The sequence below is a fragment of the Dermacentor variabilis genome, chromosome 2 (genome assembly GCF_050947875.1).
Source record: "Dermacentor variabilis isolate Ectoservices chromosome 2, ASM5094787v1, whole genome shotgun sequence".
Lineage (NCBI taxonomy): Eukaryota > Metazoa > Arthropoda > Arachnida > Ixodida > Ixodidae > Dermacentor > Dermacentor variabilis.
The window spans coordinates 62,025,863-62,160,996 of record NC_134569.1 but is presented as its reverse complement, the minus strand read 5'-3'; the positions used below and the strand labels follow the sequence as shown (position 1 = coordinate 62,160,996).

Here is a 135,134-nt window from a genome sequence, read left to right as displayed (position 1 = left end):
ACGGCGCCGCCGTAATCCACTGACTGTTCGAATGGCGCCTTCCTGCATGATAAGGTGCATGGACACTGTGATAAAGCTTGCGATCCAGAACACACCCCCCCCCCCCCTAAATATAGAAGAAGAAAGAATCGTTAAAAAGGAAAATGATGAGTCTGTGCAATAGGCAAGTTTATCTGGCTCCTCTTTCTCGTATTTTTATTTTCTCGCGCTGACTACATCGTGGCGCACTGCGACTCTTGCGCTTTTGAAACAAAGGGGAAGAGCAGTTACTGGAGCACAGCAGTGCCCATAGCTGTCCTGAGCGCGCATTCACAAACCTTATCCTGCGCAAACACTGCTCGAGAAGACGGCGTGAACGTCGATTTCGTTGGCTGTCAGAAGTCATCAGCCGTGACGTTTCGCACCCGGCGTCGTGAACGGGACAATGAATTTACTGGTACAAACTATTAGGCCACGTGAGGCTCACCCATGTGATCTAAGCGCCGCGCGTCCGTGGCATACTGATACTCCCGCGTTGTTTGCCTCCGCGATGCAGCCCGCCACCAGCTCGAAAGAGCGCGGGCATGCAGGACATCGAACCCGCGTTTAAGCGTCATCGCGAGTGTTGTTTTATTTTTACACGTTCTTCTAGTCAAATACAGTCTTCCGCACATAATAAGTAACACAACTTCCCGAGAGCGTCGTTTAAGGCCAGGTCCTACGGTGACCTTTCCTATATATAAGCTCGCTGTTGTAGTCGTCTAAACGCTGCAGCAGTGCTTCTATACGGAATATGACACGTATAAACACTACCGCATGCAGCCTAGCCAGGTACAATGCGAACAGGCTTCTTGTGAAAATGCGCATACGTCCGTCTCCACGCAGCGAGGTCGAGCTTTCTTTTCTTTTTTTCAATGTCGGACCGGCGTGCCCTCTGCACGTGCTGTCAAGTGCGCGCTATGCCGCGAATGAGAAGAGCATCGCCTTCGTGGCACGCGGCCGCGTCTATAAATAGCGGTCCCCCCCCTCAGCAGAGCAAATGCTCGCGCGCGGGCGCTCACAGTATCAAGCAGGGCACATTTACGGTCGGCCATCGGCGCCGCCGCGTTCGAGTTACCGGCGCACGGCAACAGCGCCATGGGCACGCGACCTCTGTTTGCTCTGCGCGGCCCGGCGTCGCTGGACACCCGACGCTGGCGCCCGGCAGCCGCGGCCGCCTAGGGTTACCGACGACGTCGCGGCGGCGCGGGCGACGCAAGCGGACGCCGACCGCGACGGCACCTGTCTGCGCCGAGCAACGCACGGACGCGTGATGTCATCGACGTCGCCTGTGACGCCCGCCCTGACGCGGTGCGCGCGCGCTTTATACTGTCGCCATTCACGGCCGCGTAACTGATCGACTCTAAAACGATGCCGGAAGCGCATGGTGCTGAGAACGTCGCGCGCGCTCCCGCGTGGCTCGGCGTCACGTCGCGCGGCGTCGCCCAAGCTGCAGGCCACGCGTCAAGCTTACGACTGATTCTTGCCGCTGAGCGTCGTACGGAGCTCTCGTACGTACCGTTTTCAGTGGCACATTTCTTACGGCTGAGCCATTATACGGGGTGACGCATGGGCACTCGCGTTATGATGTGTGCCTCTGTAACGAACAACAACAACAACAACAACAACAACAACAACAACAATAATAATAATAATAATAATAATAATAATAATAATAATAATAATAATAATAATAATAATAATAATAATAATAATAATAATAATAAAGACGACGACGACGACGATGATGATGATGATGATGAATAACTTCGTTTCAGCAACATTATGCGCTGAAAACGTTGCATATAAATACACCAAAACTTATCTCGAAGCATTATTTAACATATTGAGCGCTATTAAAACACGTTCGAAGCTTGCCGCCCCCCCTCACCTTTACTACGGTAACGAAATTAAAATTGTTGCATTCAGCAGCTTGCTACACTTCACCTACTTATTTGCCCCTTTCTTAAAAGGATCCACCACGGCAGTCAAGCGAAATCAACCGCATGAGAATATTTTCGTTTGCGAGCAAGGGGTTCTAACCATCGCACCACGGCTGTTAGCTGAAGTAACTGATTACACTGCCCATTCCAGGATGCATTGCAGAAGAAACGAATTGCCTGCGGTGGAACTGGAAACTATCAGTGCTGAACGACGGCGGCGGTATGCGGTAGCATTTTGTAAACATCGAGCGCATAGGAGACCACGGAACAGCGTCAGGTTCGCTTGGTGTATTGGTTGTAAGTATCAACGTAAGAGTTGGGGATCCCACAGCGGGGGCGAGCTGCTAGCTAGAGCCATGCCCCGTCCATAAGACAAGGAAGTATGTTGAATAAATGTTTAAGCAAAAGTAAAGGTGAAGAACTAATATGAAACAACCCGAGAAAATTGAACTGGTTCAGAATAAAAGAAGGAAAGGTAAAAGGGTAAGTACAAAGCAATTCCTGAAGTTCGGTTCAGTTCGATACAGCACAGTTCGAACAAAAGCAAAAAAAAAAAGTGGATTTGGAGTACGATTTTTATGAGCGATGACGTTTACGCTAGCGCGGACGTGGTTTCGAAGGCGTCTGCACATACGTACAAGCCCCTTTAAAGCTGGCTTCTCCACATTTAGCCTCACGGTGCGAAGAAGCCGGCTTCTGAAATTCCCCCCCCCCCCCACACTTTCTCTTTTTTGAAATGAAAATAAAGGAAAGAGACGTGGTCACCTTATAACGGTGACAGCTACTCCTTTTCGCACGGCACGCCAGATTGGCGGCTCCCGGCTTGCTGAGTCTCAGGCCGCGCAGCAGATCAGGTACGACAACCGACAATGGGACGTTCGATTTCCTCCTGAATCCGTTGTTCTCCTATGGACGCCATGGCGCCGCGTCGGCCTCGTCTGAAAAGCTGCTGCCACTCTACACGGAGCCCTACACGATATTGCGTCAGCTTGGCGGTGTTAACTACGAGATCGCTCCGTTGGACTCACGTGTCCCCACGGACGCTGTGAATGTATCCCGGCTGAAGCCTTACTTTGCCGCGAGTTCACTTCCCTTATAGTTAGCGCCGAGACGGCGCCTTTACAGGAGGGCTTATGTTACGGCGCAACCAAGAGTGGCGCCAGTCAGAAGACGATGATTTGACGTGTAGAGGTGGAATCGGTCTTGACAGCCATCTCGTTTATTCATCGTTGTCTCTCTTGTAAATATTGTAAATACATCTTTATATGTGACATCTGCAACGTGACAATATGTAGTAAGAAAATGAAAAAAAAAAACACGTCGTAGGGTCAGAAATCCACAGCACACAGTTCTATACAGCGATAAACATATAAATATAGAAGGCAAATGCAAGTCGCAATACAATGAGTTCGTAAGCAAAGTCACAAACACACACAAGCGGCCGCGATGTAGACTGCGATGAGCATGTAAACAGAACAGGAATTACACAGAGTTAAAGTAATGCACGCACACAATACAAAAAAAAGTATAACACATAATATACAAGACGTTAATAATTACAAATACTAGAAGCAAGTTAGAGTTACATCGTGGGACTACTCAGTGCGATATCTAGTACTTCTTAAGGATGCCTGTGTCTTCGTAAAAATGTTCTAGTGCGTTCAATGCTTTTCGCTGGGCTATTTTCTATAGCCATGGGCCTGGCAATTTTGCGAGTGAGAAAGGTCGGTAAAGATCAGTGGAGTGTAATTCTTGTTCTAGCTGCCGTCTTCCCGTCGCATATATGGAACATTCGAGCAGTAGATGACGAACATCCTCATCGTCGTGGCCATAGGAGCAAACGGGGGAAAAAGCCCGTTTTATGCCCTATAGGAAATGTTTGATGTATGCTGTCCCAAGGCGCAGTCGATGAATTAATGTTTTGGTACTTTTAAAGTTCTTCATCCAGTTGGTAGTTGAACTGAGAGTACGCTTCGTAAATCATTTATCCCTTAGTATCTTCATTAAACGTGGTTGACAAGTACAAGTCCTTCTTTAGTACTCTTAATATGTGCTGCGTGCCCATTGGTGATAAAGGGATGAGTTGAATTTCTGCATCCTTATGGGAATATTTGCCAAGTCCCCTAATTCCTTGCCTGCTATACCAGCATGCCCCGGCACCCACTGTACTATCACTTCAAGTTTTTCTTCATTAGCCTGAGGTAAACTCTTCCGTACTGCTTATGTTATTCGTGCGTGTGGTTGGCTGTGGTCAATATTTTCTAGACATGCTGAAGCCGATAAGGAGTCCGTAAATATCAACCACTTTTTTGAAGTCTCATATATTTTGATAAAGTAAATGACTTGGAGAATTTCCACTAATTCTACTATTGTTGGTGACGACGTGCGTCCTAGCCGACAAACGTACTCTACCTGTAAGGATGATTTAACGTAAGCTGCTGTTGCACTTTCTCTGATTACAGAACCGTCCATGTAGACGTGAATAAATTTCTGGCACTTGTCAAATAGCCGATGCAACGCTAATTTTTTCGCGGCTAATGTGGAAACGACTCTTTTATTTTTAAGCTCTTCGGTTGACGTTTCTATTTTCGGCGCCTGCAGAAGTCATGGTGAGTAGCATATGTCTGAGTGCAAAACACACTGATCGTGAAAATCGTGATTTATGCTGTTGAAACATGGCGTGTAGCTGTGCACCCGGACGGTCCTCTATCAGAGAGAAGTGGGTGTGCAAAATGCTGGGTAGAAATTCTGAAGAGATGCCGGCATGTTTCCAGGCTGCGAATTACGCTGAAATATGGTTCCCGCGCTTCTGCAATAGTGAGGTGACTGGACGTAGCTTGCGGGACTCCTAGACACACTCGTAAACTTCGAGCCTACAACAGCTGCAGACGACAGAGGGACGTTGCAGATAATTTGTGCAATAAAGAGGCGGAGCAAGCAATTCTATGACGGACAAGTGCTGAGCGAACGTGAAGCAGTGATGCAGCTGTTCCACCTCACTCCGTACCTGCGATCCTGCGGAGAATATTTATCACACAACTAATTTGGTCCTTAAGGGCGGTCAAATGATGTGTCCGTCGAAGCCGGTGGTTTAATATGACGCCGAGAAAACGATGTTTCCGAACCAGCTCGATCTCATGACCGTCTCATGAAAGACTGAAATTCCTACCCTTTTTTTCTCGTGAAGGACAAAAACGCTGTTTGGCATAAGATATCTGCATGCTCAGTTCTCTTAAATAATCACATATTACATTTAAAGCTTCCTGCAGCCGATGCTTGACAACCTCTAGAGTCTTAAGCGATGTCCATATGCAAATGTCGTCAGCATATATAGATATGTTTACGTCTGCCAGAAGCTTTGCTGGCAAGCCTGCTATTGCTGCATTGAAGAGAACTGGACTTAATACACTTCCTTGCAGAACGCCTTTGTTAATGGCGTATGCATTGCTTTGCCCGCCATTAATTATATATATATATATATATATATATATATATATATATATATATATATATATATATATATATATATATATATATCGGAAGAAGCCAACAAACACCGGCACCAAGGAGAACATAGGGGAAATTACTTGTGCTTAATAACTCAAATAAAAAAAAACGATGAATTAATGGAAATGAAAGTGGATGAAAAAACAACTTGCCGAAGGTAGGGAACAATCCCACAACCTTCGCATTTCGCGTGCGATGCTCTACCAATTGAGCTACCGCGGCGCCGCTTCCCCATCCACTTTCTTGAGTATTTATGTTTCCTAGTAGAACCCTGGGAGTGGAACCCTAGCCAGCGCCACCACTCACAGACCTTGGCGGCGGATGTGGAACATCCTTTCTGCCGCAGGCGTCACGAGAACGTGATCTTTTTGGGCGAAGGCAACCGGCCAATAAATCCACACATGCTACCTGAAGGCATCAATGTTGCCGGATTCGAGACCCTCGTTATGTAATAAACGAGAAGAAAGGGGGCTAACCGAGTGGCCCGATTCTTATTAGTCATATAAGGAGCCAACAACCGCGGTACCTCAATTGGTAGAGCATCGCACGCGTAATGCGAAGGTTGTGGGATCGTTCCCCACCACTTTCATTCCATTAATTTCCCTTAGGCCGGCGGCTCCCGTCAGATGACGACGCAAATGCATGCTGCTCGCCGAACGCTGCCGAGGAGATAAGAAAAGAGGAGATAAGATAAGAAATTGCTACCGCTACCCCCTCTCCAGTCACGATGCAGTCGACCTTGTTCACCGAACGTACGCTTGACAGCAACACGGTACCACTAGGCAAGCGCTCCGCAACGTGACTTTTTTTTTTTTTCATATTTCGCGGGCTTTCTTTGCAACCCGGAAAAAGGCTACGGGAGTCGTATCGTACAGGAAACAACTCAATCGGTGGTTTCTGAAGTTGCTCTACAAATCTGCTTATCTTATTCGGAGTCTTCCGCCAACATTTAAAAATTTGGGTAATTAAACTTAATTAATTAGTGAGTTATGCGAAAAACAAGATGTCTGAGTTACCATAGGCCAGTGCGAATAGTATGCGTTCGGTTTAATTCGCTTCCGATGCATCTTTTTATTTTTAAAGTCCAGTTTTTAAAGCTCAAGTTACGTGGGACGCCTTGTAGACTAAGTTCCTCCGGCAAGCTCGGGCCGGGTCCGTTCATATAGTTATGAGCCCGGGTCTGGCCTCTGCTTTATACGGCGGGCCCTGGCCGAACAATTCGGCTCGTGATGTGCTCTAATCTATCATATCGCTTGCCTAGCAGGGCGTCTCAAGTACCTCATGCGTCCGACTTTATGCCAACGCCATGGTTATGAAATGCAAACAAGAAAAATACAGCTGGAAGGAGCGTCACGTGACAATCATGAAGCATGCTCATTAAAAAAAAGAACGAGAAAAATAAATACATCATACATAAACAAACAAACGGCTTATTTCCCTTATTTACTGCCACCACAGCCTCCTTCTTGGTGTTCAGCACGCTGGCAAAGAGCGTCATATCTATTGCACCTCCCAATCAAGACGCTCGTCGTTGGGTCGCACTGAATTATGCGAGCACCATACGCGAGGTATAAGTGATCAGCACCACTACGTACGTGATTCCTTTCCAAACTCCGCCACGCCAACGTCACCGCTGTTCTTCGTGCTTTCTCTCTCCACGCATCAATAGCGCGAGAGACCCCCGCATATGTCTGCTCGGCAAGACACCCGCGCCAAAACAGAACGAAGCAAAGAAGCTATGGAATCCACATGTTACACCAGTGCGACTGTAATGCGGTATCATTATCAGGATCTGCCCACTCGTACCTTTGATTGCACAGCCTCCAAGATCGACCCGCGCGTTACAAGCTACATTAAAGACCCTCACGAAGTTACATATCGTGCACTGGTGTCAGAATGGGCACACCTTCAATCGCATAGACCCCGCGATTGGCTCAGCTTTGATTGCAGCACTCCGGCATCGGCCCACCTTGCTCGGTGAGACACAACGGCGACACGCCAAAGCCAGGCGAAGTAGGCAAATGAAGCTTCGTCTAAGTTCCATGGGAACTATACACAGCTAGCATTCAGCCCTCTCGTCGAAAGCTTTCTTCTCCGCGCTTCAGCCCCACCCGTGCACCCAGTCGTCGATCGCGATTGGCTCCTTTGCGGAAGCTGCACTGCGGTGGCTAGGGGGTCAGTCGCGGTCGAGTATTTCGATCCGGATCGTGCTCGATCGCTGTCGATAGTAGCCGTGTGACAGCGGTATAAGAGCTATTGCTCCGAATAAAAAATCCTGAAAAAAAGTGTTTCCGAACCGCGCAGGAGATGTTGCTAATCCGGATAACATCGAACATCCAAGTCCAACAAGACAAGAAACGCCGCCCCTCGTCTCTCCACAACAGATTCGCTCATTTTCAGCTTGCAAGTCGGTTAAAGTATAGCCAGCTAGCTCATTGTACAGCGTATATATTAGCACCGCAAATATACCGTCTACGTGCTATTTTTCCGTTCGGAGTTGCCGCACCACTCCTCCGCGCTGCCGCGGAAGAGCACAGCTGAGTCCGGACATTGTTGCGTGCACAACAAAGAGTTCGTCTGGTTCGTCAGTTGCGTCAGCCATTATTATCTAGTGCCCGCGCATTTTGTTACAACCGTTCGTGCTTGGCAAAATTGACCTAGAAGACTCAACGTCTAGCCACCATATCGCGGTAAGTGAATCCTAATGAACTTTGCACGCTTTGTGTATTTGATAGGTTATTGCCAAGCGCTCGCCGCAACAGCTGGCCGACGCGACAGACTCGTCGCGGCGTTAAATCCGTGACTATAGTGCACCGCTGCGACGACTAATTCTCTCTTCCCTGTGTCACTGAGAGCTTTCTAAGTCAAAAATGCTCGTAGGGAGTTAGCCAGACGTACCGCGAACTATAGTATGGAACAGGAATCAAAAGCAAAAGCGGGCTAGCCGCGACAACAAAGCGACGGTATATCCACGGTATGCCGTTAGGTTTGCAGTTCCGCCGTTACGTGGCCGCCGTGTGCCATATATCGTGTGCCAGTGCGTGTACATGTATCTCTGGCGCTATATCACATGGCGATATATACATAAAGTGGCCACATCAGTGACCTATATAGAAGCAAAACAAGATGAGAGCGACGTACCCTGTTGACTCTCTTTCACAAGAAAATGCGCGGATGTGCTTTTTTTTTTTCTTAAATCTAATGATGGAGGACAAGATGGCGATTTCGACAATGGCGACTGTTTGTTAGCCCGTAATAGGGCGGCAGCTCCGCTGGCGAAAAGGAGCGCTCACAAGTGCGATTTGCCAAAGCTGTGGCAGTTAAACGGCAAAAGGCTGCGCCAGTAACAATTACGCGTACCGGCTGCGTAAAAAAGATTCCGAACGGAAACGTTCTTTCTGATATCTGCCGTCTGATGCCAAGCCCACCTCACAACATAGATGGCGGTAAACAATGTATGCATCATTTATATAGAATTAGATTTACTAATCTATTCTTCCTTGATAGTGCTTTCGCATCGAACACAGAAAATGTTTCGTGAGTATAATTGTAGGACTCCGTGCCTTTAAACGGTAGGAACTTAAGAGCACTGAATGAAGCTGTTTGAAATATTGCCGGATGGGCATTCTTCGGCGGTGCCGTTACCAAGATCCATCCTGTGCTTGCTGTCGTCTGCAATTTCAAGGCACGCCACATAACCCGTCATGGGGCGGCAAATCTTTAATGCGCACTGTGTGAAGGCATGACCTTCGCCATCAATTATTCCCTCATGCCACCGTTACCGTTCTTTGCTTGGGCACATCGACTCGAAGGGAACAACGCCAGTCTGTGCATGCAGACTAAGGAGGTTTTAAAAAAGTTCTGAAGGGGAGATGATGTCCTGAAAGTGAAGCCAGGCCACCGTCATCTTGCTCACGGCACGAAGAGACATCAGGAAATAGTGGAATGCAGGAAACGCATTCTTTTCACTTCCTTCGTGTTTCAAATTGCTAAGTTCGCAGTAAATTTCGCAGTGAAAGGAACCCTCGAATACACTCAAAACTGCCGCGCGCGGCAACTGTGAGTGTACACGCGGGCTTCTTTTCGCGCTCAGAAAAACACTTTTATGTAGCACGTATTGAGCAATAGAAAGCTGTATCGGGAGTTTTTCGTGTTGCCCTAGAAATGTTTCATCGACACTTTTCATCAAATTATAATATTTGAGAAGTTCATTAATTAAGAGTAGTTATGTAATTAGGCAAAATGCAAAAAAAATATTCTGAGTATCTCCAAGCGACGGCACACTACATTATCTTGCTTCTGTCCAGCTACGTGGCATTTGCATATTTTTAAATCTTTTTGCGTGATAGTTGGGATACCCTGTATATGTAATTCTGCGTGCAAAACTTGACGTGCATCTCATGTATGCGCTTCTTTTCATTTTGTTGTGTATAATAATTTGTACTACCCTGCTATGATCTCATGATAGATATCGCAGCATTTATAAATAAATACATGACAATATAAATAAATAATTAATGTTACGAACCGTTTCCTCGGAGTAATGAAGAAGACGATCGACACGACGTTCCGCGTGTTTCTTCTTCGGCCACCTTGGCTACCTCCAGATGCAAATAGCCTGTACACAAACCGTGCCTTGTTATTTTTATGCGCCTAGTTGAACCACCCGATTCTTGGTCAATCCCCACGGTGGGTATGTGCCACGGCTACTCACAACAACGACAACTACTCTTCGCCTATTAGGCGCCACGTCACGCATTAGTGGAGGCGCACTCTCGCCAGGCGACGGAGATCCGAAGCGGTCGTCACGGCGGTGCGACCACCATGGCGTCTGGTTCGCCAACCAGGATTCTGTTACCACACCCCCGAGACCCTGTGACGTTCATCGGGACCGATGACGTCGACATGGAGGACAGGGTGGTGCAGCATACGAACGGGCGTGCGATGACAGTCACTGAGAGCCGACAGTCACGTTGGCCGATCTGATTTGCCATCTCAATGGAACGGCGAAGTTGTGGTTTGAGAATAGCGACGACGAACGGTGGTAGCTGGGACACGTTTAAGCAAGAGCTCCGTAACCTGTTCGGTAAGCCCTTCGGTGGAAAAATCGCTGCGAAGAAAGAGTTATCAACCCGCGCCCAGACGTCCTCGGAGTCGTACCTATGCCGTACGCCCAGGATGTGCAAGCGCTCAGCTGCAAAGCTGAGAGTGTCATGGCAGAGTCTGACAAAGTTGGGCACGCCTTGAAGGGGCGAGCAGGCAACTCATTCAATTTGCTAATGTACTTCGTGTACATTGTGCTACCCTGAATGCCAATGTGAAGAAGTGCCAGAGCAGGCCAGGAGCCGCCGTATTGAACGACCATTCGCCCGGCTTCATAACACCGCCGCGACGTCTTAGTGTGAAAAGTGCCCGCTATCTCACCTTTCCCCACCCGAATCGACGAGGATTGTCCGCCCCGAATTCAAAGCAACATCCCAGCTAACCTATTTACCAACTCCACGGCGCCTGCGACTCGAACACGCCAGCTGTTTCACTCCTGCAAGGCGTCGCGCGAAACGAACTCTCAAATATCGGTGTTCGCGCTGCTTGCACCGTCGCCTGCCCCACGTACGCTTCTGCGCCACCGGCATTCTTACCTCCTCATCGACTCCGCGCTCTCACAACCTGGCTTACTGGCGAACTGAGGAATTTCTTACTCGATATGCTATCGGGCTGCCTGCTTTAGCTGCCGCCGTGTCAGTCACGGCGCTCGATGCTGTGGAAACCGCTTGTCGTCCCCGCTACGTACGGCACCATTTGCCCATCCTCGCCGCTTTGAGCGCAGCCGTTTCGAGCCATTATTTACAACGCACCCATAAAATCCTGACGCTGCCACGACATGGTCCAGACGCTCGCCGTCACCTAGAGGTCACCAGTGGCGTTCGCAACCCTTCCACCGCCCGTTCCCCGTCACCGATTAATCGCGACTTCTTCCCTACAGAAAACTAGGCGGTGCAGCGCCCTGAGGCAACGCAGCATTCGTAACGCTACTTCCGAAAACCCTCCAGTCACTCAGCTGACCCGTCGATGCGTGCTGGACGATGAAGTTGATGGCGTAACCATCTCTCCACTTGTCGACACCGGGGTCTCATATTTCTGTTATGAGCTCTGGCCTTCTCTTTCGCATAAAGAAGTGGTCACACCTGCTCTACCCCACGTTATAAGAGTGGCCGATGGAGGAAAATCTACCGTCCTTGGAATGTGCACTACCCGCGTCACCGTCGCTTGTCACTCAACTTCTGTTTTATGTGCCGTTCTTGAGCGATGCTCTTGTAACGTTATCTTTAGTCTGGACTTCATAAACTTTTCTGTCCTGACCGACTGTGATTGTATGTCTGTGCTCCTTTATCTCTACTTTATCACTTTACCTCCCCCTCCCCTCTTTCCCCAGCGTAGGGTAGCAAACCAGAGCTTCCCCTCTGGTTAACCTCCCTGCCTTTCTTCCCATCTATCTATCTATCTATCTATCTATCTATCTATCTATCTATCTATCTCTCTCTCTCTCTCTCTCTCTCTCTCTCTCTCTCTCTCTCTCTCTCTCTCTCTCTCTGTTCCCATTGACTTCGCGACCGGCCTCCTGCAACTCGAATTAACTCACCTTATCGATGCTCTAACAAGGCATTTGTCCCGTCTCTGCTCCCTCGAATATGTACACATGCCCCGTCAAGCCGCCATGTATATCGCCATGACCATCCGTCCTGCTGTCCATGATATCAATTACGTGCTGCCCCCGGTAACAGACTTTCTGCTTGCCAATAATGTTGCCGTTACTAACACGCTCGTGACTCACCGACAGCCTCGTCTCCATTTCCCTTTTGAACTGCACGGCTTCTTCTCAACTCATTCCGGCAGGTACGTCGCACGCCGCCATCACTTCTGCCGAAGAACTTCTGCGTGACGACGTTGATGTTCTAAGGCATCGCACGCTAGTATTTGCTTGTTTTCGATTGGGGTGTCGTTCCTTGCTCGGATTGAAGTCTTGCGAGCAAGAGCATCTGCCTCTGTGCTGCCGGTGACACCAACACGCACCGGACACCGCGCATTGTGATGTTATTGTCCTAGGCGATCGTCCAAGATGTTAATGGCGATCCTGGGAATTTTTCCACTGAAGAAGAGTCGACAGGCTGTCTGGGAGTTCGTGAGGACGTAGGTAGAACTGGCTTCTCTCTCTCTCTCTCTCTCTCTCTCTATCTCTCTCTCTCTCTCTCTCTCTCTCTCTCTCTCTCTATCTCTATCTCTCTCTCTCTCTCTCTCTCTCTCTCTCTCTCTCTCTCTCTCTACCGTGTGTTTATCGCCAGGGCTACTGCAGCCTACTCCGCTATGCTGGTGCAGGCCGTGCGTCCCGAAGCTGTTGTCTCGGTTCTTGGGTATTCGAAGGCTGTCGGAGTAGCCGCTATGACGTGTTGCCTGCTGCGCCTGTGTATATTGTATCGGTGTTATTGCCGAATCGTTTTTCGCATTGTTGGGCTCAGGCTTTACGGCTACCTTCATGAAATTTTGGGTTTATAATATCTTTTTTTTTGGGGGGGGGGGGGGGCGTTGAGGGCAATGGAGGTGATTTTGATTTCTTTTCTCGCACTTTCCTCGGTATGTCTACCAGTTCGCTGCTGCATGTGGTTTGATCCGGTTTCCCAGCTCCTCTATAGGACCCACCTGCCCGCCTGTCACATAATTAGACGATCTTGTTGCGTGACCATTATCATTGTTTTGTGTTATTCGAAAGTGTTGTACACCACTAGAGCATCGAGTCTCTTCGTGGATGTCCCTATCAGTGGTAGACCCAGGGCGATCTTATACGCCGCGCATATTACGATGTCTGCCTGCTCTCTCTTTACGGTCGAGTTTGTGATAGAAGAAAAAGTTCTAGGACACTGGTGTAGACGGGTTTCGGCACTCAAGGAAGCTGAAACACTTTTCGAAAAAAATGAGTTCGCTGCGGCATTCTACAGTTTTGAGTCCCCTGAACACGAATATCTGGTTCAAAAAGCGCGGAAACAAACGCAAGCGGCTGTTTTTTTAAGAAAACGCGCACCAGCGCCTCAGGGCATCGCGCGAACGCCGCTGTTGCCCATGATTAGTCGGAGCCGCTGTGACGTCAATCGCGGCAGTCGCCGGTCGGCGCCGCCGTTTCAGAGCGTAGCACGCTGTTCTGTTCTGGCTTCATAGCTGAGTTGTAAGCATTATGGGACGTTCTCGCTGTCTCGGACAGCTTGTATTTTCGCCGCACATGTTCGAACCGACAGCCGATACTGGAAACGATAGCGGAAACGGCGGCAACGGCGGCAACGACGATGTTGAGTGTGCCAACAGCGAGAGCGATTTGTGCACCTTCTCGCACGTTGAAAATCTTAGCTGGTACGTATGTTTTTTTTTTTTTTTTCATGTAGCTGCACGTTCCAATGACGGGAGAAAAAATGCGCTTAAGTGTCACTGGGAACTTGCTGCTGGAAGAATGCCGAAGCACTAACTTCGCATTAGATTGTAAACACGGGTGCAATTCCGCGATGTCAAGCACCTTGCCGCTGCTTGTCTAATGTCCCGTTGTTTTTTACCTGTACCTCGCGCACATGCAGTGCTGCGAGGTACAGTCACGGAAGTTGCTTATCATACACATCCAGAGATGGCCAGAGCTAATATATGTGCAATATTCATACTATGGTTCGACGACTTTGCGATTGTGGCTCGATCAAGAATCGGTATGCGTGCTCCATGCTAGTGTTGACATAAAGATATTAGGCAGTTTTAGCACCGCCGTGTGGTAAACACGATAACTGCAACCGTACGTCGAATGTCACTAGGCAAGCCTATACTCCATTTCATACCTCAGGTGCAACGCTGTGGAAGCTACGCACGAAGTCCGGTGACCAAAATTTATTACTGCGCGCGTTTCCGTCTATGCATCGCAGCGTGCCAGCGGCGTTTGCTCGCGCGAGCATGCACGTGAAGCTGCCGCGACGGGCAGTTTCACGAAAGAACAGTTTACGAAAATCGCAAAAGAAAACAAACGTGAGCGACGGCGGCGGCAGATCTCTCGTAGCGTCGTTCAGTAAAGCGCAGGACGGAAAGAGGCATGCCAGTACATGCCAGCACGCCGGTCCGGCAGCTCGGTCCACGCGAATGACGTCACTCTCGCCGGTTCTCTCTAGTTCTCTCCTCTGGCAATTACCTCACCCGGCGCTCCGGGTAGCGATGGGGGCGTGTCCGCGGGGGTGATTTAGAAAGCGATTTCCGCCCCTTATATTAACAAAACGAAGAAAAAAATTTCGGTACCGTAAATTATTAGGTCTGTTCTTCCCAATCCCAGCGATTCATGGAAATTGAAAACCGTTTCAGCTTCCCTTTAAGTGCCCTGCTCAAGTTCTTAAGGGCTTGCGAATTGTGCGACCAACTTTGAAAGTTGCAGCACGTAGCATCGCGTTATAGTGTGAATTTCTCTCATTTTATTTTTATTTGTTTCTTCTATCACCTTTTATTCCTTTACCCCTTTCCCTAGCACAGGGTAGCCAGCCGGTATACTCACACTGGCTAACCTTCCTGTCTTTTTCCTTCCTACTCCCGTATAAGAACAGCCAGAATGGCAGCTTACGCATAGAACATGCCTCCAAGTTCCACAAAGTGCACAAGCAGTAATTGTTGCCCCATCTCGAAAACTTGATTTCGTTCTGAATTTGCTCAGATATGTGCTCTCAATGGCAATTTACGCTATTGCCCTGGAAAATGAATAGCTCCCATGTTCAGGGAGGAGTTACTGCTGCTTTGTAGCCATTCCCTGTTATCAGCTCGACATGAAAAATGGTAGGCGACCCTAACCTTTGACTTAGGTGTCCGTGCCACACATCGGCGTTGGTGTTCGTTAGATTAAGCGAGCGAACGTTTTTCTCCTGGCACGATGTGCGGACGGGGAGCGAGGAGGAAGCACAACGCGCGCCACCTGGTGGGGCGTAGCCCCCTAGCAAGCGGCGCGGGAAGCGAACCTTACAATTACCACCTAGATAGCGCAAGGCCTTTTCACTCCGATCCATGATCCATGACGTCATATTACCTGGCCCGACTGCTGTAAGAGCATGAGGATGCTCCCGAGTAGGCAACAGTGATTTTGACGTCACCGCTGGAAATTTCTGTTCAGGTAGCGTGATTCCACATCCACTCTGCTAGGCAGAGTGGATGTGGCGTCACTGCCTCCTTTCTCACTAGGGACGTCACTAGGGACGTCATTACTTCAGCTTTCTACTTCCGGATTTCCAGGAATTTCGCCAAAGCCGTGCTCACGTGGCGGGTCTCTAAAGTCTACAATTCTGTGCTTTGGTGTGTGGTAATCAGTAATTTCTAATTAACTCTCTAATAATTCCAGACACTTCAGTAACTCAACTTCTAACTAAAATTATGCTATCATACCATATATCTATAATGAAACCCATGAATTCTGTACTGTACTATTCTTTTCTTCATTTATTTTAAATTTAGTCCCCGGTCGTCTCAGGAGGTGAACAGGAAGTGCTGCGCAACAAACAAAAGAGTGTCACTCGATGCTCATGCCACTAAAAATGATTCTACAGAACCCACTTTACGATGACTGTCGACGTTAATGCGTTTAACATCGAATCAATATAGCGACACAACGTATTGCCACCGTCGAAACTTATGTATGAAGCGTTACGATCGGCCAGCTGGGGCAGCGACCTTCGAACGTCTCCTGAATAAGAATACAGCAATGTGAGCAAGCTGGTTTAGGTCCAAGGTGCAAAATTTCTGCAGCGTACACCAGCGCTCAACATTCTATTAAAGGCAATTGAACCCAACTTCACCTTCGGACCAGTGCTCAGCTCCGTATGACAGGCACGCGAACGCTGCTTCACTGACGGACGCGATTGCCTTTGGAAACGTGGACGTTCTCCGAGATCTTATCCGCTCTGTGGTGCGTGATGAGCTTCAACGGCTCACCTGCCCGCCTCAGCCTACGCTAGGTTCCATTTCTGCCCTTGTGAGGAACGAAGTGCAGCAAGCGATCCAAAGTCCCGTTCCAAGCAACAATGCGCCGCCTGTGACAGCACAGTTGCAGAGGCCGTCGTATGTGGAAGTTTTGAGGCGAGTCCCTGTCCCCGCTCCGACCCATTTCGACCCCGCCACGTCTTACGCCGCGTCATACGTCCCGCCGCTCCCATCTGTGCAACCAATCCAACGTATGGAGGATCGTCGCCCGCTCGAAAGGAAATCTGACGTCTGGCGTATCCCGGACAGAAGGCCTCTGTGCTATCATTGTGGAGAAGCCGGTCACGTATACCGCGAGCGCCCATACCGCCGCCTCGGACTGCAAGGTTTTGCCGCGGATTCACCAAGGCCCACATATGGCGAAAGGCCTAGGGCGATTGAAGAATACTTGACCCACCAGAGTATGGCACAGTTCCCGCGGCAGCAGTCGCGCTCGCCGTCCCCCAGGCGTTCTTCCCCCGCTCCTAGAAGCCCTCCAATGGCAGCGCAGGGACGATCGCCAAGCCCTCGCGGGGAAAACTAAGAACAGCGACCTTCGGGGGCGAGGCCGCTGATAATCGCCCTTCCGAAGACCCCCCATCGACGCGAGCACGGTGTATTCAGCACGATTCAACGACGACAGCAGCCGAACTCAGCGACAAACTCTCGCTTGACATACCTGTTGTGCTCGACGGCCGCCACGTTAGTGCTTTATTGGACACGGGGGCCGACTACTCAATCTTGTGCGGAAAACTAGCGACGGAACTTAGTAAAGTTATCACCCCTTGGTCTGGAACGCAAATTCGTACCGCTGGCGGGCATATCGTTACACCGTTGGGCATGTGCACGGTCAGAGTACAAATTCCTGGGTCCACGTTTCCAGCCAGCTGCCTTATACTCCGCGATTGTTCTCGGGACCTCATCTTGGGCGTCGACTTTCTGCGAGAGTATGGTGCCTTTATAGACCTCCGGGAGCGCACAGTGACTTTTTCGACAGAAAGAGCAGCGAACAACCGCGACAATTGCCGACGTAACGCGCTTCGAGTTTACGCCGAAAGTGTAACTGTACCACCACGCGCAAGTGTCCTGGTAATGGTCGTACGCGACGATCTGCGTGACGGCGAAGCTGTTGCAGAGGGCAATTCCTCTCTTATGCTGACTCATGGTGTATGTGCAGCCCGCAGTCTCATGCTTCGAGGTGGACTTTCGGCGCTCCTCGTGACGAATTTCAGCCAGGGACATCGGCACCTACTTCGTCGTACTATACTATCGCTTTCGCTGAGCCCATAGCAGACGTTGCTGAATGCTTTGCGTCTGTGACGAAGGAGAACCCAGCTCAGACACTCAGCAATATCGACGTCAATTCAGACCTTTCGGAGGAAAAGCAGAAAGCGCTGCGCGAGTTGCTCCTTCGGTTCAAGGAGTGCTTCGCATCTTCTTCTAAGGTACGCCAGACGCGCATCACGAGACACCGAATAACCACGTATGACGATGCTCGTCCCATACGACAACTGCCTTATCGCGTATCGGCGAAAGAACGCAACGTGATTAATGCACAAGTGAAAGAAATGCTTGACGATGACGTCATACAACCATCCCAAAGCCCTTGGTCATCGCCGGCGGTCCTCGTCAAAAAGAAAGACGGAACGCTTAGGTTCTGCGTTGACTATAGAAAGTTGAATAACGTAAAAAAAAAAAAGACGTTTATCCGCTTCCGCGGATCGATGATTCGTTAGATCGACTCCGGCGAACCAGGTATTTTTCATCCATAGATCTGAAGAGCGGATATTGGCAAATCGAAGTTGACGAACGAGATCGCGAAAAAACTGCCTTTGTTACCCCGGATGGACTGTACGAAATTAAAGTACTTCCATTCTGCCTGTGTTCTGCACCGGCCACATTCCAGCGAATGATCGACACTGTTCTGACAGGTCTGAAGTGGCACAGCTGTTTAGTATACTTAGATGACGTCGTCGTGTTTGCGGCGACCGTCGAAGAACATCTGAAGCGTTTAGAGGCGGTACTTGAGGCGCTCCGCTCTGCTAATCTCACACTAAAGCCAGAAAAGTGTCACTTCGGTTACGAAGAGCTGAAGTTCCTCGGCCATGTCGTGAACTCCGACGGCGTCCAGCCTGACCCAGACAAAACATCTGCTTTTGCTGCTTTTCCGACTCCTCGTGACAAGAAAGCAGTACGCCGCTTTCTCGGTCTGTGTGCATACTATCGTCGCTTCATCGCCAATTTCTCGCGCATCGCTGAACCACTCATACGCCTCACGCGAGAAGACACACCCTTTGTTTGGACGGATGAGCAGCACGCAGCTTTCACCGAGTTACGGCATCGCCTGCAGGAATCACCCGTCCTCGCCCACTATGACGAGGACGCTGACACCGAGGTGCATACCGATGCAAGCAACATCGGTCTTGGCGCTGTACTCGTTCAACGCCAGGAAGGCGTCGAGCGAGTCATCGCATACGCCAGTCGCACCCTTTCACGCGCCGAAATCAACTACTCCACCTCCGAGAAAGAGTGTCTAGCGGTTGTGTGGGCCATCATGAAATTTCGGCCTTATCTCTACGGTCGCCCTTTCAAGGTGGTGACAGACCACCATACCCTGTATTGGTTAGCCAACTTACGAGACCCGTCCGGGCGACTTGCTCGATGGAGTCCCCGTCTGCAGGAGTTCGATGTTACCATCGTCTACAAATCGGGCCGAAAACACGAAGATGCCGACACGCTGTCGCGCGCTCCTGTCAAAACTTGCAATAAGTACATGGACGAAGACGGCGCATTCCTTGGGGCCCTCACCGCATCTGACTTGATCGTACGGCAGCGCGAGGACGCCGAAATACGCCCTCTCATCGATCACCTAGAAGGCAAGAATGCTGCAATCCCACGGCACATTTCTCGCAGTCTCTCGACCTTCTGCCTGAGAAAGGGTGTCCTCTACAAGAAAAACTCGAGTGCCAGCGACAAAGAGTATCTATTGGTAGTACCTGCCGCCCTTCGTGATGACATTCTCCTAGCCTGCCATGATGAGCCCACGTCTGGACACTTGGGATTTTCACGCACTCTTGCAAGAATACGCCAGACGTACTACTGGCCCAGACTTTCTACCACGGTGAAGCGTTACGTGCAAAGCTGCCGTGAGTGTCAACGCAGGAAGTCGCCGTCTTTGAAGCCCGGGGGGTTAATCTAACCCATCGCACCACCTAGCGCGCCGTTTGATCAAATCGGCATGTATCTTCTGGGACCCTTTCCCTTGTCAGCCAGCGGAAACAAGTGGATTATATATCGCCTCGGACTATCTAACACGCTACGCTGAGACGAAGGCTGTACAACGTGCCACGGCCTACGAAGTTGCCCAGTTCTTTATCGATCACATAGTCCTCAGACATGGTGCCTCCTCACATGTCATCACCGACAGAGGCACTGCCTTTACAGCCCAACTTGTAGAGAACATATTCGAGCTCAGCTGCACGCAGCATCGCAAGGCGACTGCCTATCATCCGCAGACCAACGGACTGACGCAACGGCTAAACAAAACCATTGCTGACATGCTGTCTATTGTTACGTTTCGCCTACGACGCGCGGTTTAGCCGACGCGACTGCAACAAAGCGGCAGACATTTTGGCCCGTTCGGCGTCGCCGCTACGCTCCCCGCCAAGCGCGTCCAGGCATGTTCCGATGCCACGTGTCTTCATGTGCGTGTGTGAGTGTATGTGCCATTGTGCCCGACCGGAGGCGCTACGAGAGTAGAAGTCACCTTCTCCTCCCAGCCATTGTGCCCGACCGAAGGCGCTACGAGAGTAGAAGTCACCTTCTCCTCCCAGCCATTGTGCCCGACCGAAGGCGCTACGAGAGTAGAAGTCTCCTTCTCCTCCCAGCCATTGTGCCCGACCGAAGGCGCTACGAGAGTAGGAGTTACCTTCTCCTCCCAGTCTTTGTGCCCGACCGGCGGCGCTACGACAGTATGCGTCACCTTATCTCATTGTACAATCACGTGCTCGTCTATTGAGGGGTTCCTTCTTGCCCTCAACTGCGAGAGTATAAAAGCAGCTGCCCCCGGACGCCAAAAGAGGGCTCCGATTTCTTCTGTTGAGTAAAGTGCTCTCCCGTCTCTCTACTTCGGTCAACCTGACCGCCAACTCTTTGCGATGTTAAAATAAACAAGTTGTTTTGTTGTTACCAGTCGACTCATGCTTTGCCGGGACCTTCGGATGCTTCCAGTTGTACCCCAGGCCGCCAGGCCAACGCTACCCTTGGGGCTTGCGACCCAGGTGCAACAACGGGCGTCAGCGCCGAGTTCCCAACAGGTCGTACCATCGGTGCGACCACAACAACCGTTGCCATCGGTGGGATTCAAACACTATGCACGTGGACGTCCAGCATAAAACATGGGATCAAGTCCTGCCGTACGTTACATTCGCGTACAACACCGCCATTCACGAAACCACACGCTTCACACCGTTCCGTCTTGTCTACAGGCGCGAGGTCCAGACCACGCTAGACGCTATGCCTTTTTTTTTTCTTTCTCTATGGCTATGCTCCCGTACGACACCGACGCATCACTTACTGCCGACGTCGAGCAACTTACTCAACACGCAGAGGAAGCTCGTCAACTCGCGCGCATACACATCGCGAAGCAGCAGAGTACAGACGCACGACGCTACAACCTTCGACATCGGCAAGTCGAGTACCAGCCAGGTGACCAAGTCTGGGTGTCGACTCCAGTCCGTCGCCAGGGGTTGTCTGAGAAGCTCCTTATTTTGGACCCTACAAAGTGATACGCCGCGTTAGTGAAGTGAACTATGAGGTCATTCCCGACGGTGCCGCGTCGCCTCGGCGTCGACAGCACCACTCAGGGATAGTGCATGTTATTCGCCTCAAGCCGTATTTCGTGCGTTAAGGCGACGCCAATCCAATATCATACGACTTCCACACTTCCTCTTTCTAGTTTAGTAAGCATCGGGTCGATGCCTTTCTTTTGGCGGGGGAATAATGCCACTAGGTGTCACGAGCCAGCGCTGAGAAAGAAGTTGGGACTGGAACACGCGCTCAGCAAGAGACGGGCGCTGAAGTAGAAGAGGTAGAAGCTGAGGACTCCGGCTTGAATTATTGCACGCCATCTTGTACAACTGCCTCCCTCGCCGACGCCGGGTACATCGTCCATTGTCTTTTCGTGAAAATATACATGGTTTCACTCGCGCGATCACAGCAGCGAGCATGCGGCCCCAAGAAACTTGGGCATGCGGCCCCAAAAAACGGCCAGAACACAAAGTGCGTTTTTAAGTTGTTTTACTGTGCTGAAAGTCAATTTGTAAGGTTTTAGATAAAAAAGATGCCTATTACACAAAGCTAACACAAAAACATTTCGAATAACTTACGGCAACATTCACTTGTAAAATTGTCGTTATATAGAGAGGAAAAGTGTTGAAAATCTGTGGGCTTACATTTTAACGCACTCCTGCTACTCGATATCGCAGCCAATGCCTTTTTTGCTCGTCAAACTTAGCGGGCTACGTCAATGAGCAAAACCGGAAGCCGTCCAGGACCTGTTTGGAAACAGCGAAGGGCCTATATATTACGATGTGGTAGTGGATATCGCAAGCGACTCCCTCTGTGGTAGTTCACGATGGCTGAATACTCGAAGACGACAGGGTCCGGTTCTTCCGCAGCCGGCGTGATGAGTGCTCGGTTATGCACGAATCCTCGAGCTGCTCTGTCGGCCTGCAGGTTACCAGTGGTGCCAGAGTGGCGCGGTATCCAGATGATGGTTTTAGTGGTGATGTCCTCATTGAGTATTTGGGCTAGGACTTGTGCAGCAGGTCTTCTGATTCTTTCCTGTAGGAAGTTGCGGCAGCCCTGTAGGAATCCGTGAGGATCGTCAGTCGTTTGTTTGCGTGTTGGCCTTCGCGGATGGCTGACGCGATGGCCAGCTCTTCGGCTTCCGTGATCGTGCAGTGGAGGTAACGTGACCTTGGCGGTCGCATACCACTGCCACCGCGCCCTTGTTCTTCGTCCCACACATGGCGGCGTCCGTAAAACGGGCCGTGGTATGGAACCTGAATGTTTTCTCCGTGTACTGGGCCCTTGCTCTCCTCCTGCCGGAGTGTAGGTTAGGGTCCATGTTGCGTGGTATCGGGGCAACGTGATACCTGTCGTGGACGTGACGTGAGCAGGTTTCTTGGGTTCGTGTTATAGCTTGGAAGCCCAAGGTTTGTAGGACCTGCCCGCCCTTGCGAGTCCGCGCGTCTCTGTCGTTGCGAGACGTTAAGGGCTTCTATCAGTTCGCTGAGGGTGTTGCGTAACCCTAGCGCCAATAACTTTTCGATCGATGTGCTCATCGGCAGGCGGATAGCGGTCTTGAAAGCCACCCTCAAAAGAGTGTGTCGGCCTGCTTTGTCTCGGACTGTGTGAGATTGTAGTAGGGCAGGCTGTGGTGATTCTGCTCACCACCAAGCTTCTGACCAGTCGGAGGGTGTCCCCTTCCTTCAAGCCTCTGTTTTTGGATGTTACGCGGGAGATGATGCGTGATAGCGCTTTGACACTGGTTTTGAGGAGTGTAAGGGTGTGTGTGGCCCGCTGGTTGGACTACAACCACATGCCCAGCACCCTGAGCAATGGCATCTCTGGTATGATGCCCCCGTTGAGGCGTACCTCGAGTTTTCTTGTTGGGTCTGTGCGGTTACCCCGACCTCGTAAGACTCGATGGAGCTCAGATTAGTGCTGACCGTACTGCGACTGACTGACGCAGTTTGCCGACACTATGAATAGCGGCCAGCAGTGGTGATTAGGGAGTAAAACAGAGGGGGAGAGAGAATAGCAGGGAGGATTGAGTGAAGAACGAAACTATTGACATACAGTGTCCTGACTATTTGGCTGCGCATGTTCAAAAAAAGATTTTGCGCCCACTGCTGCACTGTTCTTGCTCAAATTTTGCAGAACGATCGCATTTCGGCGTCGACTTCGTTTGGCATAACACTGGGCACGATTAGTCGCCTGTTCTTTAAGACAAAAATGAGAAACTGTTCTCGTCTATGGGAAAAATGGCGTCTGAAAAGCCGGCCCTGCCACTAAAGTTCCCTGATAACTTGAAAGTACCGCCACTCTTTGAACTCTGCCGCCGCAACGCGACCTCCTCGCCTACTCCTCGCCCCTTGCGCCATGCCCCCCAGGGAAGCGGTCTTGCATTCGTTTTTTCTCCACGACGATTGGTCTACCTGCCGTTGCCCATGGAAACGCGCGGATCTTGCGTTTTTCCTTCTTTTCGTAGCGTAAAGCTACACACGCGGGTTAAAGCCGAGCTTCGGGTGCGTGTGCGCCTGCCATACTGCGCATGCGTCGCCCTCGCCGCCGCCGACTGCGGCGCATTCCAGAGGTGTGACGTCGCAGTCTCCGCAGACGCGCCGGCGCCGTGTGCGTCCGCTGCTGCATTTACGATTGCAGCGCCGCGCGGCACTGCGCATGAGCGAGGAGGGCGCACCGTGCGTCTAAATGCGCGGGAGAGACGGTTGATGCAGCGTGCTCGACATGCAGGTTAAGGAGAGTCGAGCCGCTGCCATTCGGCGCAAAAGACTGGAAAGCCTCAATGCTTCAGACCCAGAGGTTGTCGTTTGGCAGTTGGCCGTCGAGCGTCGAAAGAACGAGCGTGCCAAGGCAAAACGTGCGGTCGAGACATCGGAGCAACGCGAAGAGCGCCTAGCGAAAGGACGTCGCCAAGAAGCTCAATGCCGTGCTATGGCCTCCCAACAACAGTGGCACGATCAAGAGAGTGTCACAGACGATCCCAAGACTCGTCGGTGCACTAAACATGCTATGAAACTCGGTGAAAGTGCGAGTGCGTCTACACTATTCCTCTCGGACTTTGTGAACAATCCATTTGGACACATTTGTGATGTATGTGAAATACTGTGGCATTTGAATTACAGTAAAACCTCGTTGAACCGTACCCGCTTAAACAGTAGTTTCGTTTTAAAAGTAGTAAAGTCAAATCGCCGGCTCAGCGGCCATTGAACATAATGCGTTTGTATGCGCATAAACCGTACCAGCTTATTGCGTATGCATCGGTTAAAACGTAGCGTTTCCACTTTTTGTCACGCAAACACGGCGGTGCGTCGTCTCCATCGGGCAGCCCCAGCAGAACAACAAGCCTCAGAGATAGAAGAAAAATTAGACGTCGTCCATGCTATCGAACGTGATGCGAAGAAGTCAGCATTGGCATGTGACAAAGATCTGCTGTTGACTACAGTGTGTGGCATTTGGAATGCGAAGAAGTTGCTCGACAGCGCTGCTGAGACCACGAAGAGATATCGGCTATGAGGTTCGACTTTTCGCCATTGTTCCCTCTGTTGTTGCCGAAGTGTCCTCTAGCGACAGTGATGAGGAGGACACGGAAAGCGACAGCACGGGCAATTCAGGTCCGACAGTGGCAGAAGCTGCACGTTACGACAGCCTCATGAATGCAATCGTCGCGACAAGAACAGGGGCGCGATAACATAACTATTCCAAACGAAAAGTATTCCAAACTCTGGCACCCGGCAATGAAAAAGGCGCCCCTGGACTTCTGCAGCCCTACAATGCGCGTGCACGAAGAATACGTAACGCCAACAAGGAATCTGTCACGAGAGTGTGTGCCGAGAAGAGGGTCTGGCTGAAAAGCTGGCACGCAGCTTCAGTAAGTTTGAGGCCGCCGTCGTCGTGCTAGGCCGCCGCGGCATCAAACGAAAATAACACTTTTGTCGCGTGAAGTGAATAAATACTGTTACTGAATACTGAATAAATACTGAATAATGTTTTTTCCCCCTTTCATCGCACTCTCTCTGAGTTACGTTTTCGACGGGTAAGTGGGCGAGCTCATGCTATTTCGATTGAACAGTACTACTGTTTAGTACGTACTTTTTCCGAGCTCCGGCCAACTACGGTTTAACGAGGTTTCACGTACAAAGACAAACAAGGCCATAGCCGGATAAGCTAAGGTTAGCAAGCAAGGCAAGATATTAACCAAGCATAACCATACCTTAACGCTACATATACCCTGGCATAGCTGAGCCAAGCTACTGCCAATTTTTCATTTTTTTTTCGCCCGCGCCATTTTTTTTCTCAGCTCGGCTAGCTCGACATAGCGAACGTCGTACGCTGTGTTTCATGCTCTCTGTGCTAGCCCTATGCTGTGCTGTTGCGCATATAACTGCAGCAAGAAGCCTGAAGATGGTTACGGAATATTTGTGATACCACAAGGAAAGCGTGACGGCTTGCGCAGGAAGCAGTGGCTGCATAACATTGGCCGAAAGAAATTTCTTCCGATGAAGACCAATGTTTGCAAGATGAGGTGCCTTTCTTATTGCTTGTATCAAAGCATCCCCTAATGCTGAATTTTAAAATTCTTCCAGCCTGCTCACCAGCATTTTTGCTGCGGCAATTTGTACGTTGCATAAGAACTGGGTTGTCTTCAGTATGCTTAATATTCTGGTGGGACTCCATCACGTCGCCATCTGTTATTATTCAGTCAGAAATGAAGCACTATAGGTTGTTTTCCGCTGTGAAGAATTCTGAGCGATGATACAGCCTCTCGATCGCACTTATCCTTATTTTTAGGATACGTTGCCAGTTTTACTAAAAATCAAAATAGCGGCTTGTAGAAAAGCTATTATTTTCACCTTACGTCGATGTGTGCATCAGTCATACAATGAATGCAGGCCCCAAAAAATTTAGCAGCAAGTATACCCGTGGTATACTAGGTGCTGAGCGCTCGCTGGTTCACATTGCATTCTTTAAGTTTTAAGGCGAAATGCTTTAGATCTCTGTTTCAAGGTCACATTGTGAACAGAGAATATCACGCGACCCAGGAAGGCCAGGAACGACCCAAGCATGTCCAGCCGTGTATAAGAGATTAATGATTAGCCAAGTGAATATTTCATTAGTGATTTTATTAAGGTGGATTAGGGAAGGATTAAGGTTTATTAGGGTGTATTAAGTGCATGGACAAGGATTAAGGAGGATTAGGGTGTCTTAGGGAGGGCTAAGGTGCATGAACAATGATTAAGGCATATTAAAGAGAATTAGGATGGATAAAAGAGGATTAAGGTCGATTAGGGTGTATTAAGGTGGAATAAGGCCGATAAAGGTGAATTGAGGAGGATTAAGGTGGAATAGGGTGGATGAAGGTTGATGGAGGTTAATTAAAGTGAACTACAGTAGGCTTTACAAAGCTTTTGCATTCGCACCTCTTAGGCGATACCCAAGTTCACCTTGGATTTTTGGCATTTGCTTTGAACTCCACTTCCACGCACGCATGAGTGGGTGACGATTATTATTTGGTTTTCTTACGGATACAGGCAATGTGCAGGGGGTGTTCACTTGACCATGCACGCATGGTGTTGATATTGACATCTAGGCGGAGGCCGGGAATCGTCGCTTTAATAGCGAATGTTTTAAAGCCACCTTTCTGTGGTTTTGTTCTGCATGGACACTTTTTCCATTGATTTAACACAAGTCGAAATCATTGCATCAATGCGCTTTGATTACAAACATTGAGCAATCAATCATGATTGTGGTCATGATGCTGTAATGTAAGAAATATTCTACAGGCAATAATGTCTACCACTGAAACGTATCTCATCCTAATCCACCCTACTCCACTGTCATAAACTCCTTCATCGACTTTAATCCTCCTTAATCCTCTGTAATGCACCCTAATCCACCTTAATTCTCCTTAACACACCTTAATCCATCTTAATGCAATCACTGATACCCAATTAATTAACTTGGCTAATCATTTATCATCTCTTATACACGGCTGGACATGCTTCGGTTCGCTTCCGGCCTTCCTTGGATCACATGACATTTTCTACGCCTCACAACGCGACCTTGAAACAGAGATGAAAGGCTTTCGCTCAATAAGCCACATACAGAGGGATGTGCCACAAGCAATACTAGTTCAGACGCACAAAGTAAAGCACCTCATCATGCGGCGGAAAAATTGGCTGCAGTATCGAACTCGCCTCAAAGCTCCTTTTACATCAGTATGCCCCGTTCATATGGGATTAGGAAAAAACCAACTTCCTCATAAACGTTGTCTTCAGCATGATCGATGCAGCTATCAGCATTTCTCAAAATTTTCAACACCACTGGGCTGTGCAACTGGCCCAAAATAACGCGCTTCCATATAATGCTGCGGCCCATCCGCGGGAGTCGAGGAGGAACGCAGAGCAGGGAGGAGAGTGTCGCTACTTTCAAATTATCAAGCGGTTTTACCTGGCACAGACATATGTCACCACCTGCCATCATCTGCAGAAAGCAGCGTTTCAGGGAGGGCTGCCGCATGTTGCCCGCTCCTAGAACAGGCAACTGCCCTCCCAGAAACGCTGCTTGCGCCGTCGGGGCAGCAGTTCGCATCCCTATAAGCGCAGGCAAATTTCCATTTTTTTCTCAGAAACCAGGCAAGTAACTGTACCAAAGTGCTATACTAAATGAAGTTGGCGCCAAAATGCAACCGTTTTGCAAAATTTGAGCAATAACAGTGCAGCGGTGAGTTCAAAATCTTTTTTTGAACATGCACAGCCAAATATTCAGGAACCTGTATTGGGGGCGAGGACTTACAGAGTCGCCATCTGTCGGAAGCGCCTCCCTTGCGTAGTATAAGGGATCACGCAGTGTGCTCCTGATAGGTTTCACTTACGGCACTCAATAAAAACACCACGCGTCAGCCCTCCTGGACATTTATGTAAGTACTCTCAAAACGACCGAAGTTTTTGACTGTTGATATAATAATCTTGGGCAAACTGAAAACACAGAATCATTTACAGACGCTATCTCTTTACTGAATACGTACAGTGAACGCTACTGAGCGTGATCGCCGCGATGGAGTCTCCCGAACTGGCTTCTTGCGTGAAGGTAGGCAAACGCTGAGAGTAAGTTATGTGAAATATGTTCTTATAGTGGGTTGTCCGTGTAACCAAATGGAGCATAACAGAATGAAGCCTCAATGCAGGGATCGCACTGGTTCGCAGCAGCAGACTGCACGTCTGCATGCATGTCTGCGCACAATGTCTTGCTTTCGCTGTGAGCGCGTTTTCACACCATGCCGTAAGCTTTAGGCTGAAGCATATGAGCATTTGACAGTACACTAGCGACCATTGTTGCGTGAACACTATCAGAACTGTTCAAAAATAATTTCATTATAGAGACTTCGTTTAGGCGACTCTGATGTGCCGTCGCGACAATTCAATCTTTTTTTGTCTTCTAAATTCTTGGACATTTCAATATTATTTCTCAAGTTGTGTCGCACTGTATGTTTATCAGTCTTCTCAGCATGCGATTTCCCACTGCTTTCTTTTTCATAATCCAGTGCATTAATTCATAACACAAACATGACCATATGCCATGCCTTTTTTTAATGTGCGTCTTACCGCTCCCTTTCCATTCTAGTGAACTTGCCAGTGTCTAGCATCAACAAGCTCATAGACCAAACCGTCATGACATTAGCCGGGCAGTGGGTGTGGGCGAGCATCTCACTGCGCATTTTCTGCTACTCACTGAACATCGCAGTCCCGGCGCCGTAGCAAAAATCTTCCTCGCGTCTGTGCTTGTTGCATAGCTGAGTTGTAGCCAACGGCTCTCTGCCGGTTCTAAGTTTCGCGAGTCAAGCTTCACGCAGCTCCTTGTCCTGCGGCTACATGTGAATAAGGCTGACACCGGGCTCTGTTGCGTATGTCTGGCACTGTGCCACCGAGCAGTAGCCTACCATGCTGCACGCCTCCAAAGGCAGCCACTACCTATTATGGTATTTTCAAATGTTGTCAAGCAGACACCCAAAGTGGTAAAGCCTCACCACTCAATAGGAACTGCAGCGCAGCTGGGACTTTAAACTTTCATTTTCAGCTTGCTTCGGCGCTTCCGAAGCAGCCGCTGCGTCCACGTGATCCCTCATGCCATGTCACGCTGATGGTGGCGTCAGCTTTTCCAGTGGTGGAGCTCGCCTCCAATATAAAACAAAGCAACTACGTAAGAACTGTCCATAGTTCGCTCGTGGAAAGACATCCTTGAGAGTTTGTACCCAGCCCCGCACACCGGCACTGTTCGGTCATGTAGGCAGTTGGGTGGTGAGGCACGTCTGCTAGAGGAATTCACTGTTTTGAGAGCTGTCATGTGCGCATGAGGGGGTGTTGCGTACTCCAGGATAGCGCACTGCACCATTGCCGAGTTGTTGCGACGCCTGTTTATCAAAGCTCAACCAACGTTACTATTCGGTAGCGTGACGTCGGCGGGCTGCAGGCATCCGGTAGACCATGGTGACCTAGGAAGTCGCACTTCCTTTCGATTAGGCATGGTGGGCAAGAGTCCTTTTTGCATGGGGTGTTAGACGCCAACCATAACAGCATCTCCGGCAGGGGAAGAAGATCCTGACGCGTAGGGGCCAGCAGCCGCTGTGCGAGGGATCGGCGTTTCAGTACTAGAATTCCGCTCAGAGGTGACGAACCGTTGCTTCGTAGCTGGTAGATTCCTGTGAGTTGTTCATCAGTCGTCGTGGTGCTCTTGTGACTTTTCTCCCTGGTCTGGTCCGGTGAAACCGGACTTGCAAACAGGTCTCGCAACTTTTCGTCTCCTGTGTAGGCAAGCAATCACCCCCGGAGCAGCGCCGGACCCACAAACACAAAGCAGCGAGCACAAGGCCACCCTCCTCCCAAGAGACACCAGGCTTTAAAAAAGAAAACCCGCTACTCCTTTCCCATTCCTTTCACATATTCTCCCCCCTTGAACACTAAAAACAGCTATTTCTTGAGAGTGTTAAGACGTGGTTATTAAAATCAGCTAATAGTCGACTACACTTCAAAAAAGAAAACAATGTATGAACGAACGAAAAAATGCCACGGAAACCCGGATGAGCATGAGGCTTTCGTTACTCTAGGGGCAACGACTCAAACCGTCAGCATTGTCGTTAAGCTTACCCTTCTTGTAGCGAATATCGAAGGTGTACTGTTGAAGAGCCAAGCTCCAGTGCAAAAGACGGCCATTTTTCGTAGACATGGACTGCAGCCAGGTGAGGGGACAGTGGTCAGTCTCTATGGCGAACCTTGAACCAGCGATATAGCAAGCTAGCTTCTGCACCGCCCATACTACGCATGCGCATTCTTTTTCTGATGCACTGTAGGCTTCCTCACGAACTGAAAGCTTAATCTGGCGTACAGTACAGGGTGTTTGTTCTCGTCATCTCTCTTTTGACAAAGCGCCACCCCCATACCCCTATCGCTAGCATCACACTGAAGAATAAATGGCTTAGAGTAGTCGGCACATTCAACACTGGCTGACTCATGAGTGCTTTCTTCAGCATACTAAAAGCCTTTTCTTTTGCGTTATCCCACTTTACTGTTTGCGGTTCTATTTTTCTGAGAGCATCTGTTAAAGAACTTGCAACCTCGGAAGAACGCGGGAAATATCTTTGGTAATAACCTGCCAAGCCAAAGAATGACCTGATGTCCTGCTTGGTGCGTCGTTGTGGGAAGTTGTCTGTTGCGGTCAGTTTAACCTCGAAAGGCCGACGATAGCTTTGCCCTATTACACGACCTAGATAAGCTACCTCTGCGTGCCCCAATTGACATTTAGGAGCCTTGACAGTTAAGTTCGCCTCTCGTAGATGGCACAACATGGTTCGCAGGTGTTGCATATGGTCTGCCCATGATGAAGAAAAGATTGCTATGTCATTGACATACGGAAGTGCAAAGTCGTCCATTCCTCATAGCACCTGGTCCATAAGGCTAGAGAATCAATAAGGCACATTCTTTAATTCATTCTTCAACTCCTCAGCGAGATCAGCCGCTCTCGTGATAGTGTCTACGCCTGGCCTATCCTGAACCCAATACTTGATCTTTACTGGCAGCCGGCAGTAGAACTGTTCTAAAACAACACACTGCATTGTCTTTTCAGCGTCGCAGAGTGCACCCTCTTCTCTGAGCCATTCCTTCAGGCTTACCTCCAAGGTGTTTGCAAAATCTGAGTGTGACTCGCTTCTGGTCTTCTCGACTTCCCTGAATTTTCGCCTGAATGCTTCTGCTGATAATCTATACTTTTTAAGCAGATTTGCTTTGACTTCATCGAAGTCCTCTGCTTCTTCTTTCCCCATGTGGGCAATGATATCAGCTACCTCACATGGCAGTAACGTAAGCAAGCGTTGCGGCCACATGTTTCTCGCGAATTTTGCCTTTTCACACATGCGCCCAAATTGTACCAGAAAAAGACCTATGTCTCCTCCTACTGCGTAGGGTGCCATCAAGTCTGTCATGCTGCGCTCGCTGTCGTGTGCCTCTGTGCTAGGTCTTTCAGTAGTTTGAGCTTTCAGCAACTCAATATCTAAGCGCTTCATTCCAAGTGCGTCGCGTGCAACACGCTCGCACTCTTCCTTTTTCTCTAGGCGCTTACGCTCTTCCTTTTCTTTTACACGCTTATGCTCTTTTTCCTCTAGGTGCTTACGCTCTTCCTCTTTTGCTGCAATGCTCTCTAGGCATTCCTTTTGTTCATCGTCGTCTGCCCCACTCACTTTGATCGCCTCAATGATCTCCGGCATTCTCTTTGATTCGGCAATTTGGAGGCCCAACTCTTTGGCCAAGCTCAACAATTCCGGCTTCTTTAGGGCCTTCAAGTTCATGGCTGGCTTAGTGCTGCTAACTCTTCACTCTATAACAACCTCGACGTACTCAAAACTTCCGTCAATGGTCACAGAAAAATCACTGCTCTGTACTCCCCCCAAAAATACGTAAAGCCTAGTGATATCATAGTGAAGAAAAGCCATGCATTCACCATATGCCGTCATGAATCCTGACACCTTCCTTCCGCACGTTGTCCAAGTTGGGATCTCCAGGGTTGCGTATCCCAATCGCTGCCAGCCAGTTTGTTGCGTACTCCAGGGTAGCATACTCCACCGTTGCCGAGTTGTTGCGGTGCCTGTTTATCGAATCTCGACCAACGTAACTATTCGGTAGCGTGGCGTTGTCGGTGGGCTGCAGGCATCCGGTAGACCATGGTGACCTAGGAAGTCACACTTCGTTTCGGTGAGGCATGGTGGGGAAAGTTCTTCTTGCACGGAGTGCTAGACACCAACCGTAATGGGACCGTGTGGCCTCATGAGCGCCTCGACGCTGTCTGCCTGCATGCAGTCCGTGCGCCTGGTAGCAGCTCAAAAGAGTTCCTACCATGGTGCCTTGGAAAAATTCGCATGTGTTACCGCCGACTCAGCAGCGTGATCGGTTTGGCGCACTGCCGGTAGCCGACAGTTCCGAGTTTGAACGCGATAGTTAAGAGCCCCGTGTCACAGAAAATCCGGCTTCGACGTCCAGCGTCAGCAGACGCCGTTTCGGCAAAAAAAAAAAAAAAAAAATTCAAACCACCCATACCCAGGCCCTCCATGGGGTGCAAGGAAGTTACTGTATTTTTCAAGCTAAATATGTAGAAAAATTTTTAAGTACGACCTACAACCTAAAGACATGATAGCGTCGGATTGTAATTTGAATATACAAGAAAACATAATTCTGTTATGCGAAAACACCCCTTTTCCAGCGTTTCCACCATTCATAGACCGGCCACGGTGCCCGCCATTTGTGCGCGCTGGCGCGCAAATATCTTGGAGGCCATGGAGCAGCACGCCCAGTTCCTTGCAACACTTCCAGATGGCGCTCACCTTCGCCGCATCGCAAGAGCGAGGAGTGCAAAATGGCCAGTCCAAATTTGAATGCTGAAGAAATACAAATATAGCCACAAGAGTCGAAGAACTTGGCAACTGGCCTAGTAAAAAGTGGGAATATAGTGAGCTTCTAAGTGTAATAAGGACAGAAATACAGAGAAAGAAACAACATGTTCGTTGGAAAGGAAAAAAGAAACAGAAAAGCTGGTGGAACAGGGAGATACGAGAAGCGATCGCTGAATGACAGAAAGCATCTCGAGAGCACAAGCAGGCAAAAAAATGTGCAGTTGCCACAGGGTGAAGTAGCCAGTAAATCGGAAATATACCGGGAGAAAAAATTTATGGTTCAAATACTGGTGCAAGCAAAGATAAAAGGTGAAAGTGAACGTTGGTTGTTAAAAATACGTGAGAAAAGGAAGGCCGCACCTAGGATATTTTGGAACCACATAAAATTAGGAGGCAGGAAGTCAACAACAATACAGCAACATAGCCTAGACGAACATGGAAATAAATGAAAGGGCAAGCGGCATTAAGTTACATTTAAAAAATAACAGCTGAATCTTTCTAAGGCAATGACGCGGTTGTATTTCAAGAAAAAGAGAGCATGGAAGAGAACCAGATGGGAAAGGAGCTGGTGCTGACAAATTTCAGCTGGAAGGAAGCCGAAGAGAAAATTCCTAAGCACACAGCCACAGGGCTAGACGAGGTTCCCGTTAGGCTGATTAATGAACTGGGACCAAAAAGTAAGGAAGCTCTGGTGAAAGCAGTTGAAAAAGCTTACAAAATAGGCGAATACTAGACAGTTGGCGACAAGGTAGAATGAATTTAATTTACCAAGGTAAGGGGGAGAAAGATAGAATTCACTCATATAGACCATTGACCGTTGCATTGGTAATATACATGTTTGGATGATAATTTATTTGTTCTTACTCACTGTATTGAAATATCAAGAGTAGAAAGCAGACCGTTATAGTATGTGGCCTTTTTAGACATTACATGAGCGCATGACAACGTAGACTGCAACATTTTGTGAGATATTCTGGAAAGGGAAGGCTTAAGCGATGATTGTCTACAGCTTTTGAGAGATTTACCTAGAAAATACCGTTTGCATTGAATGGGAAGGGATGAGGAGCGAGGAGAAAGTGATGTCAGCGAGGAACTGAGGCAGGGGTGCCCTTTATCCCTACTGCTGTTTATGATGTACATGGTGAGGATGGAAAGGGCGCTAGAAGGAAGTAATATCGGGTTTAATCTCTCATACGAACAGATGGGTACAGTAGTAGAGCAGCAGCTTCCGTGTTGTGTTGCTAGCTAACAAGCAAAGTGATTTGCAACGTCAGGCTAATATCTCTGGACAAGAAGGCGAGAATTTATGTTTGAAATTTAGTGATAGAAAATCAGGTGTTATGGTATTCAATTAAAACAGTGAACACAGACAGTGGCAATACGGGGCCAGGAAATACCTCAGGTAAAAGAATATAAATACCTTGGTATATGGATAAACGAAGGCAGTAGATATATGGAAACACAGGAAAAAACAATAACAGTAAAGGGGAAGAGAAATGCAGCCATAATGAAACACAGAGCGCTACGGGGATACAATAGGTAAGAGGAGCTCCAGGGTACGTGGAAAGGTGTAATGGCTCCAGGACTTGCTTTTGGAAATGCGGTCGTTTCCTTGAAATCAGGGGTACAATCTGGACTCGATGGCAACCTAACGTCAGTGGGATGCCACGCATTGGGCATTCAAGGGAAGACTACAAATGAAGCTGTGAAGGGTGATATGGGGCTGGACAAGTTTTGAAGTGAGGGAAGCTCACAGTAAAATTATGAATGACTGAGGAATATGGAAGAAAGTAAATGGGCTGGGAGAGTGTTGAGGTATTTGTGCAGGAAAAACATTGATTCACAGTGGAGAAAAGGAACTAAGAAGCTTACCAGCAAGTATGCGACCTGTAGGGTGAGCAACACAGCAACAAAGAATGCCAAGCAGAAAGTCAGAGAGGCTGAAATAATCTTAATAATTATGGGGTTTTACGTGCTAAAACCACTTTCTGATTATGAGGCATGCCGTAGTGGAGGACTCTGGAAATTTTGACCACCTGGGGTTTTTTTAACGTGCACCTAAATCTAAGTACCACGGGTGTTTTCGCATTTCGCCCCCATCGAAATGCGGCCGCCGTGGCCGGGGTTCGATCCTGCGACCTCGGCTGAAATAATCTCATGAGTGGCGGCAATGGAAATTTTTTTTTTTTTTACATGCAAGTTTTGTTTGATACTTTCCAAATCTTCTTTATTCTATTATTTTCAGTATTTTGCAATGGTCGCTCGTTCCAACTTCTGGTGCTTCTTTTGTTTCCTCTCGATAGTGGTTGCAAGTGCTTATATATGCGTGTGATACTGTTCTGTTTGTCAAGTTGTCTTCTTTCAGTGTACCTTCTCGTAATCTTATTTAGTCGTCGCTTTCATTTGTTTCTGATATTTACATATGTTGCACTGCTTTTGTATTTTCTTTTCATGTGTGTATGTATATATATACGTGCATATGTAAATATTTGTATTCTGCCCCTCCTGCTTGGGCCCCATTTGGGCCTGCAGTATTGAATGAATGAATGAATGAATGAATGAATGAATAAATAAATAAGCAAACCAGCCATGAGTAACTAAAGAGGAAAAAAACATAATCAGGAAAGAAACAATTAATGATAACTCAAAGGGAAGGTCATTACTTTTCAAAGTGAGATCAGGATGGCTTAGAACATGCACCTACAAAGTGAGATATAGGAAGGAAGAAGAAGCATGTGCTTGCTGCGGTAAAGCTAAGGAAATGATGGAGGATGTTTTATTAGAATGTGAAGATACCTGCCCAGCGGTCGATTTAGGCACCAACGGACTCCTTGAAGCCCTTGGGTTCAGCGAAAACAGGGGGAAACTAAACACCGCAGTAGAGATTAGTAAGAGGTGATTGGAAGATTGGTGGAAGTATGGAAATGACAAGAAACGGAGACATACAAAAACAAAGCTCACAATAGGGGTTCAGAAAATTTGCTTATGGCAATTCATTGTTTTTTTTTTAAGACTTAGGTAGGACATCAGGCAGTATAATAGCAAGAGCTTGGTGGTGCAACCCCCCGCCCCGTTCCAGAGGGGACGCTCACGACACACAACATCCGTCCATCCAGCCATCCACCTATCCATCACGGCCCACGCAAGAGGCCGCGTTTTCTGAGAGTGCACTAAGCGCCCTGATAGGCCAAATAGCAATAACCCAATGAAGCAGTGGGAGGCACAGCTCATTCGTTCAGACTTGGCAGTACAAAGGTCCTTAATTAGCGAGGCCAGGCAGGCAGCACAGGCCAGTGCAGCCCTGGACTGGGGGGGGGCTCCGATCATGCCTCCTTAAAATCTTTTCCTGTCAAATAGTTTCTATATATATATATATATGTGTGTGTGTGTTTCAGCGAACACTTTCAAAATGTTTTAAAGATTGCCTGTGGCAGATAGCACAATTCTAGTTTACGAGCCGGTCTACTCGAAGCGACAGACACTGCTAGCACAAAAAATTGAAATGCCAAACTGACTAATTAACAAGAATTCACTAATTATCATTTTAGCTAGTTATCTTACGACCCATATTGTAATTTACAAATTCTAGCAGTGGACTTCGCAAGACGGATCAACTTGGAGCGAATTCTCAGGACGACAGCAGTTTCGAGGTATAAGTTCCCGAACTTTGCAGAGAAATGCATTGGCGTTCCAGTTACTTGTTTGCTTCAGTGCATGAAACGTTTTGTTAACAAATTAACTGGAACACCAATGCATTTCTCCGCAAAGTTCAGGAATTTATATCTCGAAACTGGTGCATCTTGAAAACTCGTTCGAAGTGGATCCGCCTTGCGAACTCCACGGCTAGAATTTGTAAATTGCAATAGGGGCCACAATGTAATTAGTTAAAAACTTAATTAGTGAATTATTATTAGTTAGCCAATTTTGGATTTTAATTTTTTTTGCAACTATTGTTCGCCATTTCGAGTGGACCAACCCGTCAACTAAAATTGTGATATCTGCCAAAGGCAACTTTTAAAGATTTTTGAGTGTTTGCTGAAACACCCTGTGTGTACACACACACACACACACACACGCGCGCGCGCGCACGCACGCACACACACACACACACACACACACACACACACACACACACACACACACACACGGTGTTTCAGCTAACTTTAGCCAGAGTTTCAAAATATGCTGATGCACTCTAAGACGACGTGACCAAATGCATGTTGCTCACTTTTGTATGTAGGGTGTCGTGCTGTATTTTGTATTTTGCTAAATTAGATACTTAGCCAAGATTAATTAATGAACTTCTGAAGCAACGAAGTTAAGCAGGAAATTCCAATTAGAACGTTGTAAAGTGTTTTGCAAAACGTCTCATTAGAAAGTTTAACTTTCTATCTATTAAGTATTAGTGTTTTTCAGCTTACAGCGGATGCCCACAAAATACAGAAAAATACCACGACATACCTGCCTGCGCGCCTTATTATACTTATTTTGAACAGAAAGTGGTCATTATAACCAGTTAAAGGAATCTTTTTGCTTCTTTAAAATGAGATTTTAGAAGCATGGGTTTCTAAAAGAACTTACGTGGATTGCAATTGCTTAGTTGTATCCGTTAATATTAACATAGTTTGTTATCGCGAGGTTTACCTGTAACCACAATGCAAAACTGAACATATTCGCTTTAGGGCATAAGTTAACTTGAAAAAGTTGTAGAGCACACTCAGAAACACCCAATGAAGCTTTTGGTGACATATTTTAACTGTTTTTTTTATTTCCAGCCTAAAGAAAGCCCTTAAAAAAAGACAGAAAGATGTGGCTGCTCGCTAACACACCTGCATTGCAGCCATCTTGGTCATGTCTCCAAAGAAAGAGGTTAAGTTAGCCTAGCCCATCTAAAAAAAATATTTGCATCTGCACTCAATGCCAGCATAGCTCATTTTATACTGTGCTGCTAAATCTATGTAGCAAAAATGCTAATGTGTGCTAGATGCTAGTCATTTATATGCACAAAAGATACCATCATTGAAACAACTTCATTGGATGTCTTGAGCTAAGACTTTCGACCCTAAAACAAATATTCAAATTTGTATAATTAAACTTGATTAGCTAACTTTAATCACACTTCAAGAAATATTCTGAGTTACTCAGGACATACAAACAATATGTTAATGGTGTCATTTGCCTAACATGCGATTTTGTTTTTAAAGCATGGTTCAAGTTACATGAAACACCTTATATACATGTATGTGTCCTTAAGGGTACGTGTGCATGCCAAGTTGAGAAAACAGCAAGGTGGTACTTTCATAAAGTCTTTTTTTTCTTCATGGCAAACATATTACAAAAATTGCTAAATAAACACTCTGTCTGTCTCTCTCTGTATGTACAGAATTTTGGGACTAGTGTTTGGTCCCCAATAATACACTTCATTCCTTGCTATGTAAGTGATCACACATTATGTACACCATTCACCACAAAAGAAGTTTTTGATTCCACTTGGCACACAAATGCCTAACTTCATGGGGACATCAAGCTATCACATCAGCACAATGTACATAGTTCCACATCACTCAATCATGCAAATGAGGTCGCACTACGAAGATGTTCATGCAGAAAAAAAAAGTATGTCTTTCTGCAACTTGATCACAAGTTCACTGGTGCTCGGGTTGAGACTTGTCTCATAAACACGGCGCACGTCACAAGGTTTTGACCACAGACACGCTACGCCTACTGCACAATCCCAAACATGCTACACATTTCACAAATCTGCACATGCAAAAGCTTTTCTAGTTTTTCACAAAAATCATTGTGCTTTGTGTTGCTTGTAACTCAACTGAAGCACAGACATGCCATGCCCAATGTGACACATGTGCGATCCAAGTGTCCTGTTCCTTGTGCGAATAGCAGAACCACCTTCGGCCATTGATGACTTGTGCAGGCTACTTGTGATAAACACGTTTTTGCTGTGTACAGCCCTGAACAAGGAAAATAAACTATCTACATGGCATATGCCCAACAACTCTTGGCTCAAGGCGACAGGAACTGCTCAGTATAGCCAACTTTGAACAAAATATGGCCTGTTTGACGGCAAATCACAGCGGATGCGCGCTTACCAACAAAGGGTCAACAAAGGCATGTCCCAATGCATAAGGATAGTGACACAAATCTACACACTCATTCAATCCTGTACACTTTTGTCCAGTCCCATGGCCTCAATTTGCATGGAGAGATGCACGCCAAGAGACTCAGACCTCTCAGTAGTAACTACAAGTGGCACGGCTTCAAGAAGTACTTTGCCAACTGTAATTTATACAGCAAACACTGCTGCTAGCAAGCAGCATTGTCTCTCCAGCACCGCATGGTGAATCACAGATCGCCAAGATTCATTTCAAGAAGCTGGAATGCATTAGAAAAGGCAATAAGTGGCCGCCAACTTGTGTAGAGAGGCTGACAATCACTTGAGAAAATGCACAGGTCAACACAGTAAAGAGAAAACATCAAACACATTGTACAAAAAACGTTTGACCTCCATGACAGCACAACATTGGTGACCGACTGGCTGCACAATCTGAAGTTGTTCACACCATGGCACCTCGTGCACTCAAAGCAAGATGTCCAAGCACCACCGCAAGAAAACGCAGGCCTCCCACAAGCTGCTTATGTTGCACTGGCTTATGTCTCCACCACAATAAATATGTTCATTGAGCCAGCAAAGCTGTGGAGTGATCTAAAATTCCAAAACCAAGGTCAGATCTGGCTTCAGATGAAAGCTGTCTTGAAGATGCCAGCAGACTGCCAAGGTTTTAGCTCACTTTGCTGCCAAATGATACAGTGACTTTTGGCCGCACATCACATTGAAACGTTGCAGAAGCCCAGGTCCTTGGTAGAATGTCACCTATACGTGCTTAGGAGGGGCATCAGGTGGCCGATCAAAGTGGCCACCACCACCAGAAGGCCGTGAGAAGCCGCCACTTCCTCCACTGTTGGTGCGTTCTTTCCGCCTCCATGAGTCTGCGTGCCCTTGGTAAGGGCTGTAGGGGCCCAAGGGGCTTGTGTGGTGCTCGGGCATTGCGCCTGGTGGTGGTGGCTGAAGAGCACCAGCTGGCACTGGTACTGCTCCGTAACCACCCGAATAAGGTACCGATGATGCTGCCACTGGAGGCATGCCATACGGCACAAAGTTGCCGACCCCACTTCCACCATGGTACCTGGAAACAGATGTTCAAGTAGGTGCATGAAGCACAAATTGGCTGCACCCAATTCCACCATCGTACCTGCAAACAGACATTTAAATCAAAGTTTCATACCTTCTTAAAGTAATTTTTGAAATCAAAAGAGTGGCTTGTTGGGCAAGTTGGTACATGGTACTTTGTAAGGGTATGGCAGCAAACACAAAGGGTGACTAGAAAATATTGAGGCAAGACACAGAAAGGAACAGCAAAGGTGCTGAACTAACATCTGATTTTATTTCTCAAAGACAGCCTCTACCAAGACCAAATCGAGCATGCATGACAGCACCACAAGTGACTTCAAGGTAATCATTCTGACTACACGTGGCAATCTTTATGAAAAGAAAAAGGGGGGGGGGGGCTCTTTGCTTGACAGGAACAAAGATGATGCACTCACATGCTTGTTCCGCCAGAGTTTGTAGATATGAAAAGCTTGCATAATTCTCTTTCCTTTTGCATCTTGGCTTTCACAACTACTGAAATGCTACTGAAGATGGGGGCACAACCACAATGTTTGCAGTGAATCCGTAGATTGCTGCCCATGCTTGTGGGAACTAAATGGCATGCTCACGTATGCTATCATTAACACACCTTCCTGACCACCCTATGTACTCTTTACCACAATTTAAATTGCCTGCGGCAGATTGCATAATTTTAGTCCGAGCAGGATTACTGTATGACATAGTAGTTTTGTGGAAACCCGCAAGGTGGAGAGAAGTAATGAATAAAGGGAAAATCAGACATCCACCCATTCATAGCAATTGCTACAAAAAAAAAAAAAAGATAACCATACGGGTTCCTCGAAAGAAAAAGCCTTAGAGTTGAAGAAAAATTCGTCTTGGTCCGGGACTTGAACCCGGGACCACCGCCTTTCCGGGGCAATCGCTATACCATCTGAGCTAACCAGGCGGCTAGCAGATGGCAGGGCGAAGTCGAATTTGTCGACTTTGCTTCGTGTTGTCGACAAATTCGACTTGGCCGAAACTTTTATTATTTATCCTAAAATTGGTCTTCACCAGATAATTCGAACTTGACCAGTCATAACAGATGCGCCTGACCTCTAAGGTAACCCCAACAGTGAGCCCGAAAGGGGCCTTAAGCACTTTTTATGGAAATGGAGAAAGGCATTTGAAGTGAAAATAGGGTATTTCAGAAATACTTTGCTGCAAAAAGTACTTCAATGCATTCAGCAAAAGCGGAGTTATTGGCAATCAAACACTGCCTCCGCTGTGCTCCCATTCCTTCTTCATTGCTTGGCAGTGTGAAGGCTACGGTGGAGTGGGGTGTGCCCCACAACACTCCGCCTTCTAAACGTCACCTAGGTGCGCAGTTCAAATTTCATTCTTGATGTTAGCGTAGATGCCACTACTTCCAATTTTGGTGCCTACAACACGCTTAACGTAAACCAAATGCGGTTGTCCTCATTTAGCCAGCGGACTCATGGTGGCGGCCACGGTACCTATGCTACGTGCAGACTGCCCCCACCAATACAATCGAACCCAACTATATCGAACCCATTTACATAGAATTATTCTATATATAGAAAAATTTCTGGTCACGGTATACTTACATGAGTATATATAGCAAAACTTATGCTTAGATTGAACAAAAATAGCAGCGAATCCCAATATATCGAACGTCAAGCGGCGGAAAAGTGCCCCAGTAGTTGGCTTTCCCTCGCGGTGGTGGGTAAACATGGCGGCGTGGCTCCATCCAACCGCTACTCCCTACCGTGACCGCACTGCCTCGGACGAGTCATTGACACCCCCCTGCAAAAAATGATCCTGGCCCGCCCGCAGCGCTTGCTCAGACAGCCAATCAGAGGCTCTTGTGCCATTGTCGTGCAAGATGGCGAAAGTGCGAGTTGTCTCGCTGACTTTCTGGTTCATTGCGCCTTGTGGGTCTTCCCTTGCAGTGTTGCCTTGATGAAGCGGCAGAATTTGCCTTTCGTCGTGAAGCTTGAAATCATAAATTGGGTCAAACGCCGCGAGAAGTCGGATGTCCCCGATTCCGAGGAGCACTCTCAGCACGATCTTGAAGAATAAGGGGGAGATTAGGGCTACAGCGGCAAACTCTTTTCTTTGCATAAGGCTCGCACCCTGAACTTGCTGCCATGAAGTTGGTGACACGGTACAATTTGGCATCCGACAAAAGCAGGTCACACGCAACACAATTCGGCATCCGATGCAGCGTTCAATGTGCCAGAACGGCAGCTGGATATGAGAAGTTTTGCTGTGCTGTAGCACCAGATCACATTCATGGCATGGGATAAATCTAAGTGGCCGCAGGGGAAAAAATTGCTTAAAATTTTACCCGCATACTGGACGCACCCCTCAACTTTGTGCAAATTGTTCGGGAAAAGGAGTATGAACATTATGTGAACAAATACAATAGCTGTCATTAAATGAGCAGCACTTCAGAAACGCAGGTTTGCCAGTGAAAAAGACAGCAGTGATTTCAAGTGCAGTAAATCTCACCTTCGGTCTGGGTGTTGTGTCCTGGGATCCTTGTCTCGCTTGTACGCCTGGTCATCTACACGATTCCCCTGGTAATGCCGGTAGGGGTCATGCTTGTTGTAATCATTGTTATACCTGGAAGAATGGAAAAAGCAAACAATATACAGTCGAACCCCGCCTTCAACGAAATATTTCCCGTCAGCTAGCCATAGAAGTCAATGCAAAAAAGTTCTCTCCACAATGAACAATTTTTCGGGCTTTGTTTTCGCTTCAACAAAGTTTTCGCTCGGTAGAGCTGGGCCTTAAAATTTTTTTTGTGATAAAATAAGCATAAGCCTAATCGTCTGCAATTTTTCGTACACCCAAGCCGCTTAGGTTCACCGAAAACGTGCACCCACTGCACCGTCGCCGATAAACAAACTTATGGAGGGGCACCATTGTTTCGTGGTGATGACGATGTGGCTAACCGCCTTGCGACAAGGCGCCGGCCCACTTTGCCAAGCGGGAGCCACAGCCAATCCGTATCCATCCTATGTCACGCGATCACGTGAACGCTGGCGCAACACAGATTTTCATTTGTGCTTGTGCACTCGGCCCGCTTGGCGACAAAGCGGAAGTTTCTTTCTTTGAAGGTGAAGGTGCGAATCATCAGCGAGGCTTCAAGTGGCAGAAAGAAAGGAGACGTTGCAGCAGAGTTCGGCATCTCCAACAGCACGCTGTTGACAATTTTGAAGTCGAAGGACGTAATCATCAGTGCTCTTTCAGCGGGGGCATCCGCCAAACGGAAGAAGTTGACTCAAGCTGCACACGAGGATCTTGAAAAGGAGCTTACATGGTTCCTTGACATGCGTGCCAAGAAAATGCCAATCAGTGGAAGCGTGCTGCAGCAAAAGGCACTGAACTATGCTTGCGTGCTCGGCATCGAAGATTTTAAGGAAAGCACAGGTTGGTTGGCCCGCTTCAAGGCCTGTCACGACATCGTTGCGAAAGTGTTGTGCGGCGTCATCTGCTTTGCCAGACATAATGAAAGAGTATGCACCGTCCAACATCTACAACACAAGAGGAGACGGGACTCTTTTATGAGCTGCTGCCCACAAAGACGCTGGATATGAAGGGCCAATGGTGCAGCGACTCGGGCGTCATCTGCTTTGCCGGACATAATGAAAGAGTATGCCCAGTCCGACATCTACAACACAAGAGGAGACGGGACTCTTTTATGAGCTGCTGCCCACAAAGGATATGAAGGGCCAACCATGCAGCGGAGGAAAGCACAGCAAGAAGCGTGCGACTCTGCTTCTCTGCACTAACACGGATGGCACCGACAAGCGCTGCACGCTCGTTATCAGCAAGAGCACGAGGCCTCACTGCTTCAAAGGTAGTAGGAGCTTGCCGGTAAGTTATTACGCAAACAAGAAATCCTGGTTGACGTGGGCGATCTTCCGTGATTGGATCATAGCTTTCCACTGCGATATGAAGGTCCAAAACCACAAGGTGTGCTTGCTTATTGACAAATGCTCAGCGCATAATGCTGAGGACGCTGATTTGGAAAATGTGGAAGTTCGGCTCTTCCCCCAAAACTTCACTGCTTTGATTCAGCCGTTAGACCAAGGAATCATTCACAGTGTAAAAAGTGCATATCAGCAGCGGCTGATTCAGCGACTGTTGCAGAATGTTGACAATGGGCGGGAGACCAAAGTGGACTTGTTCATGGCCCTACGAATGATTGCCGTGGCGTGGACGGCAACCCAGTGCAGCATAATTGAAAATTGCTTTGCGCACGCCAGCTTTAAGCCCGAGGCTGAAGTGACGGCCAACTCGACAACGGACGAGGAAGACGACAGTTTTCGGACGAGGAAGACGACAGTTTTAGAGTGAAGCCACCCTCTACAGAAGTTACTGCGGCGTGGGCAGCCCTTCGAGACACCATAAATGTACCAACGGACGTCACCATAGATCAGTACATTGTCGTTGACACGACGTAAGTGTTCATGAAGAGTTGAACGACAAGTCTATCATTGAAGAGGTTCGCCATTACGGTGCGTCGTCGGACGATGAAAGTGATGCACAAGATGCATCAACCCCGCCTCGTGCACTGGATGTAATGGACGCTTTTGATGTCATTTGTAATTTCATTGGCGCCCATGAGGATGACGTCGCAATGCAGCTGCTGACCGAGTGCGAACATCGCACCACGGCGATGATGACTGAAGGACGGAGGCAAACAAAGATGACAGACCTTTTTTCGGAAATGAGTGACATTCTTGAGTGTGCAGTCAAATCAGACAGTGTATTGGGTCAGATTTCACCACAACGAAAGGTAACTGACCTTTTTGGGAAATAAATTATGTTTGTGAGTGTGTAGTCAAATTTGACAATGTTTTGGGGCAAACTTCACCACAATGAAATTTTCGCTTCAACAAAATTTTTCGCCCGTTCCGTGAGTTTCGTTGTAGCCAGGTTCGGCTGTAAAACAATACACAGATGCGTGCTCATAGGGCAATTTCACACCACGCACCTGTCCTTATAGTCCCAGCTGGATGCAGGGTTTTCGTGGTTCCACCGTTCTTGACCCTGCTGGAATGATGATGGTCGGTGGGGAGGGTGGTTGTAGCTGTTGGAGCCCTTCTGGTAGCCACCGCTACCTCGATCACGGTACGAACCACTGCTGCCACTTTTGTTATGGCTGTTGCTGGAATAGTACAACATGATGCATGCTTTTAAGTAGAATGAAAGCACAAGGCAAGAGCAATACCAAGTTTGCACATGAGTTTCTAATTTTAAGAGGGGCTGAAAGAGGGGGCTTTCAAAGTTGTAGAAACTTTACCACAAGCTTCTCCCATGTAAAAGGATGACACATGGCAAGTATAATGACTTTGCTCAGCAAATGATCAGCAAGAGCACAGCACACATTTCTTATGCCATAGCAATTGCATGAATAGAGCAAGCCAGTGTGTTGTGACATTACCACGCATCCACTTCCTAGGTACCTAAATAAGAACAGTTAACAGAAACAAGCATTACAGTAAGTTACTTAAGATGCTCTGAACCATGCCAGTATTTTCTCTAGGCTTGTTGGAAGGTTGGGACCTATATTTAACGGAGAAAAAAAGAAAGTATGAAACGTCATGCTAACATTAATCTTGATGACGGAACTACAATTGGTGTAAAGTTAATGTTCGACAATTCCCAGCTGAAGAGCCCACTGTGGAAAACAACAAATACCCTGTAATGTTAGCAACCACTGTGAAAGAAAACTCGCATTTTTACTGTGGTTGCCATTACTAACTCCACCGAAGAAAAGTACATTTAGAACCAGGGCGTATGTCAAGACTATAAAATGAAACTAAAAACAGGGACAGAAACACAAATAGCAAATGAAGGCCGAACTTCTATTTCCAGAATTTCACACCACACGTCAACACAAGTATGTTGGTGCGACATCATGGATTTAAAAGTATATTCTCATATTTGAGCCAATGTGGCGCAGTAAAAGTTCTTGTAACTTGACTAGTGATATCTTTGGCTCCTTAACGCTACAATGTAATCCATCTTTACCAATGAAAAATTAACTAGGCCCGAGCAGATGCTGTAACAATCTGTGATGTCATGGCAACCTGGTTAATAAACTTCAAGGTGGAGTTGCCACCTACCTGGTTCTTGCATTTTATCTGGCTTGCGTAGGGAAGCCAGATAAGTTTCCTTAAGGAAGAACAGAACTGTGAATGGCGAAGAACTTTGCCTAAGCTGTGACCTGAAGCCACACCCCAAAGCAGAATTTGCATATAACCAGCACCCTGAACTTACTGTTGAAATTTCTTACATTTTTTATCTGGATTATATGTGAAAAATTACAGTATTAATGCGTTGGCATTCTTGGGTACTTCAAGCAGTGCGTTTGTATCTAACTGTTTTCCCACCAACCTGGGTCACCGGGTTGTCTGTGTTCGAATGGGCAGCGCACCAGCTTGTTTTGCTGAGAGAACAGGGTTCAAAATCAACCATTGGCACAACTTGGGTCACCGAGTACCAATGTGGTCAGTCACCAATGTGTATACGTACCACTCTTCACCAAACCTCCTTCAAACCGACATGGGTTACTATAGGTGTGGGACTGGGTACATACCGTTGTTCAATGAAACTCTTTGATGCCAACGGTGAGCACTGAGTATGTGCCACTAAGTCTATGCTGGTCTTCAATAAACCTCTTTGGTGCCAACTAAAGCCCCTCCATCCACGCGCCACCACCGCTTTTTTAAGTAGCGACAACGTTTGATGTGCACCCCCTTTTCCCTTCACACCAAATCCGGTTCCAGCATTTCCGGTTTAAAAATTTTTGGTTCCAGCGTTTCCGCTTCCTGGAGTTGCGCTGTGGGAATTTCCGCTTTGACTGCCAATGGTGAGAAGACGCCCGCGCATGCTTAACAGCCAGCGCTCTAGACCATGGTCTTACACCATGCTCAAGCCACTCCACCAAGCGTCATCCGTGTGCATCTGCGCACTTGTGCATACGCTGCACCTGCACGCTTTGCCTGTCGTCCCCTTTCGCTGTGCTTGCAGTTTCTAGGGCTGTGGCGGTCACCATAAGAAGAATGCAAAGGGGACAAGCTGTTGTATTCCGCTGAAGTAGTAGTTCGCGGTCGCTGTTTTCCAAATGCACGACGAACAGCAGTGGTCTCCAAGCACCTAGGAACTACATTCCACTGTACGTTGTCTCTCGTGGCACAACCCGTCACAGGTTGGACACGCTGTGGCATCTAGCGTCACTAGATGGCACAGCGTGTCCAGAAATAAGCGTGCGAAAGGAGACTGGCTGCTCCATGATGCATTTTCTCAGCATTTTCATGCACCGGCGAGGCCATGTGTTTCAGAGGCCAAGAGCAGGCTTTGCTGTGGTGACGCTAGATGACGCCGAGTGTCGTTAGGGAAGTGCAAAAGGGGAATCTTGCTGCAGTACACGCTTCATACATAATAAGTTTCACATGGCAATATGTTGTGTCGCTAAATTGTTACAAAGCTAAATGCATTACTGTTGACAGTCATCATAAAATGGGTTCAGTCAAATATTTTTTCATTCTGGCCTCTAGATTACATTTTGCTGCTTTAAGTTGTTTTGTAAAACCTAACAATGTATAATTTTTGCATTCAGAACTCCAGCCCCTGCATTATAACCGTGATTACGTTACTTTCGAGCAAGGAACATACTACTGGCACCACAATGTATGGAACACTGCCTCACCTGCCACCACTGTCATTTCGTTTGTCCCGTGGTTTGTCCTCATGTGGTCGCTTGTTTGGCCTCTTGTGGTCATCCTCGGAGTGCCTCTTAGTGCCATGCTGCCCACCGTGATGACTGCTGCTGCCATACTGGCTGCTGCTGTTCTGACTGGAACTGTGCTGGCTGCTGCTCCCATGCTGTCCACTGTGTTGGCCGCTGTGGTGACCACCATGCCCACTTCCATGCAGGCTGCTGTGTGTACTGCCCGGCTGGCTTCCCTGAACATATACAATAGGGGGTTTAGTTCAAGTGCCACACAGGGTGGCTAGTTGCATTAATCATGATGAATTCTGGCTTCTTGTTTTTTTCTTTATGCCCTCCTTAGACACAACTGCTTCTGCAGTCTTAAACTCACAATAAACAGAAAGGTTAAATCAGTTTGGACTGCTAAAGCACAATACAACAAAGGAAATTTTAGGCTTTCTCTATACTACATATTAATAGCAACTTAATATAATGAACTTGTAACCCAAAACATTGCGCAAGTTTGACACTTACGAAGCCATGAGAAATTAGGTGTGCCAGCAAGCAAGTATTCCTGGACAGCTGCGATTACAAATCCACAGCAGCTCTATTGCCATCACCCACGTCAGCACAACATACTTGTGGATGTACTGCTTGCAAATGAAGGTGATTGATCTTGAACTTAGTTTGCATGTTTTTGACACAGTAGTATTTCAATACAACGATGATTTTCGGTGGTCCCATAATATTCATTGTATAGAGATTACAGTAGTACCAGAACACAGGAAATGACAGAGGAGACACAAACACTTGTGTCTTTTTGACTGTCCCAAAGTGTCTCATGTTTTTCACCATGCTCCCACACCAACTGGGCCAGCAAACACTCAAACACCCAGCCAGTTAAAGGTGGGCACAATCACAGCTCAAAAGCTTCCACCAAAATCTTTTCACTACTGCTTCTGATGATGTGAGCATAGACATTATTGTGCCAGTTGAGCTAATTCACAATGCTGTTGCACTCAACTTGGCAACATGTCAGTCACGTTTCTTTCAGGAGTGTAATCAACCAACCAAACCACACTCTCTTTCCCTTACACATCTTTTGAAATTCAGTCACAGATCCCTGAGAAGAGCTCACCTCATCATGCAGCCTTGGCCTCTTGTCATGCTCCTTCTTGTCAGAGTCTTTGGTGCGATCACCAGATTTATCGGCACCTTCACTCTTCTTCTGTGCATGCCGGTACAGCCGAAATAGTGCCTTGGCATCCAATTCTGTGAACTTGGCCACAAATGACCACAGGTGGCTGTCACGACAAAAAGAGTACAGTAATGTCAACATCTTGCTTTCAAAGTGCAGTTAAAGATGGTAGGTCTTTGACGAAAGTGCACCGCACCATGTTCAGACCCAGCATCACCATGAAGGAACTTCACTAGTGCCACTTTGCAGTGGGAGTGTGTAGGTTCAAGAAATTTTTTTACTGGACATATTGACAAATGGAGCAAATACTACTGAATGCAAACATGGAAACAGGGTGCATGCCCAGTATGAGACAGTACGCAAGAAGCAATGACTTTAAAATTAAAATAAATTGTGGGGTTTAATGTCCCATTACAGTTTGCCTTTAATGCCTTTAACGTGCACCTAAATCTAAGTACATGAGCATTTTTGCATTTCACCTTCATCAAAATGCAGCTGCTACTGCCAGGAATTGAACCTATGACCTTGTGCTCAGCAGCAAAGTGCCACAGCCACTGAGCCACCACAGCAGGTAATGACTTCAGAACATCATGAGCACTATACTTGGTGATTACAAGCTCCACCCACAAAACTATACTGTATCTGCACTGTATGCTTTTAAACCCCAAAACATAGTTCCAGAGAGATGACTATATTAAAAGTAGCAGTTCACCTGCACCTTGACATCATAATTGACTGTCGCATCTGCAGACATTTTCTCTGCATTGGACTGCATTATTTACCGCTGCCTTTTTAGCCTGACACGGACTTATAAAGGATGTATAGTATATCGAGCATGGCTGTAGCATCCTCAAACACAATATGGCGAGGATTCACAATTTGAAATGTTGCGATGTTCACCACACAAAGTAAAGAATTCTTGCCTTGTCAGACTGCACTACAGACACGCTACCTTGCAGAGTGTCCAACAAAAAGAAACTGTACACTTACGAACGCCACTGCTTGGCCTTCTCTGGGTCTGAGTACTCATTGCAGCACTCGTTTATGTGTTCGCCAATCTTCAGCAGACAGAGTCGCGTGTGGTTTACTTGTTCATCATCATTCATTGAGGAGTCTGGTGTGTCCAGCTGTTTGAGTGCCCGCTTCACTGGTCGCATCTTCTCCTTGCACTAAAAACAGCAAATTATACCTTAACAGGTATCCTAGCACAGCAACACACCAGCTACAACAACCCGACCTCTATTAATACAGCAGAGCTTGCCAGCACAGTAGGGGGAAAAAAGAAGTGATCTATAGTCCTTGTAACCAAGCTGAAGCCTTCCTATTTTTTTCATCAGAATGTATCGATTGTGTCAGTGCAATACTCCATTCGTGAACACAACTTCTGTCAAATCACAATGTTCTCTAGAACTCATGGTGAGGGAAATACAACTTTCTATGTATCCATACCGTCAGATAGGCAAGACTTCTAAGACATCTAATAAACCTTTAACAGAGACTCACAACTGCATGGCCTGCTACTGGTTGCAGCAGTGAACCTTGAACACAGCCGCTTCACTACTTCATACCCTCTGTTCTAGCAATACACAACCCCCTCCCCCCACATTTCTTCAAAATCACTGCCTTTGCTACCCTTAAAACATCCAAAAAGTGCTACACTTAAACTGCAGCTATAATTTACAAATGGGTATATCCGAGCACCATAAAAAAATGAAACACTACCTTAACCATGAAAAATGCTTCGGCTGCGCACCCACTGATGTTTATAGTGTCTTCACTTAACATAATTCAGTGCACACTGGTCAATGCGAATACAGTAGACTTCCATTAATTTGACTCCAGTTAACCAAAATTACTGGCCAGAGCCCATGTGTTTCTATGGGGCCAAACCTTCGTTATTTCAATCCTGAATTTGGTCTTCATTGAATAATTCTAACCTGACCAGTCAGCACACACATGCCTGGCCCCTATAATGACTCTAACAGCGATCCCTTTATTGGTGGTGCCTATCTCAGTGGAGCTTAGGGGACACTGAATGTGTTAACACACATAATCTCCTATTGAAAATGGCTATTTGCAGCCTGCTCTACGAAGAGTTTCAAGCGATAACCGTGACTCACAATTTTCTGGCTACAGTATTTACCCAATTCTAACATGAGCTTACCCCCCCTCCCAAACAGGTACCTATTGATTAAAGCCTGCTTTTTACCACTCTTTGGCACAGATAATCTAAAAGGAACAGAGCGCCCATGCATAGCCAGCGCACAAGAAATACTTGTAATGTACTTGAAATAATGAAGTTTCTCCCGAACGAAGCCCTTCAAAACTAGTGAGACAAATAGAGGGGCAACAATGCACAGTTAATATAAAATAAAATGCTACCACATGAGGATTGAAATGAACAAGCCTTTGCATTTCTAATGCTCAACATTTATTACAACAGTATGATCTAGTGTTTGGTACGAAGCAGTAGGACTTGAGCATATTTAGAAACTAGCTATAAAGTGAGTGCACACCTTACTGTGAAGCAACTGCGTATTACACGTGCTGCGATTAGATTTTTCCCATTTCCTGCTAATTTTTTTTATTGACACTGGTGGTGTCTCTTTTTACTATCTAAATGGGCCACTAACCTCATTGAACAGCTGCAAGTCCAGGTCACCAGTGGCCTCAATGACTTGTGGTGCAGCGTTGGCAGTGTAATGCATTGCAGGCATCTCCTTCTTAACCTTGGGGGGCTTTGCACCCTCCACGCCACCTTCATGCTGTGGAAACAGGAAACAATTTATTGACACTGCCTGCTGCTGAGCCTTAGAGCTAATACTCCCCCCCCCCCTCCGATGTTCCATCATTGAAAGCCCACTCCTTTACACGTGGCACAAAAACACAGAGAATTGAGACACACATAGGTGCCACATCAATGCTGTGCTGATATCGACACTTGTATGCATCTCGTTCTCTGTATGCTGTCGGCTTCCTGCCATTGAAAAGATTCTACAATAAACTACACCAAGCAGCAAGTTCTTTTGACCCATTCCTATATTAAATGGGCCAAGTGCTAACAAGGACCACTAGGAGTATATTCAACGACCAACTCAAACCCAACGAGGAATGTAAATAAGTCTGAACTATCAAATGTCCGAAAAAACAAATGTATCCAAAACAGAACACTTTACTTATGTAACAAGTGGTCAATGCGTTGCTGCACGCACTTCTGCTTATGTGCAACCAAGTCCGCCTGTATTTCTGCAAGTTTTGTGTTGTTACTGTATGCTGATGCAACAACCTCAAGGAGCTAGAGTCAGGTCCGCGCATCAAGGCTCCAGAGTACATGGCACATCATCACTGTCAAGTCAGTCGCTCTTTGACTGAGGAAGAACTTGCTCAGTTATTTCATCATCGTTCAGTTCAGTACATGATGAAAATGCGCTGTCGATGTCAGTCTTCAAATGTAATGGCGTCAGAAATTGGCACACCGCAGCCTAGCACGTCATCAATGATGTCTGCATTTGAGCTCGTTGTGGTAGGCGGCAGTTCAGCCTCTTCAGTTGCAGAGTCGCGGACTGCAACTCGAGACGAGACTAATTCAAAGTCTGACTGCAAGGGCACCGTTGGTGCCATTCGGTGCAACCTGTCTGTAACTTCAGGAAAAAGACTTCTTGGAGCCAGCAGAATGCTGTCTAAACAAACAGAGAATGGCAGAATGCTGTACGGAACACAATCTCAATAAACACAACGGCGATAGTGGGCCATGTGCGAGGGGTGCCCAAATATGATGTGATGATTGCGATGTTGATGAGACCTTACAATTCAGACAAAGTCTCCAAGATAGGCATTTGCAGTTAAGTCTCTGAGGCATAGAGCAGTGACCAAAGCAAGGCCTCAGAGATCACCATCTAGAAAGTAATCTCCAAGACCATATACTTGGTGTCTCATCAAGATTGCCTGAGGAGATTATGGCAGCAAAGTCGGCGTATGCCACAGCCACAAACGGAGTCTGGATAATTGAATGTAGAGCTGGCGGCTGTCCAGAATATTGGTTGTCTTTGTACATTAAGTCTATGGAGCAATTTACAGTGCAGTGAAGCTGTCTGGATTATTGGTGTCCGATTTATCAGTCAGTGACTGTAATGTAGGTCAACACTCATAAGCAGCTTTCCAGACACAACTAGGGAGAATAAGTTAAGCTGGTGGGGTTTATTGCATTTCATGAACATAGAACACGTCACAATGCAGCCTCATCAAAATGCAGCTGCAAATCGAGCCCGCAACCTTGTGCTCAGCACCACAACACCATAACCACTGAGCCTTTGCAGCAGGTACGATTACGTGGAAATCTCTCAAATGAGGTGCTAGCGAGCTGAATTAGCAGACTGACCTTCTTTTTCCTTTTTTTGTCCTTGTCTTTGTCTTTCCCATCCTTGACCTTGTCCTTATCTTTTTCCTTCTTTTTCCGCTTTGCTTTCGGACCTCCACTGTCAGCAGCGAGCTTGGCATCAGGTGCGGACGCACTGGGGCTGCTGTTGAGGCCCTTAGCCACACCATCAATGATTGCTGACGCATTGTTTTGGTGAGTCTCATCTTCTGCCTTTATTTTGAATTTACGTGATTTGGAAGACTGAAATGAGAGGAAGAGAAAAAAATGAGCTATGCAGAAAAAATCACACATCAAGCACAATGCGATTATAGTCATCTCCACACATCTACTACTGGTAGCAGTGGGAAATGATGCCACTGCTTTTCCCAGAAGCAGGATGTACGCTAACAACCAAACATAGAGGGAATACTTAATTAGTATTCACAGGGTGTCTACCAAGCTGACATTTCCAAATTCCAAGAGTTTTCCAGGTTTTCCCTGAGTGCCCTTGCAAAATTGCCTGAGTGACAGAGAACCTTGTCTTACATCAAGACAGGCTGACACCATGTCGCCCGATGCTGTCACTCTCTAGTAAGCATGCTAAAAATTAAAAACAAAAAAACTTCATCCAGTTCGAAAAGTAAGGAGTAGCACATATTTTATTCAAAAAGAAATCAGAAGGGAGGGGTTAGTAAAATGCACAGCGAATAAGATACCGTTTAAAAAAATATGGTAATACTCACTGCAAATCAAGTCGGACGTTCTCAAATATGAATAAAAAGGAGATGCATACAGAAACAAATGTTTTTGAATATGATATATTTTTCATCCTTGATAGCAAGCTCATTGGTATGAGGCCCGAACTTTGTCACAAGTGAGACGCTCTCTTAACAGCTGGTGTGCCAACCTCAACTGTCCTGACATACTCTCAGCTCACGCACAACGCCCCAGTGTTGCGTTTCGCTGCTTTGAAGAGTTTATTTTGGTTTGTATGAGAGACACCTGCATGTCAGCGTCAGACAACACTGTTGAGCTCAAGCTCCTTGAAAGAAGCGGTGGCACGTTTCCTTTCCCGTTCATTCCTCAGTGTGCCGATTTTTTTCTGTTCTCGTCCTCCTTCCACTGCACGTTTGCCCCACAGACCATTTGAAGCATGCTATTCGTCAGTTGTACAGTCAACGCCCAAATTTTTGGAATCCCTAGGGGCCGCGGAAACATCCGTAAAATCGGGCAGTTAAAAAAAAATGAATGCATGCCTTTTACTGCCGTTAAGGGCTCAAATCACCACAGGAACATCCGAAAAGGCCTATCAGTACACTTATTGGGCATATCGGTGCTTGTACTGTGACAGGAGATGGCGGGTGGACGCGTGTATAATTAAGGAATAGATACCGTCTCCCGTGACGATTGCCCCTTCCCACGCTTGTTATGCTTCACTGCAAGACTTCGCGAATGTTTCACCGCGTAACATTTCAGTATTGAAGTGAAGCTGACTTTCAGGAACCAGCACTATGTAACGCGCTGTGGTTTCCGAGCTTCGAAGCCAATCGCGAGGACCACAAAGACAGAGTTGGTGCCATTGCTTATAGCAGCGAATTCTTTCAATGAAAAACACGGCGCAGAATGGCAAGAAGCTGTTAGGCCTAGCATTTACGGCGGCAGCAAGGTGATCAAAAAGGCAGCAGTGGTGGCTTTGATCAATGCCGTTTCAAACCTGCAGTCACAGCAAGATGTCGGGAAAATCGGATGGTAAAGGGATCTTGCGTCCGAAATTTCAGACATTCTTATACATTGACTCTATGGGGTAGGCAGTGGTGCCGCGGAGTCGTCCGAATTAACAGGCGTCCGGAAAGTCGGTCGTTGACTGTACACTGGCAACTCCTTCAGACGACGACATGGCGTCAAAAGACCTATTCGTTACGGTCCCTCTCTGTTATGCAAGCAAGTATTGCTGAGACTTTCATTCCCTTTCAAAAGAATTACAGCTAATTTTCCCTAATACAAGCACAAATTCTCTGAGTTTTTCCTAAGTATTTCCAGACTATTCAATATCCCTGAGATTTCCCAGTTTTCTTGGTTGGTAGACACCCTGTATTCAAGTAGCGGTAAAAGTCCACAGAATTAACTTGTTTCAATGTCAAGGTGATAGATTAGTTTAATTGTTATTTGTTAACAAAACATCATTTCATGCACTGAAGCACAGAAGTAACTGAAACGCCAATGCATTTCTAAGCAAGGTTCGGGAATTTATATCTCGAAACTGGTGTTGTCCTGAGAATTTGTTCCAAGTGGATCCGCCTTGTGAAGTCTACTGCTAGAATTTGTAAATTGCAGTATTGATCATAAGGTAATTAGCCAGAAAGCTAATTAGTGAATTCTTGTTAATTAGTCTATTTTGCATTCCAATTTTTTGTGCAAGTAGTGTCCGCCGTTTAGAGTAGACCGGCTCGTAGACTAGAATTGAGCTATTTGCCGCAGGCAACCTTTAAAAAATTTGGAAGTGTTCGCTGAAACACCCTATATATATATTAAAGCATTTTGATGCCAACAAAAAAAAATTATTTTTTCTTAATCCACTGAGAAATAGTAATTTTCCAATAGTAATGAAAGAGTTTCTTTAAATAGTGACTCTCTGTTCTCTCCAATGTAAGCACCTCCGCCCAACATGCACCGCAGTCACATCAACTACAATCTAATGCTATAAAAAAAAGAGCATTCACAACAAAGGATGCTATAAGCAGAACAACTGATACCAAGACAAGGAACAGGCCTCAAGGTATATGTGAATTTTCAAAATTCATTTCATTTTTGTTCACCAAGAAGTTGTAGATACCAAACTTACATCCCCTATTCACCCACTGGTTAAAGTCAATCGTATTAAACTCCAATTGGACCATGTTAAGAACACTCGAAACTCTGCCCATTCTTTTACATAGGGAGGAAAAAAGAATGCGCACTTCCCACTATGAACACGATATGTGAATATGTTCAATAAGGCACTTAGAACACGAATGTTAATGGTCGCACGAGAAGTCCTGACCTTATTAAATCGTGAATTTTGCGGCACCCATGCAACCACATTGACGTAAGGCTTGATAGAGTTGGTTGTCACTGACCAAAATCTAGCAACTCATAGTCAATGTCGGAGAGAAGGAATATGTGAAAACTATGGCCAACATGATAGTACACAAGCCAATTACGAATGTGCAAGTTTTGGTCATGCCAAACCACAGGATGGGGCTACTGAAGAATGGCAGCAGTGTCGGTAAAAACGTTCAAGACATACAACGAATCGCCATAGTCAAGTAGCAAAATGCCTCAGATCTGCTTTTTACTCACATTCTAGGCATTACACAGCACATCAGTCTTGCAAGACAGTACAGTGTCTGCTTGCAAGTAGACTCTCTCACAATTAGATATAGTAACAAATAATGGAATAATTGTGTGCTAAGTTTCATAAGAATTGCTTCATTTGAGCAAGGCTGAACTAATAGGTGCTAACAGTATACAACAATGAAAACAACTACACCTTATGTTATCTGCGTTTATATAGAAAACCCTGTTATTATGCACAGTCAGTATCGAATTTTTCGGAATCCCTAGGGACTGCAAAAGCTTACGAAAAATTGGGCAATCAGAAAAAAATGAATTCATGCCTTTAACTGTCCACAAGGGCTCAAATGCCACACCCATGTCTGAAATAAGTTTAAAGGCCGGCCAGAACAATTATTAGGTGTCTCGGCGCTTATGCTGTGACAAGAGATGAGTGTGAGTGTGTATAACTAAGGAACACATTTTATGTCCCCCGGCAGCGGCCCCTTCACACTCTCGGCATGCTTCATTGGGCAACAACGCTGTATTGCAGGGAAGCTGACTTTTGCGATCCAGTATTATACAATGTATTAGGCTCTTGAAGTGCATTGCGCGCTTCAATGCCATTAGCCAGTATGACAAACGTGCAGTTGGCACCATTGCAGACAGCGGTGAGTTATTTAAATGAAAAACACAGCACTAAACAGCAGGAAGCTTGATAGCCAACATTGAAGCAGCTAAGCTTAACGATAGTGCAAGACTACTACAACTTCCAGCAGATTGGCATGCGGGAGCGCTGCGGGAGGCTGTCAGATAATCAATATGGCAGCTGTGATGCTTCAATTAATGCCGTTTCGGACTTGCAGTCACAACAAAAAGTCTGGAGAATTGGACTTTTTAAGAGGTTTCATCTTATAAAATTTCATATGTCCTTATACAGTGACTCTATGGGGTATGTGGCGGTGCCGCGAAGGTGCCTGAATTTTCAGGCATGTCCGAAAAATCACTCATTGATTTTATCACTCATGTAAGGGTGGCAAATGACAGGGAAATACATCAGAAACGCCTGCCAAAATTCAGGCACTACTGAACTCACCATAGCAGTGTCACTGTCATTGCTGTCGTCATTGTCCACAATAGCTTTGCTGAGATGCATCTTTTCAGGACGGGCTTTTCGGTTTCGCTTTGGCTTTTCCTGTTGTAGAGTGCACATAAATAATGTCAAACAGCATACCCTATTTATTCGAATCTAGGCCGATAGTTTATCTTTTTTTTTTTTTTCAAATGATTATATTCTAAACTCTAGGGTCGGCTTAGATTCGAGGATTTTAAAAAAACGCGCCAGTTTTTCATTGAAACTGCTAAATATGGTGCATAGCTAGTGCCATCTAGAAAAGTCAGTATTGCAGCCGCTACTAGCCGTGCCAGTAGCCAACCGTACATAAGTGAGGTCGTCATTTTTACCTGTGTCGTGTTGGCCGTGTTGGTGTGCGGCGTGGTGTTATCGCGCCGGCACCAAGCCGGAGATGTCACTACAGTGCCGCTTTCAAGCAAAAAGTTGTGATAGCCGCAGAGGCATCGTCGAACCTTCAAGCTGGGCGGGACATCGGCGTCGACGAGAAAAACGTCCGGCGTTGGAGGAGACAACAACAGGAGCTTTTTGCGTGCGCCGCAACGAGGATGGCATTTAGCGGACCAAAGAAAGGCTGTCACCACGAAGTGGAGACAGTTTTGGCCGACTTTGTTCCGACGCAGAGAGCAGCTGCCCTTCTAGTGAAAACAGAAGTGCTCCAAGCAAAAGCTAGGTAACTTTCGAGGGAGTGAGGCCTAACGCCAAAGGATTTCAAAGCCAGCCGGGGCTGGCGTCAGAAATTCATAAAGCGCTTCGGTTTCAGCCTCCAACGTCACACTTCAATCACCCAGAAGCTGCCAAGCGATTTTGAAGAAAAGCTGATAGCTTTTCCGCGCTATGTGCTGTGAAAGAGAGAACCGGCAGGCTACAACCTTGGGAAAATCGGCAACGCTGACCACACGGCTGTTTATTTCGATATGCCAGTGGCATACACCGTGAATGAAAAGGATGCCAAGGAGGTGAAGGTGCGCTCTGCGGGCTACGAGAAGCAGCACGCAACTGTGATGCTGTGCTGCACAGCTGATGGACATAAACTCCCTCCTTATATGATATTTAAAAGGAAGACACTGCCTGCTCGAGAAACTTTCACAAGAAATGTCATTGCGCGGGCAAATGAGAACGGGTGGATGACAGGTGCGATGGTGGAAGAGTGGGTTAAGATTGTGTGGTGACTGCGTTCAGGAGCCCTTTTGACAAAGAACTCGCTCTTTGTCGTTGACTCTTACCGTGGGCACTTGACTGACAACGTGAAGGCTGCGCTCGCCCAAGCGAACACGGACCTCGCTGTCATACTGGGCGGCATGACGGGCCAGTTGCAGCCACTTGATGTCTGCATCAACAAACCTTTCAAGGATCGTCTGTGGAAATATTACACGGACTGGTTGACTGACGAAGGCAACGGGCCGCATCAAACGTGCATCGCTATCGCAGCTGGCAGGCTGGGTAGCTGCAGCGTGGGACGACATCCCAGGTACTTTGATCGTGCGCGCCTTTAAGAAGTGCAGCATATCTAATGCACTTGATGGTACCGAAGATAGTGCACTGTTTGAAGGTGACAGAGACAAGGAACACAGTGACGAGTCTAGCAGCGACAACAACGTTGAATGAGCTCTGCATGTTCAGATTCAATAAATGCTGTTTGCATTTTGTGAACGCTGTCCTCGCTTTTTTTTGTTCGGCCTAGACTCTAGGTAATATATGTTTTTTTGTTGGCTTCGGACTTTAGGGGGTCGGCCTAGATTTGCGTAAATACGGTACTCTAGTGCTATTAAATGGACATGTAATGAGCACTGAACAACTTCAATTCAACAGCTACGATGTGTGGCCTAAACCAATTAAGCATAAACTAACTATCAAGCATGTGTTGGTTAGCTAAGCAATGCGAGCAGTCATGCAAGGATTTGTTCCCAAGTAAACCAGCTGAATGGGTAAAATTGCACTTATGTTTGGAAATTATGTACAGATTTTTTAAAAAGACACCTGGTATAGACATGCATGGATGACATAAAAATTAGAACCCAGCAGAGCATAAGGATAATCGAGCATCGAAACTGTGTGCTGACAAAGCTGAACGTCTAACCAGCCCTGTGCCACAATGTGACGCCAAAGCAAGACATGGTGGAGAATAATGTTACTGTCTAGGCATATTGGTGTGCCATCAGAGCAGAAAATGCAGCATGTAGCTAACACTTGCAGCAAACCACTTTACCTCATATCAAGCGTGGTCAGGAGATTCAAAATAAACTTATGAGGCAGCACACTGTGCTTCTGATTTCTAGACAAAGGAGTAAACAGCACCAACTTAGACAAGGACAATAATGGGAAAGACATACAGGACGGGTGAGTCCTATGACCTGGGAACCAATGCTACATGGAACCATTTAAGTCCAGCAACACATATCATTAAATGGATTTCTTGAATTGTTTGTGCATGCAATGCACTACAATAACTGCTCTGAATAAGGATACTGCAAAGAGAATAGTGACATACCTTTCCCTCCTTCAGTGCCATCTGCCGAGCGTGCACCCTGCGCAACAGCTTTAGAAGATAGTCGGCACGGCTTTGCAGGTGTTTACACTGAGGCTTCAGCTCCTCACCGTCGGGCAGAATCTTCGTAGTGAGACCCAAGTTGGGATCCATCTTAATGGACTCCCAGCTGCCCATGCCATGCTCGTATATCCCTCTGCAATGACAGCAAGGCCAACACAGTCACTGGGGGTGCTAGCCTGCTTCTTTAACAAACCAATTCCTCTGACATCAAAAATATTGGCTATTACAATGCCAAAGCTCTGGATCCCGGGAAATACACAACATGTTTCACTAGTCACGTCTACTTTTGTCCATGTTTCGGTGTCAAACTTCGGTACTCCAAAAGCAGACAATAATGCTTTGCTATAAGCTTTTATTTGGTTTGACTTTATCCCTCACATGCCAGCAAATACTCCTGTGGAGGGAGGACGAATTGCTTTTGGCACAGTTATTGCTGTTTAGCACCTATGAAATTATCATTAATGATGAACAGCACTCTGAAAAGGCAGATCTCACCCAGCACATACAGGATCGTGTCGAGGTTAAACTATAGCAGTGATAGTTACAGGCAGCATGCTAAAGTGCCGCAGCATGCCAAAGGGGTCCTGAACCAGCCCTCAGGCTTGGCTTGGTGGGCTTGGCGCAGGGACACGAGGATGTCACCGTCCGGCTTGACCGCGGCGGCCGTGAGGAGAAGGAAAAACGGCGTTCGGTCTGAAATTTCAGGTCTTTTTGCGGCACGTAGTGATATAATACTTTGCAGACACAATCGTTAATGCACAATGTATGCTCTGCGCTTGTCAGCTCAAAATGACCAGACCCTGGTTAGACGCCTCGGCAGACTTCGCTTCGTATTGAGCTATTGATAGCACTTCAAGTTATCCAAGTTGGATGTGGCCACTCTCCATTGGTCAAGCTGGTGTAGGACAAAGCCATGTGCACGTGTGTGTAATTAAAGGAAACTTACCATGTCCCGTAACAATTGCCCCCTTCTACCTTTTGGTATGTTTCACCGTGCTACATTGCTGTATTGGGGTGAAGCTGACTTTCGGGAATCAGCGTTGCGCAACGCACTATGCTTTCTGCGCTTCGACGCCGTTTGCAAGGATTAGAAAGATCAAGTCGGCGCCATTGCTAACAGTGGCTAATTGTTTCAATGAAAAACACGACACTGAACAGCAAGAAGCTTGGTAACAAACGTCAAAGTAGCTAGGCCTAGTGTTGCTGCGGTGTGTGACCAGCGTATCTGCTGGTCGGAGGTGCTGCCGCGCGATTTGCCGTGCTGCTGAGAGCATTGTCAAGCACAGTATGTTCGAATTGACCATCGCAAATGCTCGTGCATTCGAATTACCGGGCGTTTACGCCCACTGGAATACGTATAACTTTGACGAAACCACAGCGTCAGTTCGAATTAAGCGAGTTCGAAGTAATGAGATGCAACTGTAGTATTATCAAAATTGGAAAGTAGAAGTATGAAGTAGGAAGAAACAATTGCAATGCACATCCAGATTTTTACACTGCAATATACTGCACAATGCACTGCAAAAATGCACTGCACTTTGCACTTCAAACTTTACAAAAATACACTTTACACTGCAAAAATGCAATACAGTCGAACCCACCTAAACAACATTCAAGTGGCATGAAAATTTTATTGTTATAACCAATAATTGTTATAACCAGGTTGCATGAAAAAAAATCAGATTAGGGTGATGGCAGAGCAGTTGTGAGAAAACTGTGATGGCGGGGAAGCCAGTGTCCCTCCCCAGCACCTTCCACCATCCGGCTGCTTTAACTCTGCTTCCTGCATGCTCCGATTGCGTGTAACAAGCCATGGCTGTAGGCGTTCGTGGCTGCTATAACAACTGCAAAGCACGTGCATGTGCTCTGCCGAGGCATTGCTTTGGTGGCCTTAAAAGAGGCCTTTTAAAAATGGGAAAAGGTTGCCGCGGCAGCCTATCAGCTTGAGAAATCCAGAAGAAATGCTGGAGCGAGAATGCCACAAGCATGGTACCATATATCTATCAGCTTTGCTTGCTTTACACAAAGTTTGCCGACATCCTTTTCCAAGGCATCCAGGTGATCCACATAGCGCAGCAGATGGACCCTCACGAAAATGAATCACTGGAGGGACTGAATCATATGCAGGGCCTCCTGCATGGACAGCGTTGCGGCAGCCTGCCCTATCGTGTTAATGCTTCCATTGTCGCCATCACTGTCACTATCCGATGCAAGCACATACGCGACAATCACCTTGTCGGATAGAAGCACTTTGTTTCCAAATCTATAGCAGTGCGCTTTCTTTTCACTGGCAACGTCGTGCATTGCCAATCATCAGTGGGGGGATCAGTCATCTTCCGCTTTGGCAGCAAGTCAAACGAGGCTGAGAAACCACGTGGCCACGAACAACTTCGATGCAAACAACAAAGATGAGCAAACAAATGAGAGGCTTGCGAAAAATCTGGGAGCAGCGCAGCGTTGCCAGCACAGTTGGCGTGGTCATTCGTGTTTCAGAGGGTGGCAGGGCGTATAGCTATGGGCACAGCCCATTCGTTTTTTGGAATAGTGGAAGGGCTACGGGAGAAAGGCGCACAAGGCTGGAGATGGAAATAGAGCTGGAAAATAAGCATGTGACAGCTGTTGGGTTAGCGGGCAATTGTGTAGCGGCTCGAATTTCTCTTTTTCTTTTTTCTTTTCAAGGATTTCTCATTTCATTACCTTTCGGCACAGACACCCAGCAAGCAAACGTCATCGTTAATAACTGATAATCCGGCATGGGGGCATTGGAGCAAGCGGGTTATTTCACCATAGAAAACATACAAAAGCTGATGGTGCAGCAGCTTCTCGTTGTTATAATCGATATATTGTTAAAACCGGTATTGTTATAAGTGGGTTCGACTGTACACGTTCCCACACCAGATATTTATAAGCAAGAGAAATATTGATTGCAGTTTTCAGAGATCAGTTTTCACTACTCCCGAGTTCACTGGAGGTGAAATTTAGACAGCTATAGGTGGCGTCTAATGATGACAAACTTCTAGCATTTGGCAGGAGTGTTTGGCATTAGCAGTATGGCAATGCATGAACTTTGAGATTGGAAGGCAGAATTCAAGATAGGGAAGTGTCAGTTTGGACACCATCCATTACAGTTACAGCAGATGATTTTTCAAGGGCGCAACACACCTGAGCAGAGCAGAATCTTCAGCCACAGACCAAGGAGTGTCGAAATGGGCATCCTTGGTTGGCAGGTCTAATGTCCAGTGCCTTCGCTCTTCCGCACTGACAGGCAGCACAGCATCCAGTACACTGAGCTCTTGATAGCTGGCCAGCACCGACTTGGCATTCACCGACACACCAGACAACTTGAAAGTTGTGCGCTGATGTCTCCGCCGCCCCGGTGCACCTCCATTGTTGGCATCTGGGGTGTCAGTGTTTGCAGCAGATGCCTGGTTCTCTTTCATGGCCTGCTCACAGCCAGTGTGCAACATGGTCGCCAACCGCTTAAGGTCAGCCAGTGGCTTCTCTTGCAGCTCAGCATCCAGCGCAACTGCATCGAGTCTAAAACGAGAGTGACAGTAGTACATTGTTAAGCAGGAATACCTGATAATGAAGTTGCAGTTACTGATTGAAACTGCAATAATACCGGTGAAACCGGCAAGGCTGCAAGAAGAATCAATGAGCACCAAATGAATGTCTCCCAAGAACAAGAAAGCATCAAAGGCCCCTGCCAGGTATGTCGATACTCATGGTCGCTGCATCAACTGGGACAACAGTGTTAACAGCCAAGAAAAAGAAACCGGTGACCTGGCTTTTGTTGGAACATTTACTAATCCGAACAACAGCTGAAACTATCAACAGAACAGATGAGAACCTAACTCCTATCTACTCCCACTCACTTTATCATATCTCGGCATAAAACAGCTATGTTTGGACAAACAGCTATGGTCTGCTTTAGTGTGACAAGGAGCCTGTGCAGACTCTGAAATGTCACTGCGTTTTTTTTTTTCTTTTCCCACTTTAACTTGGTCACCAACCACAACTTTATCATCAGGTTAACTGACCAGATGAATTTTCATCGAACTCTTGGCTACAGGAATACGTGATACAAGGTGTGCCCTTCGGCAGAACGAGCTGGTGCTCGTGCTTGCACAGGGTTTCTACAGGCTTCAAAGGCAAAAATTCAGGAGTTTTCAAGTACTTTCAAGAACCGGAAAATACCTTTTGAAGTAATAATAATATTTGGGGTTTTACGTGCCAAAACCACTTTCTGATTATGAGGCACGCCGTAGTGGAGGACTCCGGAAATTTTGAACACCTGGGGTTCTTTAACGTGCGCCTAAATCTAAGCACACGGGTGTTTTCGCATTTCGCCTACCTTTTGAAGGACCCCATCGAATGTTTTATCTGGGATTATTTATAATAGAACCACTTTTTCAGCACAATGCAAAAGTTATTTACTGCACAATACCTAAGGATATCTTTATTACGTTATCCCTAAGAACATTATTGTTGCACAATACTCAAATAGGTGCTAGTGAGTTCACGAAAGCTCCACCAGCTTTCCCCCTATTTCTTGGTTGATGTTTAGGAGTTCTTTCTTCCTTGTTTTCGCTGTTTTTCTCAGGCTGTTTGATTTGACAATTTAGCTAATGTTGTCTGTCTCTTCTGCTTTGTCAGCAAAGGTATCAGCTGAAAACATTAGATCAGCAACTGTTGACTAAGTCTTTGCCTTCTTTCTTCTCATGTCATCACAATCTCCACCTCGACAATGTGTCTTCGACTGCCTTGCTTCTTTAAGCTGCTCCTTTCTCTGCGATTCCAGATATGCTTCATAGCGGTGCCTTGCCGCTGACACCGAGGTTCTCAACTCCTTTGTTATGGGAACGTTCAGGATACTGCCTACCATGATGACAGCGTCACATATCGTCACATATAATCCGCTACGAGATGTAGGACGCGTCTTTAAGGTTCTCCACAGAGACTTGGCGGTTCACACTGAACCCCCTCTCCATAGTAACCTGGCCACGGCTAAGGATAAGAAGGCGGACCACCTTCCATATCTCGGTGTAGGACGAATTGAACTTGAGCAGTTCCAAGAAAAATTCGTCCAATCTGTCTGCACTCTTACCGAACAGTCTCAGCTTGTGTTTCTCTTCTTGCAGCAGCCCAGCGTATTCGGCAAGAACAGAGTCTCGCTGGTGACTATGCAACCTTGTTGCAATGATAAGGGTATCCAGAATTTTCTTGATACTTGCTAGGCATTCCTCTGGCTTGGCGCACATCTGCCATGGGTCCAGTGAGGAGAGGCCTCTAGTGAAGGAGAACCTCAGCGGGCTCTTCTCAAGGATCTTCATTGTCACACTGACCGAAAGCTTCTTGCACTGCATCTTAAAAGCAAAGGAATCTTTCGGGCCGACCCTAGAGTTCTTGAGAATTTGTTCCGCTGCATGACTGATACCCACCTTTTCAAGTGCACAGTGGTTGCTTGGGCATTCAATGTTGATTTTCAACGGGCATGTGCTCCCATCCCAGTCAATGCAGACAGAAGTGAAAACTTCACAAACATTGTGATCAGCATTTTGACAATGGTTTCGAGGTTCTTTGTTAGAAAGAACGCTAGTGGCTTGTCTGCTTGGTATTCAGTCAGTAAAGGCTTCCCAATCTTTGCAATTCCAAGAGCAAAGCTCAGTTTTGCTGGAACCAATGGGTCAGTGCAGAAGTTGCACAAGTGCAGGAATGAAGCACATTTCGGCAGGTTCACTTCCTTTCTTTGTTTTTGCAGACTCAATGCATTTTTTAATATTAGACCATAAGAAAAGGCTCACTCAATCACAGGGTCATTTTCTACCCAGCGATGGGACACGTTATCTGGCTGGTCACTGCTGAGAAGTCTTCGCATCTCGCAGGGGAGTCTTTAAACAGTGTGCTCAGGCCTGACAGTAGTGTGTCCAATCCGTAAGTGTTCGCATTCACACCTGCCCTGCAGCCATTGTGCACAATGTGCAGGCTACAAGTGCCCAAATCCACACACTGCACCTGATAGTTTTTTTGCAGATGCTTCTGCAGACCTCTGAAAAATTTCGAGTTGACATTAGGTCCATCCATAGAAACTTGCAGGGCCATCTATAGGGGTAACGGCTTCAGTGCGTTCAATAGTTTCTCTTGAATGTCATCAGCCATTGCATGGCCCGCAAAAATGGACATGGAGCATCTTGTTGCAACTGTTTGTGATGCGTCCCAGTACCGGAGGTGAATATCCATTTGCTTTTGATGTAAGTAATCATTGGCGGACTCACCAAACAGGATGAAGTAACAGTTGCATTTCTCAATCTCCTGTTACATGGGCGAAAGAAAAAATGGCCCGACCATGGCACACCATGTAAGCGCAATTCTTTTCCCCCACAAGAGAAGGCCTTCGCAACTTCTTTATCTAGGAACATTTTTTCGAAGAGGTCATTTGTGTGGGATGACAAACTGTGGGAATAGTGAGATGTTACCACCTTTAGTGTCCACAAAATCTCTGCATCCATCACCAACTCGTGCACCTTGCACGCGGCATTCAAGTCTGGTGACTGTGCAGGGACTGCATGGACGGGTTGGACACTCGCGCACGACACCACGTAACTCTTTAGGAGCTACCACCTGCTGTCTTTATATTGCCATTGTGCTTCGCACTCTGCTGATGACTTTTTAATGCAGACTCAACCATTGATGAAATATCAAACGTTTTTGCGCATGGTCATCATTTCACGTGATTCGTGCTTGTTGGGTCTACCACAACATACGTCTTTGAGTGAGTTCTTGCTCAGCCACGACTGCTGAAAGGTGCACTTCTTGGGCATGTTGGCTCGTGCTTAAAGAATATTCGCTAAACTTGTTGCAACTTTGCGCAATACACTGAAACTTGCTTGTTACAATTAAAACTTTTACATCAGTCAAAACATAAGATGCATGATAAAAATTTTAAATTCTTGCGAAAATACAGAGACTTTTATTATTACTGCAAAAATCAAGGGTTTTTCAAGCATCGCTAAAATATTCCAGGCCTCGCAAGGCCTTGGAAATAACACTTCTAAATTAAAGGGTTTTCAAGTTTTCAAGGACCTGTGTGAACCCTGTTGCATGAAGCCTTAAGCGAATACATGCAGGCTAGGATACAAACTGGGCAGCACTAGTCCCACTGAAGGTGTGATGCAGCAATGCAGCCACTGCAGTCAGTTTTGCAGCAAATTATAGGTAGTCATGCCCACACAAGTTAGTTATTAGTACAGACTGTGTAGCGAGTTACGAATAAGGACATGAAAGAAACAAATTATACACACATGGCATACACCAGTGTGGGAGATTTACTAGCATTAAATTATATTTCGGTACATCAGAAAAATAAAGAAGGCCATGACATTAGCTTTTCTATGCCACATCCTCACAAGTGCAAAAAAGTATGAATGTCAAAAGAACAAAGAGAACAACAGCACTGGAAAACAAGAATACATTAGCACTTGATTGTAGCCCGCCTCAACAAGGTGCTGGCTGAATGGCTGCAGATCACAGCCTCTGTCAGCCTTGCATAGAGAATTCAGCCACACTCTTAAAAAAAAGTTTGCACCCTTTGGGGCATATCTTGTCCCACAACAATAATCATCATCTATCAGTCTTGCCCACATTTCCGTTCTTTAACGCTGTGAGGTCAGCTGCAAGCCCAGCACTTCTTTAACGTTGCGAGCCCAGCAATTCCAAGTCATGAACAGCATGCGCGTTATCAGAGTGACACAGCATTCTCGACAGGAAAGTAGTGAGCGCGACGTTTTGAAGAAAGGAAACACAAGCAAGACAGATGGCGATTATTGGTGGGACAAATATACACTCGAAGGGGTGCAACTGTTTTAATAAGAGTGCAGAGTGGCAGCATTTGTGCCAAGTTTCTAATGTGACCACTTATAAATAAATAGCTTCAGCTGTGACTGAACATGGGCCCTAGAGTTTCTCAAACTTGTGCCTCACAAGTCGTGCTTACATGCACATGGTAAATTGCTACATCTAAATGCATGAAGAGGATCCGTTAGCTTGCAATGTAGCACAAATTGCACATGTGACAAAATTAAATTTTTACCATCCTGTAACCCGAGAACCTGACAGCAATGTCAATTTGATGAATGCCGCACAGCAGTAGTGGTGAAAGACTGCATGCAAAAGCAGAAACAGTTATTTCCTGAAAAAACTCAACCGCAGCTTGCGACAATGACATCCAAACTGCTTTCTGGGGAGCACTTTCTTGGGGGAAGAAAGAAAGATGAAAGGTGCAGTGAACACTGACCTTTTAGCTGGGGTAGGAAATTTGCGGTAGCTCTTGATGAAACGGCGAATCTCAGCATCTGTGAAGCCTTTGACCGTGTCGCGTGGAATAAGTCGTGGGCGGCCACGCTTCCGTGGGCGAGACTCGTCGTCTGATCCATTTGAGCCAGCGCCAGAGCCCCTGTCTCTCCTCCGAGATCGGCCGTCATCACTCTCAGAGTTTGCAGCCTGGGACAAGACATGCCATCACCAATTTCAGCCACTGAACAAAAGCTTTTCAGAGCGAAAGGGCACAAGCCATTAGTGCAAGGATTGCTTAAGAGCCACCAGTTGGTGCACTACAACATTACTGAACACAGAAATAGTTGACAAGGGCAAATAGAAATACGTGACAGACAGGTAGACTTCTCGCTGTTTCCTTATTTTGCATAAGCAATAGTGCAGTTTTTGTTGGCAGCCAATGCAGCATCTCTGTCAAAAGGTCTCAGGCCAGAGCATCCATGGCAATAACAGCTGCTCACCTGCCAATGGTACTATTGGCATCTCACAGCAGAAATGGTTGGCAATGACAGTTTTGGAGTGCTGGGCGTATAACACAAAGCCTACCGTGTGGCCCAGGTTTGGCAGTAGTCATGCATGCAGGGGCCAGACAAGTTTTCATCGAACATTATGTGAGATTTTGCTGGCTGCATTGGTTGGCAATTTAGCAACTTAGTGGTATGCGTCAACTTTAACTAACTGCCCGTTAACATGCATACACAAATCATTGTGCACTACATCCTCCAGAACAGGCACACAAAGGGCACTGCAATTTCACTTTTTAAAGAAAGACTACAGCAATACTTTTATTCCTATGCTATGCATGATGACAATGTGTGGGTGAAGAGAAGAGTATAGCAATCCCAATACAAAAACTGCGTGCAACAGTACAGCAGCACAGCCTACATACCAAAATGTGCAAAAGCTTCATTAAGTGCATACCTGCCAACCTGTGAACATCAGAATTCATAAAAATCCCGCCAATACACAAATATATATTTATATATATATATATAACAGGGGGGATAGCACGCTTATAAGTTTGCTCTAATCACATACCTTTGTAGGATACATACATACTTTATTAACAATTTACCTTTAGATGCAGCACACAGGAAGCTGTAAACTTGGAAAAACTGAGAATGACAACATTTTTCCAGATCAGTGACTCTGCTGCTGCTGATTTTTACTGCTCCAGGAACTTCTTTGACCTGCATAAACTTACTCGAGGCATACTCCTATACTCAATTACTTACCGTATTTACACGATTGTAAGTCGACTCGAATGTAAGTCGACCCCCCCATATCGCGTGACCGGAAAAAAAAAAAAAAAAAAAAATAAGCGAGCATACCCGAGGGCGCATTCGATAACGAAAATTTATTAGTAGCCGACATGGTCACTGGACTACTCGACTTCACTAGTGCTGCCATCGTCATCGTTGCTGCTGTCCCACAGCGCATCGTGGTCCAGCGAAATTTCAAATTTGGCAAACCACCGCACCAGGACATCTTGCAGAACAGCAGTACACGCCAAATGCACCCAACCACACGCAGCCGTCAGAGAGGCTCTTTTGACAGGTCCGGTTGGCGTAATTTCGCAGTCTTCTGCCGCCAGCCATTTGTTGTACTCACGGCGGAGCAGAACCTTAAAATTAAGGCGAAGGTCCGGGCTTGTTTCATGACCACGTCGCACTTCAATGGCAGGGACCGATCACGCATTTCAGCGACGTACGCCGCAAGCTTAGCCTACAGCTCCGGAAAGCGTCCAGACTTCGGCACGTGGGAAATTTCTCACTTGCCGTCACATTTCGCTTCGCTGCAGTCGCCACTCGCGCCACCCGTTCAGAAACATCGAAATTGCGGCCGGCTGCGCAGTGATTTGTTTCTTCGGCGCAAAGGATGGCAGCCCTCTTGAACGCTGCTGTGAGCGAGTGCCGAACGATTAGTGGGCCTGGAGCACTCATGACGACTGGGGAAGCATAGAAGTAGCACGTATCCGGCAGTCAAGTGGAACGCGTCAAAAAGTTGGTCAAACCAATACCAATGCCTTTTAACAGTGAAAGAAACCCGCGAGCGGTGTCTGCTCTTCCATGAACTACCGATACTCCCCGCAAGCGCCGCTGTTCTGAGAATGCCGCCGCAAATGGGAACAGCGGCGCTTCCATCAACTATCGACACCCCCCCCCCCCCCCCCATGAGTGTTGCATTCAATGTAAAGCTCTCAAAAATGTTGAAAAACCCTTCCGAAAAGCGAACAAACACGCGGGATAGCGAAAAGATAAGGGTAGGGCCATAGAGCAAACATAAAATTGTAACTACATTGTAGCTCCCGTTGGTATCGCTTTTTTTTTTTTTTTTTTTTTTTTGGCGGGGCCATGTTTCGGTTACGATTGTAAGTCGACCCCCCAACTTCAGACTTTCAAATTTAAAAAAAGGGGTCGACTTACAATCGTGTAAATACGGTAACTTCTATACTGCGTCTTGCACTTACGGGTGCCACTGCAACTTCCTTTCTGGGTGCATTCTGTTGCAATGACAAGCCACCCCTAACTTTCAATAGCTTTAAAAAGATTTACATGAACAGAATTTATCTTTCGTAACACTTGACGCTACGTTAGTAAAATCATAGAGCAACCTGGAATTTGTAAGCATTAGGAAAATTCGGGAGAGTTGGCACGTATTTCAGTGTCACAGACAACACTGTGGCAAAATTCTCGATATGATCACTTTTGGGATACTTTCAGTGTTGTCATTGGCAATGTCCACCATGACACCCGACAGATGTGAGGGGCATCCCAACCTGTAGATGGACTCGGTCAACTACACGATGCGAAAGTAACACCTTCAAGAGAAACGCCACTGTTTCTACCAGGTCCACTTCAGCTGGCTTTGTCAATCAACATGCATTACATGTCCAAAAATGATCGTCCAGATACAGCTCCCCAGTGATGGAAAGCAAAGCTATTTGGTTCAAAGCCAAATGTAGTACCTGATGGATGGACTTGCGACTTCGTGGAGGCAGGTAAAGCTCAAGTTCCTCCCTCTGCCGCTCCTCCTCCTCAACACGCTTGCGGTCAGCCTCGGGGATGATGTCATCCCAGTCTTTGCTTTGAGAAGACTCGTCCTCGGCAAGGCCCTTTGCGGACACAGCTCCCACTTCTTCTTCCTCGGTGAAATTGAAACTAGCAACCTGCAGGCACAAAAATGAAGCGGTCTTACAAACAATAAAAGTTAAATACACACAGTGGTCCCTTTTTTTTTTTTTTCTTGTCACTTTGACAGAACAGAATGACATGTTGATGATACCACTAAGCATCCAATATAAACATTTATCAAAACAAGAACATTCCAGGTTAACTACACTCAGATCAAGCAAGGAGGTGTAGTAATCCTCTGATCGTCTAACCCTTAAGAATAAAAGATGTTTCTCGGCAACCTTGTCTTGCCCAGACCTGGAGAGCCAACTGTTCAGGCAGACAGCGGAGGCCAGCAGTGCCCTGGACTGAGGGCCCGACCATTTCTCCTGGACTACCTCAAGCTAGCAATAAAATTTTTACTGCTACTATTCAACAACCTAGCACTAGAACTTTAGCGAATGTAACTTGGACAGTGGACGCTCATTAAACGGAACATCCAGGGACTAGGGATATAAGTTCTGTTTTTTAGGAGCCCAATTTACCGAGAGATCGAGCGCAACAGCACACAAGATGCTCTTTCTAAAGGGGCAGATAATACATGTAGCAGATATGGTTACAAAGCTTCTTACAAGATTTCTACTTCCACACATCTGCTGACTAGAGCTGGCAGCACAATTTTTTTTTTTTTAAGTTGTCATTTAGTAGGAGAATGTGCCATTTTAATGAAGCAACCACTCCTGAAGTCATCAATAACTTCCATTCGTTTTTTCTAGTGTGAGTGCATTGTGCAGGCATTTCTGTGCCGCCACCTGAAACACTAAGCAAACCGACAGCTCACAGACATTGCCAACATAAAGAAACTACAGCAAGTCACTACCACAGCTGAGCCCACACTAACCATGATATGGTGGCTAAGCATGGCACTAGCCAGCAAAAGCTGCCTTGGCAACAATGTAGAGAACTGCCGAGGAAACCAAAAAAGAAAGGTGCAAACAGTGATGCATGTCGTGACACCGTTGAAAGCTTCATATTCGATAATATATTAATATGAAAGCTTCATATTCGATAATATATTTAGTTACGTTTACCTGAAGTTGTGAAAAATGTCTATTCCTTTCAATAAACTTTCTTTTTTGTTCCGTTTAAGTGGCAATTGCAATTACCAAAATTCTACTCTAACATGTAATGGACCTACCATGTTTATGCCTCCCTTAAGCAGCATAACCACAAGCAGCTCGCTATTTAAAAAAAAAAAGCTGCACGAAAGGGACAGAACAGTTCACTCACCTTAAACGAACCTAGGAGTTCATCTCCCACAGTAGACGGCTGCTCTTCTCTTGTCTCGGCTCGTTGAAGGATCTCGTCAATGTCAACCTAAATTAGAACGAAATATTTAAATGTGCATCCCATTATGCTTTCAAGCATGCGGCAGTAAACACAACTAAGTCATCATAATGTCTACCACACCTGAGGCTCCTCATCTCCTTCCTCAGTTTCTTTGAAGAGCTCTTCAGCGCCAAACTTCAATATGGCTGCCAATTCTTCTTTGTTGAAAGGAGTTGTGTTACTAAAAAGTAAAAAGATATTTCAGTACAGCTCAATGTTGGAATCTGCTTCATCAATACTTTCCCAATGTCCTCAAAACAGTTTAAAACTTGTCCCATCACACAAAGAGGTGCTGCAACAAGCACACTCACCTAGACGGTGCATTGCTCTTCGAAAGCACCGTACGACCAGTGGTGTCCATTCGCTGAATGACCAGATGGTCCAAAACCATTTTCCGCTTTGCACGCTCAATAATGTCTTCCTCTACACTGTTCTTGGTCACAAGACGGTAGATGTTCACCTGATAAACAATGTCCACAACACAGAATCAACATAACAGTAAGCCACAATAGTAACCTGTTGGATTAGCTGTTTACAGGAGCATAATTAAGGGGAGCACATGGGTCCCGAAAAAAAAAAAAATTGTTTTTTTATTGACTCTAAACACAAGCTATTTTCAGAAGATAATCTTGTATGCTGATAAAAATATGCAGTTAGTTTATTTCTAAACCAGCTAAAAAAAAAAAGTTAGCAATACTTTTTGTTATAAATCTGAGATATTGACTTGTAAAAAATGTACAGCACAAAGAGGGCCAAAATTAAGCATGTATGTTCGGGAATGCTCAGAGTGCAAGTTTGCATTCTAATGTTTGTACAATTTGTATTTTAGCCAAAGTTATGAAAGTGTAAAATTGCAACTTAACAATGTAAAGTTTTGCTAGTGATATTGAAATGTTGCAGTGTCCATAAACAATATATCATAGTTTTGCATACTCTCCAACTCAAGCATTCAAGAGAAAAAAGAATAATGGCCAAAAAAAGAAACTAGAAGAATTGCCTGAGTTGGAGGGAAACAGTGGCCTCGACGGCATGCAATGCATGTAAGACTAGGATCATGCAGACTCTTTACTACTGGAACTCATAGTTACACATCCCAACTTTAGTTTACAGTCTCTATATACCTGATTTTTCTGGCCAATTCTGTGAGCTCTGGCCTGAGCCTGGAGGTCATTCTGTGGGTTCCAATCACTGTCGAAGATCACCACCGTGTCTGCTGTCGCAAGGTTGATACCCAGTCCACCTGCCCTTGTGGAGAGCAGGAAACAGAAGTCCTAGCAGAAAGGCAAACAAACGACCACTAGTCAGGAGTGAAACTTTAGTTAAATGGTTGAAGCTCATTCAACTATTGGTACTGTTTGTGAACCACAAGAGTATTTGAGCACGAAAATGAGCAAGAGGTATGCATTTACATGCAGTTCTTTGCACTTTATTATGAAGCTCAATTAATCTATGTTAAAATGCAACCAGATGAAATTCCCGTGGCAGTACAGTCGAACCTACTTATAACAATGTTCAAGTGCCACAAAAATTCCATTGTTATAACCGATAATTGTTATAACCACGTTGCACGAAAAAATCAAAATAGGGGGATGGCAGAGCTGATGTGAGAAAATTATAATGGCGAGGAGGTCAGTGCCCCTCCCCACCACTTTCCTCCATCCGGCCACTGATTGTGTTCACTCGTTTAAGAGGCACGTGGCTTTGAAAAATCAACTTCCTTATTTCTTCATGGATTTTGATGAAAATTGGCACAAATGTTTAGAATGTCTCCCTGATGCTTCCATAAAAGTTTCAGAGCGATATCTTGAGACCATTTTATTGAATTTTATTGAGCAGGATTTTTCTACCTCAAACTTTCTGGAGAGCCTTGGGAACTTAAAAAATGTGACAGAAGGCTTGTTAAGTATTGACTGCATAGCTAAATGCATGCTGAAGATCGTGACATTCTTGAATTTTTTTTTCTGCGACACAAATTTTTTGGAGTGCCATTTTTTATGTTGCCTTCGAATCAAGCACACTTTCTGGGTATACGTATAGCCAAAAACTTACAAAGGGTCAAGATAAGAAAGCGAGAATATCATGACCTGCACTGTAGCCCAAAGTATGTGACGAAAAAAAAACAGAGTCAAAATATGATAAGTGGTAATGAAATCAGCTTCAGAAACTGAGCAGAAAGGCAAAGAGAAAAAACAGTTTTGAGAAAATGGCACTCAAAGTTTCACCTTCTCTTCAGTTCTCTAAAAGGCACCAAATTTGTAGTCTTTCGGGTGTTTTGTGATGTAGGGCTTCTGGTACACGTGGCCTCTGGTCTGGTGTGCCTTAACGCCCTTCCCCCCCCCCCCCCCCTCTTTTGTATGGCATTCTTGGCTGCTGCTCTACAAAGAGCATGGTACCTGGGTTTCAAATCGAGGTGCAGAACTCTGTGTGGGCATGAATATAGTCCCAATGTTGTACCTGCAGGCTGCCTGATTGATAGCAGTCTCCAGTATAATCAGTGAGCCATTTTTTTCTTTTGGTAGAATTGACCATGTTACTGAATGAAGGCTCTGAGTGTCAGCAGCCTTCCAAGTCATTTTCAACTGACAATGGCTATGGAACTTAAGATCAGAGAGCCAGTGATAGATATGCAGCTGCTAGGTGCTTTCCAGAATTGTACATTTGTATGATGCCTCGATCACTTCTGCAGCCAGGTGTCTGCCAGCCCAAGGGGTCTAGTGAACAGAGCTCATGATAAGGTTCTTTTTATGAAGGGATGGTAAGACATATATGTATGTCTTACCATCCCTTCATACCATCCCTTCATCCCTTATGTATGTCTACATACATATATGTATGTAGACATATATGTATGTCTGTATGGAGGAGATAGCTCAAGCGGCAAATTTGAAGACGGAGAAATGCACTTTCCAACGAGACCAAAATGGCGGCGCTCGGTTGCGCTGTTCCAGAAATATTGTGGCTTGAAAAATGCTGTTCTTTCTTGATTTGTGCGAAATTTTTCGCCACCTTGGCTGATAAAACAAATTTTTAGAGTACTTCTACGTGGTTTATTGGGATGATACTTCGAAATCAGATGGAAAAAGAGTTATAGAAACTGAAAATGTTATCTTCAAATAATTGATTTTTTTGGCCATTTCTTGCATGTAACAAGCCGCGGCTGTCGGCGTTAAAGAATGGCACTGCTATAACAACTGCAAAGAGGGGTCATGGGTGGCAAGCGATATGTGAGCACAGTCAAGGCATCACTTTGGTGGCCCCAACAGGTTCCTTTTAAAAAATGCGAGAATGTTGCCATGACAGCCCATCAGCTTGAGAAATCCAGAAGAAATGCTGAGGCAAGATGGCCACAAGCATCTCACAACATACTTCCCAATGGCTAGCACGAGAAAACCCTATGTCCGTCAGCCTTACACGCTTTGCGCCAAGCTTGCCAACATTCTCCAAGGCATCCAGGCACTCCACGTAGTGCATCGGAAGGCTCCTTGTGAATATGAAGCGCCAGAGGGACTGAATCATATGCAAGGCCTTCTGTGAGGACAATGTTGAGGAAGCCTGCCCTACCGCGTCATCGTAGCCATCGTCGCTGTTGCTATGCGGTGCGAGCACGTTCCAGATGATCGCCTCATCGGTTAGAAGCATTCCAAATCTATAGCCTTGCACTTCCTTTTCACTGTACAGTGAAAACTTCTCACTGCATTGCTGATGATTAGTGAGCGGATCAGTCATCTTCCGTTTCAGTGGTGAGTAAAACGAGGCTGAGAAACCACGTGGCCAGGAACGATTTTGACGCAACCAATAAAGATGAACATAAGCGGTTAAGCTGTTTCCAGAAATGCGCTGAATGAAGAGCCAGTGAGCAACATGCGAGCAGCGCAGTTGGCACGGTCCATTAGTGTTTCGAAGGGTGGCGCGACGTAGAGCTATGGGTACAGCCCATTCCTGTTCAGAGGGGTGGAAGGGCAACGGGAGAGAGGCGCGCAGAAAAAGCTGGAAAATGAGCATGCGGCGGCTGTTGGACCAGGAGGCCATCGTGCAGCGGCTCGAATTTTATTTTTTCTTTCTTTCTTTCTTTCTTTCCTTCTGAAGAATTTCGCATTTCAGTACCCTTCGGCTCAGACACCCAGCAGCTAGACATCATCATTAGAACCAATAATGCGGCATCAGGGTGTTGTAGTAAGCGGGTTATTTCACTATGGAACACATACAAAAGTTGACAGTGAAGCAGCTTCTCGTTATAACCAATATATTTTTAAAACAGGTATCATTATAAGTGCGTTCGACTGTATCATTGCTCCACAGCTAGCTTTCCCAGCTCTGCCCGGAAGGCTTATAAAAGCCATGAAAAGCAAAGCAACATAACCAAAGCATGTGTAACAGCAGAAACTGAATAAATTTCCTTTGAAGACACACATGTACAACTGGCCAATAAACATGTGGGTGATAATCGGCAGGTCAGGCTGACTGTAGTAATGTGTGATGATCTGCCGTGCACTGCCCACTAACCTGCGATGCATCAGCATTGAAGTGGTCAAGGGCTTGTCGCCGAAGCTCGCCCTTGATGGAACCATCAAGGCGCTGAAAGGGGAACCTGCGCATCTGCAAGTAGTCTGCTATGATGTCCAGCATGCGCACCATCTGGGAGAACACCAGCACGCGGTGGCCCGTCTCCCGTAGCCGGCACAGCAGCTTGTCCAGCAACAGTAGCTTTCCACTGCCCCTGATTATTTGCTGCAGCGAGGACAACAGGTTCAATGACCACAATAAGCTGAGCAACTTGGCCTTTAGATTTAACTAAATTTGAGATCATGTTAATCATGCTTATGGCAAATAAATAAATCTAAACTTGAACCAAATGTGGAAAACATAACATACACCAAGAAACAAAAGTTGAACTGCAAGTGACTACTCATAAAGATAAGACAGAGTTCTGCAGTGGCACACACCTGCAGTGCATCCAAGTTGTTAGGATTGTCAGGTGGTCGAATGAGCATGGCGTGGTTGCAGCATTTCTTTAGCTCCATCATGATGTTAATGAAACCAGATTGGGACCCCTTCAGGCCCTTTGTAAGTGCCTTGTAGTTTTTCGTCAAGATCCACCTGAAACCAGGACACATACTTAAGCGCACACATGTAACGAAAATGTAGAGACAAATACAATTAAACTCGATATAATGAAGTCAGTAAAACTAGCATTTTTCACTACACAAAATTCGACCTTTCATGCAAATAAGTACAGTCACCAACGAATTTTTCTTAAGCGGACCACGACATGTTCAGAATTTGAGGAGCAAAAAAAGAATTTTAGTGACAAACAAATCAGTTTGTTCAATTTGAGGACAGCGACCAAATATGGTTTCATGCCTTGTTGACAATATCTTCACATCAACAGTACAAAGCGTCGCATCTGTGATACAGAGCACTGGCAAAAGGGAGCGAATGTTTTATCTGCCTCTCGCTTCAATGCGTCTCAAAAACTAGAGATTACACGACCTCCCGCAAGTTTAGTGCGGGAAAACAGTGCACGTGAAGCCCATGGCCATCTCAGCCCATCCACCATTTAATGCACCTGCTGCTCATTATTGCTAAGATGGAGCATGCTGGCCATGTATACACTCAGTTGCACTCAGTTGCACACACAGCCAGAGCCAGGCTAGAGAAGGAGACGGGGGCCCATTTGCTTCAAGCGCACATTTTATTACGTTACCCCACACTCGTCCCTGCCCTCTACCATAATAAACACCTTGTTTGCCTGAAGATGGGTCGAAGATGAGTGCAGGTTGACTCACATATTCAATTCACTGAGAAAAAAAGAATTAGCGCAAATTTAGATAGACCATATACTTTTAGAAAAACAAAAAACTCTGAACATGATACACCTTTATTTACCATAAACTTGGCTTCTAAATCTCGTTAGTTGATGCCACAAACTGCTTTCTCGTTGGAACTGCCAGAGAAATCGTACTTGTCAGATGCTTCGCAGGGTTCCTCAGCACCCCAAACGTAGCCTTCGGTGCCATTGAGTGCACTGGGCATGCAGCATTTATCAAAGCCAGTCTGCATAATCTCCAGACTAGTTATAAGAGTGCGTGCGACGGAAGAACTCAGTTAGCGCGGTACTTTCGCTAGCTTTGTTCACGAATATAGGTCGAGATTTTTTGGTCACATATAGAGCTTGATAGCTCATTTTGGGTAATATATATATAGAAAAAAGGTTGACCTACATTTGAATAAACGCGATACGTTCATGCATGCATGCATGTGTACGTGTGTATGTATGTACAGTCAAAGAGCAATTATCCGGACAGCTGATGATTTGGATGCCTTCGCAGAACCACCCTGTAACACCATAGAGTCAATGTATCAGAATGTCTGAAATTTCGGAAGCAAAAGCCCTGCGCAGTCTTGATTTTCCGGACTTTTTGCTATGACCGCAGGTTTGAAACAGCGCTATCGAAGCCACCACCATTTTGATTATGTCGCCTTCCCGAACAGGCTCTCTCGCACGCAGATTTGCTGGCAGCCTTAGCCACCACCGCGGCAACACTAGGCCTACCTGCTTCGATGTTCACTACCAATCTTCTTGCTATTTCATGCCAAGTTTTTCCTTGAAAGAATTCACCACTGTCAGCAATGGCACTGACTCTGCTTTTGTAATCTTCGCCAATGGCTTCGAATCTCAGGAAGCACAATGCTCTGCATGGTGCCGGTTCCCGAAAGTCAGCTTTGCCTCAGTACAGCAGTGTTACATGGTGAATCATATGAACAGTGGGAAGGGGGCAATTGTCACGGGACACAGTACGACGTATTCCTTAATTATACACTCTCACACTCGCCGTATCCTGTCATAGCACACGCACGGATATGCCTAATTAGTGTCCTTGCAGGCCTTCAGAGCGATTTCGAACGTGCCTATGGCGATTTGAGCCTTTAAGGGCAGCAAAAGGCATGAATTCACTTTTTCAGCCTGCCACATTTTTCTGTTTTCATGACCCCTAGGGAGATGACTGTATGTATGTCTTCAGCATCAAGACAAGGTTGAGGAATGCTTACTTGTAATACTGCTTCTGCACGGTAGTCATTTCTACACGAAGGATACGCTCAACTTTTGCTGGCAACGACTTCTCTACATCTTTCTTAACACGCCGCAGAAGGAATGGCTCAAGCTGCTTGTGTAGCTTTGTGTAGCCCTTGTCAGCACTCTCCTTGTGCTCTGCCTCGAAGTCCTCCCAAGAATCAAACCTGTAAGAAAATAATAAATGATGGCCTCACTCTGTCTATCCTTACAATAATACTGAGCAACATCAAGCATGCCAATGTACGAGATCTTATAGAAGGGCATGTAAATGGTGATGTTATAGGCTTTCTTTACACTTGTTTGCAGCTCAGTACCCTTAACAAGAACCTGCAAGCCTTCCATGCTTCAAAGCCGACAGACCACATTTAATGTGTCATCAAAATACTTTATGAAATTAAGACTACTGGCCCTAAGGGTTACATGCGAGGATTCACATGAGTACTTGACGCCTACGCAAGGTGTGAAACTGAAAGCGTTTGGAAGCAAGAATTTGACCCAATGTTTATTAGCTGGGTTAATTTCAGACTGCTTATCACAGCTTTAGTTGCAACAGCACCCACAAAGATTCAAGAAAAGAAAAACACTGCCGATTCACACAAGTCTACGGGCTACAGAGACATTCACAAGGAAAAACAGTACAGCGTAAAATTGGGCCAGTTGGTCGTATTTGTTCCTCTTGTAATGTGTTGAGTACAACTAACCATCATGACACGGATGACAGGGTGTGCTCCGTCCTTGTCTAGTGTGTCCTTTCAGGGTTGTTAGTTCTACTCAGTGCATCACAAGATGAAAGAAACACAGGCTCACACACAACCACCACTTGCAGGCTAGATGAACTGGTTAAATTTATAATGTATTAAAACAAGCAAAAACTTACTTCTGTGGCATGATGAAGTGAAGGAGTGCCCAGAGTTCCTTCAATGAGTTCTGTAGTGGTGTGCCAGTAATGAGGAGGCGGTGATTTGTGTCGAAGTCAAAGAGTGACTTGTACAGAAGAGAGTCGTCATTCTTGAGCCTGTGTGCCTCATCAACTCCCAGAACAGCCCAGCTGACATTGCCCAAGAAGCCCTGAAAACGAAAGAAACAAGCTCCAACTGAACAAGAGCACAAGCAGCAGACTGCATCTGCAGCCTGAAACAGGGGCTGTGCCACTCCCATGCAAAACATACAGATCCAAAGAATGTATAGTGAAACCACTTTGGTACGTTAAAAATAGTCCCCGCTTCAAACAACCATACTTTCTCTACAGTGATATCAATTAAAAGCTAATAAGGATAAAAATTTAGCAAAGCAGCAGTACTCACTTTGTCTTTCAGGAGAATCTCATACGTGGTCAGAATAGCATTGAATTTCAGCCTCTTGTTGCCTGGATGGCACCATTCATGCTCACGAATCTGAAAAACATATGGCAATTTGCGTTCACCATGCTATCTGCAGCAAAATTTACATTTTGTGGCCTTACAATGATGCTCTCCACAAATAAACCAAAGTGTGCCTCAAGCTTTCTTTCCTTTTGCGACAATATTCGAATTGTCATGGCCAAAATATGTGGAAACAGCAATAAAACATTCTGCACTGACAACAGTCCCATCACACACAAACCAGCAAGCAGCACATGCAGTTTTCAGCAACTGATTTAGCAGCTTCAAGACAAAATGCCTAGTGTCTGATGGTGCAAATACCCTACATATCTGGGCCTACACCCTTTGTTCTTTCAGAAAGTTTTTGGTATTGGAGAGAGAGGTCTGAAGCCACAATTTTGCAGTAATCGGTGTTTCAGTACTGATGCACCCTTGGCACTCAACATTTTCGGCCAGTATTGTTAGCATGAGATGAACATTCAGGTCTCACAAAGACCAAATACTTTTTGCCCTTACCATGGTGCGAGAAGAGACATCTCCAAGATAGACGACAACATTCATGTCCGGTGACCATTGAGCAAACTCCTTCTGCCAGGACGCCAATGTGGAGAGTGGCACAACCAGCAGGAAAGGCCCGTAAAGCGCATGATGGTTGAACAGATACGTCAGGAAGCTGATGGTCTGAATTGTTTTTCCCAAGCCCATCTCATCTGCCAGGATCACTCCATTCTCCCTGTGCAAACCCAATAAGTCAAACATTAACACATTTTCCTCTCACAGCAACAGTGTTGCTTAGCACTTGCTACTACTTCAATCCACACTGTCAGTGTTGAACATACAAGATCAGCCACAAATTTTAGCAATGTCCTGGCTCTCTCGCATTAGTAACATCCACAAACTACTGTAGTATTTACTTATTCACTACAAGAAGGACCTTTTGGTGGGAAAAATATTGACCATGCAATAAAACTGAGTTTAAGTCTAGCCTGTGATGGACAGACTCCATCCTCATTAAATCTGCCCCACAAAGCACACTATTCGCATGCAAAAATGTGTTGTATGCACAATGCAGGGCGCACAATCATCACGTTCAACCTCCCACACACCTTACATGTAGATGTCACATAATTGGACAGAAATAGCCAATGCCTCCAGTGCGCCTACCACTGTTCAATGCAAAAGGTGCATTCTTAAAAACAAAGCAACTCATCAATAAAAACAGCCTCTTTCCTGCACAAAAGTACCACAGCTGGTTATTATATTTGCACAGGGGCCAGAAGTGGTCATCGAAGCACCATGCTTGCATGATTACGTTTCCGGCTGCTGTGTTCTGCATCCTGCTTTTTATCAAAGTCAGGTCAGTTAGATTCAACTGCAATAGTATAACAGAAAAGTGGGCAGAAGTCGGTGGAAAGACAACTCACTTGCACCATGAGTTGGCCAACCAGTTCAGGCCTTCTAACTGGTAGTCTCTGAGCTCAAGCTTCTGGGGTCCACCAATGTATGATGGCTGGGTCTTCAGCGGGGCAAACTTTGGACGCACCTTCAGCACCTGCAATTGTTTGTGCAGATAACAGTAAGATCATATGGCACCAATAAGCACACACAGACGAAGACACTCTTTAAAATGTAGAAATCTGCTGGTGCTTACTGCCCACCTATTATGAAAGCAAGGCAATGGTTCTTGATTATATGAGAGCACTTCAGAACGCTCAACCTTTCAGCAATGGCTCAAAAATTAGCAATATCTAAGAGGAGGCTACAAAAAGAACACAGCTAAAAATTAGAAAGGTCAAGGAGTAGGCTGAATTTTGAAAGTACACAGGAACACAAACAAACACTACATTCCAGATTACTTTGTTCGCCAGCATATGAAGAGTACAAAGACACAGAGTCCACTGAATAACTACAATGCACGTTTACTGGATCCACTTTTATGTGGCCATAGCAGATCATAATCATTTAGCCAATGCTGAATAAAAGCAGTGCTCTAAAAGGATGCTGCCCCTCACCAAGAAGGTGTAAAACTACCAGCACCAAAGAAAAGGCAAGGCTCTGCACCAGTGCTCTCACCTTGCAAACTTTACTGGGTATCTTTTGGGATTTCTGCCGGGCGTGATACTGGTCAATGACATGCTGGAACTTTCGCTTGATCAGATTACCGTCCTCCCAGGTGCAGTCCGAGTAGGGCAGGCCATCCCACTTGCACAGGTAGTCCATCTGCTCAGCCTCTCCACTTTTGGCCGGGGCATGTGCTACTCAAACGACACATGAAAAAAGAATGCCACAGATTCCAAAGCCGCTTTCAGAATCCCTAAATGCCATAGTTTCCAGACTACAGCCGGCAGACTATACCAGTTTTAACTGTCAAATTTGCAAGCTAAGCTACCTATCTAGAGGTGCAGACTACACTGAATATTTTCTTTCACAATTGCTGGATTGAATATTTGGGAACTAGAAGGGCGGCCCTGTCTATCTCTACGGACACCACTAGCAGATGCTGTACTTACAATATAAAAAAAAAGTCATAATAATAATAATAATAATAATAGAAGAAGAAAAGAAAAAGAAAGGATAAGTCTGATAACCTGCGCTCGACTTCTATAACGCATGCACACATCCTTGCTTAATGGTACTTGTTCTGCCAGTTTCACCCCACATGCAAGCTTCGAGTTCTGCAGACTAATGCACTAAGAGTGGGCAAATTTAATAGACTTTTCTTTACCCCAATATTCACCCATGTAGGCTATACAACTCGCGCGCAAACTGTAGTCTGAAAATTACAGCACTCAACTGGCTTGGTGCACATCAGCCAGCAGGGAAGAGAAATCAAACAGAAATCAGCCAAACGTTTCTACAAGTAAATCACATTTGAAATGAAAATTCCTTCGTTGCATCCAATATTCTGCTTCAGCATATATTCGCTAAATACTGATGTTGGCAAGAAACATTTTATATACAGTTAAACCTCAATATAACGAAGTCAGTAAAATTGGCAGTTAGCTTCGTTATAGTATCAAAACATTGTAAAGTAAGTAAAGTCACTGATAGATTTTTCTTAAATGGAAGAGACTACAAAATTTTCAAATTATCAGGCAATCGTAAAACGAAAATTATGAATAAAAAAAAGTTTATTTTGTTGAATGAAAGAGTTGGCGAAGGAAGATACAGTTTCATGCTGTGTTGCAATGTCTTCACATTTGGTAGTACGAATAAAGGGAAGCCAGCCATTCTGCCGCCATGGCTGATATTGTGGCTCGCAGTGTGACGACGCTATCATGAGAAGCGCCAGCAGCAGGGAGCGAATGCTTCGTCGACCTCTCACTTCAATGCATCTCAAAGGCTTGAGATTTCGCAACCTCTAGTACTAAAAGCGCGGGAAGACAGTGCACATGATTCTGCACAATCTTCGCCAAACGACTCAGCACACATGGCAAATTACCTCTAACACAGCACGTCGGCCGCATATGCGCTCAGCCGTGCTAGAAAAAGAAATGCTCACAAAACTGCCCCCCTCCCACCGTTGTGCGCACTTGATTACATTTCTGCAGTTCCCCTCCCCCTTCTCTTTTCTTGCACGAATGCGCCCATTAAGCCACTATTCTTGGCTGAGCCTCGCATGCTTTCACTCTCACCCAAAGTACAGTACACTCTGCCCAAAGGATACAGCATGCGGGGCACCATAGGATCTAATCGCACTTGGGACCCTATACGGAACACGATGCTGCTCCACTTTGATGGTGGCTTTGGGTCATGTGGCATGCGATTTGAGAAGTGCATTCACAAACGGCACTTGTAATTAAACCCTTTAACTATCTATATCTGTGGAAGTTTCCATTTATTGTCTTAGTATTCTTTTGTGGCAGCAGTGAATTTCTTTATAGTTAAATCCTGTATAAACACGCTTCGTTATATTGAGGTTTTATATACATGGCGTTCTATGGATAAGAGGTTGTGAAAAGTTAAATACTTTGTTATATTGAGCATTTCATTATACTGAAGTTTGTCATATCGATGTTTAACTGTACTTCATTGTACATGTGTCCATTTTATGTGCTTTGACTGTAGTAAGCAACAAAAGCCTATGACCATGAGGGCAGTTAACAAACAAGTGCCCTAGTACAAAATGAGTGTTTTTCATGCCTCCTAACTGCAATGGCATAAAACAGCATGCACACTAGACAAAAAGGCACGTGTGAAAATCAGTTGTTAGGCAACTTTCATTACCAGTGCAGTATATGTGTGCCAGTATATGTCAGCAAACCAGAGTCCTGAGGGGTGTTCTGTAAGTGTCCACTTAGTGAACATGTCCATTTTGTCTGCTGCTGAAGTGCTGATTGGTTGGGGGTGCCTGTCTCCTTTCCACGCATACCCCAACCCCAGCCAATCAGAACTTCAGCAGCAGACGAAATGGACATGTTTGTTAAGGTTGACACAGAGTACCCCCTGTGATCAGTCACAGAAATTAAAAAGAATTAGAACATGAAATTAACATGGCACATCCACCTTGTCAACCTGCTCTACACAATGGGCTCTAGTACAGAACAGCCACTAAAAGCATTGTGTTATAAATGTGGTCCGCCTTATTCCACAATGCTACCTCAAAGTTCCGGTAATTTCTTGTGTTCCAATTTTATTCATCATTTTTCCATAGTTCGGATCTACACAAGGATTACACAACGTAATGTTTTAAGCCTATTCTCAGGACTACAAGCCTTACCATCTTTTTAGCGTATCAATAATTACTCTTACAGCAAGAAAACTAAAGTAATACAGCCACACAAACCAGAATTTCTACTACTTCAACACACTTATAAATCCCACAATACCTGGCACACTAATCCATACGACAAACATCACAGAAAAGCCGGGGGTAAAAAAATAAAGAAAAAACCCTCACGTCCTTTTCTTTAGAAGGCGTAAAGCCAGCACTGCAACAGTTGTCTACTTTCACACACAAGAGTCAAAGTCAAAAACGGGGAAGGAGGGAGGCTGCTGGAGATGATGGTGGTGGTGGTGGAGAGGGGGAAGGGATGATGATTGCATGTTTACATGAATCCCAGCGTTGGCAAAATGGTGTGCCTGATATTTGCAACACGCCTGATGCTTGCCAGATCAACACTGCAAACAAGCAGCTGCCACTACACTCACAGCTAGATGCACATGCTGAAATTAACCACAGTCGGTAAAAAGATGATGGCCTTATCACATTCTTCAGCCAATTATTCAGTTTCCCAAGTGTGAGCTAAAAAACAATTTTTCTTATTTAAATTCAGCCATTTATCAGATGTTCAAGTAGGCCCGACAAGGTGTTCTGTGCCTGCCTAACCTGGTGCGGTTTTCGAGCTCAAATTCCTGATGAGTTATCAAAAGACCCAAATTAACGTGACAAATGCTAGCCTCACAATATTACCACACTTCAGCTAAACATGCAAGCTGCACTTAGGTCCCAAAGTAGGCCACAGCTTTTCTGAATATGCTGGCTTAATGCAACTTCCTAGGCATTGCCACAATCAGCAGCTGGGGGCATTTAGCCTCAAAGAATGGGGACTTGCTACTGTACGAAGTCCACATTCACTTATGCGTTGATTTGGTACAGGAATTACAGCCCCATATATATGGCATTTCTTGGGCCTCATTAATATAAGCAATAACTTCCCTTCTAGTTGGTGGCAGTGAATAGGGACGAACATTGGTAGGCGATCATGTGTTGCATAGACGCGTACGTGCTGTGAATATAAGCAGCCCATCCAAACAGCAACAGCCCAAACAGCCCTAACACAAAGTGCACTCTAACCGTAACATGCACAAGGATGACTACTTGAAGCCTTGATAGAAGCAAGCAATAAACCGGAAATGTAATGTAGAAATGGAGGCCCAACAAATTAAATCCAGCCACCTAATCCACCACCATAAGCTAGATGTATGCAGAAGCGTTGCCTTCTCAAAATTAATTGCAGACCAGCAGGATCTATATATTCAAAACAATGTACCAAAATGACAAAATGACAAACAAAAGTTCCAAGGAAGTGCTCTAACCATAATAAGAGACTCCTCAGTAGTGAGCAATATACAAGCTTATGTATTTGAATGTTGAATCTCACATATTAAGCAATGCTTCTTAACCTTTGCTTTAATTGCACAATATCTTCTACCTTTCATGGAAGCACGAACTGGATGCATATCGTGCAGCTTCACCTTTTGCGGAAGAGACAGATCAGAATGAGATTTTGCACGACCAATTAATGTTGAGTGAAGACTAAGCAAGGTGATCTATCGAAGCTCGAAGATGTTAATACATGAACACACCGCCCTTCCAACTCGCAAGAAAGACATTTTAGTGCAGTGTAACGAAAGTTTACAATAAACGTAAGGACAAAGATCAACTGATGTTACAAAAAAAAAAAAAAAACAGTCTGAAGCACTACAGGATGTTCGAACAGTCACCCACTTGGTGAATCCATCACGGCAAAACCAATTTGCAATTCATTCTTGAAAAGACTCAAATGACAGAGGATTTCCTTATGCACATAAAGGATGCACCAAAAATAATTTGCTATGCCACTACTTTAAATCCATAAAGCTAATAAAATTTGCACTAAAAATAAAACTGAAAGTACTGCAATGCAATGACAAAGCAAAGCCACTACCTGTGGCATTTATGCACTAAATATCTAGAGTCTATGCAAAATTCTGAATGAAAAAATCATGCATCACAAGATTTAGATCATGCTTTGTATGCCTAATTTCGTGTGTTCCCACATTATGTGCTCCCATGAAAATGCTTACTGCAAAATGACTTTAGCCATTTAAATTAAGCATCAAAGTCTAAAAGCTGTGGTCATAGCAGCATGCTTCAAATTTGATCAGTGCCTTTCTAAGGTACCCAACATGTACGGCAAATTTGAAATGCATGACTCTAGCTTTGACTGCTTTCCGAAAAGCTATCAGCAGAGCCTCGAAGAAGCGGGATAACCTGGCACTAGCATGTACCAAAACAGCTTTAATCAATCCACTTGAACCTAGCACTAGTGGTCCCACAAAAGCCAGTCCCTTTCTCCCCACTCAAAAAATTATAATATTAACAATTAGAAACACATATGGTTCCTGAACAAATAATAATAATAATAAACATTGAGTGTGCCACAGCTCTTCTGCATAGGCTACACTGACTCCTGAACCTGCCAATGCGACTTCTCAGTTAAAGACTAGTCAAACTGGCATATGCAGCAAATCATATTGTCACTACTTTAAAACAGTGCCTATCACACTCAACCCAAGCCAATCAAAATTCATGCTGCACGATGCTTTTCCTCCTCATGCAACTTGCCACCACTAATATCAAGATGCCAACACGAGCACGGGCACTCCTGCCATGCAACCATTAGCAAGAAGGCGAAGCTGCACAGCCACCCTTGAAATAAGCATGTGAGCGTGTGACAGCCGCTCTCCGTCATCTATTTTTCTAACCTCTTCATATTTTCTTTTCTTTTTCCTTTTTTTTCCAAGCACTGCTCAAGTAGGGGGTTGACATGCGCGTCATGCAATGCTGTAAACATGCAAGCATGGCATCCGAATGATAATGAGAGGGGGGAAATGGGGGCACCTTCATGGGGGGGTGGTCGGCACTCACAAATAATCCTCTCCACTTCCATGTGCTTGAACTGCAGCTCCTCGGAGAGCTCCTGCTGGCACTCGTAGTACTCAACGTCTTCTGGGCAGGCACTGTCGCGCCTGCAATAAGGGCAGAGACAAAAGACAAAAGAAAGAAAAATGTGCGTGGGCACATGAGTGATTCAGTCACAAGTCGGCCTTTTTCAATGGGAGCGGTGCCCTCACAGAAGCTGCTGAAAACAATGCCCATGAGGTAAAGTGTCCCACAACACTATCATTCCTAGTTTTTTTCCCCCTTTTCCTAAATTATTGTGCTTAGAATTCCCAGCCAAGTGCAACATTGCTATTTCTGGTAAAAAAAGAAAGTGGCATTCGGCTAGTTGCTAAAAATTTAAAAACCAGCTATTTATCTTTTTAAACTGCACTGAGTGACACTAATCATGGTAAATAATACAAAAAGACCCACCGCGCAGAGAATAGCGCCCTCTCGTCCCAAAGAGACACTGAACTCAACTATATATCTCATGTATTCTATTTGGCAAAATTTCTTACAGTCAAGTCTCAATAATTCAAACTCTAAGGGGGCCGAAAATTTGTTCGAATTAAAAGAAGTTTGGAAAAAAGAAAGCTAATTGAATGGAGGACTTACCTGCAGCGGCGCATGTGCACTGATGTAATACAAGTGGGAAGTTCCATACAATTTATTCACATGTATTTATGAATCCCAGTCCACATCAGATTTTTCGGGCAGAAAAATCAGGCAGTCCGAAAAAATGAATGCATGTTTTTACTTCCCCTAAGAACTCAAATCGCCACAGGCACATCCGAAATAGCCCCAAGGACCTTCCAGTACACTTATTAGGCGTACTGGTGCTTGTAATGTGATAGGAGACAGTGGGTGCACGTGCATATAATTAAAGGAAACGTACCATGTCCCGTAACGATTGCCCCTTCTAACTTTTGGTATGTTTCACCGTGCTACACTGCTGTACTGGGGTGAAGCTGACTTTCGGGAATCAGCGTTACGCAACGCACTATGCTTTCTGCGCTTCGAAGCCGTTTGCGAGGATTAGAAAGACTGAGTCGGCGCCATTGCTAACAGTGGCGAATTGGTTCAATGAAAAACACGACACTGAACAGCAAGAAGCTTGGTAACGAATCTCGAAGTAGCTAGGCCTAGCGTTGCCGTAGTGTGGCTACGGCTGCCGGTGTATCTGCTGGTCGGAGGAGCTGCCGCGTGATTTGGTGTGCTGCTCAGAGCACTGTCGGAGTGCAGTATGTTCGAATTAACCATCACAAATGCTTGCATGTTCGAATTACCAGGCGTTTTTGCCCATTGGAATACATATAACTTTGACGGAATCACAGCGTCAGTTCAAATTAACCGAAAGCTCGAATTAAGCGTGTTCGTACTAACGAGATTTGATTGTACCTTCAAAACCAGTGGTCCGAATGAAATCACCAGTTTTCTGTGTTCATTGGGAAATAAATACGAACTCCATGCAAAATGTCCAGTGGAGCAACTTTTAATAACACAAGGTAGGTAGTTCCAGATTCAGTCTCACTTTTATAGAATACACTGCCCAGTTCAGGTAGCAAGGAGTGAAAGGCAGACTTACCAGAGACGAAGGTCGTCCTCACGCTTGATATAGTTTTCCAACTTCTTGAGGCCCTTGACTTTCTGCTCTTGCAGTGTCTGCATGCTCTCCCATGTGTTGTGGAGGTGCGACCAGCCTTTCCATTTGATCAGGTACTGCGTTTCTTTTTCGTCATCTGGCAGCTCGGCCGCACCAGCATTTGGGTCCCCAAACTCCTCCACCGCGTACACCGTGGTTGTGGCTCCCGTGGCTACATGCAAAAGAATATGCTCAGATTCTCTGTCTAAGGACATGCAGGAATGACACTTGTATCCAAAATTGTGATAATTGAAAACAAAAGGGCATGAGGATTTAGCTGCATAAACATTACTGGACAGACAGCGTCGACCAGTGCTTTACCTACCTGTAAGAGAAGTAACCATGCAGGTGTTGTGCCGTCATGAAGACCATACAATATGTTTATGGCTGTGTACACTGTGAACTAGTAGTCTGTATAATTTTTGTAATCCAGAGCTTTAACACAGTTATGTCTACAACACCCGGTAACAATGAATTTTGCATAACATATTCATTTGTTATCAATAAAATCTAGAGTTATTGTACGAAGGCCATGGTTATGCTCTAGCTTCTCAGTCCCTTGAAGTGTAAAGGCATAAATTCAAGATATGTTTATCAACACACTATCTTTGCAAAAATGCTTGCTTACATACACAGTTTAAACGGACACTACCACCAAGTCAAGTCAAGGCAAGGCAAACACCAAGACAATGAGGACAGCTTAAATACCATTCCTAAAACTTTACAATGCTTGTTTCGTGTCAAGAAAAGCCTTAGTTAACAAGAAAAGTGCATCTGAAGGGTCCGAATACCTTTATTGCAATTGAAATCTGCTGCCACCCAACTGGGGAGTGGCGACGTTGCATGTGCCATCACCGCCCTTTGCTGCTGTCGGTGAGTAAATCGGTGCCCAACAGACGGAAGTACAGTAAAACCTCGTTCAACCGTACCCGCTTAAACAGTAGTTTCGTTTTAAAAGTAGTAAAGTCAGATCCTTGACTCACCGTCCATTGAACATAATGTATTTTGTATCCGCAAAACCGTACCAGCTTATTGCGTACGCATCGGTTAGTAACGTTTAGTAACGGTTAGTAACGGCGGTGCGTCGTATCCATCGGAGAGCCTGGCAGAACAACAAGCCTCAGAGATCGGAACAACGGCCTCCAAGCGCCCTGTGCGTTTGCGCGTGAAGCCACATCAACATCAGCATCATTTCAACGCCATGCCAGAGAGCGTTATGGCGTTGTGCAAGCGAGGACTCGCGTCATTCCCAAGCTCGGATAAAAAAGACACCGGGTGCTCAGCATAGAAGAAAAATTAGACATCGTCCGTGCTATCGAACGTGACACGAAGAAGTCGGCGCTGGCACGCGACAAGGATCTGCTGTTGACTACGGTGTATGGCATTTGGAATGCGAAGAAATTGCTCGGCAGCGCTGCTGCGACCGCGAAGACATGTCAGCTACGAGGTTCGACTTTTCGCCATCGTTGCCTCTGTTGTTTCCGAAGTGTAGCCTAGCGACAGTGATAAAGACGACACGGAAAGCGACAGCACGGGCGATGCAGGCCCGACAGTGGCAGAAGCTACGCGTTACGTCAGCCTAATGAATGCAATCGTCGCGACGAGAACAGGGGCGCAATAACGTAACTCTATTCCAAACGAAAAGTATTCCAAACTCAGACACTCGGCAATGAAAATGCGCCCCCGGGACTTCTGCAGCACTATTGCACGCGTGCACGGAGAATACGTAACGCCAATGAGGAATCTGCCATGCGAGTCTTTGCCGAGAAGAGGGGGCTGGCTGAAAAGCTGGCACGTAGCTTCAGTAAGTTTGAGGCCGCTGTCGTCGTGTTAGGCCGCCATGGCATCAAACGAAAATAACACTTTTGTCGCGCGAAGTGAATTTTCCCTTTCATCGCACTCTCTCTGAGTTCCGTTTTCGACAGGTAAGTGGGTGATCTCATGCTATTTCGGTTAAATAGTACTACCGTTTAGTACATAGTTTTTCCGAGCTCCGGCCAATTACGATTTAACAAGGTTTCACTGTAGGATTTTTTACCCAAAATGCAAACGCACTGCCGTGGAGAAACTGAGCCAATACAGAGCAGTCGATTCACCACTGCAGCTGCTTTTGGTCAAGCGGCATGGACTGTTCAGACATACCACAACATCATACAGAAGTGGAATTCTCGGCTACTTGCAATTTGTGCAAGTTCTGTGAAACAGCAAAACCAGTGCAGCACTATGCGGCTACGAAAGTACTGAAACGTGAAAGCACAGGTGACACAGAGTCGAGCGAATATGAAACCTTTCGACCGCCCGAGTCATCGTCATGAATAATGTCAATGAGTTCTTTTTTCTAAAAATGAAATATAACTGGACAAGTAGCATTTCCTTTAGTTTTATAATGCAATACAATGACGTTTTATAATGAGTGACTGGGTAGTAGTGACAAAATTTGAATGAGGAGCGCCTTCGTCATCGGCCAAGTACCTGAATGTCCCAGGGGAGTCTCTAACCATGTCCTGCATTTACCTCGATTTCACGATTGTTAAGGCTCTGTTTGCAATAATATTGACGCCTTAGAGATCTTTAGTGTCCCTTAAAAAAAAAAGCTAACTAAAGCATTTACAGTGTGGACGATGCCAAACAACAACAATTTAGCAAAAACTGCAGTAGTCGTGTTACTCATAGCACCAAATGTAGTACAGGAGCGTCGCACATTTGTGACTTCAAATTGGCAACTACTTCTCTATCAGCATCTACAGCAGTCATAACAGTGACATATGCTTGTAATGGACACATGTGCAACGTTGCAAAGCATTGCCTTTCAAAGCATCCACATTGCACAGACATTCTTACAATGGCCCTTCAGACACGTTTATGTTAGAATGTCTCATCTCTACAAACGATCTTATTTGACAACATGCAACATGACAGAACTCAAGCTCACTCACCTCCCTTTTTTCCTACACGATGGTCAATCACCCTCTCAACCGTCTCAGAATTGGAGACCTCAGCAGCAGCAGCTTGTTCGTCATACTCCACCTCCACGAGGTCATCCGAGCCAGTCTCCTCCGCACTCTGTTCCTTGTAGCTGTGCAGGTCACAAGTCCAAGTCACACAACCAACCACAGATAATGCCTACTGTTAAATCGACCCAGGTTGTGCAATAAAATGTTGCAAGGCTAAATGTATGATGTGCGCTTTTAGGGCTAGACGGTCAAAAGAACCAAAGGCAATCAAAGGCCAAAGGTAAGAAAGAACACGACTAACAGAACAGGCCAGCATGCAAGCTACCCTATTCTCCGTTTTCTAATGCACCCCCAAATTTAATGCGCACCCAATTTTCACGGTCTAAACTAAGATATATACAGCATGCCCCCTACGTTCGCAATGAGAAAAAACAAGACGTGTAGAATTTACGTTTGCAGAAGACACATTTCGTCTTTTCTTAATAAGCTTTTAAAATTGAAGTGGCACGTCGCCATTACCATTTATGCCTCATCAGCCACAGATACCAAGCACACAGGGGCAGTATTCTTGAGCAATCAAACATAGGGATACTACCGTATTTACTCAAATCCAATGTGCACTTTTTTTTCCCAATAAAATGGGTCCAAAAATTGCGTGTGCGTTAGAATTGAGTATGACTCTAAACCTGTGTTACCATATCACCATCGGCATTTCAAAATGGCCGCCTCGTACACAGTTTGAGCCTAGCTGCAGTAGCTTCCTCCATGTGCTGTAGGTTGGTGCACCGTCAGTCTTCCCGGTCTTCCCGTTTTCTGCCTTTACTTTATCAGGGTGGAAGTGCCGACCGCAACGACGATGCCGCAATTAAAAGAAAGTGATCACATGTGTGGAGACGGACGGAAATCAAGCCGCATCATGAGCGTTCGGAGTTCCCGAAACTTGCGTGCGCGACTGGCGCAAGAGGTGTTCTCTCCGGTGGCTGCTACGTACGGCGCAGCTGCACAGCCTGTATCTTGAAAGCGATGTGCGATGGAGAGGAGAGTCTACGCATCTAGGCGCACCAAGCTGTGTTCTTGTTGCTTAGTTCCCATTGAAGCGAGAGGCCATACAAAGGTCAATTCGCTCACTCCTGCTACCGCACTTTCTAACTCCAGCGTTTTGAGAGAGTTTCTGCGGTCACTGCATGAGACGTGTTCAATCTTTGCTTGGGTGCGCATGACACCATGCTTGTCAATTTAGTTAGTAAGCGAATGCTTCAAAAAATTTTATACGGCCAATAAAACTACTATCCTTACTTATTGTGTAGCTGTCTACTAGTTTGTTAACGTAATCAACACTTTGCCTCGCTGGCGAAACTGCAACTTTTTTTATGTATCGCAACTTTAGTGCATTAGGAATAAATCTTTGTTTCTTCAAATGAGAGAAAGTTGTTTTTGTGTATGAAAGAATGAGGTGCACGGTACAGTAAAGGACTTCTCTTTAGGTCACAGCAAATGGGTTGCACATTACAATCGAGGGTGCATTAGAATCAAGTAAATACGATACTATCATTTACCTAAGATTTATGTGACTCTGCATCCAAGTTGTCGACGTACGCGACTGACAGTGTTCCTGGCACTGTGCACAGATAGTGAGCTTGGCTAACCACAACAAACGCTGGCAGCCATATATGCCGATGCATCCGGTGCAGAGTCACACGAAATTTCGCGATAGTGATGGTCCCCCAAACTGATTGACCGAGAATACCACTCCAGATCGTAGTAGAGCACAGAATGAACCCACAGCAACCTTCAAGAAAATGTGCTCTGTTGCCATCTTGTGATCGCAATGATGCCGGGCCTGACGGCTCTAAAAGTAGGCTGCTGCCAATGCAGCAAACACAGTTTTGGTTTAGTATCCAACTGTAACGCGTAGGCAATTTTCAAAACCATTCTTTCTTGGACCCATTTTCTACGAAACAAAGTGCGCATTAAATTCAGGTAAGGACAGCAGTTTCTTTCCTGTCCTTCGCATAAAGTCAAATCAAATTGTGGTGTTCAAAAACCCAAAGCTTCACAGTGGACTAAGAGGGATGCAGTAGTCAAGGGCAATGCAATAATTTTGACCACCTGGGGTTCTTTAACGTGCTCCAAAGAATGGGACAAGTGTTCTTGCATTCTGCCCCCTTTGAAATGTAGCCAGAGACCAGGAATAAAACCAGCAACATCCTTCTTGGCAGCACAATGTTGTAGCCATTAATCCGGTCTTTCCGGTCTATTTTTCCTGTCTTTGTACCAGTCTATTCTACAAAGAGCAATTGTGTGGCAAATTGTAGAATGACATTGAAAGACAAGTCCAGACATTTGTACTTGAGGGCACATTAGCTCACTTAAATGCCCAAGATACCATATGAAGCGGCATAAATGCATTCAGTTTATTGCAATCTTGCTAAAACATTACACTCAACTTGCTGATGATTACATGCAATTTTTCTCAGTAAAGAAAGATTGTCTGTACATCAGCAGAGATTGTCTGTATTTTGCAACACAGAACATGGATGGATGTGCCCAATGTTTCTCAATACTGTGGAAGTACTGGGTCACAAAACACACACACACAAAACACACACACACAAAACACACACACACACAGTAAAACCTCATTCATACGTTCTGAAAAATAGCGAGAAAAAAATGTACTAAATTGAAATACATGCGATCCAAAGTAACTAAATAAGTTGGACACTCAACTATGGTTGACATCTACGTAATGCAGTGCTGATCATTGTGGCACGAGACGCTGACGCATGTCAAGCTGGCAGTGCTCCGGTGGCTCGAGATGTGTTTTGTTGTTTTTCTATTGCGTGGTGTCTTAAGAGGGCGACGGGAAACCGAAAAAAAATCGAGCTGGTGGGCGACGCCGGATGCCATCAAAGTGAAACATGATGGCCACATCGCCCTGTCTGCAGCAGGGAACGGCGGTGCATTTGGGTTATTTATTGCCTACTAAAAACGTGCAGTACGCTATCAATGACGCTATGCGTCACGCGCTGCAAAACAGATAGGTGAAGATGCTTATTGCAATAGGTATGGCGGCAATATCTGTGAATGCGGCAAGCGACGCCCTGGGCAAAGATTTGCTGGTACCGGAATAAGAAACTGTGCACGCCGTCATTTTCAGATGAGAAGGGCAGCTATATAATGCTCTCGATAGTGCACGCTTCCCGCATTTTCTTGTTCACATGGGATCTAGCAGCCGGAAAACATTGCGATCACAGTCTGCAGCAGGAAAGGGCAGCGCATTTCGGCTGTCGCCTGTTAAAAGCATGCACTATGCTTCTGACAGCACCACACGCTGTGAAACAGGTAGGTTATGGTGCTTATCACAATAGGATTAGCAGTGATAGCTGTGAATGCCGCGTGAGTGCCGCATGTAACTCTATTGGGTCATATTTTTTGTGTTCTCAATTGCAAGCATTGGCATCAGGGAAACATACATAACAGGAACGTACGAACGAGGTTCTATATAATAAGAATATTTGCTGAAAAATGTAAACAGGCACAAAACAGACACAGCATCACTCAGTGGTGAAGTCTGCGAGTCATAAGCACTCCAGGTGACCCTGTTTGCTTCAGCAAAGCTCTTGATACAGTGCACACTTTTGTTGTCCTGAGTGGTTTCATTTAATAAGATTTTCCTTAACAAGAGAAATAAGGTGATAAAGTCTATGCATGCGACATGCATTGCGCCTTCGCTTGGTAACGCACCTCACTGCCTTAGCAGCTCGCCTTGTCCCTTGGCGCTTGCCATCATCATCGCTGTCATCATCCGATGACTGCTCATCAGAGCTCTCATCAGAGCTATGGTAGGTGACACGGTTTGCCTGCCGCCGCTGTGATGCTGCAGGCTGCCGCTTCGGAGGAGGAGCACGCTTGGGAACAGTTTTGCGAGGCTTTGCCTCTGCATCACTGTCATCACTGTCACTGTTGCCACTGGACCTCCAGTCAGCCGGACTGTCAACAGAGCAGAGGGGAGCGAGAAAAGGGCACGCAATGTCATGTTGATGTCATAAACAATGCTTGCCACACATTAGTGGCATTACCACTTTGCAGCAGGTTCCATTTACAAGCTCATTATTACAAAATGATATGCAGAATAATGAAGAGCAAGAAAATGTCAGATACTGACGCTTTCCGGGATCGTGCAGTGCTGCCCCGAGATGCCTTTTTTGTGTCACTACCCTCCGATTCCTGCAAATAGAGACAGGCATTTGGCAGGTTACTTAAGGGTAGCAAAGACAATGGCTCAATCAATACACCCTATTCAAGAAAGTGAGCTAATGTCAGAATGCAGTGTCATCTTGCTTGTTAAAAGAAATGTAGCTAAGGAAATATTACTCTTAAGTCATAGAGTGAAGATGAAGGATAACGAACAGTGCATGACTTGCCCATGGTTTGAATGGGCAAAAGGGACAAAGCTGAACATGTCACATAATGATCTGGCACTGAAATAGCCCAATGATTTGCAACTCCCAATGATACAGTTGCTACTGAATAGAGCCCTGCACTTTGCAAATACAAATGTGAGGTGCTTACATCAACAGTGTATCGCTCTGGCTCCTTGCGGCACCGACCAGATCGACGCACACCATACATGTCCGGGTTCTCATCCCAGACTTGCTTCGCGGGTCGTGAATTGTTGGCCCGCTTCCGCCGCTCATCTCGAGAGCTTTCATCATGTGCGGAGCTCTCAGAGACTCGTCGTTGCTGTGAAGGGGCACTGGGAGCATCACTCTCGGCATCCGAGTTCCCACTGTCACAATCCGAGCTGGATGCCTGGTTGCTGCCAGACTCACTTCCATTTCTGTCATCATCATCATCTCCTAAAAGAAAGGGGGAAAAAGTACTTCAGCTACCACAGATATTAGTGCCCTAGAATCTATTATTATCTATAATTTGCTGTTCAAAACATCAGCATTGTCTAGATACCCATCTCAAATGCCAGGCCATGCCACACAAAGTGCTTGACAATTCATCCCTATACAGGCCCCACATTTCATGTCAGCATTCCCCCCTTTTCCTAAGCATGCGATGCAAAACAGCTAGAGAGAAATTAAGAGCCCCACTGCTTTGTTGACGACCTAATTGGTCAACTGTCTGTTACTACTTAAGTGAGCCAACTCCAGTAGGTTATATGCATGGTGTTTGTTTTGAACAGTACTGAACTGTATGCGTCACTGCAGAGGCTTTACACTACGGTCGAACCTACTTATAATGATACCGGTTTTAACAATATATTGTTTATACCAAGGAGAAGCTGCTGCACCGTCAACTTTTGTATTTGTTCAGTGGTGAAATAACCCGCATACTACAATGTCCCGAAGCTGCATTATTGGTTATAACGATGATTTCTAGCTGCTGGGTGTATGAGCTAAAAGGTAGTGAAATGCGAAATCCTTGAAAAGAAAAAAACAAGAACGAGAAATTCGAGCTGCTGCAAGTTGGACCACTGCTCCAACAGCCGCCGCATGCTAGTTTTCCAGCCATCTCCGCGCACCTCTCTCCTGTTGCCCCTCCACCCCTCCGAACATGAATGAGCTGCACCCATAGTTCTAAGCGTCAACTGCGCTGCTCACAGGTTGCTCGTTGGCTCCTCTTTCATCGCAATTCTGCAAACAGCTCAATCACTCGCGTTCATCTTTGTTGGCTGCGTCGAAGTCGTTCCTGGCCACGAGATTTCTCAGCCTCGTTGGACCAACAGTTAGTTTGACTTGCCGCCGAAATGGAAAATGGCTGATCCGCACGCTAATCATCGGCAATGCACGACGTTGCCGTTGAAAAGAAAGCGCACGAATATAGATTTGGAAACTAAGTACTTCAAACCGATGAGGCGATCGTCGCGAACGTGCTTGCATCAGATAGCGACGGAGATGACGACAGCGATGACGCGGTAGGGCAGGCTGCTTCAACGCTGTCCTCGCAGGAGCCCCGCAAATTATTCAGTCCCTCCGGGGCTTCATTTTCGCGAGTAACCTTCCACCGCACTACGTGGAGCACCTGGATGCCTTAGAAGATGTAGGCAAGCTTCGCATAAAGCATGCAAGACTGACAGACATAGTGTTTTCTTGTGAAAGCCAGTGAGAAGTGCATAGCGAGATGCTTGTGGCGATCTCGCCTCAGCGTTTCTTCATATTTCCCAAGCTGACAGGCTGCTGCGGCAGCCTTCTCACAATTTTTAGGAGGCCCCTTTTGGAGGCACCAAAGCGATGCCTCAGCAGTGCTCGCATATCGCGAGCCACCCGTGACCCCTCTTTGCAGTTGTTATAGCAGTGCCATTCTTTAACGCCGACAGCCGCGGCTTGTTACAAGTGATCGGACCTCCCAGGAAGCAACTAAACAAGTGAACACAATCAGCAGCTGGATGGAGAAAGGTGCTCAGAAGGGGCACTGACCTGCCTGCTATGATAGTATGCTCACATCAGCTCCACCATACCCCTATTTTGATTTTTTTCATGCAACCCAGTTATAACATTTAGTGGTTATAACAATGGAATTTTCGTGGCACTGGGATATTGTTGTAAGGTAGTTTGACTGTACTCCTATATCTTGCAATAGTGCCACCTCATGCTTACATACCTTATGTATCATCTTTAGTAGCTCGATGTTGCAACTCATGTGACACAAAGGCCACTCTCTACATCTGCTACAAATCATGAGGGTGTACCAAGAATGGCAGAAGTACTTTAACCAGCAACACATACATGTGATGTTTCCAAGTTGCTACTTAATTTGTTGCAATTTATTTCTGTTGCATTAAACTGTACTTTTTTTTTTCTTCCCATCATGATATACAAAGAGGCCACCTGCGAGCTCTTTATGCAATACACATCTCCCACCAGTGCTTCTTTTCAATTATGTGTGCTTAAGAGGTCATCAGCAACACCAATGTTCTTACTTTGAAGTAGGGCTACAAATAAGCTCATCAACAACCATCTATTTTAATGTTAGGTTTCACTTTGAAAGAAAAAAAAACTGCAGTGTGAACATTTGTGCGAAAATGAAGTTGTTTCTCACAAAATCTGATCTAATCCATTGCTCTCAATGTTGGTGGCTAGTTTACAGATGCAACCAAACAAACAGTTGCCAACTTGCACAGGGTCATGACGAACAGCCATGGGACATAACCTACGCAGACACCACACAGCATGCAAGCTAGACCGCCAAAGAAAACTGTTATGTCTACCATATTTACCTGTCCTTGCCGTCTGGTTGCTGGAGTCTAGCTTTGGTGAAGCAGACACAGATTTCCGGCTCTGCATTGCGGAGCTGGATCCAGAGCACGAGCCAGAGTCCGAGTCACTTTCGGACACATTGGAACTGTTGCTTGCAGCATCTGACGCATCCATGGTTCCTGCAGAATGATGAAACAATAGAATTGCTTTGTCACTAATTTCAAAACTGTGCAACAGATGATATACCCATAGATTTAATGGATATGTCCAATCTCGAAAAAAAAAAAACATTATGGGGGTTTTACGTGCCAAAACCATGATCTGGTTATGAGGCACGCCGTAGTGGAGGACTCCAGAAGTTTGGACCACCTGGGATTCTTTAACGTGCACCTAAATCTAAGTACACAAGTGTTTTCACATTTTGCCCCCATCAAAATGAGGCTGCCATGGCCAGGATTCGATTCCGCAACCTCGTGCTTAGCAGACTAACACCATAGCCACTAAGCAACCACAGCGGGTATGCTCAATCTGGAGACAGCTTTGCAGCATGTTTATGCAGTGAAGAAGCACTACTTTGCTTCCTTTGCATGCCACACCTCACCTTACCTAAAAAGTATTTTGGAGCAACAAAGTTTGGTGATGAATTCCCCATTGACAATTCAAGTATACAAATAAATACAGCCATACGTACAGCATCTGGTTGTAGTCACGTGTATTATTAATACTATGACAACACACTTAAGCACCAACATTTTGTGCCCTCTATGGTTATTGCAGAATTATACTTGGAGCACAAGGCAGACAAGACATCATCAGATAACCCTTCCCAGTATCCAACTAAGGCAATAAAGCCATCCTTTTGGTAAGCACATTTCTGGAGCTTGCTTGTTACCAAGCCCCATTTCACGTCTACAGATTAAATTGCTACAATGTGCTCACAGGCAGACATAAAGCGACACCCAGTGTCATGGTCACCTTCAGCCGACTGGCACGGACCACAAACCTAGCATGGACCATGAACCTAGCACATCAAGAGGCTGCAGTGCCATGAAACAAAGCAGATCTAACCTGGAGATAAATAGGAGGAAGGAAAGAAATGCACGTTCACCAGCTTACGTTATGGTTAGCTGCGCTGTTTACGATCTCGACCCTTAAAACTTAAACATGCTCCAAAAAATTTTTTTTTCATTACAGCTTTTATTTTTCTTAAATTTTATCAACTGAGTAGCTATTTTATCAATTGCATGAAAAAATCTTCTTTGGGAATGCCAGCAAATATACCACAGGCTACTCCAGCAATATTTCGCCTTTCAATCCATCCAGAATTCTTTTTTATTTTTTTAGTTTCTCTGTACTCACAGCACAACTTTGCAGCCTTAAAGGGTCCCTGAAAGGATGTTACAACGAAACTGGTAAGGGGAGTTCCACATCCATTTTCATCTAACAGTCGTGTTTCACCAGCTTCACTTTGGTCAGCTAGAAGGGTCCCAAGTTAACCAACTTTTAATAAGAAGTCCGAGCCTTCGATCAATTTTAATTTGAGCAGCATACCTAGCACCCAAGGCCCAAACAATGAAACCTTCGATCTCTTCCTAAACTCACGTGAGGCCTCCTTCGGCGAAGGACTGATAAAGGAAGGGAGCTGCACGTCTGGATTCGAGAACATCTCTTAAAAGCTTTACACGAACAGCATTATTCAATAAAATGAAGTTGTATCGTCACACAAATTTTTAAAAACTGAAATGCTAATATAGAGTCGCATGGACACAGTTTTGTTTACTAAACATGAGAAAGTACCACATTCCAGTACGAAACCCGATGTGTTCCAGCAACACTGGCATACCAGCGTAGTGCAACGCCTAGCAATGCTATTGTTGCCAAAGGTACTGCGTACATTCTGCTGATGATGGCGCCTGGCACCGTTCTCACGCTTCTCCGCAGGCGGGCAACAGAGTACATGCGCAACAGGCACATACCCAGCACCCCCCCCCCCCCGCCCATGCCACCAATCCTCACATACATTCCTAAAGCGCCGCCAAATCAATGCTGAGACCTGACAGCTATTCGGTGGTTAACATTTTACTGCCTTTTTCACTCCTTTTGTATGACGGTATTTATCAGCATCTCCCGGGGTGTGAAGGCCAGTTTTCTCATCGATTCGGTGCCCGCGTGATTAACTCAATATGCATTCAGTTGTCACCATCTATTCAACAGTCATGCACGCATGGCTGTTGCTTCATTAGTTCAACGCTCTTTGTTTAGACTAATCCAGGAACCAGGAAAGGGATTCGGTTCATAGTCAGCTGGTTTCTCTGCTTGAGGAATGAGTTGCAGCCAGAGAAAACGCCAGTATTTAAGTTTTACTTTTGATTCATTGTGTCCCAGAGTGGCGGCTCGCCGCGACACTGGCAGATCGTCGGAACCATATACCCGCGATATGGGTTAAATAAAGCGCAAATTAAAATAATGCGAAACAGCGTCCATCATCAAATCCTGCAATCACCCTTCAACCCATAAGCAATATGACTGTCACCCGTTTCTTCATCTGGTTTTTCTCTAACTGTACAGCACTTTTTGTGCAAAATTGGCAACTGGAAACAAGATCTGCAAGGAGTTGAGAAATTAAGCCAAGGCAACAGGCAAACAGGAAGGAAAAGCGAAAATTAACAAATTTAACCATTGTTTATGACAATATTTATGGATCAACATCTCTTTACTTAAAAAGGAAGTAGAGAAAACGCTGCCGGAAGTGGAGAACAATTCTGTGTATTTTGAATGACAATTCTACCGTTATCAGTCGAGCCGTCTGACGTAGCCACTTCTCTGCTGTGCTTATATAGGTGTTTTTCTAACCTTCCACGGTGGGCACAGTACGTCTAGAACCGCAGCGTCCTGCGCTCTACGCAGTTGTACGGGACTGGCGGCCACGCATCATTACACATCTTCCCAAATAACAATACGAGTCGGTTTTGGCGCTTCACTTGGTAGAACAGTAAACGAGGGATTCAAAAGAACTGCAATTGTTTTGCAAATATACATTTCTCTATAATTCTTATAGAGCTAAATAAAAAGAAACAACGAAGAAAAAAAGAACTCTACTATGGTCGGATACAACTTAAGTCTGCAGTGAAGCCCCACGCTGGGGTTTGATTGTTGTGTTGCACGAGGGTGATTGTTGTGTTGGGTGAGATTGGGTGAGGGAACAAACGCGAGTTAATGACATCTTAGTTGAAATCAAGAAAAATAAATGGGCATTGGCAGGACATGTAATGAGGAGGAAAGATAACCGATGGTCATTAAGGGTTACGGACTTGGTTCCAAGTGAAGGGAAGCGTAGCAGGGGGCGGCAGAAAGTTAGGGGGGGCGGATGAGATTAATAAGTTTGAAGGGACAACATGGCCACAATTAGTACATGACTGGGGTAGTTGGAGAAGTATGGGAGAGGCCTTTGCCCTGCAGTGGGCGTAACCAGGTTGATGATGATGATGATGAAGAAGCCCCGCGCACACCCTCATAACCACCAGCCACTGTTCCTCCGCGACGCTACAAATAATGTGTACTTCAAACTTTTCCTGTTACCCAAATAAGGCGGTAACCCCAAAAATAAAATTAGTGCATAATTTTATATGTTTTCCCTTCCCTATTATAGTGGAATGGTGAAAGCCTAACTCTTTATTGAAGTGAGATAAAATGCTTGCTTCGCTGCAACTACTTAATGTCAAGTTTCACTTCAGTTGGCAGTAAAATTTCATGAGTAAAACTGGCTCAGCACTGAAATGAACTGTACCACAGATTTTTGAAGATAGAATTAATTATGGAGTTTTATGCGTCAAAACAATGATCTGATAATGAGGCACACCGTAGTGGAGGACTCCGAAAACTTGGACCACCTGGGGTTCTTTAACGTGCACCTAAATCTAAATAGATGGGTGTTTTCGCATTTCGCCCCCATTGAAATGCAGCTGCCGTGGTCGCATTTCGATGGGGACACGACCTCGTGGTTAGCAGCCCAACACCATAGCCACTAAGCAACCATGGCGGGTAGACTTTTGAAGAGTGAAATGCTCAGACTCCATGCGCTCTGTCCATGTCTGTTGCCCACCTCGTTGCTTCTGTCGATGATAACTCTCTTCAAGAATAGCAGACCCTCTGGTAGTACCAAGTACAACACAACTTTGAAACGGTCGCATGACAATGATTTTGTTTGCTTCTGTGATTGGCTGGCAAAGTAACACAACCCTGCGCGGTCCATGTGCCTTGGTTGCCAACTGCTGTTTCTTTTTAAGTTGTATGCTACTACACTCTAAAAACAGTTGCACCCTTTCGGGTGTATATTTGCCACACAACAATAATCGTCATCTGTCTTGTCTGCATTTCCAAGGTACTGGGCTCGCCTTTAACAAGGCGAGGCGAGCCCAGTACTTTCCAGTAACGAACGGCATGCTCGTTATCAGCATGACTTAGCATTCCAGACAGGAAAGTAACAAGCGCAGCATTTTCCAGAAAGGAAATGCGGGCAAGACAGATGACTATTATTGTTGTGTGGCAAATATACCCTCCAAAGGGCGTAAACTTTTCATAGAGTGTACAGCAATCTACTGTAGGGAGAGGCCTTCGTCCTGCAGTGGTCATGAAACAGGCTGATGATGATAAAAATCTTTATTTTCCACTTTCTTTTGTTTAATTGTTCTTGGCAGTGTTCTTCCTGCGCGAGTCCATTCGATGTGGTTCCTTGCTTGTAAAGTAAAAAAGGGGTGTATCTTACAGGCGTACTACCCGAGAGATACACCTTATTTCTCTTTTTTATGGTGAATGGTGGGCGTTGTTCCCATTTGTATTAGTAAAGGTACCCCCCCCCTCATTTGCATAGAAAAGTTACCTTTGGTTGCCCCCCCCCCCCCCGAAAAAAAGTCCTGGGTACGTACCTGATGCGCAAGCAAACATCGTGGGGCCAAGCAGTGAGGGGAAGCCATGGAGGAAGGGAAAAGATAGGAGGCAGCATTACGTCACGCAGCCAGCCTGGCAAGCGAACACTCCGTAAAGCCCATGCATTTGCTCAGTGGTAATGCAACATGTGACCTCTTGCATCGAGATGAAGGAGCAAGAATCAAGATTTGCTGAGAAGTTTGGCTCCCTGTAGCTATGCCAGTAGCTTTTATTCGGCGCATGCTTGTTCAGATGCCCTGTCGTGATTCTCCCTGCAGAGCGGGAACACTAAAACCAACCGTGCATTTTGATGTGCTATCACATGTTGGACCGACAGGTTTGGCTTCAATCGTGCTGCGGTATGCTCCCTCCCATCATTGCCTTCCTCCATGGGTGAAGCGCTTATTCAGGGCCAGAAGCGCCTTGAGGATGCATGGACGTAGTCTCGGAGGTATCTTATGCTGAGGAAGCACTCAGAAAGCCTTTACTGAAGGCCCCTCATTATGGAAGCTTTCAGAGTGACATAAGGCGGCCTGGCCTCACTCAATGAAAGCTTCCTTAGTGAGGCAAGGAAGATTTCATTGCATACTAAAAAGATTTTGGGCCAAAACAACATGCACACGAAAGACGATGACACCACGGGCGCTTTTTCGACATACACAGCCCTGCAAACCACCGTGCACGCTCACGCATACAAGGCAACATGGAGTAAAAAGTCTTATCAGAGTAGGCGTGATAGAAACTTCAGCTCAGCCTCATAAAGAAAAACCGATGCGTCACTAACACAGTTCGGACCCGCTTTCTTGATGTAGAAGGCTTCCAATGTTTCATGCAATGCCTGATGCCTGCCTCTACCCAGAATCCTCACATTGCGGAACTGTGGAAAGCAATCGGTGCAAGCCCTGCAGTGATCCACAAGTTGCTCACCGTCATTATTTTTTTATACCTTTTGCATGCTCCCTAACCACCCGTGGTGTCGTAGTCTTTCTTGTGCGTGTTGTTTTGGTGCTAAATCTTTTTATATGCAAGATCACCAACTAGCCCAGCAGTTAACTCTTCTGAAGATTTCATTGTTTTGTTCATGCCTGCGATCAAGACCACGTCAATGTCTCAATGGCACTGCCTTCAGCATCCACCTACCAGCCGGGGATCCCACTTGCTGCTAATGTAAGGGGCTTAGCTCACTATCACCAGTCCTCCCAAGAAACCTGAGAGGATGGTGTCGAGACCTCTGCCCCAACGACAGACCACCTTGGAGCAAGCACTGTTTTACACTGGCTGTAAGAATTTCCTCATACAAATTCGTTATCCCTTTTTAGCTTAATTGCTCACATAAACATACATCTGCATAGTTGTATCTAAAAGTACTGCCAAGACTCAATATTTCTCACGGAACGTTTTCTCACAAGAATTTTATGTTTGAAAAAGCTACAAGTGGTTAAACATTACCCTTCTCTCAAGTAGTGGCATTCCTCTCAACATTTATTCTGTGTCACAATAGCTATGTCCCGCCTCCTTGCGGAGATGTGTGGTGACATGTTTGTTGTCTACTTCCGGTCGATTTGAACCGTGTGCTCCCACACATTTTTCTAATGTAGTTTTCCTTGTTACTGTGGCCTAAAAATGTTTATGTACAGCACTTCTGTTTCCTACAGCGTGCAATCTGCAGCGAGCACATTACAGCAATGAGAAACACGAATGTTATGTGTCAAATAAAACATTGCTGCACGTACGTTCATGTGAGAACCCCTTCACGTCCAATCAGTTGCTGTAACCACTGTACTGTTGTCAACCTTGGTCACATTATTTATCTCCCCTCGCATTCTTCCATGCAGCCTCAAATGCTTCCACGAAGGCCAGATTTTTGAAAGTCTTATTTCACCACTTCCCTCACACACCATAGAAATGCATGTGTACTGACAAGAGCTGTAGCAGGCAATCTGTATTCTCTGGCGCAAATGTGCCACAGCTTTGAAGAAACAGCTGCACTGACTGCAGTGGTGCAGTAGTGTATTGCATCAGTGCATCCAAATTAGGGTTTACATGCTTGGTTTATTTTTCAGTTGCACCAAATTTTTTAGTCACCTGTGGAATATAGCACAATTCTAACCTTCGAACTAAAGCATCCGACATTACTTCTCCAACAAGCAATCAAAGACACAATTGATTAATTAACCAAATTTCACTAATTTAGGCTGCCTACTAATTAATTTACAGCACATATTGCAATTTACAAATGTAGCTAGTCAATTTGCAAGGCATATAAACTTTGGAATGAATTCCGAGGATGGCATCAATTTAGATATATGTGCCGTTAACCCTGGGATAAAAATGCACTGTTCTGCTTACTTTTCTACGCCAATGTTGTTTCATGCATTGAAGCAGAAAAGGAACTAGAATGGCAATGTGTTTCGTTGCACACCTAAAATCTCAAACTGCTGTCATCCTGAGAATTTTTTCTAAGTGGATACGCCTTGCGAACTTACAGGCTAGAAGTTAATAAACTGCGATCTGTGCCATCAAGCAATTCATTAAAAAAGTTCATTAGTACATTTTACATAGCACATAATTAAGCATTTTGATTTCTCATAGAAGTAATGCCTGCCTCATCAAGCAATTTGGTTCAAGGGTTAGAATTGGACTATCTGCCACAGGCAATTTTTTAAAATTTGGTGCAGGTATAAAAATGAAACACCCGGTGTATGCTGTCAAAAATAAGCTTTATGGAGTGGCATGCTTCAAGTATTTCCAATGATGTCCCATGGGAAGCTAATCACCCAGACAACGCATTACACTTCAGAGATGTCCCAAAAATTCCTAAAACATCCCAAATCCAAATAGGGAAATCCAGAGAACGTCTTCTGGGTGTTTATATGGGGGATCATCTTTAAACCATCCATGGATGGTTCTTATCGGGTCTCTTATTAGAGCCTTTGTTCATATGGGTGTGTACCACCATTCTATCAGTGTGGTAACATCAGAAAGCAGTGGCAATTGAAGTTTGCATGCCATTATTTATCTAGAATTCTGAAATTTCCCTGCAGTGGCAGGCACGAGCACGGCCGCCATACATATACGTTGCATAATGTTTTCCAACATCACTCACCCCCAAGTGACACCACTCATCCATTCTACGTAGAATGAACAGAGGCAGCTGTAAATGTGGGGAGTGGCACTGCTGCAATCTATAGCGAAGGATGTTTAAAACCCAATAATAAATTGTATCCTTTACTTCGAGACCTTAAATCTGTCCCTTGAGGAGCAGTAGGACCTACACTACTAGCTCCGTGTATTTGTACACAACCACCAAGAACACTTCAAATTCCTTTTAAAATGCACCTGAAATCGACTGCCTCATACAATGACTAGCACATCATGAAAGCTTGAGCATTAAAGATGGCAATTTAAAGCCGACACTTTGTGAAGCATTAATTTTCATCATGACCCTGGAGTGTGAAATGGAGCGTGAAATCTTGCATTCATACACGTAGGGATAACCAAGCGCCTTTCGAATTTTTCTCTGAACCTCCTTCCATTAATCTGCTGATGCTCTGTCCTATTTCGGGTACAGAAGTATTTACACGAAGGCCAAGTTGCTTTTTGTCATTCACACAGAATTACACACTGGTGGACACCTACGGAAAGGAGGCTGTGCAATTTTTCAAAGATGTGGAATATGAAACATACTTGCTGAACCAGCCACACTCGGTACTTCAGAACATAATGACAGACTACAGAAACAGCAACAATATTTCAAACATGCTTAAATATATTTGTTTCAAATTTTCGTTTATGTTATTCTATAGCTGCTTTAAAAGACTGACAAAACCAACTTCAGACTCAATAAATGACTGAACTTGACTTCAAAAATGCCTGTGCACTTAGACCAGATCACGCTTGCCGTTAGTTTCCACAAATGCTACCTTGGGCAAGCTTAATAAAGGGAAAATGAGACATTCACACAATCGTAGCAATTGCTACAAAGAAAACCCATATGGGTTTCTCGAAAGAAAAGCTTCGCAGTTGAAGAAAAATTCGTCCTGGTCCGAAACTCAAGCCCGGGACCGCCGCCTTTCCGGGGCAGCCGCTCTACCATCCGAGCTAACCAGGTGGCTAGCAGATGGCCGGGCGAAGTCGAACTCATCAACAACTCTGAAGCAAAAGCAAGCGTTTGATGTAATATTTCTGCAGAAAGCCGCAAGGTGGAGTGAAGTATACTGTGGCTGTTAGTATCCCTGGACTCGGCGACACGGCCCATATATAGCAACAGCAGGTTTAAATTTTGTTAACTCTAATGCCGCACCAAAGATACTGTGGCCGCAGAAGTTCAGTCTACCACTTTTGGGTCATGCAGGCCATGCAGTAAGCATACCCTGCAATGGCCATAATTGGCTTTTCATGGGTCCCTCTATTATGATGGCCTCAATCTTCTGGAAAAACAACTGGTGGATGACAGTGTCTTTAGCAATTTTGCTGCAAGCCCTTTTCTCGGCCTGAAAAATTTTGCCACATTCTACAAAGGTACAATCAGATCTCCAGGTTGCTGTGGCTGACATCAAAGACTGCACGCATAATTTCTATCCCGTGTCATCTACCACAAACTGCTACCCGAAGTAAATGTACTGGACAGACGACAAAAAGGTTAAACACGGAAGTGCCTTGACAGATAATGGAATGTCTACAGCAAATTGAAGCTGTTTCAAACACCTAGTGCACATACAGGGTGATTTTGAAGTTTTATGAAATTTTTAAGAATTGCTTGTGGCAGACAACATAATTCTTGTCCTTGAGCTTGATTATTTCAAGAGTTGGACATTACTAGCACAATTAACAAAACTTCAGTAATGAATTTCTAAATAATTACTTTATGGCCGATTGTAGCCGGTGAGCTTGCCAGACTATCCACTTGATATTAATTTCCATGACGACACCAGTTCCGAGATATTTCCAAAAGTGTGGAATGAAATACATGGGCGTTTCAGTATATTTTGTGGTTCAACGCATAAAAAGTCATTTTGTTTAAAAAAATTTAAGTCGACCAACAGTGCTTCTCTAGGGCAAGTTTTATGGCACCATTCTGGAAATTCATTACAAATGGATACACCTTGCGAACTTGCCAGCTACAATTCGTAAATAGCAATATGTTCTGTAAAGTAAATAATTGAAAAGGTAATTAGAGCATGTTAATTAGAATGCATTTCAACTTCACGTCAAGTGTTGTCCGCCTCTGAATAATCCAGTTCAAGAACTAGAATTACGTTTCTTCAACGAGCTATCTTTAACTCTATGAAACTTGAATAATGACCACCCTGTATTAATTGGTTAATATTATGCTCAGCATAATCAGACGTTCACTTTTTTTAATATAAGGGAAGCTACAGTTGAAGGACATAAAGAGAAAGGCTTACGAGTGAAATGGCAGTAGACTACTGATTCATATCTTGAACCTCAGTCACACCGGCCCTTTCAAAGTCCTTTGAACCAAAAACCACCCACTTCAAGGGAAAATGAACGCTCACATGGGAGCCTGCAGTTTGAGGGAGCTTTGAGTCAAGGGAGCCCACATTTGTCCTATGAAATCTCAAGGGAATACTCATGAGCCTAGAGGCCGTCCGAACGAAGAAAAAAAAGTTCTGTATAGATACAAAAATTTAATTTTTACATGTTAAAAGCAAGTTTCACTGTAAGAGGTTTCTAAGCACTGAACACTCTCTAGACAACTACAATCTCAATCATGAGTGCGTCGGTACAGCAAGGCTGGCACGGCCTGTCACTATCGGCAACATCGACACTGCATGGGTGTTACGTACAATTTCGTTATCGGCTGCTACACATTGAAATGCCCTCGCATGTTTTCTGCACGATAGCTTTCTTCATTCACCGCTTTTGCGTTTTAGGATATGTTGCGGTCTCTGTTAAAAGATTCAGGCAGAGACCATAGGGAGACCATGTAGCACTGACAGATATCTATTTAGCTAATATTCCTTTGAAAGCTCTACGCTCTTCAACTTCAGAGGACCTTCGCTACTACTACATCTCAAACCCACAAAGGGCGTTAATTGAATGTTTGCCACGTGTCAAAGCACTGCACCTCCTATCCAGAAGTCAATGCGGCATGGACAAAACACTCACCCCACCATTCACCAGAAATTGTAGGAAAGGCCGAAAGGGAGGGAACCACAACAACTGACAGGTGCAGTTAATTAATCAAGCCAAATCACCACCAATCTTCCGGCACTTATCCAGCCATCAAGACAGTGCGTGAACTGGCTGTTGCAGGACTCCACGAAAGGCCCTCAGGCACCCTTCACCTGGCAGACTAAGCAACGAAGAAAGGGGGGGACGAAAAATAAGCTAGGTGTCACCGATTCCTTTCCACACATTCCCCACCAGTTTCTTCAAAGAGGATTACTGCAGGTTATGGTGAGCATGGCATGGTATTGCAACGAAGTCAACAATGGTGATTTGCTGCTAGACAGTCTTCATAGTTGACTTGCCTAAGGAAGACGACGGTATAAAAAGCAGACTTTTCCGAGAGCAAGGCCAGAGTTGCCTATATGAACAGAGACATTTAACTTGCTCCTGCACAGTAGGCTTCGGTACTGGAGCCATGTAACTAAGCTAAATAAACCCTTTTTCCTTTTTCTACAACTTGATGTCGTAGACTATGGGCTTGGTGGATTCCATGCCCAGATCGCCACCTTAGCTGCAACAGTACGACTGTGTGACTGTGGCATTAGCTCTGAAATGAACCACCCATCTCCTGGAATATGCTAATCAAAAGAGTGCATCTCTGACCATGATATCAAGAATGACCTTGAACTGTACTTTCAAACTGGCAGATAGAGCTACGCAAACAGTTGGAGGTGTTATGACCTACTAGTACCTCCTCACGCTACTTGTCTATGCTTGTGGGCATGCATAAATACATTTTACATACTTTGCCAGCAGTAGGGTATGCTGGTACTTAATTTCGGGAGTACAAGTTAAATAGAAGTTAAAAAACTGCACTGCTTTTCTGACATGGATACCTTCCATCGCCTGCTAAAGGTTGCCTGGTGCCCACTTGTCTACCCAGCACGTTTCTGCAAGATATCTTACTGCCACAGCTGCAAGTTCATAGTTGTCTTTAACAGATGTCATAATGAAGGGCGACAGATGCGTAGCACGCTCTGTTCAGCCTAGGGCTACATTCCCCAATGATATTCAGTCTGGTCTCGCGTTCTTTACCAGCACTAAACATTGCTAGGCATGCGAATGTGGAATTCCAATGAAACTGGTTGGGAACATTCCAACACATAAGTCTGCCCATCACTTAGTCGAATCGGCACTGGTCTGCTTAAGTTGGATATGATGATCAGTGTAATTAAAAGATTTCAGTCAAGATTACCGTTTTCACTTGGGAAAAGAAGATTGTACCTTCCCAGCAACTTCTCTTGCTTGCTTACTACGTACTAATATTTGCATGTCATCAAAAGTACAACAGCATAATATACGATCATAGGTTACCTCAACATGCTTCCTTCAATAGGTCACGCTAAGTGTGCTACACTTCAAATGTCAGTGCCTGGTCGATAGCTTGAAACAGACATCATTTCATTTGTACAAACCATGCATGTCATAACTGGCTTCACCTGAATGCTTTTTAAATCTTTATTCGTCAAATATTTTGGAAAACATTTGTTTTGAATTTTCCAAGAAGTGGTACCCATAGCAACCCACAGCATTAACACATTACACAACCACAACAGTTCATGTGGGAATTGAGCAGCAATTACCAGGAACTTCATTCTTGCCTTACAGTGGCCCTACAATGACCACAATATACGTTTAATCAAGCATAAAGCACTATACCTTTCAGTTATCCACTTGCAGCATCCTATGTTGACTTGGTGAAGTGCAGTAATATTTCACAGTAGATGCTGATGCTAGGTTCTTTACTTACCTGATACCCAGCACTACAATGTCCAAACCAACAAAAACCAGTGGCAAAAGAGATGTTTAGTGTACCAAGTACACGCAGGACGAATATCAGTTGGCCCCCATGTCAGTTGTAATGGTCCCCATTGCACTGAGAATGACATTTTTTTTTCTTCTAAATGATACCCAAATTGTCACTACTGTCAAAAGACAGGCCAAGTGAAAAGACTAACAATGACACTTCACTACAATTCTGCCAAAGTAGCTTTTCACCGAATTCCTTCAGCAAACGTTAACTAACGTCAGTTACATGGCCTGTATAAGTTCATGATTCCTAGCAGGTCTGATAGGTATGTTATGGATGAAAAGGGACCATCAATTATTAGCAGCTAGGGCAGCACAACACAGCATGGCAATGAATCTCCCATGTGCAGTCTGAATCCAAACGCAAATGATGCGCTTGACACTTGCGAAGGAAACAAAAGGAACGGCACGGAATCGTTGCAAAACGGCTACGAAACGACTCGAAAAGCAGCAACCCTTGATTGGTACCGCAGCGACAGAACCGAATTAAACCGAAGCTGTCGCCGCCACCATTTTTTCATACATCGACAACAGAAGAGGGAAGGCTTGTATCAATTGCGCTACCGTCTCGAATACTAATTCAATTGCTAGACACAGAAAACAAGTAATTAGAAAGCACAGGCTTATTTCAGTAATAATCGTGAAGCCGTAACGTGCGCGGCTACTGGCCACAGCATAGCCAGCGGCCAGGAGCTGGCGAAACAGGCGTTATTTGCTAAAATGGGTCCACGCAAGATCACAAATTCAACAAGGTCAATTGAAAGTCAAGCAAACAAAGGATCGAACTCGCACACGAAAACCGTGAAACACATTCAATTAATTACAATTAAGTGTGCCTCAAAAGGTGCTCAAGCACGTTAGCAATGCGGAAGGGTCGGCTCGGAGGGGCGAAGAGTTCGACGCGAAAAAAACACGATGCGCACGTCAGCTAAGCCACGTAGAACGACAAGGTAGGAAAGTAATGTAATGTACGAACTGATAGGTGACTACGCACTAATCAACTAAACTGCTCAGGAAAGGAGGTACAGCCTATCTAAGATGTCAACAAACACCCAACAGCCACGAAGAAAACCGAGCAGGGACGGGCACGCCGCACCTAACACGCTTAGTGCACACCGCGGCGTGGTAAAGGCAAGGGCAACTAATGGAACCACAAGAACCAACTAACTACTACCCACTAGCAACGAAAATAACTAAAGACACGGGGCGGCGCCAAATTCGAATGCAGAAGCAAGGGCTCCTACCTCCCAAGGGCTGCAGACGCTCCGTAGCCGACGTGGAGGGTTAGGCCTAACACGCCGATGGGGCTGTAGGGCAACGTCGCCGGCACTAATTCACAAGCTGAAGCACAGTTCCGGGTAAAATAGTCACTCCCGGAGTCCAAACAACAGTCCGGAACAGCACAGGACGCAAATCCAGAGGTCTCCGACCCCAACGTAGGTGAAGACTTCCTGCTTAGACCTTCGAGCCCGCTGTCGCCAAGATGGCTCCGCGGCCCACGGATGCCATCACGGTCAGGTCGAACTTCCTCGAAGGAGACGCGAAATTTCTTGCAGCGGACGCCGTCAGCTATAATCACACAATAGAGGGTCCGTTTCTTCACTAAAATGGTTAGCTATTCCAGAGAATCGCTACAGCCGCGCCAGAGGCACCAATTTCGAGGGAGCACGCGAGCTGCGCAACGTAGCTGGCCCCATTGTAGCCGCCATGTTTAAAGCCGCTCCTTCCCCGTCAATGCGCCGTGACGTTGTGCGTACCGCGTGATCACTGGGATACCGCGACTTTTTGAATATAAGCCGCATACAACTTTCAGCGCTTGCTGCGGCAAACGAGGCGCTGAATGCGCCGGCACTTGCCAACGATCCGGTACGATATCGGGAGATACAATTGCACTATCGCAACGCTCAACATAATCACCAGCTCATAGCCGCTAGAGCAGTTCCCAGAGTCTGGTTTAATTAAAACAGCTGCGCATTGTCTAATTCATATTTTATTTACAGCACTAATTGGTACAGCATGGTCAGTCATACGTCAAAGCCTCTTCGCCTTGCGTGGTCTTGGACACTTCTCGGGAGCCGGTGTTCTGTCAGTGATAGAAATTACGGTGAGGCCGCCCATTTGGAGACCTTTGATGGATGCCTGAAATAGAGATATCACGTGCCCTGCTTGTAACAACTGAATCGTAGCGCTATTACTCTCCTGCCCCCCCAAAATAAGAACCTGCCGCTGCTAAATGGTGCCACTCAAATCAATGCAGCCACATCATATATATAATGCCTATAGTCCGTGTGCACTGCAATATGTAAAGGAAATATAACTTGGTATGAAGAAAACATACACAAGTCAAATTTCTTTGCACTGCCAGGCACAGCGAGTAATAATGCATGAACTGTTTCAAAACCTATTTAATAAACGAACATCAACTCGCAGTCCAAATTTAAATAATTTGTATTCTTTTTCATTACATTTACTGCAGATAAATGGAACACTAACGAGCAGCACGAACAGTAGAACTTGAACCAGGAAAGGCTCCTACTGACAACCCATTTTTATAATGGTACAAGAGAGAAAAAGAACAAGTCTACTTGTTACAGCCCTATTAGATAAGCATATCCATCCTTGATGAGCCTATGTAGGGGGGCATGGGAGGAGAGGTGCTAGAACTGATGGGGTTTTACATCTTTAACACTGCAGTAAGGACTATAATGGTAGAAACTGCAGGAGGGGCACCTGCATCAAAACGCAACCACAATGACTGCTTCCATCCTGCAACCTCGCAGTCTTATACCCAAGTCAGACGGGCTAATTTAGTGACACTTCGAGTGAATGCACTTTGCCTCGCTGCGTGTCATTTCGGCGGCATGGTGCTAGATGCTAAAATGAAGTGTAATTTGGCATTAATGACAATTACAATTTAGATTTTTAGAAACGGTTATTTTATTACAAAAAGAAATGCTTATTTAGAAGAAAGTTTACAATAAAAATATCATAATCTCGTTAACACATCTGCTTTGAATCAATACAAGCACGGAAACCAAAATCAAAAGAGTGAAAGTGGCGGATTCCAATGAAAGTGAGTGGTTTCAAGCCTATTTTGGCTTCACTGAGGTCGTAAACACACTCGTAACATTTGAAATCACGAAAGTGATCTTAGAAGTGGTGCCAACTCTGCTGTGAGCATTTATTTATATATTCTTAAGCACTGCTATCGAGGCTACACACTTCAGCACAATGAAGAGAGTGTCAAACACACTCGCTGCCAAGTACACTTCACAGCAAGTGTCACTAGACCTTTCCATCTGACAGCCTGCAAATGACACTAAAGGCAAAATAAATGCACTAGCTCGAAGTGCCATTAAATTCGCCCGTCTGACTGGGGTATTAAGTGGGCTATGGCATTCTACTACGAATGCTCGTGGTCTAATGTTACTTGTTCATCACTGTTATATGTTTAGATGCCCTCCCTGCCGAAGCCAGTCAGTCTCTTCACCTCACAATACACCCAATATTGGCACTGCCCAAATGCCGTAGCTTTCTGCAATTGAACAGTCATTTTTTGCAGGACACAGCTTAGAATTCGTGACACTGTTGAGAATTGTATGACCTGCTTTCGAATAATTACTACTACGTTGACTTTCGCGGACCAGTCATTACACAAAACCACTAGAATGAAGGCTATGCATTCGTAATGAAGAAGGAGAAGTGCATATCCACTCAACCAGTTTAATGGATTACACAGTCACGTTCAGCTTTTTCATGCTAGGCAACATCACAGATGTGGCAGCAACTGCAGCACACTTCACATGACCAGCAAATTTCTGCTAGTGGCTCATTTCTGAACTTCAGCACATGGAGCATGGCCAACGCTTCATATAAGCTTTCACTGGCCACTAAGCACTGTCTGGCCTCGTGTGTACCAGCTACATAGTGCAGATTAGACTAGGGTGCACAAAGCACACACAAGCGCACGTTTAAGAACATTCTCCAGGGTGCAAAAGCGGCACTTCTGCATGAGGCGACATTGCTCTCAGCCTGTCCCCAATGCACCAGCTGCACACAAAGCAGGCCTCATTCTTGCATGAAGCTTCTTATGTTCCAACACCGAGCACAGTGAATATTATAGGTAATGACAGATTTACAATGCATATCATTACATGTCCTTGCTTACTGCAGCGAAGAAAAATTCTAAACAACATTGCAGTATCTGAAGACATGAAAACTACCTAAGCAAATATCAGCAAGGTATGCTTGAAAATTTATCTTTAGGAGAATAGTTAAAATATCAAATGGGTTTACCCTTTCATACTGGCTCCCTGTATACAAAATGAATGCTCAGATGGGGGTTTTACTCACCAGCCTGCCGGGTCCAAGGCCCTTGACAATCACCCGAATGTTCTTGATGTCCCTCAGCTGGGCCACCTAATTGTGCACACATGCCACCACTCACACAGACTGCTTCCAAAGATGTGCTGATTCTCACAGGTTCTAACATTAAGCCTACTGCTAAGAACTTTCAAACCGCTCACAAGTACCGCTCTTCGAAGCTGCCACTTTTCCTTCACTGTAAAGAGCTACTGCTAACAGCCTCCCAGAAATGTGGAGAGTCGCATAGATTGAAGAGCACAAAGGTAGCGCTGTACATACACTTCACTAATTAGTGTTAGGGTCACTCTTCTCATGGGAATATTGAAAATTCTTTTAGGCCCAGTAATTGCCAACATGAATTATTAAGCTTACATAAGCTGTTTGAGAAAATAGTATGTACTTGCAGTTTGTGCAGTTAACATTTAATAAGCAGGGCTTGTTGCACTGATAAACAAGCTTACTGCTTGAGCAGGTTAAAGCTACATGTCCGTGCTAATTAGCAACTTACGTCAACCATTCCATCAGATTCTGTTACATAGTGGCACCATTTTCCACAGCAATTACCTGAAATAGCTCATCCTTTGCACTATACTGAGGTTAATATTCTACAGCACATGTGGCTACGAGTTGTGTAGTAGAGGGCTCTAGTTGTGGGGTTGTCAGGTGCACCAAGAACTAATTACATGAGTGCTTTTGCATTATGCCATGACTGAAATGTAGGCACATAGAAGCCGCACCCCCAACCTTGAGCTCAGCAGCCACGCTATTATTTTGAAAAGGCTGCAGACTATGCACTATGTACACAGTTGAAGGAAAAATAGTGGTGAATGCTTGCAGGGCCGCAGTTTAAAATCAACACTGTTTCTTGCTCACAGTTTCCGCTGAACCAATGTTACAAGTTTTGTTCTCTACGGATCAGACAAGTTGACAGACAAATTGCACTTTAAATTTTGAGCAAACATATTGCTAGAGTAGCATTGCACACTACAAACAAAGCTTAATTTTAGAGTTTCTGAAATTCAGTTGTATGTGCCAGCTAATCCAACATTGCAATACAGGATATCACAGTTCTTCCTATCACTACTGCCACACTTAAGCTCCAAATGCATACATGAATTAGCATGTGCCACATTGAAAAGCACATGAACTAACAACTAGCTACAACATTCAATGCACCAATAATGGAACGAATTTGCATGTTCCTTGCAGTGGTCTGCTGAGATAGCAGAAAGTATGTCATATGAATGGCTTGCGCCAATGTCGCCAGGCTGCCATAATAATAATAGCACGCTGAACAGCCTAGTATCAAAACCGGTCTGCTTGTTTACAGTTTACTTTGGCAACAATCAGTGCTCTAATTTGGTGTGCTTGATGTAGCTTGCTGCATGCCATTTGCAATACAAAAAATAAGTAGGGAGGGACATATTTGAGCTCTGTCGCAGAAAAACTCACATGGCTGAAGCTGAGAGCTGCAGCTTGAGCAGCAACTGTGGTGCCCTTCTTGGCATTCCTGTATCCTTCAGTGCCCTAAGTAAAAAAACACATTCCTTGTGATTAAATAAAGCAAACAAAAAGGCTGCAGGAGCCATGAGAGGTTGTGAACAGCATACTTACACCCGATTTTCTTGTAAGGCACTTCCCTGCGTCCAAACAAGCAAAAAAAAAATCGCAATTAGAAAATATGCAGAAGTTTCACTGCGTGGTAGGAGCCATGAAAAAAAAAAAAAGGACTATTCTTATATTTAAAAAAATTTTATGCCTATGTAAAAACTTTCAAAACAAAATATATACAGGTAACCAAAGCCACCATTGAACAATAAACAAAGACCAGATAACCAATTTCGCTCCAATAAATATCACTAGAAACATATGCCATTTGCTAAACAATTTGAGCACTTATGTCCAAACAAACAATGTTTCGTTATGATCAAGTGATTCTCATTAAAAGCAATTACATAATTGTACCTGGCATTCGTGCCAACCCCAGACACAGTGCACTAACTGTACACTGCTAGCTCAGGGTCAACATAGCGTGCAAGGCCTTTTACTGTCCACAGCTGAGTTTGTCCAACAGCAGCACTTTTAAGTCTACAGAGACAGCAATAGCTGTGGGTGCACAGGTCTTGGAAATATGAAGAAGGCTCTTGGCTGAGCTAACCTAAACAGCCCTTTTATTATTGAAGTAATAATATGTTTTTAACAGAGCAATCAAATTTAATCAATTAAGGAAACTTACAAACGTAACGTCCAAATATACCAATTTAAATTCCTTGGAAATACCCAATTATCAGTCAGACAAGTTTCTTGGAATGGCGTAATGCAAATATATTTAAATCTGACCAAGTTAACGTGAGAGGAAAACAATATACAACATGCCAGCAGACCCAGTGCACCAAAACATGAACAAGAGAGTTACCTTGATCTCACGGACCTGATGAGTCAGTGAGTGTCATTAATGTGTTGTTCAGACTGCACTTGATGTGACAGATTGGAAGGTCCCGAAAAGGAACGCCGTCAACCATCATACTGGGCGTGCCTTCGTCTGGAAACATGGACCACCTAACAGAAAGATAACGAAATTTACATAAACTGATCGTTCATGCACGAAAATAAAAAAAAATGAATGGGGCAGGGTCAACGAGGATGAAAGTGCTTTCATAACTTGCAGTAAAAATAAAAAGCAAGCCCGCATCCCGTCTAATTTGCTTAAAGAAAGATTATAAAAACGTTACTCACGCAGCAGTTAAACACAACCAACATCTTGCAGCAGCAACTACTTCAAGCACCTTGTTGCACACAACTAGGTTCACATGGAGAGATCACACATAATGGTAGGAAATTGCAAAATGTTTCGGCGTTAGAGCTGCATACTGCGACTACAAGTGCATTAAAGTGTACGCGAGCCTGCAAGGAAACGGCAAAGACAATGCGGGTGCAATAAGCCCGCTAGAGGAACCTGAAAAGGAATGGCGAGATATCACTTCATAAAATGGAACCTAAGCCCAGTCTCCTGGCGGATTAACTAATTTCATCCAAGGACGTGTGGCCATCAAGACGATTAGATTGCCTAGAGTGGTTTAGGTTCCCCGGGCTAAAACCGGAAGGCTTCCTAAACCCCATACATGCCACGTCGAAGGACTTCCCAACCCGACTCTTGAGTGTACTGTCCGGCAAAACTTGAGAATTCCGTAGGAGTAAAGCTATCTGGCTGCAGAAGACTGGAATAGCTCGTAAAAACGCCTCGGAAGCAACATCAGGGGCAGCCATGGAGCAAAAACGTTACACACAAAGCTTAAGCCTCTCGTTGGGGTAACTACTGCATAGCAGAGAAAAGGCCAGCCAACACACGAGGCAGCGATGCTAAGGCGTAAGTATACCCACGACTGGAGCGCAATATGGACGGTGCAGCTCGAGACTAGGAGAAAAAAATGGCACCGCAGCTTCCTCCCCGATATAATGTAGCCCACGTATGTCTGCACAAAAGAGGCGTCCCAGACCACAGCTCTAACGTCTTGAACGCGCAGGGCACCTCGGCAGGCCTCCTGGCTACCAACTCTCGTAACGCGCTCTCTAAAAGAAAAATGCCTCGGCCGGTTAGTCCTCAATGCGTTCCAAAATGTAAAATCAGCCGATCAAAAGGAAAGGCGTTCGCGGCCTTTCCGAAACGCGGAGCTAAACCACGGAACAGCGGCCACGACCAGTGCGTCTAATCGCGGCTTCCCCAAGCCTGTAGCCATGGGACAAAGGGTTCCCAACGCCATTTTCTACAGCTCGGGCGGGGAGGCCGCCCTGCCACGTAGTCGGATAGTGTTACATCATTGTGCTGTCCGACGAACATTTCGAGATCGCCAAGCGGTGCTCATGCATCGCGCACGAATCCAGAGCCGAACTTACCTCTCGTGCGACGGATCGATGTCGACCAATTTCTCCCCGACCGTGCCTTCGTCTTTCTTGGGCAGAGACGCCATCATTGCCTTCCTGTCCTCGGCTTTGCGAAGCAGACATGTTGTGCACAGAGCTCGGAGCGGACTTTGGGCACGTACAGCTGTCGCTGCACGCGCACCAAGCGCTAAGTTACTTCCGCACAACTTTGAACTCGAAACTACGCCGCGAACGATGTTTAAAGCGTATTTTAACCTCGACATTCCCAAGAAATGGCCTCCCAAACCTGACGACGACAAGCAACACACGTCCGAACAGTTACGCTTCTGGGGCAGGACAGAGGTCACGAATGTCCGCTAGGCGGCAGTCGTGAGCCCACCTCTGCATATAGGTCTGGCCGTAGGCTTTGATGTTTGAGAAGCCAAACTTTAGCGCTAGTGTCTAGTTATAGAATATATCATAAATAACACAACATATATATTAATTGTAGCTTTCGCAAACAATATCATGTTGCGTTTGCTGCACATCTATCTTATTTAATTATTTTAAGTTTATTACGTGACAGTTGCTAGAAATATTTGCTACAGTGCACTCTCGTACGTGGCAGGGTAGATTGAGCTTTCTATGAAAGTAGATATGGCACCTTGAACGCAGTTAGCAAACATAAATAAGTCATTTAATGCATTGCTCCTAAAACGTACAGACCATAACTGTTAAATAAATTTTAAAACACAGAGCATAAACGCACTTTATTGGGGCAACAAGGAAATGCATACATGTTCGCCTGCTGATATGTTTTAACTTGGCTGGTGATTGGCTTTCACTGCGAATCTTTAATCACTGATGTAATTGAATACAGATTTCAACTTTCGGGAAAAGTTAAGTGACCACTTGACTATAACCAGCCGTGAAGCTATTACACATGAACTCTGTACAGGTTTTCCTTCTCCTGCTATCATTCAAACCTCTTATAGCCACAGGAGGTGTTTGGAAGGAAGCCCTCTGCGTCTCTCTGCGTGAGACGCAGAGAGCTTAATTATCAATTAAGGATGTGGGTGCTTCCCCTAAGATCTTTATGTTAAATTTGGTTGTTTTCACCATGGTCTCGCTTATCTGCATTTTAATTGTAGAAATAGCGTAAGAACAACAATCCCAGACTGGTATGTAAAGGTTGAACAAACACACTTTTTTTCTACTAAATATTCAAATTCATACACAAAAACTACATAACTTCATAGAGTTATAGGGCTTTTGCTTCAGTGCAAGCAAGACAGGTAAAGCTACAAGGTACGTTCTGAAAGTAAGCTTCGTCCTTTATTTTCACACGGAAACCTTATTGTCAAAAAAAAAATATATATATATATATATATATATATATATATATATATATATATATATATATATATATATATATATATATACATACGCCATGGCATTATGAACTATAAGCCTCACACTGTTTTTCCACAACACTGACATTGAGACATCTGTCCTAGAGTGCAATCAGTTTGAAGAAACCACTCTGGTAAAACTCGGTGCCCTGTGATGCAAGGAATTATCGCACAGCCTGCTCCACCTCGGCATTGTTTTGGAAGTGACATCCCGAGAGAGACTGCGGCTTTCAGTCCAGGGAACAGGTCCCTTTTTATACTGGATAACAGCATGCACTTCCATTGGTGACCGTGTTGTCAGCACACGTCTGTCTGCCATCGGGATTTGTGCTCGAATAATCTCGGGCACGCCGGTCTGCTGCTACTCTCTCTTCTTTGGCGCACTGCGCATGCGTCATTCCTGCTCTGCTGGCGCTTCTTCCATCGTCGAACCAACAACAGGTGTAGATTCTTATTCTGATTGTTTGTTTCACCTGGTGTACCATTTTTTTTTAATGATAAAACTTACTTTCGGAAGGTCCCTCGTAAAACAACAGTATATATACACATTCCACCAGTAATGGCTCTCCAATCTCATTTCTATGAAGATAACTCCATCAACATGCAAGTGGATGACCTACTACCATGGTTCTATATATCTCTATTATTACCATAAATAAGACAACGTAGCTTGCAGAAATAAACAGCCACTAACTCTTGCGCCAGCTAGACATCGGTGTCCCTAGGGGCCCCTGTGTGATATACGTAGACACAGCTATTCAGAAAAATGGATCGAGGACGGGCTGTCTTCATCAGCTCAACATAACCCGGTATTCAAGGTTCTTGCAGCTGTGTGGCGGAAACAAGGTTCTCTTTTACTTGAGCTTTAGGCCATGCGTGATGCAATCATAGCTGTTCGCAATATGACAAACGTTGACATGAAATACATTGGAAAAAGGCATATATGTGAATAAATTTATAGACTTCACATGTCATCCCATTTCACTATTGAAGCCCACTTGCTGCAAGGTCACGGTCACAACCACTTATAATGAAGCCTCTCTGGAAAATTCAGGCTAGGGCAAACTTTGCCCCTTCTGTAACCTGGACACAGGGCTGGATTAACTTATGGGTTAGGGGGTCGCAGCCTTGGGCCGCTGACTGCCAGGAGGCCCCATGAAAACTGTTTCCTTGATGGGCCCCTCAAAAATTTTACAGGAACTTTCACCAGGGCGTCTTCGGAAATTTTGGTTAATTTTGTACAACAGAAGTTCTAAAGCATAATGCAAGCTGCATTCTACTCTAAGAATTCTTAAAAATTAAAGGTTTAGTGGTAACCGAAATAGGAGAAAATTATGTGTGGTGCAAAGGGACAACTTGCACTTTGTGCACAGAGACTCTCTTCATTTGCTCGGCCAACGCCCATAAATGGCCTTCCTCTCTTGCCTTCTTCCATATAAGAGACTAGGGTTCATCTCCTAGTACATGCATTTTCTGGTATTCGCCTAGATTGTATGACACATGCATGCAGAGAAATTTAAACTGTTTATGTTAACTAAAATGTTTGCTGTTTTACAACACACGGTTTTTTGCTGAGTGATGCAGACATAGCAGTTACTAGTTTTGTGACTGACTTAACAGTATAATGATAGCGATGTGCCTACTTGAAGTTAGGCCTTCAATAACAATGTAACAGAGCAAAAGGAACATGTCTTCTCAAAGCAGTAATGTTGCAAACATTATATCAAGATGCAAGATGCCCTCGCTGTGTATGTTCATAGGCATGTAACCTTTTATCTGAGAATAAACTTAATATCAGAAAACAAAAACTGGAACACTCTAAATATTTGTCAGTTTAAACAGTCACTGTTATCGCTGTTGTTGTCATCATGATCTTCTACATCACTGCGGCCCGAAGGCAAATTTAGCCCCAGGCCTGATAATTTCTTAATCTGGCATGGCCTGGGCCTTAGGCTCAGCACCTGAAAACCCTGTGAATAAGTGGCCAAGGGGCACTGCCCCAACATCTGCAGCAGATGCTCACCATCTGCTGTGGTTATGTCCAGGGATAAAGGCCACAAGAAAGTGCTCATCTCTACAAAGATTTCAAACAGCTAATTATGGACAAGAAGTCCCATAGGTTGCTTATGAAGGTCCTTTACAAAGACAGGTACACATTAATTTAATAAAATATGCCATATGGCAGCCTGTGCAGTAGAGAAAAAAAATTATTTACAGGACAGGCATAGAGGAAGAAAACATAGCAAGAGTTCTGTGCTACATATTTAATTTGCCACCTTCTTTTTTATTTTAGCTATGTGGAAAACAGTTGCCTATGGCAGATGGCACAACTTGGCCTTTTCAGGTAAGTTGATGGAAGAGACAGATGCTATACCTACATGTGACGCATGAAAAAATAAGAGAAAATAAAATAAAGAAACAGCTGCAAAATTCAGAATTAAGTTATATATATATATATATATATATATATATATATATATATATATATATATATATATATATATATATATATATATATATATATATATATATATATATATATATATATATATGCGCACTGTTATGCGGCAATATAATCATGTTTTATTTATAAAAAAGATAGAAGATGTTCTTATCGAAGCAGTTAAGTGCACTGTCAGTTTGTCTCTTTGACTCTTTTATTGCGATAGCAATTACGTAGAGGCTTGAGGTGCGTTCTTGCCATAGGTGTCATCGTGCCGTCCCACTATCGATGGTGCATGTGCTTCTCGCATGCAGAGTGTTAGATGGTTTCCAGAGACGCAGAGTGCCTTTGGCTGCAAAAACAATGAAGCAAAGTGTGTGAATTATCAATGCTTCACACAACTGGCTCGGTGGTGGAGCCAGGCCAGTGTCTGCCTACCGTTGCTGGCATGATAGTCGTGCGCGAGCATACTATAAGCCCACTTGTGTACCTGCTAAGCTGCTGTGTGTATGCACTGGTCTAGCTGAGCACAACAAACTTCAAGCTAACATAATCTAATATTTCAATGTGTACTAACTAACGCCGACAGTTTTCTGTCAGTCTCATTTCATGCACCATCAAGGTGTGACACCTGCAACACTACTGGCAGCATCCCTAATCACGCCGGCATTGCGATACACCTGGTAGCTGCCAGGACGCTGTTCGTTCTGCCGAACAGTGGTTGATTTATTTGATGACTTGAGTGCTGTGTTGCAACAGCATGTCGCAGCTACATATAGTTAGAACACCGTTCGAGGAGTTCGAGGAGTGCAACGCCAAACCTTGCTGCTGCTGTCAGTGCTATGCCCTGTGGGTAAAATTGCAAAATTTTTGTTTCCAACATGTTGATGATGCCATTGCGAGTACGATTATGAGTACAAATTGAATGAGTTTGTCTTGATGCATGCTCAGGTTTTATTTCATTGCATACCTGCTAACCTTTACGATTTTATCGTAAACTGCCTGATTTTTTTTAGCTCGTTTACGACTATTGTATCAATAATATTAAATTTACAATTTTCCATTTGCATCGAGTAGGGTAAAATCTATTTTAACATAAAGCTTCGCAGAATCCTGCTGGATTATTTGTACCTGCCTACCATCCACTTACTCATATAACGAGAACCAAAATATTGGCCGTCATTAGGTGAATTATTTATGAATAAACATGAACCTTTTTGTTTGTCTTTGGCGTAGATCATTCTTGCTTCTACTATAGGGTAGTATGCTTGTTCACGGTGTCTCTGCAGAACACCCTTTCCGAAATTTTTGAACAAACAGTCGACATCTTGGGCAACAAAGGAATTTTTTGTATTTTTCAGAAAATATTAGTAGTTTCTGGCTTCTAGTGTAGTATTTCTCAACCGATATGGTTAGCAGGTCTGTCGTAGTCACAAGCCCACAGACATTACTTTAGTTTTCTGTCTAGGGGTATACTAATAAACAGAGTTACTTCCTCTCTCTTCCACATTTCATGATTCTGATGTGACCTTTTTGCGAGGCCATATAACTAATGTTTCCTGTGTGGTGATAAACAGTAAACAAATGCAGTATACACTTTTACACACTTTTAATACACTTTTAATACTTTTTCACAACTTATAACCATCTCTATATGCCATTGTATCATCATCAGTAGCCAGAATGAGTCCACTGATCTCTAATTAGGAGTGCTCCATTGTAACTTTGTCCACCTTATGTACTAATGAACCTCCTAACCTCATAACTTCTTGTGATTCTATACTACCACAGAAAATGATTCCCTTCATTTTATTCTGTTGCACTAACAGGCGATAGTTGTTTCCTAATGTCACACATCCATCTGACATGTGACACGTGTGACATGTGAAGATGACATACATCTCGTTCCTCCTTCATGCGCTGTGGTCTTGTCCTGTGTTGCATCAGCATGTAATGAATGAAGCATTAGCTGTTAAAGAGGAAATGCCAACCTTGTCTTGCAGTTCTCGTTTCTGTACTCCTCAAGTTTAAGTAATATCCACCTTTCTGTGCGATTTGAGAGTTGTATGTCTGTGTGGGTGTTTTTATTTGTTTGAAAAAACAATGAGTCAGTATTAAAAGGTGTGGAATGGCATTGGATCACCATTCCAACAGTTTGGAAGCTGTCTGAAAATTCTTTGCTGCGGAGGACTGAACAGAAGCTTCCAATTTCTGTACATTTTGGATTGGAATTGGTTGCCACTTATGTACCCATACAGTTTCTTACAAATAAAACTAGAGAGAGCTCTGGCACTAGCACCTGTGACATCTGCAAGCATGGCAGTTCAGCCAGTGTGGGAATGGTAGTACATGGATTTGCCTAAACTTAGTCCTTCCGTCTTTAAATAAGAGCTTTGCTGCTTTCTGAATTCATCATCTTCAGCAAAATATTGAGTCATAGATGCAACAATGTGCTATGATTATGCATGTGTGCAGAGACTCATTGCCTTGCTGTGCCTAGAAAACTATGATTGCTTGGAAATGTAGAAAGAAAACGCTTAACAAACAATGCCTCAAGAATGCCTGAAGCCACAGGCAAGAAGATTAAACAGATATGTACTATGCATCATTCCCAGCTGATCGATCACAGCACCAGACCTTTCTCCAACATTTTTAGTAGCAAGCTCTATGATGAAACCCTATTGTGGACAAAGATCCTCATACAGGTAGGCAGAACTCTGTCAAAGCGGGCAGAATTTTTGAAATGTACAAAGCATGTCTGTCACCTGTGGTGAATTTCTCTTAGATAAGTATGCTAAGAAAAGTTAATGCTGCGTAGAAAACTATTTATTCCTCCAAGAAAAAGTAGATATGAAAAGCCACTGCAGCAGAATCTCTGTGTCGTGTCTTGCAATGATTTGTCACTATAAAGCCTTGTCGCTGCGGTAACCTTCTGTCTAGCTCGGAAACTAGTGAGGAAAACCTCCTACTGCTAAATGGTGGCACAGAGGCACTGCTTCCGGTGATCCTTATTGTTTAAGTGCATAACCACTTAATTGGATACCTTCTGAGAGTTTGGAGTTCCTATGTAACACTTAAGGCGTTGAACTAGTCTGGGTGTAACAACAATACAATGAAACCTTTGGATATCACACAATCGTACATTAACAGGCCTGTGTGTTTTACAGACACATAAGAGCATATTATGTGTATACACACATTTTGCCATCATTAATGCATTGCACAAACAGAGGCACACTCACTGGCACAGCTATGTAGGTCATAATGCCATATTTCTGAGAGCAATTCCCTCGCAGGTCAGTGCGATTCTCAATTGTGCGATTCTTGACTGCACAAACCCCTCACACAAGGACCGTGCTGGCCCTGTGTGTTGAATGATGCTGCAAGATGCTCTCCGTGTGCTCGAACTGTTGGAAAACTAAACAATGTGGTTGAATTTGCATTGCAGATTATCCCACTGTTTTGTCATAGTGTTATATATGAAAGGATGTCAACTAGCTAAGATAATTGCACGTCACAGGACACCATGAGATAGATGTATAAGGGTCAAGAAAAAAGTTCAGTGAAATAAAAAAGAACCTTTCTTTTTAAATCGTTTTTTGACGACACAGTAAAAGTGGTAGAAAACCATTAACATGTCCGCATACACTTATACTTGCTATTCTTTGCTGTGCAGCATGCCATTCTAGAAACAAGGACGACGACACAAGAATAGCAGCAGTTTTCAAGCGTCTTCATTATATGCTTTCAATTTCATTTTGAAAATGTAGCATAAGTTTCAAATGTCGCAAAATGCAAACATCTTCTCGGTTTTGGTCCAGGACTGGCATCTGGAACACTGCAAAGCATGTGGGACCGCCAGCCTGGCAGCAAAACCTTTCCGCTAGTCAGCCGCGAACACCTATAGCTTCTAGCTGCCGCAGATGCCTTCGCCATCTGCCAGTTGTGAATGAAACTGGTCTTTGTTCGAAAATCTTCATAAAGCATCGCAACAGGCTCACAGGTAAATGTGTTTGAAAACTCGTCACTTACACTCAAATTTGAGTGTGGAAGTAATGCGCGATTCATTCTAATACGATTGTGTTCAGTGAGAGTGGCTCAGATACTGAGTGGCCTTTTTTTTTTTTTTGAGGTATAAGATTACCAATCTTTCGTAGAGGACGTTCATTCAATTGTCCTCATGATCTCTGCATAATTGTGCATGTATTTAAGGATTATTTTTTATTGCTTAAACAATAAATATAAGCTGTTTTTACTGGGGTTAAAATTTTTCTTAATATTTCCAAGATTTCCTTATAAAACAGGAAAATGGAATGCATTTTTTTTTCCCACCGAAAATTTCTGGAAATTTTGCATCCACGGTCATAAGTGCAGAGGAAATATAAGCTGTTAAGGCCTCTAATTCTGCAATACAGTTTTACCAAGCTTTCATGGCATTGTGTTTCACTAAATTGGCCTTCAGCTTTCATGAAAACGACTGAATAGTTATTCATGGCAACACTAGAGCCGGTAAGCAATGCGATTAGGTAACTATGCTGTAAGCACTTTTTCAGCTGCCCTCAGTGTTTTGCTGAATGGGGTAAAATTATTGCAGAGCTTGTGCAAGCTATGTGCGACATTCTAGTGCTCTTACAGGAGGATGACATACACATCATCCACATCTGACACTATGTGCAGTACTTGTACTTCGCAAATGACTGCAGATGCTGCTGCCCAAAGTGCGCAATTTTAGTTTTTGATACACATGCAACAAATTTGCCTTGTTTTAAAATTCCAGACATACTTTCAGGAACAAACGTGTCATGCTAATCCAGCCATGCTTTCAGGAAACACTATGGCTTAGCCAAGAGGTGCCACCAACTTCCATGCTGTGCACTGATGTAGCACAGCCAAGACACCATTTGCAGTGAGGCACACAGAGACATAAAAACTTTTTTAGGCTGGGTTCTATGCATGTATACAATATAGTTACTGTGCCCTTCCAGACTCACAGCGTTATAGTGTTGTTTACAAGACTTTTGCATGTTCTGTTGAGTGAAGAGTGTTTGCCTCCCATTATTTTTGTAGTTGACATTGGCTCTCCTTAACTATAACAATGCTCGTTATAATACTGACCGGTAGTCTGCACTTACCTTTGCCTAGCACTGACCCAATCCTTTGCAACAAGTTTCCTAAGATCGTCTCACTTTATCTAACCTTGTGCCAACCTATACTTCTTTTTTTTTTCTTTCTTGGGACTCATCCTATCACTTTAATCTTGTACACATAGGGTTGTTGGTTTTTGGGTTTTATATTTTGTTTTAAATCGGGGGTAAAAATCTGGTGCTTTTCCAAACTGATAACGGGTTTTTTTGTGAAACCATTCTGAAATATGGGCTTTTTTGTGCTAAATATACAGACGTACTAAGTAATACACTCAGTTTATTTTATCACACGGTATCACAGGCTTCTTAACTCTTAACGCATTAAAATTGGAGTTTGTTTCAAGGTGGTAATAAGGGGGACATCAAGGTTTTCTAACAAATACTCTGCGAAATTTGGTAAGGTATGAAGAACTTTATTTATGTCCTGAGGGATCAGTCTGGGACTGATGCAGGCCGCTCCCATGTTGGAACAGAGAGGCCGAGCCCCTTTGCCATCACATGGGCCCTCTGGACCACCCTGAGTTGGTCCGCCAGCACTTCATTGTGCAGCATCAGCTGCCACCACTGTTCACCTCGAGAACCATCACCGGCCAACGCCAAACAGTGCCAAAGCATGTGTCCTAAATCGAGCAAACCCCCACTCTTAAATTTGGTGTTTGTTTGGAAATGAATCAGTAATGATGGCAGTAAAGAGCATTGATAACTTCTAAGAAATGAAACATTTTATTCATGAAAAGCTGCTAATCGAATTTTTACACACCCTTGTTTATATACATTATCGTCTGCATGAGCAACATGTCAGTCTCCATTAGAGACCTGTCCGGTCGTTGAACGTACCTCAGCTGGGAGAAAGTTCTTTCGACATCACAGCTTCCATTAGCTAGGCACAGCAATGTCAGTGCAGCATTTGCCAGCCTGGTGTAGCAAGCGGTAGAGTCATGTCAATACTCAATGAATTCGACAGTTGTGTTTGTGGGGCTTGCTTCCAGCAAGTACTGGTTGAACTCGTGAAGTGAATCTACATTGTCGATTATGGACAATGTAGATGGCCGGTAGTCATCAGATGACTCCCCCAACATACGCTTCTGAAATGGATTCAGGACGGCTCCCAACCTCCACAAAGTTAGCTGGTTTTCGTCTTTGTCCAAGACGTTCCGTTCAACAGTGCAGTGCCATATTGTGGCGAGTTTCGTGCAGAACTCTTCACAATATGTTTTCACTAATGTGGCGCTGCTCTTGGGTAACAGACAAAACAGCTCTGGCCTGATCGCTTTTACCGATCATAGTTGAAAGTTTGCTGACAGTTTACTGCAGCTTGACGTTTACCAGGTGATCAAAGCTGGGCATCAGTTTTCCTGGGTGTATAAAAGGGGGCCGAGTGTGTCTCTCATCAGGATTGCCTTTGCACAAACAACTTCTTTTTCAAAAAGTATCACTCGAACAGCTTCCGCTTTGCTGCTATCATGCGAGCTTTCGTTAATGAGCTCCACATTTCTATGACAACCACAAGTGGTTTGTAGAAGCTTTGCCATCTATTCGGGACAGCGGAAGGTGGTTTCTTAACATCAGGTACAAAGAGGCCATTAGAAGCATAAATTTCGGTGTGCTTTTGGTAGAGCTTGCTAGCGTGCTTAAATAATGCTCCAAACTTGATCACTATGGATCGAACTGTTGACATGCATGGTAAAGAAATGGCATGGTCAACACTCACATGAATCAGGTGTGCTAAATCTTTCACATGCAAGATTTGGATCCCTTCAGCTTGACAGATTTCTCGTACCATTTTTCGAATGTACTCCGCTGAGTCTGTGGCTACAGCCACATCTTTCCACGTCTTGCCTACAGTCAGGAGAGCCTTGCTGACTACACTGGCCACTGTGTAGCTGTTTGAAGCATTTACTCTATCGAAGTTGACCACAACAACCTGCTTCTTCGTGGTTTTTTGGCTACAGTAGCACAGGAGTGTGTTCATGGTAGGCACTCCAGTGATGTCAGGGGATTTGTCAACGATGACACTCACTTTCACATCTTGCATATCATCGCGGATTTTCACTATGTCCTTGTCTAAAGCTTCTTTCAGGTATTTCAGCCAAAGTCTTTGTCCTGCTGGCATGGTCTTCGCGTCCTTGCAGTATTTGCGTACGAAGTCCCCCAGAGGGCCGTCCACCTGGTGCATGCTGATTCCACTGTACACTAGAGCACAAACGAAGTCATGGATTATGCCATCCGCTTCAGTTTCTTTCGCACATTGTCTACAGGACATATCAATGAGCGTCTGCTGAAATGTTCCCGCCTTCTCAGCTTCCTGGGTCGACATCTTGAACTTCTTATGATGAGATGACGCTAGATGCTTGCGAAATCGGTTGTAGAGCTTCTTCCCTGGATCGGTAACCATCTTGGTGTTGCAATATTTGCGCACTAATGTGCAGCTGCCTTCACTGTCTCTTGTTGCGATCGGGAGATCTTCACGCTCTTTACACCAGTCATAGTGTCTTTTGTTTTCTTCCCCTCTCCATGCTGAATTTTCCCGTGCTGCGAACTGGAGCCTTATGTTTGTGATAGTGGCTTTGCACTCACCAGTTGCCTCTGGTAATGGGAAGTGACGATGGTGATCATGCATCTCATTGGTTAAGAGTTCGCACTCTAAGCCAACCAGATGCACGATTCACTTCATTGGCAATTCCTTCTCTCCAGGTAGCTGTTAAGTTCTTTATTAGCAGTACTTCGAATTTGTTAAGAAAACCTGTAGGAAAACCTAAGAGACCAACCTCCTATCACTTGCTAGTCACACTCATTTGCTTTCTCTCCCCCCACCACTAAAACATGACACTTTTTTGAAGTCCTTCGAATCAGAACAATGCCACCATTCTCGGAATCTTGCCGTTCCTGTCAAAACAGAACTTTTTAGTGCAGTGGCTCCTTTCCCTTCTTTCGTGGGCAGTTGAAAGGAATATCACAAGCTGCGTGAAGCGCGAGGGATGCAGAACACTACATGGCTATCAACACGGCCAACCGAGTGCGTCTAATTCACTGTGACAGAGGCTGGCTGAAGAAAAGTGATAATAAGCGTTGAGTCCCTTGCTGATGCACGAAACATCGTCGCTCAATCCCTCCTTCACTGACTTGCCACTCGTTCCTTTCATATGAAAGCCATGGAAGCAGGTGCACATACCCCGAGACTAATCTGCAGTAGGCGAAGCGCCGTTTTCTTTGCTTTTTTTATCCCTGTATTTGTTACTCCACGACTGGCAGCCATGTGCTCACAGCGCGGTCAGCCTCAAACGTGCTTGCCCCTTTCGTTTGCAAGCATTATTTTTTCGGGTGTGCACACGTACAAATCACGGCGACCTGTCAAGAAAGTGGGGATAAAAAAGTGCAGCGCTAGAAAGCAATATCTACTCTCCAAACAGCAGGGTGAGAATGCACCTGTTTGTTTATATTGCGCGGGACGCTGGGAGAGAGTAGCAGACCATCAGCGCATCACTGTGCAGATCACTACTGGGAAAGTCCATTCGGGGAGAAATCGGGTTCAACCCGATTCTCCTGAAACATGTTCAGGGTATAAAAA

General features: G+C 45.2%; 2 protein-coding genes across 5 annotated transcripts; both read right to left on the bottom strand.

Moving 5' to 3' along the window:
- Nucleotides 1-38,512: 38,512 nt before the first annotated feature.
- On the bottom strand, nt 38,513-116,080 carry Chd1 (chromodomain-helicase-DNA-binding protein 1). Of its 4 annotated transcripts, none has more exons than XM_075680767.1 (33): nt 115,586-116,079; nt 101,432-101,590; nt 98,776-99,062; nt 98,369-98,430; nt 97,948-98,193; nt 94,183-94,322; nt 91,190-91,418; nt 89,563-89,690; nt 84,030-84,211; nt 83,381-83,508; nt 82,473-82,689; nt 81,900-81,989; nt 81,473-81,663; nt 80,571-80,759; nt 78,464-78,617; nt 78,024-78,248; nt 74,642-74,791; nt 73,832-73,980; nt 73,602-73,701; nt 73,422-73,508; nt 71,987-72,187; nt 68,981-69,186; nt 63,850-64,224; nt 60,628-60,820; nt 58,101-58,199; nt 53,714-53,953; nt 51,969-52,100; nt 50,326-50,504; nt 49,276-49,441; nt 48,135-48,391; nt 45,414-45,587; nt 42,920-43,033; nt 38,513-40,421 (listed from the first exon to the last, which is right to left on the bottom strand). In XM_075680767.1, exons 2-33 carry the CDS (start codon nt 101,583-101,585, stop codon nt 40,109-40,111), a joined length of 5,757 nt encoding a protein of 1,918 aa, XP_075536882.1. In that variant the 5' UTR covers nt 101,586-101,590; nt 115,586-116,079; the 3' UTR covers nt 38,513-40,108. The 4 variants fall into 4 exon arrangements, with proteins under 4 accessions (XP_075536882.1, XP_075536884.1, XP_075536883.1 ...); XM_075680769.1 differs by having other exon boundaries at nt 89,590-89,690; XM_075680768.1 differs by lacking the exon at nt 115,586-116,079 and adding an exon at nt 114,192-115,403.
- A 233-nt stretch (nt 116,081-116,313) lies between these two features.
- mRpS11 (mitochondrial ribosomal protein S11) lies at nt 116,314-122,948 on the bottom strand. The gene is made up of 6 exons (XM_075680771.1): nt 122,601-122,948; nt 121,138-121,265; nt 120,321-120,346; nt 120,159-120,233; nt 118,695-118,760; nt 116,314-116,480 (listed from the first exon to the last, which is right to left on the bottom strand). Exons 1-6 carry the CDS (start codon nt 122,849-122,851, stop codon nt 116,373-116,375), a joined length of 654 nt encoding a protein of 217 aa, XP_075536886.1. The 5' UTR covers nt 122,852-122,948; the 3' UTR covers nt 116,314-116,372.
- Nucleotides 122,949-135,134: the final 12,186 nt, after the last annotated feature.

What these genes read in the sequence shown, in the direction of transcription:
- Chd1 (XM_075680767.1), bottom strand. Translation starts at nt 101,585, where the DNA reads ATGGATGCGTCAGATGCTGCAAGCAACAGTTCCAATGTGTCCGAAAGT. An exon ending in CGAGCTGCTAAGGCAGTGAG is followed by an intron (nt 94,323 to 97,947) that starts GTGCGTTACCAA and finishes TGACCTGCACAG; the next exon opens with CTACAAGGAACAGAGTGCGG. An exon ending in TACCCAGTAAAGTTTGCAAG is followed by an intron (nt 83,509 to 84,029) that starts GTGAGAGCACTG and finishes AAACAATTGCAG; the next exon opens with GTGCTGAAGGTGCGTCCAAA.
- mRpS11 (XM_075680771.1), bottom strand. Translation starts at nt 122,851, where the DNA reads ATGTCGAGGTTAAAATACGCTTTAAACATCGTTCGCGGCGTAGTTTCG. An exon ending in GCCTTACAAGAAAATCGGGT is followed by an intron (nt 120,234 to 120,320) that starts GTAAGTATGCTG and finishes TTTTTTACTTAG; the next exon opens with GGCACTGAAGGATACAGGAA. An exon ending in GCCTTGGACCCGGCAGGCTG is followed by an intron (nt 116,481 to 118,694) that starts GTGAGTAAAACC and finishes TCTCTATTTCAG; the next exon opens with GCATCCATCAAAGGTCTCCA.